General features: G+C 44.2%; 10 protein-coding genes and 3 long non-coding RNA genes across 38 annotated transcripts; 6 read left to right on the forward strand and 7 right to left on the reverse strand.

The window, feature by feature from the left end:
* The first annotated feature begins 930 nt into the window (after positions 1–930).
* On the forward strand, positions 931–2,317 carry LOC134105089 (cerebellin-4-like). The gene is made up of 3 exons (XM_062557533.1): positions 931–1,190; positions 1,296–1,418; positions 1,526–2,317. The coding sequence occupies exons 1-3, from the start codon at positions 950–952 to the stop codon at positions 1,807–1,809; spliced, it is 648 nt and encodes a 215-aa protein (XP_062413517.1). The 5' UTR covers positions 931–949; the 3' UTR covers positions 1,810–2,317.
* A 1,630-nt stretch (positions 2,318–3,947) lies between these two features.
* Positions 3,948–5,260, reverse strand: LOC134105103 (uncharacterized). The gene is made up of 3 exons (XR_009942444.1): positions 5,125–5,260; positions 4,905–4,992; positions 3,948–4,052 (listed from the first exon to the last, which is right to left on the reverse strand). It is a non-coding gene; the product is annotated as an uncharacterized LOC134105103 (long non-coding RNA).
* A 1,682-nt stretch (positions 5,261–6,942) lies between these two features.
* Positions 6,943–8,031, forward strand: LOC119209934 (cerebellin-4-like). Its single transcript, XM_037459583.2, has 3 exons — positions 6,943–7,221; positions 7,333–7,455; positions 7,566–8,031. The coding sequence occupies exons 1-3, from the start codon at positions 6,981–6,983 to the stop codon at positions 7,847–7,849; spliced, it is 648 nt and encodes a 215-aa protein (XP_037315480.2). The 5' UTR covers positions 6,943–6,980; the 3' UTR covers positions 7,850–8,031.
* A 3,525-nt stretch (positions 8,032–11,556) lies between these two features.
* Positions 11,557–12,954, forward strand: LOC119209465 (complement C1q-like protein 4). Its single transcript, XM_037458848.2, has 3 exons — positions 11,557–11,798; positions 11,883–12,005; positions 12,111–12,954. The coding sequence occupies exons 1-3, from the start codon at positions 11,594–11,596 to the stop codon at positions 12,392–12,394; spliced, it is 612 nt and encodes a 203-aa protein (XP_037314745.2). The 5' UTR covers positions 11,557–11,593; the 3' UTR covers positions 12,395–12,954.
* Positions 12,955–15,454: 2,500 nt separating this feature from the next.
* On the reverse strand, positions 15,455–18,142 carry LOC119209466 (ras-related protein Rap-2b-like). The gene has a single exon (XM_037458849.2). The coding sequence runs from the start codon at positions 17,737–17,739 to the stop codon at positions 17,191–17,193; it is 549 nt and encodes a 182-aa protein (XP_037314746.1). The 5' UTR covers positions 17,740–18,142; the 3' UTR covers positions 15,455–17,190.
* Positions 18,143–19,618: 1,476 nt separating this feature from the next.
* Positions 19,619–55,744, reverse strand: mbnl1 (muscleblind-like splicing regulator 1). Of its 22 annotated transcripts, none has more exons than XM_062557521.1 (12): positions 55,603–55,744; positions 41,528–42,435; positions 30,211–30,381; positions 29,767–29,991; positions 28,566–28,805; positions 27,459–27,512; positions 26,169–26,322; positions 25,367–25,402; positions 24,545–24,633; positions 24,096–24,140; positions 23,259–23,330; positions 19,619–23,117 (listed from the first exon to the last, which is right to left on the reverse strand). In XM_062557521.1, exons 2-11 carry the CDS (start codon positions 41,699–41,701, stop codon positions 23,274–23,276), a joined length of 1,245 nt encoding a protein of 414 aa, XP_062413505.1. In that variant the 5' UTR covers positions 41,702–42,435; positions 55,603–55,744; the 3' UTR covers positions 19,619–23,117; positions 23,259–23,273. The 22 variants fall into 22 exon arrangements, with proteins under 22 accessions (XP_062413505.1, XP_062413507.1, XP_062413509.1 ...); XM_062557523.1 differs by lacking the exon at positions 55,603–55,744 and adding an exon at positions 54,997–55,163; XM_062557525.1 differs by lacking the exon at positions 55,603–55,744 and adding an exon at positions 51,325–51,345.
* LOC134105091 (uncharacterized) lies at positions 55,697–58,677 on the forward strand. The gene is made up of 3 exons (XR_009942430.1): positions 55,697–55,828; positions 56,397–56,574; positions 56,851–58,677. It is a non-coding gene; the product is annotated as an uncharacterized LOC134105091 (long non-coding RNA).
* On the reverse strand, positions 57,020–64,519 carry LOC134105092 (uncharacterized). 2 transcript variants are annotated; one of them, XR_009942431.1, is made up of 4 exons: positions 64,353–64,519; positions 64,032–64,141; positions 57,536–57,614; positions 57,020–57,147 (listed from the first exon to the last, which is right to left on the reverse strand). It is a non-coding gene; the product is annotated as an uncharacterized LOC134105092 (long non-coding RNA). The 2 variants fall into 2 exon arrangements; XR_009942432.1 differs by lacking the exon at positions 57,536–57,614 and having other exon boundaries at positions 57,037–57,147; positions 64,353–64,502.
* A 76-nt stretch (positions 64,520–64,595) lies between these two features.
* LOC119209075 (cullin-3-like) lies at positions 64,596–74,099 on the forward strand. Its single transcript, XM_037458016.2, has 16 exons — positions 64,596–64,854; positions 68,352–68,549; positions 68,677–68,790; positions 70,066–70,226; positions 70,388–70,502; positions 70,603–70,831; positions 71,001–71,146; positions 71,248–71,424; positions 71,523–71,693; positions 71,833–71,940; positions 72,151–72,275; positions 72,365–72,461; positions 72,586–72,720; positions 72,831–73,017; positions 73,279–73,424; positions 73,561–74,099. Exons 1-16 carry the CDS (start codon positions 64,795–64,797, stop codon positions 73,690–73,692), a joined length of 2,301 nt encoding a protein of 766 aa, XP_037313913.1. The 5' UTR covers positions 64,596–64,794; the 3' UTR covers positions 73,693–74,099.
* Positions 74,100–74,236: 137 nt separating this feature from the next.
* On the reverse strand, positions 74,237–77,412 carry LOC119209079 (dehydrogenase/reductase SDR family member 12). Its single transcript, XM_037458054.2, has 10 exons — positions 77,025–77,412; positions 76,527–76,660; positions 76,369–76,451; positions 76,199–76,294; positions 76,007–76,088; positions 75,857–75,918; positions 75,619–75,723; positions 75,312–75,402; positions 74,805–74,942; positions 74,237–74,729 (listed from the first exon to the last, which is right to left on the reverse strand). Exons 1-10 carry the CDS (start codon positions 77,078–77,080, stop codon positions 74,602–74,604), a joined length of 975 nt encoding a protein of 324 aa, XP_037313951.1. The 5' UTR covers positions 77,081–77,412; the 3' UTR covers positions 74,237–74,601.
* Positions 77,360–80,814, forward strand: ap1s3b (adaptor related protein complex 1 subunit sigma 3b). 4 transcript variants are annotated; one of them, XM_037458056.2, is made up of 6 exons: positions 77,360–77,468; positions 78,606–78,784; positions 78,925–79,033; positions 79,223–79,360; positions 80,066–80,127; positions 80,291–80,814. In XM_037458056.2, exons 2-5 carry the CDS (start codon positions 78,606–78,608, stop codon positions 80,105–80,107), a joined length of 468 nt encoding a protein of 155 aa, XP_037313953.1. In that variant the 5' UTR covers positions 77,360–77,468; the 3' UTR covers positions 80,108–80,127; positions 80,291–80,814. The 4 variants fall into 4 exon arrangements, with proteins under 4 accessions (XP_037313953.1, XP_037313955.1, XP_037313952.1 ...); XM_037458055.2 differs by having other exon boundaries at positions 77,426–77,552; XM_037458057.2 differs by lacking the exon at positions 77,360–77,468 and adding an exon at positions 77,568–78,523.
* A 158-nt stretch (positions 80,815–80,972) lies between these two features.
* On the reverse strand, positions 80,973–84,253 carry LOC119209076 (secretogranin-2b). The gene is made up of 2 exons (XM_037458017.2): positions 84,128–84,253; positions 80,973–83,666 (listed from the first exon to the last, which is right to left on the reverse strand). The coding sequence occupies exon 2, from the start codon at positions 83,647–83,649 to the stop codon at positions 81,853–81,855; it is 1,797 nt and encodes a 598-aa protein (XP_037313914.2). The 5' UTR covers positions 83,650–83,666; positions 84,128–84,253; the 3' UTR covers positions 80,973–81,852.
* An 11,389-nt stretch (positions 84,254–95,642) lies between these two features.
* Positions 95,643–104,904, reverse strand: acsl3b (acyl-CoA synthetase long chain family member 3b). Its single transcript, XM_037458684.2, has 15 exons — positions 104,676–104,904; positions 102,638–103,138; positions 102,049–102,226; positions 101,853–101,962; positions 101,574–101,712; positions 100,590–100,740; positions 100,302–100,425; positions 99,801–99,872; positions 99,483–99,622; positions 99,184–99,356; positions 98,976–99,050; positions 98,691–98,882; positions 98,483–98,597; positions 98,237–98,394; positions 95,643–98,065 (listed from the first exon to the last, which is right to left on the reverse strand). The coding sequence occupies exons 2-15, from the start codon at positions 102,986–102,988 to the stop codon at positions 97,908–97,910; spliced, it is 2,136 nt and encodes a 711-aa protein (XP_037314581.2). The 5' UTR covers positions 102,989–103,138; positions 104,676–104,904; the 3' UTR covers positions 95,643–97,907.
* Between the last annotated feature and the right edge of the window lie 9,013 nt (positions 104,905–113,917).

Here is a 113,917-nt window from a genome sequence, read left to right on the forward strand (position 1 = left end):
GGTAACAATAGCACATGTGTTACTGGGAGTGTGAACCCAGGAAGACAAGAATTTGGAGTTATAATTTAATCCACAAAACACATCAATGTGTTTCTGGTGGAATCAGTATCTTATCACTGCTGAAAGACCCTTTATTTTTTATTTAACCCAGCAGAAACACATAAATGAATTGGATAATCAACTCAAAAATAAGCTCTATGCTGTACATCGGTGCTTATTCTAATCACCAGTCTCTCCACAATACTGAAACCTGCAGTGGCCTGTGAAGATGTGGCAGAAGGTCTGATGGTGTTCTCATGTGCCTTAAACGTCAAGTCCAAATGTGGATGGGAATTGGTACCTGGTTTCGCTGTGCTAAGAAGGACTTCCTCATTGGGAGAGGATGCAATCATTATTGATTTAGCAGAGCAGGGATCCTGTTGGCAAGTTTATCTATCATCTTTACTTGCAGTTCTTTATTAAAGGGAAGAAAAGACATTCAATGATAAGTAAGACAGGCCGTGGCGGGTAATCAAAACATTGGCCAAATGACCCGTTTCAGGCTTCAGTAAATTCAGAATCCCTTTGTCTTCATTTCTAAAGCCTCGCATTTATCCAAAGAAGGAAATTATCGAGAAGAAAGAGATACAACATTTTGTTGAAGACACTGTGCTACTTTCAAGTTGCTTTGTTGAGCTTATTTCTCAATTAAGTTATAAAAAAATCATTCACGGCAAACACATGGCGGTGAAGATACTCATTAACATGAACTTTGCATGAGGAGAAGGAGGAGAGTCCATCTCACTACGTGCTCAACTGAGATCGGTTTGTGTTGTTCTAAAAAGGGAACGTGCCTCCTGCCACGTTTCGGTCTGTTCGTCAAAAAGAAAATAAAAGGCTATTTCCTTCTTCGTGTGGTATATAAAGGATCGTGGTTAGAGCTGATCACAGAAAAAACTGAGATTAAAAGATGAAGACGTCCGTGGCTGTGTTGACTTTCTCCCTCTTTTACCTTAGTCTAGCTGAGGAGCATCAATGGGACCACCAAGCTCCAGAAAGCAAGAGCACACAGATTCCAGGCATAATCTGTTCATCTAACATAACAGGGAGCAAGGAGAGCCCCAGCCAACTTTTTGTCATTTTAAGGGAGTTAGAGTCCAAACTGAGAAACACTGAGAAACAAATAGAGGATCTGAGGAAAGAAGTCCAAGGTAACATTTCTTCTCACTGTTTAATGTACGTGTGATTATTGTTTTCAGGTTGTTTCAGGTTTAGTTGTTTTAAACAAAATACACATTATAATCAACATAATCAAGGAAATCGGGTGGCGTTTGGAGCATCAATGGGCAAAGTTGGAGATGTTGGACCATTTAACGTTGCCACGACACTGATCTACAAGAAGGTCTTCTTCAACACAGGAGAATACAAACCTGCAACAGGTAACATTACTACAACTTGTATTCATGATCATCATGATTGTTAATAAATATTGCCTGTGACTGAAAGAAATGTTACAAAAGTGTACTCCTCTGTTGATGAACTCCAGGTATTTTCACTGCTCCAGTCAAAGGAGTTTATTACTTCAGCTTCACTGGCCATAATCTATCAACCAGAGACATGGGGCTGAGACTGATGAAGAACGGAGAGCTGATGGCTTTTGTACACAACTACCCAGCTGGAAACCGCTTCGAGACAGCAACCAATGGAATGACTCTACAGCTTGAAGTGGGAGACCAGGTGTACATAAGACTCAGTCAAACCAACTGGGTTCATGATAATGGCGGTGGCCTCAGCACCTTCAATGGTCATTTGTTATTCCCTTTGCAATGATTGTGGTTGCTATCTAACCTGATGAAAGAAGGCTACACATTTTCCACTCTTATAATTACAGAATAACAATTGCCTATAAGTGATCAATCACTGTGATGTGGGTACTTTGATAACCGTCAATCAGTTTATTTTATGTTTGCCATTATGTGACGTTATTAATAAAATTACGTTTAAAATCTGCAATCTTTTTTCATATGTTACAAAACTTGAGATAAACATTCATTCAAAACAATGTCAACCCATTTAGAACCATACTGTACTTCAGAGTAAAAATCACATTTCCTTATTTTTCACTTTGTAGTCACTGCACACAAGTGTACATGTTTAAAAACATTCAAACATTTAATATTATTATTACAGACTGATACAGGCAGTTCTGAATGTTTATTCAATGTAAACTATTGGTTGTTTATTGTCAACGTGAAATTAGCTTCACTCTGTGCAAAGTCCAAAAGCATAAAACAGGTCGCCAGCAATAAACTCTCAGCACGCAATTAGGTGTCCTTTATATTGGAGATCATGTGACTAATTGTTGTAACATATTGTATACCCGTTTTCGTTTAACATGCAAGTCTTTCAGCTCCTCCCTTAATATCTTCATTCTTTATCCTTTTACATTAAAAAAAAGATTTCAAATGGCTCTGCTGTTACGAAGCAGGGGACGAAAGAGATCCCGAACTCACAAACACGGTTTCCCGCCAATCAGGAACGACATTCAATGACTCAACAAGAGACACGGAGGGCTTAAACACACTGGGAAGGTGCAGGTGATCGGACACAGGTGGAAACAATCAGGGACATGGCAGACAATCACCGGGGATGACAGGACAAGGCAGGAAGTGAAGCTAAACCAGGGACACAAGAGGCAGGAAACTACAAAATAAAACAGGAAGCAAATCCTAACCGTGACATTTGCAAACAGTTTTTCCAGAGGAAGTTCTATTACAGTCATTTTTAACAGTAAAGGAGCATAAACACACACACACAACATTACTTACAAACAAAATTTCTCAAACAGTTTTAGATTAGATTAGAATAGATTCAACTTTGTCATTGCACAGGGTACAAGTACTGAGGCAACGAAATGCAGTTTAACACCCAACCAGAAGTGCAAAATAGCAAAAAGTGCAGAGTATGTGCATATGTAAAGTGTAATAGTGAATAAATAGATATGTACAGTAAGAAATAGTGTGCCATAAAAGTGCAGGTGTTCAGTGGCTGGAGGAAGGTGTGTGGCAGTCAAGCCAGGGTGGAGGGGGGGGGGGATGTAAAGTCACTGAGGGAGATGTGTGTGGGGGGTGGGGGGCAGAGTTCAGAGTTCAGGGGGGGCAGAGTTCCGTTGAATGACAGCCGCAGGGATGAAGCTGAACCTGCTGGTCCGGAAACGGAGCACCCTGTAGCGCCTCCCAGAGGGGAGGAGAGCAAACAGTCTGTGGCTGGGGTGAGAGCTGACCTTCTCGATGCTGCGTGCCCTCCGCAGACATCTCAGCCTCAATGGTGGGGAGTGAGGAACCGGTGATGCGTGGGGCAGTTTTCACCACCCTCTGCAGTGATTTACGGTCCGCGACAGAGCAGCTGCCATACCATACAGAGATGCAGTTTGTAAGGATGCCCTCTATGGTACAGCGGTAGAAATTCTCTAGAATCTGAGGAGACAGATGGGCCTTCTTCAGTCTCCTCAGGAAGAAGAAACGCTGGTGGGCTTTCTTTACCAGGGATGAGGTGTTGAGGGTCCAAGAGAGGTCCTCAGAGATGTGGACACCCAGGAACTTGAAGCTGGCGACACGCTCAACCTCCGTCCCGTTGATATGGACGGAGATATGTGTGCCAGTTTTCTTCCGGAAGTCCACAATTAGCTCTTTGGTCTTCTTGGTGTTGCCAGGTGCTGAACCTCCTTCCTGTAGGCCGACTCATCGTTGTCACTGATGAGGCCAATCACCGCTGTGTCGTCAGCAAACTTGACAATGGTATTAGAACCGTGTACAGGTGTGCAGTCGTAGGTGAAGAGGGAGTAGTTTGTCCTAATTTAGGCAGGATTTAGGAGAAAAGGTGTGGGGGAGGTAAGATATACTGATCCAAAGTGTGAATATATTAGGATAAGGAGCACACTCATATGGTACACTTACATATGAGGTTACATGTGAGTTCCCTCTTCTCTCGTTGTCAGTTGTACCCGTCTGCCCCCTTGTGAACAGAGATGATACAGCAGCCAGATCCAAGGAAAAATCCATCTTACTCAAAGGCTGAGGGGTACATTTATACATTTTGTACATTTTCTTATCCAGAGTGAAAAAAAAACCTTGCTGCAGAAATGACCATGACAATGGAAGTGGACACATGTGCACACACACAGACACACACACACACACTGACCAGAAAGACACAAACACTCATTTACCGGCCTAAGACCACCAGTTTATAGGCTGCAAATGAAGGTAAGATGTTGGATGAATGTGGGGGAGCTGTCCTCCCACTCAGTGTGAGAGGCAGACAAAGAGCATTTAGTCTATTCCAGTGCCTGGAAATGTGAGGTCTTTTCTTTACTGTTCCCTCCAAGAACATAGAGTCATGACTCAATCGCACAAATCCAACCTCCTGCAGGCAGCGAGGCAACGCTGCTAGAAAGATCCTCAAGGGGGAAACCACTGTGGTGGATCACATGCAAATGCCTGCACTTACTTACTGAAGACCTCTAATAGTAGAGAGAATGTTACTAATGCGGACTGAGAGACAAATACTTCGGCACGTCTCCTGGCATTTTGGCAAGAAATATGAGGAAAAGTACGTAGAGCATCAACAGCGGGCGAAATCAAGGCCATGCAGAAATGTGTCACTCATACTTCGAAGGTGTCCTCCGTGTCCGTGCGCCTGCGTCTTTTCCAAAATGGTCGATGCCATGTGTGTGCGGCTAACGTTTTAATGTGCACTGAGAAAATCCCAAGCTAACGTCACGCACTGACATTGGAACATGAATAACAACGTAATGACAAGTAGACATTTGTACTTGCAAACTTAGTATTGTATTTAAGAGTTCTAAATCCAGTCAAGCACATAATGTGACAACAAGAAAAATAAATGATGACTTGCAAACTCACCGTATTAGAGTGACGCCGAGTGCGAACAGTGGTCGGTGGAAGGTTCCTTTTTCAGAGCGGCAGGTGCCGATCTCAGTTGGGTATTTAGCTGCATGCAAAGTCCATATAACGTTAAGAGTATCTTCATGACCATGGGTTTGCAAGTAAATGTTTTTTTCTAACTTTATTGAGTCCACAGGCAGGGGAACTCTATTTGTTATAGACAAATAAAAACAAAAACCTGTTTTCCAGTGACGGCTAGTGGTCGGGCGAGTGGTTTGGCCGGACGGGGTGTGTGGGGGGTAGTAGTCAGTCCGCTGGTGCTCTCTGTCCACTGGCTGCGGGCGGTTATCAAAACATTGGCCCAATGACTCGTTTCAGGCTTTATGAGCAAATTGTCAGGGTGGGTCGGGCTGGAGCAGGTTGCAGTGCGGACTCAAACGCAGAGTTTTTTCAATCAAAAGGTGCTCTTTATTCTCACAGACCATACGTGCTCCCACGACGAACGACAGTAGACAATGACGCGACAAAGGACAACTGGCACACAGGGCTTAAATACACAAGGGAGGTGCAGGTGATTGGACACAGGTGGAAGCAATCAGGCAATCACAGGACAGGAAGTGAAGTTACCCAGAGACACGAGACACAAGAAAGCTACAAAATAAGACAAACAGACCCAAACCGTGACACAAATACAGAATCCCTTTGTGTTTATTTCTAAAGCCTCACATTAAGACATACTCACCTAAAGGATTATTAGGAAAACCTGTTCAATTTCTCATTAATGCAATTATCTAATCAACCAATCACATGGCAGTTGCTTCAATGCATTTAGAGGTGTGGTCCTGGTCAAGACAATCTCCTGAACTCCAAACTGAATGTCAGAATGGGAAAGAAAGGTGATTTAAGCTATTTTGAGCGTGGCGTGGTTGTTGGTGCCAGACGGGCCGGTCTGAGTGTTTCACAATCTGATCAGTTGCTGGGATTTTCACGCACAACCATTTCTAGGGTTAACAAAGAATGGTGTGAAAAGGGAAAAACATCCAGTATGCGGCAGTCCCGTGGGCGAAAATGCCTTGTTGATGCTAGAGGCTCATCAACAGAGCCCCCCCCCGACTGACTCTCACTCCCATGTTCTTTCACTTGTCACTTTGTTTAGCTGGTGCACTTTATCTTTATTTTTATTTCTAATTTTATCTTTATCTCTTCTTACTTACTAACCCATAGCCTTAGCGTACTAACCCATTGCTTATATTTTATACTTTTATTTTATTTTTATGTTATTGCTGCACTATGTTGTCTTTATTGTACTGTCTTCGTCATGCACCAACCGCGAAGACAATTGACATGTATGTCTAACACCGGCACCTGCCGTGATGAAAAAGGATGTTTGCAAGTCATAATTTTAAGTCTGAGATCTGAGGATGTCCTAAAATGAACACCGTACACGAAGCATTCAGCTTTACTGACATATTGTTTCTACGGAGGGAGAAAAAGTCACACCCTAAAACCCAACTGCTCCGGTTTTAATCATTCTAAGGCACTGCAAATCTTTCCTGTTGCTCTGTACTGTACATATATTTAAATTATTTTTTATTTATTACTTTATGTTCTACATATTAAATCTTTCAAACAATACCCAATCAAAACAAATTTACATCAACATTTTTGGGTGTGCCACAGAAGCAAGTAGGCAAGCCATCGGGATTGACTCCAAATAACTGAATTCAGTGCAACGTGGCCTAATTTGTTTTTACACCTTTGGACAATGACGGAAGAAGGAAGTAAGTCAGGTTGTCAATACAATCAATAGATTTAGGGGAATTGCTGACGATAACAAAATATTTAAATATCCAGCCAACCTTATCTTTAAAGGGGAAATAAACATAAGGTTCTATTGATCAAAATGGATAAAACAACAAAGAAACCTTCAGTCAGTTTCTTAGTTATATCATGTTCTCGATAAGACTTTATGTGGTTTGGCTTCTCAAAGTAGTAAAAGACAGCCTTTGACGTTCTGGTAATTTCAAGGCTAGTTCCTTCTTGTGTGGTATATAAAGCATCGTGGTTAGAACTGAGAAACAAAGAGATTGAAAGATGAAGACCTCCGTGGCTGTGTTGACTTTCTCCCTCTTCTACCTTAGTCTGGCTGAGGAGCATCAACGGGACCACAATGATCCAGAAAGCAAGAGCACACAGATTCCAGGCATAATCCGTTCATCTAACATAACAGGGAGCAAGGAGAGCCCCAGCCAACTTTTTGCCATTTTAAGGGAATTAGAGTCCAAACTGAGAAACACTGAGAAACAAATAGAGGATCTGAGGAAAGAAGTCCAAGGTAAGAACATTTCTTCTCACTGTTTAATGTACGTGTGATTATTATTGTTTTCAGGTTGTTTCAGGTTTAGTTGTTTTAAACAAAATACACATTATAATCAACATAATCAAGGAAATCGGGTGGCGTTTGGAGCAGCAATGGGCGATGTTAGAAATGTTGGACCATTTAACGTTGACACGACACTGATCTACAAGAAGGTCTTCTTCAACACAGGCGCATACAAACCTGCGACAGGTAACATTACTACAACAACTTGTATTCATGATCATCATGATTGTTAATAAATATTGCCTGTGACTGAAAGAAATGTTACAAAAGTGTACTCCTCTGTTGATGAACTCCAGGTATTTTCACTGCTCCAGTCAAAGGAGTTTATTACTTCAGCTTCACTGGCCATAATCTATCAACCAGAGACATGGGGCTGAGACTGATGAAGAACGGAGAGCTGATGGCTTTTGTACACAACTACCCAGCTGGAAACCGCTTCGAGACAGCAACCAATGGAATGACTCTACAGCTTGAAGTGGGAGACCAGGTGTACATAAGACTCCGTCAAGGCACCTGGGTTCATGATAATCCCGATGGCCTCAGCACCTTCAATGGTCATTTGTTATTCCCTTTGCAATGATTGTGGTTGCTATCTAACATGATGAAAGAAGGCTCCACATTTTCCACACTTATAAATCCAGAATAACAATTGCCTATAAGTGATCAATCACTGTGATGTGGGTACTTTGATAACCGTCAATCAATTGATTTTATGTTTGCCATTATGTGACGTTATTATTAAAATTACGTTTAAAATCTGCAGACTGCCATTCTTTGTTTATATGTTACAAAACTTGAGATAAACATTCATTCAAAACACTCCAATCCAACCAATTTAGAACCATACTGTACTTCAGAGTAAAAATCACATTTCCTTATTTTTCACTTTGTAGTCACTGCACACAAGTGTACATGTTTGAAAACATTAAAAACATTTTCAATATTATTATTATAGACTGATACAGGCAGTTCTGAATGTTTATTCAATGTAAACTATTGGTTGTTTATAGTCAACGTGACTGGCTCTAGATCTGCATCAAGTGATTAGCTTAAAGACTGGAAACAATTAGCTTCACTCTGTGCAAAGTCCAAAAGCATAAAACAGGTCGCCAGCAATAAACTCTCAGCACGCAATTAGGTGTCCTTTATATTGGAGATCATGTGACTAATTGATGTCACATATTTTGTACCCGTTTTCGTTTAACATGCAAGTCTTTCGGCTCCACCCTTAATATCTTCATTCATTATAATTTAACAATAAAAAAAGATTTCAAATGGCTCTGCTGTTACGAAGCAGGGGACGAAAGAGATCCCGAACTCACAAACACGGTTTCCCGCCAATCAGGAACGACATTCAATGACTCAACAAGAGACACGGAGGGCTTAAACACACTGGGAAGGTGCAGGTGATCGGACACAGGTGGAAACAATCAGGGACATGGCAGACAATCACCGGGGATGACAGGACAAGGCAGGAAGTGAAGCTAAACCAGGGACACAAGAGGCAGGAAACTACAAAATAAAACAGGAAGCAAATCCAAACCGTGATATTTGCAAACAGTTTTCCAAGAGGAAGTTCTATTGCAGTCATTTTTAACAGTAAAAGAGAAACAACAAACACCTTTAATAACACAACATTACTTACTGTTACATATGAGGTTACATGTGAGTTCCCTCTTCTCTCGTTGTCAGTTGTACCCGTCTGCCCCCTTGTGAACAGAGATGATACAGCAGCCAGATCCAAGGAAAAATCCATCTTACTCAAAGACTGAGGGGTACATTTATACATTTTGTACATTTTCTCATCTAGAGTGAAAAAGAAACCTTGGTGCAGAAATGACCATGACAATGGAAGTGGACACATGTGCGCACACACACACACACACACTGACCAGAAAGACACAAACACTCATTCACTGGCCTAAGACCACCAGTTTATAGGCTGCAAATGAAGGTAAGATGTTGGATGAATGTGGGGGAGCTGTCCTCCCACTCAGTGTGAGAGGCAGACAAAGAGCATTTAGTCTATTCCAGAGCCTGGAAATGTGAGGTCTTTTCTTTACTGTTCCCTCCAAGAACATAGAGTCATGACTCAATCGCACAAATCCAACCTCCTGCAAGCAGCGAGGCAACGCTGCTAGAAAGATCCTCAAGGGGGAAACCACTGTGGTGGATCACATGCAAATGCCTGCACTTATTCCTAAAGATGACCATTTGAACTGTTAGTTTCACTGGTGGTAGAGAAGATGAAGACCTCATGCCTCACCCACCTTCTTGTGATCGATGCAGTACAAACCAGTTACAGCCCCTTAAACTCACTGTAAAAAGATCCCGGTTCAAGCACATGATTAAATAAAGTGGATACAATCTGTGGAATTTCTTTTTTTTCCAGAAAAAGTGCCATCGGGATTGACTCCAAATAAACTGTAATAACGGAATTCATTGCAACATACTGTTTGCAACAGTGTGGCTTAATGTGTTTTTACAGTTTGGGACAATGTTGGAGGTCAATTGCACAGAAGAATGAAGTCGGTGAGGTTGTGAATACAATCTATTAGGGAAGAGGCTGACAATAACAAAAATATTGTAATATCGAACCAAAATTGATCAAACAACAATTAAATGAGCTTTCTACCAGCTACTTAGCTGTATCATGTTCTTGATAAGAGTTTGTTTGGTTTGGCCTCTCAGAGTTAAAAAAAACTGCCTTCCAGTAATTGATGCTGATGGGGTTGTTCAACCTTTGCCGTGTGATGAAAGAGACCTGGAGGACGAAATGACAAACATTCGGTGCCTCTGAAATAAGAGATCGATCCCGTCATTTCATGTTTATTGTTTTTTCTACGCAGTCGCAATACCTCTTGCTGAAAAGCTTTTTTCAACACCATTTTAATTAGACACATCAATCTCACAAAACCAACACAAGTAAGGCCCTTTCCACACAAGAGGCACAGTGTGATTTCATGTTTTGTATGAATCTGGAATGATGTACAGTGGTTACGGAAAGTATTCAGACCCCTTCCAATTGTTCACTCTTTGTTTTATTGCAGCCATTTGCTAAAATCAAAAATGTTCATTTTATTTGCTATTATTGTACACTGAGCACCCCATCTTGACAGAAAAAAACAGAAACGTAGAAATCTTTGCAAATAAAAAAAAAAACTGAAATTTCACATGGTCATAAGTATCCAGACCCTTTGCTGTGACACTTATATTTAACTCACATACTGTCAATTTCTTCTGATCCTCCTTGAGATGGTTCCACTCCTTCATTGGAGTCCTGCTGTGTTTAATTAAACTGATTTGGACTTTATTAGGAAAGGCACACACCTGTCCATATAAGACCTTACAGCTCATAGTGCATATCAGAGCAAATGAGAATCATGAGGTCGAAAGAACTGACCAAGGAGCTCATGGTGGCAAAGCACAATCCTGATTATCAGATCATCATATGAGCACAAAGGTACAGATTTAATCTTGTCTTTTTTCTTTCTCAGTTGTAGCTGCCCTCTTGTGGATAGACACAATACATCAGCAGTATATACGGAAAGATTCAGTTTACCATCTGCATTTTAGGCCTGAATTAAAAAAAAACACACACAACCTTTCAGATAAAATTCCAGCACACACATCAGTCATTCCCAGGCGTAAATGTACAGTGAAACGACGTTGGATACATGTGATAGCACCTGTGTGTGTCTGCTGTGTCCTCCCACTCAGTGTGAGGCACACGCAGAGAGTTTAGTCTATTTCAGTCCCTGGATATGTGAGGTAATTGTTTCACTGTGACTCACTCACACATTTACAATCTGAGTCCTGAAAGCAGCGAGGCAACGCTGCTAGAAAAATGATGCCCTCAGTGGAGTGGACGCCCCCGTAGTCAATCACAAGCAAAAGCCTTCAGTCACTCTCAAGAACATTCTATTTGTTTTGTATTAGTCTGTTTGTAGCAAATGTCTCCATGTATAATTTACTGTATTAATGATCTTTTTTCCTCTTATATCTTATTGGTTTATCTTATAAAGTTTCAGCATTTCCTGTACAATTTAGTGTGTTAATTATTTCACTGTATTTATGACTAATGACTCTAAATAACTAACACCTGAATTTATTGCAACATGGTCACCGTCTGCAACAGTGTGGCTCAATATGTTTTTTCATTTGAACTTCATGCTTTCGGTAAAAGTTTGTTTGTTTTGGCAGCTCATAGCCAAAAAAAAGAAGCTTTTGATGTTCTGGTAAATTCAAGGCCATTTGCTTCTTCGTGTGGTATATAAAGCATCGTGGTTAGAGCCGATCACAGAAAAAACGAAGAGATTGAAAGATGAAGACCTCCGTGGCTGTGTTGACTTTCTCCCTCTTCTACCTTAGTCTGGCTGAGGAGCATCTGTCTCCTACTGAACCAGGCAACAGTAGCCACCTGCTACCAGCCAACAAGAATGACTCCAGACTTTTTACTTTAAGAAAACTAGATCCCGAACTGATAAACACTGAGAAACAACTAGAGTATCTGAGGGTAGTGGTCCAAGGTAAGAACATTTCTGTTTATTTCAGGTCTAGTTGTCTTTAAACAAAAAAACATATTAAATAATGACTTCATCAACCCTATCAAGGTAATGGAGTGGCGTTTGGAGCAGCAATGGGCGATGTTAGAAATGTTGGACCGTTTAACGTTGACGTGACACTGACCTACAGGAACGTCTTCTTCAACACAGGCGCATACAAACCTGGAACAGGTAAACTTACCAACTTGTATTCATGATCATTTGTTAATAAATATTACCTTTGACTAAAAGAAAGGGAAATTGTTAAAGGTTTACTCCTCTGTTGATGAACTCCAGGTATTTTCACTGCTCCAGTCAAAGGAGTTTATTACTTCAGCTTCACTGGCCATAATCTATCAACCAGAAACATGGGGCTGGGACTGATGAAGAACGGAGAGCAGATGGTTTATTTGTTTAACAGTGCAACTGGAAACCGCTACGAGACAGCATCCAATGCCATGACTCTACAGCTTGAAGTGGGAGACCAGGTGTACATAAGACTCCATCAAAGCACCTGGATACATGATAATCCCAGTGGCCTCAGCACCTTCAATGGTCATTTGTTATTCCCTTTGCAATGATTGTGGTTGCTATCTAACCTGATGAAAGAAGGCTCCACATTTTCCACTCTTATAATTACAGAATAACAATTGCCTATAAGTGATCAATCACTGTGATGTGGGTACTTTGATAACTGTAATTCTATTGGTATTTTGTTTGCCATTATAAGGCGTTATTGTTAATAAAATGACACAAGTTTAAAAACTGCACAATGACACATTATTTTATAGTTTAATTGTGTTACAGTACTTGAAATAAACATTCATTCCACACATGAATTTAAACCATACTGTATTTCAGATTAAAAAAAATTCTATTCCCTTATTTTTAAATTTGTACTTACAAAGTGTAAACATTTGAATATATTCGTAAAAAGTGAACAAAGGGTTATTTATATGATAGACTAATACCGGCAGTTCTGAATGTTTATTCAATGTAAACTATTGGTTGTTTATTGTCAACGTGACTGGCTCTAGTTTTGCATCAAGTGATTAGCTTAAAGACTGGGAACAATTAGCTTCACTCTGTGCAAAGTCCAAAAGCATAAAACAGGTCGCCAGCAATAAATAGTTACAGCACATATCTTCGTCTGAAGCCACAACTTTTCATTTTTACATTTTCATTTGAAGTACAAAACCAGCCAAAGACATACAATCTGTTAGTTGTTGAGATTTAGAGGAGCTGAGTAGAATTCGTTATCTTTTCACAAAGCCATGCTTGCTGTTCCCGCTTCTTTACGGTCCTTGCACTAAGCTAAGTGCTAGCAGTAACCATACATGTAGCGGAAAGAGGTACCGGTGGAATAAATCCCTAGAATGAACTCTCAGCAAGCAAGTGTCCTTTAGAACTACTGTGAAGGGACAGACATGAGATGGGTGAGATGAGTCCACAAAACACAGAGGGTGAACAAATGACCTCGCTTGACCTTCCATGTGTTTATCAGCACAAGTCCGTCTGCACAGTCACTGTAACTATGAACTACCAGGACTACAAGCTACATCCCATTTCAACCTTTACTGTCATGGTTCACAGCTGGGTGAGGACTCAAATGCAGAGACTGACACTGGAGACCAGATTTCACTTCAAACAAAAGGTGGTTCTTTGCTGATGAACAAAATCTGACTCGTGACAGCTGACAGCAGAGACACTATTCCTACTTCTGCTTTTTCTCACATGGTGTCACCATCCCTGCGGCTGGGGTCAGACTCAGTGTCTATGCTGTCAGCTGCCACGTTGGTTTGAGTTCATATGGTTCTGTGGTTTGACAAAAAAAAAAAAACAGGCGTGAAAGATCTTCGATATTCGAAAGTGAGAATTGGTTTCAGGACGAGACGATTGCAGTAAAGAGTAAAGTGCCAGTGTTTTTGTTACTGTGTTGCTATTTCTTTCTCAGGCTGAGAGTCCTATAAGTTCAAAGCGAACCAGCAAATTAGTGTCATACGACCCTGCTGATCACAGGGTCATGCCATGCACCGCAACCACACAAAGGAAATCTATTCATTCTTTCCCCGTTCTGCCCCTCTCCTTTATTTTCTATCAGTCTCGTCTTGTGTCCCCGGGCACTCGAGTGTGGACAGGCTGCGACAATCCAAAACATTTATTTCTGCGTGGTTAAAACAGAACTGCATGTCCGTTTCAACACCTCGTGCATCCGAAGTGACGCTGGCGCAATACAGGAAGCGCTCTGTCGTCCATCCTTCCTCCCTTTCCTCCACGCACCGAGAGCCGAGTGCATCGGCAGAGCTGTGGCTGACAGATTTGTGTGCAACGAAATGCTGATGTAGCACAGATTGTAAACTTTGTAAAGGCTTTGGACAAAGTGAGTGAAATGTTGCAGAGAACATGTACATGTTGTAGGAGGCCAAACAGGCAGATCTTTGAAATTCAAGACGACGTTCTTTGACGTTGGTGTAAAATGACAATGAGAAAAAGATGGTGTCACATTTTAGGCAAACCTCCAGCTCTGAAGGTGTATTAGCACTTTGAAAACTATATCTGTAAATGATATGTGTATACTTCCATACAGTTATAAAACAGAGGATAAGGAGCAAAATATTCAGTAAAACCACATTGACCCTGTTTATAAACCAGTCGTGTTAATGGATATGTTTTTTCGTCGATAACATCTTTTGGAATCAGTATTAGTATCAAATTAATAATGAGTGTATGAGTAGCATTTCACTGTAATTCTAACCACTCGGTTGTACTTCAGTAAATGCCAATGATATGAATCTGTATTAAATCATATTTGTGTCCATGTTTTACACATTTGCACAGACCAATACGTGTATTTTTTTTTTAAAAGCTCATTAACATTGAAAAAGAAATCTCTAAAACTGGATGTTATGTCTCTTTGTTACTTAAACTTAAACCAGACCTAGTTATTGAAACTGTAAAATAAATGTAATAAGAGTATAAACAAGTGTTCCTTTGAGAAGTTGAAGAACCTCAAAAAAACAAAAGTTCCTCAGAAAATGTTCCACTGATCTTTCCTTCTGATACGCAGTGCCGGCAGCCCTGTTTGCTCATTGAGTTACGTACTATTTTACCTTTGTGAAGCCACGGTAACACATTTGACCACATGATAGTATTAAAAATGTGTAGCTAAGCGACTAAATTAGGTTGCACTTATTTTAACAGCTTCTTTTGTGCCGTCTGTTCCCCCCTTTTTCAGCTCTTGAACAATAAAAATGATCCAGGGAAAGTGTGGTCCTCAGACATTGCCGGCTCTTTACTGAGATGTGATTGTAGCTTAGATAACCACAGTTTCAGTTACTGCAGGCGGTCATTGTGACAACAACGATCTCAGACTCATTGAAGCGAGTCCTTCTGCCTACACAGACCTGAATAGCGAGCACGTTGCACTAGATTTCATTTGGTAACGTGTCTCTGAGGTTCGAGGGACCCTTCAGGCAGCAGCAGCAGCTCATTGGCCGGACCGAGGAACAGTTCACAGAATACAAGTCTACAGTATGTGCGGCTCAACTTGGCAGCCGACACAAAAAGCCCCCTCTGTCCTCGGCTCCACAGCCTAGCAAACATGCTGTGCCCCCCCCCCCCCGCCAGCTCCCCCAGCAAAACCCGCTTACTGGAAACCGTACCCACTACCCAAACAACTGGAAAGAGACGTGTTTTCTGTCTAAATTCAAGTGGCCCAACGATCACTTCGCTCAGTATCACGGCCGCGGTGTTAGAGGCTGTTCAGTAAACATTCAGTAAACATTCAGTATACGCACCTCTTCTTGTGAAAAAAGGCATCAAGTCTGAATGCCAAGAAAAGGCACGGCTTCTCCCGAGAAGGTGCGAGAGCTGCAGCTAATTGTAGTCATGCGGGAAATGTTGAACATATGCTGAAGGGGACAAACCGCAAATCTTCACAGTGGTGAATATTTGTATCTTCATGTATTACTCTAACTATTAACTGTCAATTAATGCATTTGTTGACTAATCAATTTATGGGAAATGGGACAATCACATTTAAAGCCCCCAAAATGAGGACTCTTTAAGTCACAAGCAGAGACAAGCGCAGTACACAGCGTTACATAAAATGCTTTTTGTATTACAAGTCTTTCAAACTGACAGGTGGATGGCTGAAGATTTTTTTTCCAAAAGAGAGATTTAACAATTACTGTAAGTAACACTTTTAAGAAAAGGAAGAAGAAAAAAATAAAAAATAGATACTCCGGACAAACATGGCTTGCCTTTCACTGAAACGTAACGCTAGCAGGTTAAAGCTACTCCGTTGTTCTGGCTGTGGACGAGAAAACGGCCCGAACCCGACCCTGAAACAGCAGGTCAGACACAAGCGCGGCTTCCTGACAGTCGCGTGGAAACAGGCTCGCCCCACTTTGACACCAAATTTTAAAACGTAGATTGTTCACTGAAAACTGCTTTAAAAGTTCTGATTGCCATCGAGACGCACTGAAGAAGAAGAAGAAGAAGAAGGGGCTCATCCGTTGGCACAGTCACAGGCGTTTTTCTTGGGAAGGCACTTGACATGGGTTCACGGCGTTCCCCATGCAGCGACAGCGATGCACCAAGGTCCTTGTTTGTGCACACTGAGGAGGGACACCGTCAGCTAAGTGCAAGTGCCATGAAGAATCCACTTTCAGCACACCGGTAACGGGTAAAAACCAGAATACAAAGTCCTAACACAACTCCACCACAATCAACAGGTTCAAATACAGCATCTTGGTGGGCGGGCGGCGATCTGCGCTTCTTGGATCACACCTGAACTTTTTGGGAGTAAATAAAATTGAGGAGATGTTATTGGAGTAACCTGTGCAAGGCTCGAGTGGTGATTGGTGCCTGTAAGAGCAACTTTAAGCGTGTTTGGGCCTGCTGCTCTTGGGCAGAAATAAAAAAAAAGAAGTAGACAAATCCAAAAGTGACCCTTGAAGTAACCCCACCACTCCCCCAAACAGATGGGCCCGGCCTAGAAGACCTAACAGTACAAATCAACAATTAAAACCACACAAAAAAAACAATTAGAATAAGTGTCTCTTAGGTTTCACAATAAGACATTCCCATTGAGGCACATTTCCAGAGAAGTATCATATACAGAGCTATAAAAAAAGAAAATCCCAAAACATTCAAGTACTTGTCATGTAAACACTTTTCCAGACTAGAATACATAAAATGATGGTTGTCTTTGTCGATTTGTGTTTGTGTGCAACAACAAAACATCACGTGTGAGGAGAGATAATAGATCTGCAAAACGCCTGCAGGACAAGTTAAGAAGCCCAACTTCAGCACGGATGCTCTGGAGTCTGTACGTGTCGTTCTCCCCCCCCCCCCCCCCCCACGTTTTCTTCTCTTAGAGCACGACACATGAACAGCACTGGTTGCCCCCACTGGGAACAGTGGAATAGTTCATCTGTCGCACGATTTCTGCAAACAGTTCGTCGACTGAGCCTTTGTTTTTGGCCGAAGTCTCAATAAACGGGCAGCTCCAGTCCTGGGCCAGCGCCTTGCCCTCCCCGGAGGACACCTCTCTCTCCCCCTCCAGGTCCACCTTGTTTCCCACCAGGATCATGGGCACCCTCTCGTACCTCTTCACCCGGATGATCTGGTCTCTCATCGGCTTGATGTCCTGGAAGCTCTGCTGGTTCACCAGGCTGTAGACCAGGATGAAGCCCTGGCCGTTCTTGATGTACAGGTCTCGCATGGAGGCGAACTGCTCGGTGCCCGCCGTGTCCAGGATCTCCAGCACGGACGGGGACGAGTCCACCTCGATCTCCTTCCGGTAGAAATCCTCTATCGTGGGATCGTACTTCTCGATGAAGGAGCCCGTCACGAACTGGACCGTGAGCGCGGATTTCCCGACTCCACCCGACCCCAAAACAACCACTTTGTACTCCCTCATGGCTCGTGGGGGGTGGAGGGCTGGTGGTGGGTTTTGCAAGATGAGGCAGACACCTCCTTTTTTTTTTTTAATCCACGAAGCCCGTTCTCGCCCGTTCTCGCTCTCCCACCCGCTGACCAGCCGCGATGTTTCCCGACGCAGCGGGCCGGGGAAGGCTGCCCTCTGGCTCGGATCGGAGTCAAACCCCACGCCGCCGAGTCCTCCCTCGCCCGCTGTGCGACGGCCGCGGAGCGCAGATCCGAGGAGGAGGAGGAGGAGGAGGTGGAGGAGGAGAATGGCCGCGCCTGCACATCAGCGTGGAAAATCAGAGTACATGTTGATCGAACCGCGTTGTGCAACGGCGCGGTGAAGCGTGACCGCCTCTCCCTCCTCTCGCGCGGCGTTTCCTGCCCACATTCTCCGGCGCGTCAAAAGCCGACGCGCGACTTCCGTTTTCTTAAAGGAGACGTCCCCCCCAAATAAAAAATTTAAAAAAACTAAGTCCGATACGTCACGTGACCGACGGTCACTGCTCTCAGTGACGAGCGTGCTGAGCCATGGCTGTGACGATGAATAAGAAAATGCGTCCCTGAGGAGGTCAGAGATGAGCCGATGTGCATGTGTCAGAGCTGTGATGTTTTAATTAGAGCATAAAAGCACATATCTAACCCTAAAACAAATAAATACGGGATCTGGGCTGACAAAAAAAGTAGGCATTGTGAATAATGCCCCATTTAACAACCACATAATATAGTATAATATCCGTGAATTGTAAAGTAAACTGAAATAGAAATACCCACATTCCTCAAATGCTTGGCATTAGCATTCCACTAGTGATGTGGACGGTTGTTTTCCATCTTTGTTACAATAGTATCTCATATAATAATAATGTGTTGATATTGACCTTCAATGTTTATTCATGTAATTCCTCTTTCATATCTGCAGCCGTGGCGTCGTAGGTAGGTTGGGGCGAGGTGGGTATTTGTGCTGAACACTTTCTACAATTGAAGGTGTTAGATTTACACGCTATTAAGCTATGACAGCTGTGTTTTCACATGTTGTCTAATTTGAATTAGAATTAGATACAATGCCATATGAGTGAAGTGAAACATTGTCACAAAAGACTCTGAAAAAGGAAATGTCCTTTTTTTGCATTAACATCTTAGTGTTGCTTTAAATGTAATCCGATTACTGAATTCTACAGAAACCATGATGTTTCTATTGTTTATTATTCTTGATCTGGTGGGCTAATGCAATCTGACAGACGACACATGGCAACAAAATGTCTTGCCAACTTCCTCCATGGTGGCACAACAGGAGGGTAAGAAGCCCAGGCTATTCTAGAATAACTGATCTACAGAGGAGGAGTTTCAGATTGAATGTTTCTATAGAAACATTTAGTTTTTGTGATATTGCTTGTCAATAGACCAATCGATTGATTTGGGCTTTCTGTGTTTTGAATTTTGGAGGTGCCACCTCCTTTGTTTACATTTGTATCACAGACTGAAGTCCCTGTATGCATAAGATACCGATTCTTACTGAACAGGCACCAATCCCTCCAAAATACTGAAGAGGGAGAAATAAGACCCCTGATGAAACAGGATCCACTTGTGACCCAGATAAACTACACATTCTTATGGAAATGTCCCTGCAGCAAGATCGATTTAATTAATAATATTATCAGTCCCTACGGAGCTACTCCAGTCTTGCCGACATTGAACCCTCAAGGTTGAAGTTCAGAAACAATTAAAAATATCAATCCTAGACCCTGCCCTTTACATATGAGACACACATAGTGTTTCTAGGTCATCAAACAATACGTTGGATATAAATAAAAGGTCCCTGTGTACTGACTTGACCCACACATCCAGTGCACACAGAGACAGCAAGCACACTCCTGTTGCATGAGCAAATCAAACATTGTTTTATTCAGATTTGAGATTCAGAGTCAATTATGGCAACAATAAAATGTGCATAAACAAATCTGAAGACAGAATAGTACATTATTGTGTGGCAACTGTTAAGCAAATACATAATTGATGGTTGCGCTTACAAGTAAAAAGCAGTCAAAGCATACACGTGCCCCCAGCAGGGAAGAGAAACCATGGCTCCAGCCAGCAGACCAAACATCTGGCTCGGAGAAAATGGTGCTTTGGTTCTATAGCACTAGACACAGTAGCCTCAGGTCAGAAACATGATAACCAGTGGGCTGTTACATTCATCACGACGACTAATTGGACAAATATGCATTTGGTGTGGTGAGCCTTCACCTGCTGAGTGCACAGCTAAGATAGCAGGAAGTACTTCCCGTGAGTCAGTGTCGACTGTAATTATACGGCTATGAGAAAGTATCTGGGGTGGATGAGTGCTAATATTTGATCGTTCTTTAAATAACACATTTGCATGGAAAATATTGTTATCACACAAGAGTAAGATGACTTGTTTTTGAAGTATTATTTCTCCCCGCAGTGGATGTTATCTACCATACGTGTCATTTGCACACAAGGAAAAAAGATATTTCTATGTATCCTGTAATCTGAATGTGTTATCATTCTTTACATAACTACGCATTGTATTTTGTTGTACATGTTTTTACTTTTACATGCAGTCAAATCAAATTATAATAAAGTACACATCATGAAAGTTTAATGAATTAACTGTACCATGGGAGCATCAATACTGCATGACCAAGTCTAACAAATGATATATGGATATTATTGGATATGTCATCCCACAGGAGGGGCGGAGTAAGCATGACACGGGGATATCTTTTTCCCTTCGACATTCCCTGGCAATACTACTGATAAAATAAGACAAAAAGCGCATAGTTTTCTCTGAATGCATTGGCCAATAAACTAGTGCCCTTCTCTGCAAGCATTTATTTTAGCTGGTCGTCTAATTCAAGAATTTAAATTAATCTAACAAAATTCCTTATAATTATAGATCTTTTTTTATTCAAAATAATATCTCCATATGATACACATTTTTTTCTCTGTTCATTTGACTATATACAGAAGTGCAAAAAGTCAACCTTCATCCCTTAGGTTAGAACGCATTATCTGCAGCATTTCTGACCTCTCCAGTCAGGAAAAGTCTTTGCTTTCTCGCTCCTAATCTCACAATCCAACAAACATCCAAAAACCCGTCAACCTCACTGCTCGTTTTGGCCTGACATTCAGGGCAAACTTAAGAAATATTCAAACAAAAGTACATATCTTTTTTTTAAATGGATACAGTAGAAAATAATTTTTACTCTAAAACATGGACAATCTAGATTTCAATACAACATATTTTCAAACATGATCTTGACATGTTACAAGGAAAATTTAAGTTGGTTAAAACATTAGGTTTTTTTTGTCTGCTCTGAGATGCTGCAGTGGCAGCAAATCAACTGATCTCATTCCTTGTATCAAAAAAGTCTTTCATCCATAAAATTAACTGATAATGTAACACCATCTGAAATAAAAGAACATCCAGCTCTATGAAGGAAGTGACTATTTAAAACTCAACACATTATCCATTATATGGTTTGAAAAGTTATGAATGTCATACTACCTCAAAATCTACTACGGCGATACCAATGTCGTCAAGTAATATATAGTAAGGCAAAAAAAAAAAAAACTACAACTACATACCTCAAATAGATTAAAAATCCTTAAGTAGTACATAACACAGGAGTTCAATGAAATTTAAGAGAGCAATTGTTACTTTTACATAAAGAGAAAGAACAAAAAAAGAGATCACAAGCGGCATGTGACAGAAATATAAAACATCATTGGTGTTCTTTACCTGCACGGTGATTGAAAGTACATTTGATTGGGCTGGGACCCATTAATTGTAATCTAAGGCTTCGTTAGGTACATTACAATCGGTAAAGACACACTACACACCTCTGTGAAAACAGAAGAGAGATGCGATTATAAAATTGATGATAAATGAAAGATGATAAACATTTTTCCTCAACTAAGCCTCTTAAGTGATGCTTCCGTAACCCATTGTGAGCATGATTGAGAGAAAAAACTGTGCTTTGGTTTGTGTAGTCAGATCTACAAGTGAATGAGAACCTTTGCGCTTTGCTTGGAAATACAAACACAGAGAATGCTGCTTTTCCTCGAGAGCAAAAGTTCACATGGGATGAGTTGTGAAATCAAAACTGGGTGACCAGACAAATATTCATTCAAGTGCACATGCGGTTTAAATGACCTACTAGACTTTTAGGTCTGTTGTTTTAAATCCCCTTCGATGGCTCAACAGTGCTTCTTGGAGGCACAGTTTCAGAGTAGCTCCTCTTTAAACGAGGGAGAACAAGGTAACACGGTGTCAACTGAAGCCACGCCCTCTGCTTTACCACGCTTTATAGTCAAAGGACACGAGCAACAACTTAATCCCAACAAAATCCAATTTAGATTTCAAAATGAAAAAACATCAAAAAAGAAAAAAAAAACAAATATTTGGCGAGAACCCAAATTCTAAAACTGATTATTTAGATAAATGAAAAGTTAGAAAAAAAGAAAAGCCCAGTTGGGATGTTCAAAAAACAAAACAATACAAAAAGAGCCATACAGAACCTTTACCATCAGTAAACAAATAACACTGCTGAGATAACACTCTGGTTTTAGCTGTATGGCCTCGATGGCACATGACGAGGTGAGAGAAGCTTGCCTGGCTGTGCTGTCAAGGTACACAGGTATGTTGGTTTTCCCAGAACATTCATACGTCCAAGTCCCTCATTTCAGCATCTAGTTTCACTAGTAGCCGTAAAAAAAAAAACACAACACTGTACATGCCTAATTCTTTTGGCGAATAAAATTCCTGTTAAAATCATTGTGCCTTTCCGATTTCAATTCAAATTCAAGCTGCATGTTTCGCATTGGACTTGTAAACTATGAAATATGGCTATCAATTAAAACATAATAACAAAGCAGAAACATTTTTTTTTTAAAGGAAGGAAAGAAAATCTTGGCCTGCTAACGTACCAGCACTGGATGTTGCTATTCTGCAACCACGATCTTGACCTTCTGTGCATGCGGTAGTGATAAAGGTTAAAACCCATTGAGTGCTATGATTTAGTCAGACACGCTATGATTTAGTCAGACACACAGGTGTAATGTGAACTATTCCCACAGAGGGGAGAGACACACTGACCCCGGCACCAAGAGATCCTCTTCTTTCAGCTGACTTTGACTTTCGACAACAGATTCTTCTTGACATTGATATGTGGGAAGATGGCACAGGTCACGTGTTGCACCGGAGATGTTTACCCATGTGATGAGACCATCACTGTGGACCGGCTAAGAGATGGCAGACCCTCCTCGCCCCGTGGCTTGACATTCTGAAGGTTATGTACATAAAGGCTGAACTCTTTTGGCTTGGACGGTGCCAGCACACATTCGTTTGATCTGCAAGACACGACAGATTTTGTAAGAATAAATTAGGTTAACTGGAACAGACAGATGGTCGTCTGATCTCAAAAGTGTGCTCAAATGAAAAACAACGTTGTGATGAATAGGGAGAGGATGGGCATTGAAACAGGAACTCACTGTTTTTGAGAGGAACTACATTTGAGTCAGGTACTTGTGACTACTCAGATGATCTGCAGATATTATTGGAATCTGTGGGTAGAAAACAGACAATCGGATAAAATGCAGCGTCTCCAAAGCCAAAGAGTGGACGTGGGCTGACAACACAAACACAGCTCAACACATTCTAACCACATCCTCTTACAACAACAACACCAGGGCATTACTGAAAATGGACAAAGATGAACAATTGGCAAGAGTTTCAGTTGTGACGCATGTAGGAGGAGAATCATCTGACACTGCTGGACAGCAGGGAGGGGAAGAGCAGGGTTAAAGGTGAGGGGGGGGGGGGGGGGGGCAGCAGAGGGACTTCTGTCAGTGAGGTAGCCTCCCCATGCAAATCTAAGTCCTCCATGTTGTTGACCTGCACACCCCAGTTAAATGCAGACAAAAGGACCTGGATAAAAATTGGCAACGCAGTGATTCATCCTGTGTTTTCACAAGTGGTGAAACTGTGCAATGTGACTAACTGCTCTCAAAATGCCTTCAAGAGAACTGAAAGCAGAAAGTTGCAAACTGCATACTGGTTCTAGGACTTTTCGGACTGTGTTCATTTCAGTTCTGTGTATTTGATACTGACATCACAGCGGCATTGTTGTAGGAACATGTGCGCTCAAAACGCTAACTTTAACAAAGAATATATCCAGTTTGAAATGAACACGTGGAACATGGTAAAGCTTCAAAATACCAGCTGGAAGCAGCGGCGAAAAAAGCAACAAAAAACAAGCACCAAAGGGCACAGAGAGCGACTTTTGCACAGGTTGTGCAAACAATTTAATAAAACTACCTCATACATACCAATTGCATGTATTCGTTGGTAGTCAACTTTGATAAGGAAGAGTCCTCAAAATGGGAAAGGACAAAAATTGAGGTTACAACGGGGACAAGCATTAAATACAATACAGTGTGTTTTTCCCAAAAGACAGATGTTTCTAAGAGACGTAGAAATATTGAGGTTAGTTCAAACTTGTCATAGTATTGTATGTGTACACATGTTGGACTCTTGTGTAGGCCAACAAGAGGGAGTACCGCCTTTTACCCAACCCACCCATGGCTGTAAGACACAAGCATCCCCAGATCGTCCATGTGCATTGGAAGACACAGATGAGTGTGTGTGTGTGAGAGAGAGAGACAGAGAGAGAGAGACAGATGGAGAGAGAGAAAAAAGATAGAGTGAGAGAGACAGATGGAGGGAGAGAGAGAGAGAGAGAGAGAGAGAGAGAGAGAGAGGCAGTAGAGGTGCAAACCTGATTGGTGGAGGCAGTTGCGAAGGGGCTTGTGGCAGATGAGGTGGCTGCAGACACAGAGGCTGGATTACCACCGTGCATCATGGGAACTTTTTTTGGAGGGAAAATCATGTAAGCAAAAATACACAGAGGAGCAGTGTAGCCACACACATACCAGGCAAATGGAAGGAAGGGAGAAGGAGAGCGGGGGAGTCAGAGAGGGATTGGATTTAACTGCTTCCCTTTCTTCCCTCTGCCAACACTGATGAGATTGTGATTTGAGAACTCGATTTGACGCAGTGTGGCAGCGCAGACACATTTGTGTGTGTTATTAGAAGTACAGTGAGCACTACTTTACTGGTGGTAAACACCAGATGGGGGCAAACTTTAAAAAGTCTGACAAAAATAAAGTCTAAAATCAGTCTTTAAGGCAGAGGTGACAAGGGAGAAGGTTATGATTAAACTCCTTCAGTTTAAAATATATTTTAACAGGTGTCAGGTTATACCAGCCAAAGAGCCAAGCTTAGAACCAGCGTGAGGACAACAATGGTCAAGCAAGATAAAGTATACTTGCACAGAGAATTATAACAAAAGTTCAGTTAAATTGCTTGTACACAGCTGTTAGACAGGTAACAGCATTTTTCTTTCCACATGTGGAGGACTCCTGCTTATGAGTCAAATCACGCACCATAAAGCAGTGACCCTCACGTCAGCAAAATGCAACTTTTATTATTACCATTATTAATACAATACAGTAAATTTCACTGGATGGCTTAATTTTGATGACGTGCGAGTCACAGACACGAGGTTACAGACAACTGAAGAAGGAAAGCTGGAACCTACCAATGCTGGCTGAAGGTGTCATGCACAATATTGAGCCTGCCCATCATGCAGTGCAACAGGAAGTGGATTGGATAGGGAAGAGAAATCAAAACAGCCCATCACATGGTTCGTTAGAGTGAGGGGAGAGATAAAGTGGGGGGGAGGGGGAGGGGGAGGGGGAAAGGTTAATATCTCTTTGGTCACAGTCATCAGTGATTGGAAACGGCGAAGTGCTCATCAAATGCTCACGTGTGAACCTTAACTTTTGTCTGAAGTGCACTGCATATGAATGTGTAATACAAACAAGGCTGATAGTGCGGTTAGGATTGTAACTATCAAGTATTAAACATCACATACACGCTCGAGACAGAAGCGAGGAGAAGTGTACAGAAGCCTGTTTGCTGCCGTCGACCAACCCGTCCAGCCCCCTTTGATCCGAGCCCAAGCCAAAGCCCCAGCGACGGTTTCCCTCAGAATACGTAATCGCAGCACGAAGCTATGTGGTGTTTTATTCAAACAGGCCCAGGGACATTCTAACCGACTCTTAATAGCTATTCGCCCTGTGATTTCTCGACGCATTCTACGCTTTTCGGCTTGCAATGGAGCTTTCACGTTACATGTACGAATATCTTTGCAAGTTCTATCTGAGGACAACACAAGATAATAAACAGTCCACACACAAACCGCTCCATCCTGCAAACTACCACTTTGCCCGCCCCCAGGAGCCGGGTTAGACTGATCCAGGCCTCCTCCGGGGAGCGGCGGGGAGTGGAGGGGGGAGGGGGGGTCAGAGCACTACTGGTGGTTGCTTCGGAAGCCATACCTGATGGGAGGAAAGCAGCCTGCTGCTGAAACTGCATGCTGGCCAGAGCCTGTTGGTACTGGAGCATGCTGGTGTTAAACATGGCAGAGGCCCCGTTGGCCTTCTCCAGGGCCGCCCGCTTGGGCATGGGAGCCATGACACTAGGGGTGATGCCCTGCCCAGCCAGACGGGAGGAGGCCAGGGAAAAACAGGAAAATAACAAAGAACAGAGACAGAGAGAGAGAGAGAGAGAGAGAAGGAAAGAGAGAGAGAGAGAGAAAGAGAGAGAGGTGTGTTGGAAAGAGGCAAACAACGGGAAAGAAAACAAAAAAGGTACATACGTTAGAGGACATCGTATAAACAGCACCACAGAATCATTGTGTGTACAACAACAATAGTCTCATATCATCAGTAGCAAGCAAGCAGCAGTCTGACACAAGTACTAGACAAGCAGGAGCATGGTGCTTACTGGAGCTACTGGATAACAAGCATTCATATATTCATTGTATTTCATTTGGAAGCTTACTTATGTATTATTTACTGTGTACTCCTAGGGCGGACTAAATGCAATGTGAGCAAGCATTAACTTTTCAAACAATGAGGCTGCTAACAGGAGGGGGAACAGGTAGGAAGCACAGAGAGAGGGAGGCTGCACTGCTAGCTCCATGATAAACTGTGTAAGCCACGTTTAAGTGATGGTTCACCCTCAGACAAATGGCAAAAATGGTCTCAGGCCAAGCGGCATGAGTCAGTGTGTGTGATTTTCACCATGAAAGGCTCTTTGTGAGGATTTGGTTCTGGCATTGAGGCCATCCTTGAGTGAACTATCATTTGAACTGTAATCATCTGTTATGGTGGGGTCACTCCTGTATGGTTTTAGAGAGTGCTCCTCTGAGCCCCACCCTTTATCCTTCTTACATGCACTAGTAACACAGACATGCACACATTGGATTGAGCTGCTCCACAACACTGGACGTACGACTGAAGCCATGCCACCGTTATAGAAGCTCTACTTCCCTAGCCCTCGCTGACTTTTGTTAGGCTACAGGTGATGAATTGATTGTGGCTCCTGATCGCAAAAACTCCACATTAGAATTTGTGTTAGAGAGGGATTTTCGACAGGCAGATAGATGTTTGGCGTTGGATGAAACCCGAACCCAGAAAGCCACAATCATTTGATCACAAGCAATAATGACAGATCAACAGGAGGAAAAAACAGACAACGACAACCAAAATAGCAAGGTATCTTTGGTTAAACACTGCTCTACCACAAAGCCACATGCCAAGCTAAAAGGTGAAAGGTCATAGTACCAGGTCAAAGGTTGCGTCGAGGGGTCGCTTCAGTGATTTGACAGCCGACTGAGTCTTAATTAGCAGGCAGCGAGCACATGATGGCAATGGGCCAATGGGGTTCAAGCGCATTAACATAAACCAGCAAGCAGAGGTGCATCATGGGGGCAGCAGTGCAGTTTGGGTATAGGTGAGAAAAAACAAAAACAAATAAAAAAACAAATCATTGGAATGCAATATACAAGGGGATAACAGGACTAAGGCATGCACAGTGTGGACACTAGCTCTACTGCTCAACAGTTAAATGATCATCAATAATCTATGATAACTACCAATCTACTTTAGTTATTGTCTCACAAAGATGGATGAATATAGCGGTGAGAATATTATTAAAACATTTATCTAAGTGGATTCCGGTTATCGAATAGGACAGAAAATGTGGGAGCACAGTTCACAGCTTTTCGTAGTCAGAGTGACATGACAACGATTCACCCAAAGCTCTCAGCATCAATATGTCAATGAGAGCATGCAGAAAACGGGGGGGGGGCTTCAGCCGGGCAAGTTTGGCTGCACTATTGTTCCCAGGTGCTGCTACTGTGACACAACACAATGAGGCATCCCTTTTAATAAGGTCAAGAGGAAGAGAAGTAATAGATAGGAAGTACAGAAACAATGGTGTCATAAATAAGACTGGAACATAAGAGGGGGAGAGGGAGAGAGATGGACTCTCTGCTTGTGGTCTGGGATGAGTTGAAGAAGGAACAAGCAACAGACAGGAAGTCTGTTTTTTACAGATCAGGGTTCAAAAATAAGCTAAAGGCAATTTATTGAGAGGAACACAATGTTCGATTCCTTCTTCATTTCATCCTGTTCTGAGCAGATACTACGCAAACCCAGTCGCAGACCTCTAGAGTTTGACCTGGCAAAAGCAGAACTGATAAGAGCTACGTTATACCAACCAGGAAGTTGAGACACTTTTGAAAAGCATGAGACACACAACACACTATTTCCCCACTGGGTGATCTTGTAGTAGACGGCACTGACACAAAATGCAGGAATTTCCCCAACGTTGCTGCTCTAAGCCTGTGGCGTGGGTGTAAATGAGTGTGTCGTTTACAGAGTGCTCACCATGGCCGCGGCGGCTGTGGCCTGGTTCACCTGGTGCTGGGCCGCCTTAATTTTGGCCTGCAGGTGGGCCGGCGGGTGGAAGTACTTGCACTTTTCCCGGGAGCATCGGCCCTTGATGTAGTCCATGCACACGGTGACGGTGTTGTCGTTGGTGTCGATCATGGTGCTGTCTGAGGGGTGAGCGAAGCGGCAGTCGGTCTCCCCCCGAGAGCAGTTGCCCCTCTGATACTCCCGACACACCTGGAAGCAAAGTGAGAGGCCAGATAAGACACATGAACAGTTCGTGCTTGGTGTCTTTGTGTAGAATAAATAACGTGTGTGGCATTATGGCAAGTGTGTAGCAACACACTTTTTTGCAGCTGTGCCGGATCTTCAATAAGTATCTCACATTTTGGATGTGAGGCACCAGGGGGCAGCACTTTCTTCAAAATGAGATGTGCCAAGAAGTCATGGCTATCACTCATGTCATCTCCCCTGCTTGTCAGCGGTGTGCGTTCAAGCTCCATAACACATGCTCCACTAAACTTTGCATTTCCATTTTTTTCTTCTTTTTCAAACTAATAAATAAATGAGAAATGTGAGATTCCCATTGCAGTAACAAGAACGTTTTAATTGTAGTTTCTCTTCCTCTGTGAATCAGAGAGCAAAGCATTCTTTCTAGACTCAACGATCACACCGCCAGCTACGGTAGAGGGGGACGACACAGTGAACATCGACCAGAATGCAATGCTGCCACAACGAACATCGACTTTTACTCGGTGCTCCTTTGCTACTGCTGTTGTGGAAAATCTTATCGCTCGTTCCACTCAGACAAATATTCCTCACAACAACAATGAACTACCTAAGAGAGTTTATGTGAGAGGGAGTTCATGTGAAAAGGAAACACGTCTGAAATGAAACTGAAGTCACAATCTTCATATTGCATGATGACATATTGCAGTTTATAAACTTCTGAGGGGTTTTCACCTTCTTTTAATTAGCTTCTCTTTTGAATAACGGTGCATGCTGGCACATTAGAACTCAGTTTGTGAAACAGTTTGAGTGCGGTAAAGGCTGCTGCTATTCGGCTTGTTAAACCACTTGTTGACAACACATGTCATGTTTACAGGCTCGTTATAATCCCGGCCCCTCCCCCCTCACACCACCCATCCACACAGGTCGGTTTTTTTTTAAAACCCAGTTCTATGCATCAGTCTGTTACCTCGAGTCGATCTGTTCTCAGCAGTTTCTGGGCTGCAGCGGCGGCAGCGTTGGGGACTTGGCCGACGTTGGGGTTGGAGGCCATGAGCACAGGGGTGCTGGGCATTATCTCCTGGGGCATCAGGCCTGGCGACATGGGACTCAGGTAGGGATTAAAGGCTGCGGCTGCGGCTGCGGCCGCTGCGCCGGCGTTGGTGGCCATGCCTGGCGCCATCGAGAACATGGGCTGGAAGAGAGCCAGAAATAAAAGCAGGAGAAGGAAGTAATTATGTGTACACGGGAACCACAAACTGCGAGCTCGTTGTACGGGAAGAGAGAGAGAGACAAATGGCTGAAAGAGCCACGCAGGCAGTGGAGGAGCTGCGTGCGTGTCAGCTCTTGCGTGCATCTGGTCTCACCACGTGCAGTAGCTGCAGTGTGTTCATACATGGGTGTGTCCTCTCACCATAGGTGGGAGCTGCGTGCCGGGCATCATGGCGTTGGCGAGATGCATCTGTTGGGCGAGCATGACCATGTTCTTCTGCTGGATCAAGTTGTTCCTGCCGTTGATCTCCAGCTGGGTCTTTAGGTGCGCAGGAGGGTGCAGGTACTTGCAGTTCTCCCTGGAACAACGGCCCTGAAGGCGGCACGCGGGGGTGACAAAGAGGAGCCATGAGAATCACACCTAAACTGCAGGCTTTTTAAACAGGATAATCGTGCAATCCAACAAGCCTATGTTGTGGTATGTTGGATACCAAGGTCACGGGCGGAAGATGCTGTGCTAGTAGCATCTCACTATGGCTGCGCGTGTTGGTCACTCGGACATTTGGGATCTCAGACAATTGTGGGGATCACCTGACTTTCCCTCCTGGGCCGCCATGGGGTTGAAATCACAATTATGGGATAGATTGATATAAAATGTAGCCATCATCATCAAATTTCAAGTTGTATAACACTTTGGTTTAATGACAAAGATACCGTGCCAACGTTGCCAACATTTCCATCAGTCTAAGCTGTACTTTACTTACTGTACTTTAAACGGTAATTAGTGCTAATTAGCAAACGTTGTCCTTTAATCCAGAATAATTGAAACTGTTCAATGAGAATGGACAAATCACAATGTGAATATGGCGGGAAAAAAAGAAAACTTCATTTTTGTGAAAATAAAGAAGTGAAAATTACCAGAAAGGGTCAAAGGCTTGATATCCGATCTGATTCACATCTGACCTGGCCTGGGTCCAGCACTAATTGGTAATAGCTTGCTATTCCTGTCGGTCCCGACAGGGACGTGTGTATGCGCGTGTGGGTTTGTGTGCTTGACAAACACCGTAGCTCTGATCCCCAGACATCCGACTGATCTACATTTCTAACGCTATAAATACTGTCCCCTGATATGATGGGTATATATTGTATCAGCAGTCACCCGGAGGTCACACTTCAATCTCTCTAAGTGATTATCCAAGACAGGGGTCCCTTTCTGCCTCCTGCTGTGAGTAGCCGATTCCGTCCGGTGAGGAGTAGTCTAGAAAAAAGGTCTGACACACACTTTCCGAGACAGTGCGTACACACACTGCTGTGTGCCTGACGGGGTCATATTCGGATGACAGGTGGCGTGGACACGTTTCGCAAACATTAGAGAAACTCACACGCAAAACACGTCCACAATGTAATAAAGACGAGTATTTACTTTCAGCCCTGAGGCACAGCTGAGCGGACGCTGCTGTCCCTCGCTGACAGGCCTGACCCCACTGGGATTCATGTCCATAACCCTTCGTCCCCCCCCCCCCCTCTGCCCATCTCCCTCACTTTCACTGACACTGGAGCAGTGCACAGGTGCGAGGGGCGCAGGGGGCGAGGAGAGAGGGACACTTAAATGGCAAGGGGGCATCTTTAGGATCTTTTTATTTAGTCCACTTGCCTGAAGTTGCCATCACAAATTCTCATTTCTTCTCCTTCTTAGAAGCCAAGTCTGATTACATCACATTATTTATTGCTGCCTCGATAGCAGAAGTGAGCCCGTCGATGTGGCGTTTGGTTGAGTATAGAATTCAGGAGACTTCGGACACTGACAACCCTCAGAGGTGTGTGTGTGTGTGTAATGAAATTCTACGTGTCGTACATGTGTGAGAGGTGAGAGGAGCTGAAAGGCTTCTAATAGCACTCGTCCAGAAGGTGACAATGGCATGCAGCTGGACTGCAGAGAGACGGAGATCAGAGCGGGTTGCAGAGGCCACGGGGGAATGGCGCCGCCTTCCCCCCATGTGACCCTGTCTGTCGACGGCTTGATTCACAGCTGCACCGGGCTCCTTTAATGTGGGAGTGCAACACGTGGCTTTGACTTCACTACATTTGCCATTCTGCCGAGAAAAAAACAACAACCCATAAAAGCAGCCATTTTAAAAATGAAGAATCAAGTCCCAGAAGAGGAAACGCCAGGCTTCGTGAGTAGAAGAGACAGAGAGACACTCACAAAATGAATGAGAGCTGCGTCAGGGAAATTTTAGAGCTTGCAGAGAGCGCGAGAAACGGAGAGGAGGAGAAAGACGTCGCCTCTCTCACATCGTGTTTGTGGCTGTTATTGTGACATCAGCGGCCTGGAGGAGCAGCGAGAGGTGGTGTCCACGGCAACGGAGCAGCCAGACAATCCTGCTCCAACAACAGCCTCTGAAGGACCGCTGCCCCTGAATTGGGACACAGCTAGAGATTCTAAAGACAACAACCAAATCTATTCATGAAGTATCAGCGGATTTACCACACATCTTGTCACCACCGCTTTTTGTTCTCCAGCAGGGGATCCAACACCGGAACCGACAATTACAGTATCTCATCATACCGACGCTATTTAAAGTCTTTATGCAAAAACAATTATGATTGTGCTACGGAGAGCCACGGCGCGGTGAGAAAAGCCCCTGATGAGAATGGAATTAGTTAATAGACTCGTGCTTACGGCAGAAATGATGAAAGCTATGAAACGCCATCGGTTGACTCCACAGTGCATTTTGTCTCCGTCATGCAGACTGTTTCAGGAATGTTTATTATCCACTTCTTTCTGCTGTCTGATCAAAGGCCATAATTCCAAAATGACAACAACAATTTTAATATTCCACTAACAGGTGGTTGATTACACACTGAATAAATCATCAAACATTATCATATGTTAATATTAATATTTCAGATCTCCTTTTGTAAACAAAATGTACAAAGTATTTGCTTGTGATGATTACTCTCTACTGCAATAAGAAGAGCAACATCTGCACTTCCCCCGCCTCCTATAAGGCGAGGAGTGTTCTCCGGGTGAGATCAGAGCGGCTAAACTCCGAACCTGGGAACAATAATCCCAAAAGGCTTCCGTTCGGTCACACTGATGATGAATTGGAATAACACGTCCCACCCAGATCGCACTCTTCTCACCCTGCCTCTCTCCCGTTCACACCCACCCGGCTTTTGTGACTGTGTGCGGTTTAAATAAACAATGAACCAATGTGTAAAGAATGCTGGGTGGGGCCGCATCCCATCCATTTGAGGTGGAGAGACGAAGCAAGATGTAATAATGCGCATGTGCTCGAGAGGGGAAGCGCAAACCGGCGGGGGGCCGTAGGTTGCTGTTCTGCTGCTACGTGACGGACCATGGAGACCTCTCAAGTGACCCACGCTCACCGTGTTTGGAGTAAAAACAAAACACGGGGATGAAAAACCTGGTTATTTCATTTGAATTACAACAGGAGGTCTGTAAACGTGTCTTGTTATACACAGAATTTTTATCTATTAAAAAAAAATGCTAATGGTGGTATACTGAGTATGCCTTCTTTTCAAATAAAAGACATTAAAATGTCTTTTAAAAAGTAGTAGAAGAAAGTGTGCTGCTCCTCTGTGGCCCCGCGTTCCAGTAACTACTGTCCAAACAGGCGCACACATGAAAGGCCTCTCTGCTCACACACGCGCTGTGAATGAGGCTTTGTTTTGCTGGTGAGCAGCGGACACTCGTCGGACCGGGCCCTGTGCTCTGAAATACGGAATAGAAAGTACACGAGGAGGTTCGCCGATTAGAGGAAAACATCGCAGAAATAGCCCATAAAAATGTGTTGAATAAGAAATAAAGCAGTGAGCTACTAACAATTAATGCTAGCCTTCTACAGTAAAGCATAAATGTTTTTTCTTTCGGTTTTTAGCCACTTAATGCTGCATCTAATTAATGCTTTCCAAGCGCACAAAGGAGACGTTAGAGATCTGCAGCGATGCTTCCATTTGCATTTCTTTAATCACACCATTAAAGCACTCACACACTTGTGATTATGTCCATTTCTCTCCTGCTGTTTCTTTTTCCTTTTAGATATGGGAGGGGTGGGGGGGGGGGGGTAATCTATGATAATAGTTACAGCATGGCCCCGGTGACACCACCACCACCACCACCAAACAATGACGGAGGGGAAAGGATTTTGGGATTCCACGCGGGCCGCTCAGAGAGGGATGAGGGGAGCCACAGTTGATCGTTACCATCATCGATCATTATCAGAAAGTCACCCAAAAGCAACGCCGCGCCCTTCGAAGGCCGTCTCAGTAAAAACACAAACATGCAGCCACACACACACACACAGACACACACAGACCGCACTGTTTGTGTGGACACAAACAAGGCTGACGCACACTGAGCGAGGAGTTATTCACACTTGACAGGGTGTTGGTTCGGAGAAATGCCTCGGGTCAGATGTCGCGTACACAGGAGCCTTCGCTCCAAACTTAGACCTCTCTGGTTTTCCACCCCCTTTCCCCCCCTCCGTCACTCTCTATCTCTTTTCACACAAAAACACACGTTCTGTTGACTTTGTCGTTGCGGGTTTTTCTCAGCGGTGTCCACCCGGGCGCAACTTTGCCTCCTCTCCCGTGAGGCCTAACAAGGTCACTTCTCAACTTTTCATCATCCGCAATCACAGAGCAATCTCCTTCGGCATCGATCGGAGCAGCAGTACTTTATGAAAGCCGTCCGGTGCTCGCTGTGCGAGGAGGCCTGGGAACGTTCATCTAATCATTTCTCTGCTGCCCTCCCCAGTGGGCGAGAGAAAGAGGAGTCGCCGCGCAGAAATGACGAGCTTCTGGCCAGTAACAGCACTTTTATTCCCGAAATGACTGAGGTGCGCCCCTTTTTCTCAGTTTCTAAAGGGTTAACGACCAAAGTCCCCCGTGAATCTTAATTGGCCATTTCCTAACAAATTAACCTGAACAGTGAATGTTCTGGTGAAACCAAATGTTGGACTTCCGGTGTCTTAGCGGAGCATCTGGAACGAAAGCAAATGTGCCGAAAGTCACGATATGAGGCAAAGGTAATAGAGGCACAGAGAAAGAAAAGATCCTTTGAAAGAGATAGAAAAGAGTGTGTTGTGCATGTTTCCCTCCCTCCCTCCTTCTCCTTTTCATCTCTCTCGTGCAGTATACATCCGTCTACCACTTCCGAGCGGCCGTTTTGCATTTTGCAATCTATAAACATCGCTAAAAAGCTTACAGAGGGTTTAGATTCACTCATTTAGTCTTTAACAAGCCTTTTTTTATTCCCCCTTTCTGACCCCCCCCCATTACCATACATTATCTGCACGGGGTTAGATTCCTCCTCGGTTTGGGCCACCTAATGTGCAGAGAAACAGAGAAAAATTCTCCTCCATTCATGGCCAATTAATGACCACCCACCAGATGATTAATATGGTTTACAGCATTTACAGATTTAATCTGGCGTGTTTTCTGCCAACCTGACCTCACACACTGTAATCCTATCCAGAGACCTAATCCCACTGGCAACGGGCATGAGCCTGTGGGTTGATTAAATTTATTCATGAGGCTACTTCACCTCTCTCACAAATTCTAAACAAGTGTTGATGTGCTGAAATAAAGGCGCAACAGAGTTGGGGATGATTCTCTTCTTTGTACATTTTTCAAAAAAAGTCTGAATTGCATATAGTATAATGGAAAAACCATTGCAATCTAACCAACGAATTCCCCCCCCCCAAGGTCCAGTGAAAACTTATTAACAGGCAGCGTGTGAATGCAAAGTGCGGTACGTTATGAACCGGCTGGTGGTGTGGGGAAGGGAGGCAGTGCAGTATGAGGCGGTTCCACCAGGACGTGTCACACAAAACTAATCAGGGATAACATGAAGTGGACGCCATGCGGTGCCAATGGTTCAGGTCAACAGAGAAAAACAAGGGCACATGACAGATAAAGGCCAGCCGAAAAAAGAGGGATGTTGATGGACTGTTAACCGCTGACTTGTTTCATTAACTCAATGTCACATAAGAAGGGTGAGAGGGAACACTTTATAAATATGGATAGGTTTTGCAGTAGTGCGGTTCGTGATGGAATCGGAGAAAAGGAGAAGGTAACGGGTTAGGCGGGCCCAGACACTGGGACTTTGAGAAGGAATGCGCTATGGATGGATCAGACATCGGTGATGTCACTCCTCGTGTGCCTTTCACCGCCAGGAGGCATCCTACCTGCTGCTGCTGCTTTTACGCTTTGGCTTTAGGGGAAGGTCTTCTGTTAGACCTAACAGCTGGAGAAAGGGAGGATCAGCGCCATAATGCGTTGAGAGAGTTGAGACTAAATGAGCAGCTCTGCCCTCGAGCTCTCCTCCTCCTCCTCCTCCTCCTCTCCCACCTGCCTAATGGCGGGATAATGGCAGAGCTGGCAGAAGGGCCGCGTGACTGTTCGCAGGTAAGGCGAGGTAATGACAAAGCTGAGGAGGAGAGGAAGCATGTGAGAGACAGAGATGGGTAGAGGTTATCAGGAAAAGTGTGACCCTTCTTCCCTTCTTCTCCTTAGATTGACTTAAAATTTTATTAAATTATTTTACTATACTATGCTTTTGTGCCATAAAAATAATAAGTAATATACTAATAATGAGTACCGTAATTGATCTTCTGTTATATTACAGCAAGTGTTCGTAGTACTAAGTTGCACTTTAATGCTAAAGTCCACATAGTCTTTTATATTCTGTGCTGGCTTGTTATCTATCGCTCTTTATTGAAGATTTATGATGTTTACACAGACAGAAATGATCAAAGCCAAGACTCATGCAAGCGAGGGATGGTGAACTTGTTTCATAAATGAAATGCTTAAATACGGTTTGAGGTATCTGGTATTAAAATAAAGTTACGTTCAGCTGCATTGCGGTTCCGCAATATGAAATTAAAGCATGACGAGTGTTCAAACATTTGTCAATATTTGTTCAATATTGGTTAATCAGGGAAGCAAAAAACCCTCAGGCTTTGTCGCTACAGTTGTAAATACAGTATGTCTGTAGAGAGAGAGAGAGAGAGAGAGAGGCTAGAGAATTGATCATTGTATCAGTTGCGTTATAAAGGGGCCCAGTGTGACGGGAGGGACAGGGACGGCTGACACTGAGAAGAAAAGACTGTTGTTGCTGGTCTTCCGTCACATAGGCTCACAGAGAAGACGCACAGCTAAACTGATCCGACAAGGATGCGCACACAATGGAAGAAGCAGACCTAAGAAGTGTGTGTGTGTGTGGTCCAGAATCACACACACACACACACACACACACACACAGAGGTCCCAACACAGATCTCTCGAGCATGAAAGTGACAAAGACGTAAGAATAAACCATCCAAAGCCGGGACACAGAGACGTAACGGATCCTTCTTGCCGCACCAAAAAGCCCCTGCGAAGCGACTCAGCTCTTATCTACAGAAGACCCGCTCGTTTTAATCAGGGAGCGCCGAGCGCCACCAAACCGCCGCCGCAGCGATAGCAATAGCTCTATTCTGGTAAAAGCTGAATGTAATGGATGACTGACTCCAAACCTTGTTCATTTAAACGGAGAGACAGTGTCATTTTGAATGCACACAGATATCCCATTAAAAACCCAATTAGGGGCATCAGAAGCACTGACTGCAGAGGGAACAAACCCTCATGGAGCCGTGAAACAGTGTGTGACCCACAGCTTGGCTGCAGTACCTGGACCTGAGGTTACCTCAGTGCTAGTCATAACAAGCTTCGCTGACCACACACCTTTAGCCTGAAAATACATGTGTCTTGGTCAGATTCAGAGGCCATTACACTGTGCACATTGTAACGGTGTGGTTAAACTAGGTTAAAAATAAATGCTCAGCAAAATTAGACCCTTGAATCAAATTGTTTTGGGTTTTATTACTTTGTTGTCAGCCAAAGAAATGAGAACATATGTGGTGTGCCTTTTAATGCAGTGTGTGACAGCAGAGCTCAATACACATTAGTCTTCTGAAGTCGCACACATACGCTTTAACACACACACAGAACATGAACGTGTTGATTCCACTGCACAAAGATTGGGAAAAAAGCCCCTTTCGACTAGAAACACGGCTAATATTTACCTCACATACACGTCTGTCCAACCATGTCTCAATGTGTGTGTGTGTGTGTGTGTCTGCGAGCGAGTCTAACCTTAATGTACTTCCACTGTACATAAACATGCTGTCAAGATCCAATCAGCAAAATAAGATGGAAGATAGACAGGAACGCCAGACAGCGAGAGACAGAGAGAGATAAATAAGCGATAACATCCCGCCCTCTGCTCTGCAGGAATGTAATCTTGGCTAAGGGCCGTGTGGTAACACAAAGAAACCCGCTGCAACAGCACAACTGACACAGATACACACACACACACACACATGATCAGGCACATGTGTTTGTCCTAGTCTTGTCCAGAACAGACACGACCACAGTGGGTATGTCAGGCTGGCAGGTAGACAAAGAACAAGGTCTATGCTGGTGGTCCCATGTCAGAAGGCTAGCACTTTTTTTGTGACACAGACAGCAGTGTTGTGGGTAAACATGGAGCTCCTGCACCTGGGTGCACACAAGGTCAGTAGACACCTCTGCCCATGAACTAATGCTAAATGAGATTATGTGTGTGTGTGTGTGTGTGTGTGTGGGGGTGGGTGGGTGGATGGGTGGGGGCGCGCACTTGTCAACCACTCTGTCCGGGGATGGGTGTGGCCTGAAGCAAATGATGCAAAAACCAGACTGAGCAGGAAATCAAGCTGAAGGCGTAACCGAAATGGGCAGAGAATGAAAACAAGCAGCGGCGGACTAGAATAGGCTTGCACCAAATGAAAGTGGGATGGTACAGTACTTGAAATAAAGCTGGCAGCATACCCATGTGTGGGTGTGGTGGAGCTGCAGGGTAGCAGCCCATTAACGGTAGAGAGCAACCTATATCATTTCTGACTTATCCTGGTACAAACTAATGGGCCATGAAGCCAGAGACGATTATCATACTCAAGTAGTCGAGTTTAGTGATTACGACTGCTGAGCAGCAGGTCACTTCCTCAACACATTTCACCTTTCAAGTTCTCGCCGAGATACAGTGCATAAAGGCGCGCACCCTTTTCCCACCTGTCTCAACGGTCAGAGCAGATCAGAATATTTTATTTAACTGAAGGTAGGAAACGGTTAGACAGATTTAGAATGAGCGTGCGCTTAGGAAGTTAATCATTGATAGTTAAAGTTACAAAGCTGGCTTTATGTCTGGGAGCTCCGGCAGCCACTGTCCTTCTGCAAATATTTACTCTGCTTCGACATAGCTGGCCCGCCTGTGCAGCGCCAAAAAAGATCCACAGGCAACCGAGCGGGCCGCACTCTTGAGGTTGGGGACCACAGGTCGAAGGCCAGTGAACACACAACATGTTGCATGGAGACGCGCACAACACTTTGTTTCAAGTCCGTGTCCTGGACGGAAACTTGGTACAGAATGATTGTCTAGTTTTGGGGGTAGATCATCCACTTCTGATTTTTTTTTTCTCGTATAATAATATTCCCTGCTCTAATTCACCAAGCATTGACTCGACACACGTGGTTTTCTGTGTGTGTTTGCCCCATGTAAAAAAAGGAGGTCGCAGAGAGAGAGAGAGAGAGAGAGAGAGAGAGAGAGAGAGAGAGGCCCTGCTGGGGAAATGGCCGGGTTTGGGTGTGACCTGCTGAGCTATGCACTGGTGATCATGTGAGACCTGTTCTAATTATACACTTCTCAAGAAGAAGGCCGATCCTCCCTCATGGCCAGAAAGTTTGTGCACGTGTCCAAGACGATGCAGTGTGCGTGCGCGCGTGTGCCTGTGTGTATTTTGCTTTGGGCGTACGGGTAACGGGGAGCGATGTGGCTTCAAGTGACAATTACTAAATCGAGAACTTTTGAACGAATGAACGTGGGGGAAAAGTGAAACAGGAAATTAATGGTGTGTGTTTCTGGGTCAATGTGACAGAAAATATTGACAATACTGTGAATGTATCTTATGTTTGTTCCTCCATATATGTTCTCTCTCTCTCTCTCCCTCCCTCCCTCCCCGTGCAGGTTTAAGAAGCCTGCTCTGTTTTTCATTACCAGTGGAAAAAATGGGGCATACGGTTTAAAAAAGTATTGCACATCGTCATTAACACACAAGTTCTAGTGGAAAATGAGTCCAAACTACTAAAATAGGCCCCTTGGTTCCCTCAAAAGCCCTCCATATTTCTGCAAGCTACTCTTTTCCAGGGGTTGACCTTTACCTCAGTGGGAATGAGATTTTAAACAGAAGTTCACAAATAAAGATCCTTGTGCTTGTGGATAAAAGCTCTATTGTGCAGACAGTGACTGTCTTCATATGGTTCCTGTATTGAAAGGAGGAGGCTATGCCATCTCGATCTCAGTGGCTTAGCGTCTCACAGCGTTATTCACGTTTGTAGCCAAGGCCGCCATTGCTACTTTGCTCAGTAATATCCCTCGACACAGCGATATCACTCCAACAAAGTCTAACGGGAAATTACATAAGCATTCAGCAGATGTGGTCGGATCACAGGTGGAGTCGAGATGTACTACTTAATAAGGACTTATTTTGCTTTGTGACATGCACAGTGAGGATTCTTGGGTAGAGTTCAGCCTGGCCTTGACAATGTTCCTCTGTCCACATCTGGCTCCAAACCCATCGACTCACACACACACGCTGTCCTCATCCTATAACTGCCCTGTACTAACGCTGCCAATGACCACGAGTCACCAGTGTCTGCAGGACGACAACACTAACAGAAATAAAACACACTCTCTCTGCGTGTGTGTGTGTCAACGCTGGAAACTTTGGGGCGAAGGTCTGCCCATCTCCAAAGATCTTATGCTCCGAAAAAAAGACAACAAGAGGTTTTTGCTTCTCTGTCTAAGGCGGAAACAGTGAGACTGAGTGAGTGAGAGCTACGCGGTGATGCTACTGCATCGCTCCTCCCTAGCTGTTCAAACGTGTTGTGCTCAGGGCATCCATATGGGTCTGTACATGACACAGCCTAGTCATCTGTGCTTTCCTGTTCAAACGCCAGAACACAGCAGTGTGTTTCACCTCCGGAGGGACTGTGCTGATTTAGTCTCTAGTGTTGTTTGAGTACGGCGCAATCAGTTGGAAATGTGACTCCTAAATGACTGCTGAAATAAGTGCAGTAAACACGCGCAAACACTTCAGCGTCTCCTATAAATTCCACAGTGCAGTGTTACAGATGCCTGACTTCTGCTTCCTGAATCTAAAAAGGCTGCTAGTCCCCCGTTTGTGCCTGTGATCACATGTTCTAGTCACCTGACCAGAAATAGGTGGAATCAACGAGAGCACATGCTGTATCCAGATGGTGCGCCCTAAAAGGACAGTCTTTTGGAAACTGCTGTTTCCAGTGTGACTCCATGTATTTTCTCCAACTGCACGATCACATCTTATCTGTTGGACAATGTGTGTGTGTGTCTGAGATCTGACCTCCAGACTTCCTGTTCTCCACTTCTCCTTTCTTACCTTGAGCGAGTCGAAGCACGCGATGACCCGTCCGTTGTCCACCTGACAGCTCTTGGCCGGATGAGCAAACTTGCATTCCTGGTCGGAGCGGGAGCACGTGCCTCTCTGGAACTCCCGGCATACCTCAAGCGTCAGCCACTTTGTGTCGCGGATGTGTGCCATGTTCATCGCCATGGCAACACGCTGGCAATAGTTATTCCGAGCTGAAATCTGTTCAAGCGCGAATAAAGTACCCCTATTGTTTTAATCCAGTTATCAAGTTATTTCTCCTAATTTGTTGTGAGAGTCTGTGCCCTTTGTGTCCTTGTCCGAAGTGAAATGTTGCAGGACGAATGTTATGGGAATCCCGATCAATCTACCACAGCAGGCGCGCTTGTATCCGAGAGACGGGTCCGCCTAGCAACGGGGGTGCCGCTCGTGGCCCGACTTTGCTCGCACAACCAACTCACCTCTAACAGTCATAAGCCAACGGGGCAAACAGGCGCATGGGCCCTCTGGTTCTCATGCAGTGAAGCAGGCAACAGAGGTGACAGTCTGGGTGTAGCCTGCTACAGACGCTGAGGACTGAGCGCAGGCCTGGTGGGTTGAAGGCAAAGGTTAAAGGCAAGGTGGGTGAGATGCTGCGTCGTGCGTTGGAGCTGCTGTGGTAAGGCTGGTGGAGGATGCCGATGGCAGAGCCGAGGCGGGGGGCCCCTGCTGCGAGGAGTGGGCGGTGGACGGATGGATGGACGAGCAGGTCGGAGCGTGGGCCGCCGTGTGGATGTTTGCCGCTGTCCTTGTTCTCGTGTTACCGTGGCAGCAAGCGCGCGAGGCAGGGGGAGGGTGGAGAGGGCGGGGGGGAGGAGGGGTGGAGCTTCAGCTGTAGAAGCAGGTCAAAGCTGCAGCAGACATCAGGGAAGGCACTTCCTCTGGGGAGAGAGATAGAAAGAAAGAGAAGGAGAGAGAGAGAGAGGTGGGAGAGAAAGATTAGGGCGGACTATACACAGCCAAAGAAAACATTCAGGTTTATCACTCCTTCGTTTATCTTTCATAGGAGCCTCTGACCTGCAGCATTTTTAAATCTGCTGCTATGTTCTGTGGGAATTAAGTAAAAAAAAATATGTAAAAATTTAAGAAATGCAGGGGTGTTAGCTAAAACAAACAGAACTTTCACTCGCCCTGCGCTCTGAACACACATGGCGCGCACACACACTCACCTCGCCACGCTACACAGACACACATACATGCACAAAGCAGCTATTCACAACTTTCCACCTCTTCTGGTCGACGCAGGAAAATCGGATCAAATCCCGTATCACTTACAGTCGAGTTCAGCAAAGCCCGCCATTGCAAATGTGTTCAGAGGTGAAAGAAAAGGAAGAGAGTGAAAGCAGAGGGGAAGTCGAAGCAGGGCAGGAGGGAGAAGCAGTTAGTCATTTCCCTTCTTGCAAAGCGGTGTGAGAGCGGGGACCAATGAGAGTTTGCGGAGTTGCAGCAACATTCTGGGCTAAGCGCCAGGTGAGAACAGGGGGGAGGAGCAAAGAGGAGGCTGACCTGCCTGGTGCTGGAGAGAGAGAGAGAGAGAGAGAAAAATAATTTGACTTGCTATTTCTAAGACTACCTGCTATCTCGCAAACTAATTTCAAGCAACAACGTGAAAGATCCGGCACAGTATTATTGTCCATAACTTGTTTCTAAATAAAATGCACCATCATTCATAAATGATCTCAAAACAGAGATGTAATATATTTATTATTATTTTAATATGGTTTGGGTTTTTTCCATTGTACGGGTTGGCTGAGGGGGTATTTGAAGGATTGGGCTCCAGTGGGCCCAGTCGGCTCTTATCGCTCAGGCAGGGAAACTCACCACACCCTGTGTCGAGAAATCGCTTTTCCCAGAACACCATGGGCACCTTCAGCAATGCCTTGAAGAGCTTCTAGCTTTACAGCACTGCAACACTGCAACACACTATATCAGAGCCCTGCAGCAGTACAGCCCAGATCACGATGACCCAGCCACATGGATATACGTTACAGAGTGAAGGGCGGGCTGTGGGTGTGGAGATGAGGGAGGGAACGGGGGGGGGGGGGGGGGGGCTTAGTTTCACCTTGGGTGACCCCTACGATTGCAAAAGTAGCATTACTGCTACAAGTGACCTTTGGATCGAAAATGTAATCATGACACAAACCCTACAACTGCCCAACCCCCACATACAGTACGAATCTGCCATATCATGCACTTTTCACGGTAGACAATATCAATTTGACAAAGTGCGCCCAGAATTAACTCCATGTTTAGAAAGTAAGTTTCTTAATTTTTATCTTGATTGCTGTGAAAAACGCAGAGTGAGCCAAGTCTCTCCATGTAACCCTGTATGCCCTTCGGTGATATTATTTTAATGTTGATATTACGTGTGTTTATTGCTCAGTCTGATAGGGCTCATGGCAGCACACTTTAACTACCCAAATAGACTTTGTATTAACTCGAGGTCAGGTGAGCTCCTCAGAATGACCCTTAGCCACAGCTGGACAGGAGTTCATTGGGTGGGAGAAAGACAGCTATCCTAAAATGTTTTGGAATTCAAGGTGCCGCAAGCTGTCTTCAATCAAATGAGGGAATGTGATGACTTGATACAGGAAAACGCCCCCCCCCCCTCCACCGATATTCTGTCTGACTGCCTAATCTGTTACTATGGTTTCTATTAGAGCCAGATGAGCACATATCTGTGAGACACAGACAATGTGGTATGGTATGAGACAGTGCCAGAGATAATGAGAGCTCATTATGATCCATCATGTCTGGACATGGGTGTCCTTCCCTTATTGATTTCTTCATCTGCACGGTCTCTCCTGTCAGTATGCCACTCCCTCTATCTAATTCCACTTAGCGGTTGGTGCTCTTTGTGCCCGCGGCATCCATTTCAAATAGATGACTTATAAATACCATCTACTTATCTTCTCTAACGACAGGATTGAAACTGCTTTAACCCAGTTCATCCTTCTCCACTATAGTCCTCGGGTTCCCTCAACCGTCCACAACTCCGCCCACGCCTGTGCGCCCTGGTTGTGTCTGTCTGGCCTGCGTTCTCTTCCAGCATCCTCAGCTGCACTACCTCAGATTCCAAGGTCTCGCAAGCTGGTGCAAGGTCGACCACACTGGAGAGAGGGAAGATGGCGAAAGAGAGACAGAGGGGGCGAGAGAGAGAGAGAGAGATAGAGAGAGAGAGAAAGCAAACGGACGGATACTTCCTTTCGACCTTTAGGACACGTGGCAGAAAAACGACATGGCTGCAAGAAGGGAAAAGTGTGTGTGTGTGTGTGTCTTCAACATCAGCAGGCAACCCGCCGCAGCCCGCGGCCATGTGACACCAGCGTACGCCTAAATGGGACAAACGGTTTCCGGCTAACAAAAGCAAGCCGTCATTTGCTCTCTCTGGCGTGTGAGTCACAAGACACATCTGTTTCCCAACGAGCCAAAGACCCTGTCGAACAACATTAGCTTAACCTCCACTGAAAGCGCAAACCATGCATGACTGCCACGCATTTGGACGGTGGACTGTGATGGTGACGCACGGACGTTAGGATGTTTTCTTGAACCCAGGGAGCTGTTTTGTGTATGAAGACATGTCTCGACTGACTGAATATCAGACCGATGAAAACAACGTTCTTTGTTTCTGACCTGGTCTGGCCTAGAAGACTAAATGCTACGGACAGAGTTGCAGTAATGGGACTTCCTCAGAAATGAGGGAGTGGCACATTAATAGTCTAGTTTAGAATGTTTCAACACCACAGATCACGAGTTACTGGAGGGTTTAGAAACTTAATTGATGCAGTATGAGTAGAGCTTAAGACAAAATGCTACGCTGAAGTTGTAAAATCTGATATGGCAACCTAACTAACAAACCACAGCTTCTAGCCGGAGCTCCTGTTTCCAGCTTAGACTGCAGAGAAAGAGCCGCCCGTCTCTCTTGGCTTGCGGCTGTTTGGTGAAAGGAGCGGTTTCAGCATATTGACAGAGGTGGAGTCAGGGTGACAGTTTGCTAAGACAGGTCGTCTCAGTGGAAGGACGCTGAAGGAAATGCAACACCACAGGACTCACTCCTTCTGCTCCACGTGCTCAGAATATATATATATATATATGTCGATATTGCCCTCATTGACCTTGCACTCACGCTCGTACATGCAAGGACACGTGAGCATGTTCTCCTCGCATCAAAAATAAGTGATTAATACACAATTGATCTATATTTAAGTGTAGTTTGTTATTATTGGACTGGCTGGAGATGAAATATGTTCACATGCACAGCCATCTCTGTCAATTCTTGCTCATTTGAGTTAACACCATTGTTGGTATTGCTATTGACCTCCTTGTGTCACGGTGTGGGTTTAAGTCTCGTTTTATTTTGTAGTTTCCTGTCTCATGTGTCCCAGGGTTAGCTTCACTTCCTGCCCTGTCGTGTCGCGTCAACCTCTGTGATTGTCTGCCATGTCCCTGATTGTTTCCACCTGTGTCCAATCACCTGCACTTTCCCAGTGTATTTAAGCCATTTGTGTCTCTGGTCTGTTGTCGCGTCATTGAATGTTGTTACGTTGAATGTGTTTTGTCTGAGCCTGTCCAGGGGCCTGTTTCAGAAAGGAGGTTAAGTGAAAACTCTGAGTATGTTAACCCTGAAATGAGGGAAACTCTGAGTTTTCTGTTTCAGAATGGGAGGTATGTTAAACCTGAGAAAGCAGAGTAAGTCAAGCCTGTTTCAGAAAGAGAGGTAACTTATACTCAGAGTCAGTTACCATGGCAACTTACTCTGTGAACCTAACCTGGTCGGGAGCAGGTTTTCTTCGGGAAACCCAGAGTTTATTTCGTCTCCTCCCCTTTTTTAAAGAGGAAGTGGTATTTAATCACCTCATTCATTCTTTCGGTATTCATTCATTGCGCACATTTCAGTCACGCAGAGCGCATCAAATCAAGTGAATGAAATGGCATGTCCTTTTTTGGACGATCCTGTGGATGAAGAGGCTGCATTAATCAGTAGGGAGTTGCATTTACGTCGGGAGAGGATTTTGAGACCCAGAGTGGATTTTTTGTCATATCCATATTCATTTTTATTTGAGCGGTACCGTTTTTCTTTACAGTCAATAAGATACATCCATAATCTCATCCATCCTTACATAAGAAACATCAGCCATCGCGGCCGTGCTCTAACATCCGAGCAGATGCTTTGCGTTGCATTACGTTTCTTTGCAAATGGTAGTTTTCTGTATAACATTGGGGATGCAGAACATATCAGTAAGGCTACTGTTTGCAGAGTTGTATGGAAAGTGTGCCTCGCTCTTAAGCGCTTTCTCCAAATTTTTGTGCTGTTTCCTGGGCACAAACCCGTGAAAGCCATCAAAGAGGAGTTTCACAGGATTGCAGGTCAGTGATGTATAAATCGGTTTAAATGAGGCTAACCTGATAAATGACGTTCAGTTAAGAGCATATTGCTGCGACCCCTGGAAGTAAACTAATAATAGAATTCCTTTTAGGATTTCCGAATGTGGTTGGATGCATTGATGGCACACATATTCCCATCATTGCACCTTCCGAAAATGAAGCGGACTATGTCAACAGGAGGTCCATCCACAGTAATAATGTGCAAGATTGCACCTACATGAAAATTAAAATTAGGTTGAATAACACACTCTTCTTCCAGTTTCACTTCTGATATTATAACAGTTGGGCAAGTCACTTATATTACTAACTACAACTGGCTTCTTCAACAGTGTAATTAGATTAATGTAATAATGACTATCTCTAGAAAGTATTGGTCTACTTATTACTAATTACTTTCTAAATCCCATATCAACTTCAACCACTTGAACAATACAAGGAGAGACAAGAAACTGCACTTTTAATGCTTTCAAATAAACATTATACAATTGCATGAATTATTCTTGAAAAAATATATCTTTTAAAATTTGATGTTAAATCCACTATTGTTTTATACAGAATTGCTTTATAGTTTATGCAGCATTTAATGCAATTACATCAGATTTTACTTTAAATTACGGAATTAAATTACAGTTTTTAGATTACATAGAAATTAATTACACACAACACTGTATAACAGTAATTCAAATGTAAACTTACGCATTGACTCGAGCAGCTATTTTCTCCCAAGCTAACTCTCTGTCCTTCGCCGCTGCAGCCGTGTTGCTTTTTTTTAAAATATATGTTCGTACTCTCCATATGCTTGCATAAGCACATCCAGTTCTGCTGGTGAAAAATATGAAGACCTCTTTTTGTCTGGCGCTGTTGCCATGGTGACTCGTAATATCTGCGCTCCATTGATAATGGCTTTTTATAGTTGTGGTGCACGCGCTTAACTCAGAGTAGGTCAACTCAGAGTTGATTGAACTAACTCATTTCAGCTGTTCTGTAACCGAAAACTCAGAGTTTCCCATCTCAGGGTAAGTCAACTCAGAGTTCAAGTTTTAACTCAGAGTTGGTTGAACCTCCTTATTGAAACAGGCCCCAGATCCCTGGTTTGCCCCAAGGCAGTTAGTTAAATTAAGTATTTTTGTGCCCGACGCCCTGCTTCCGCCACCCAGTTGTGACACCTTGTTGTCATCACTATTAAGTCGTGATAATAGTCTTGAATATTAGTTTAACTGACTTTCTTCTCCCAAATTAAATAAAGTGGTACGGAAAGTCTTAAGCATGGAACGCACAACAAACAATGCCTATTGATTTCTCTGAGAGAAACCTCTGAGAAACAATCCGATCTCTTGTTTAGTATACATGGACAGAGCCGTTCACACACACACAAAAACCTATACAAACACACAAACCGCGATGTGTCCTGACAGAGGGTGATCTTAAGCTGTGGTGAATTTCAGACTGATTGTGCAACAGTGCATCATTGTGTGTAAGTTGTCATGTAGTCAATAAGGATAATGTCTGGCCTCGTGGCTTAACGTGTGTCCCGTTGGCTCATAGTTATGTCGTCCGTGTCAATGCGCCGTGACACAGGAAGGCTGGTTTCCGCACACACAGGCAGGTCACACATTCTAGGAAAACCTGAATCAATGAGAGGAGAAAAACTGAAAATACCAGGAATGAATGGTTGGAGGAGCACGGATCAAGGCACCCACAACATCTACCAGTCTGTGATGGGACCCGCCTCGAACATGCCGAGGCCAACGGACTTGGGGGGGAGGTCACAATGGCCGAGACAAAGGAAGGGACTGTGAGAGAGAGTGTGACCATCAGGGCAGGGGTGTCTCATTAAATGTCGAGGTGTCACGGCTACGCGCAGGAGCTCACGCCACTGACGTGAGGAGAAAACAGGCTTGTGTTGAGGCGTGAGCGAAGAAGAAATTAACACTTGCTACTGGCTGCGGGACGTGCTGCCCGCCCCCTGCTTGTCACTGTCACTGTTGTGTGGTCAGGTGTTCCTCTTTACTGCAATGCTTGAGAAACACTTAACTGTGTGTCTCACATCGGTTGAAGGCAATGGGTATGAGCTCAGCTCGGGAATTAAGTCACGGTGAAGGTGTCTCGCTGAGCAGAAGGCGTGTTGAACTGCTGCTCAGAGGGGGTTGAAATGTGGTCACAACACAGTAGGGACATACAGACGAGCCCTCGTGTAATGAAGGCTTAACCTGTCAGCGAAGGTTCAACCATGCACATAATCCTGTCCGTAGGGCAGATCCTAGTCCAGGGGCAACAACGTAAATAATTAGCAGTTTGCACCTCAGTTCACACACATCAATGCGGTGAGAAAGCGATATCCTCCTCGACATTATTAGCCATAATCTCCGCATCGACAACCGCGGCACATCCCTCAAGCGTCTGCTCATCAGAAATCGACAGTCTACCAACAGCAAAGCGTCCGCGGGGGACTCACAAAGTCTCAACAATGCGATCTGCCACACATCTGTCTGTGCTGTGCATGCTTGCATGTGTGCCTGTGTGCCTGTGTGTGTGTGTGTGTGTTACTGTCTGAGCCACCCTGAATCCCCCTAAGTCACAACAACAACATTCCTCATCATCGCCACAACCACACCACCAGGAGGTAGCCCAGAGAGGCGAGGGGGAGGAGGGCCGAGGTGGTGAGGAGCGGGACAAAGAAAGAGGCGAGAGACCGAAGGCTAAAGTTGAAAGCTCTGGAGATCCTCTGGCTTTTGCGTGCCATATGGATTTGACCGGAATCACGCCTGGTTCTTATTCAGTTCCTGGACTCTTTGAAAGAATGAATGCCAGGGAAAAACTTTGAAACGGTTGCTCCGGACGGAAAGTCCGATAATATCGCACGTAAGAAAAAAAACACTTTCAGTCCGTTAATCTTAGCTTGATCCCCGGAGACAAACCAAACTTAACTCATGAAAGAAAGAAAAACATTTCAGGGCAACCTCACATTATCTCCTAAAGCCGTAATAAAGTACAAAACTACTTACTTCCACTCCAGTTAATATAATAATAAAATCCCTTTATTTACGCATTAACCCCGTCTCTCTCGTTTTCCCCCCTCTTTCTTTCTGCCTTCGACTTTCCTCCTCTCTCTTTTACTCCCCCTCTGTCAGACACATGAAAACACTCACTTAGTCACACACACACGCGCGCGCGCACACACACACGCACTCTAAAGTACACAATCCCACAGACAGAGTCACCCTCTCACAACTCTCTCGCCTGCTGCGACCCGGAATGCCTGGCAACATCCAACTGTACTGAAAAACTGTGCTCACCATATAAGGTAGCAGCAGCCTCACATGTCACACGTAATTTACATGCGGCGGGGCGGTAGTTTGCCCCGCACGGCACACGCGCATGCAAAACCACGCTTGCCCCTTCACACTGACGCAGCAGGGGAGGGGAGAGAATCCCGTTTGACCATCCTCCTTGTTAACCAAGCCCTGCAGGATAACTCCTAACATGTCCAACGTTGAGTCAGACGCAGGGAATGAAAGCCGAGTGGGCGATCTATTGATCCTCTTCACTGCTTCCTGGAAAAACCATGGCCCTCCAAACACACGCACGCGCACACGCACCAGCACATTTTTCTTGTTAACTAGCGCTACCCTCAGGAAGTAGCTATTGTGCGACAGTCCGCTTTGAGTCAAGAATGTATCTTTGCTGTGTGTCCGCGTTTTTGTACGTGCACGTGTGTGTGTGTGTGTGTCTGCATTTATCTATAAAACAAGCCGTAACAAATCAAGGTTACCCCTGTGGCCCACATACTGAACACACGCAGCCGACACTAAAGCAAACAATCTCCGTATCTCTTCATATGTTCCTCTGCACAGGCGCTTACTTTGGAAAGTAAAGACTGCAGCACGCACACAAGAGGAAATACCTAGATAAACAAGGAGGAGGGCTATGAACCAGGCTCTTACCTCTCACATTGCTCTCCAGTCTGTGCGCGTGTGTCTGTGTGTTTTCGCTTCCGCGTGTCCCGATTGACTCTGTGTTTATGCGTGTGTTCAGACAGGCCGCGACAGCAGACCCCCAGGCACCGGCTGGACCATTCTCGGGCAGGCAGGCAGAGCGCAGCAAGGCAGAGCCACCGGCAGAAGACAGGCGAGCGAGTGAATCGGCAGCAAATGAGTAGAGGAGCTGTGCGGAGTCGAGCACCACAGGGAGAGGGGGGGAGAGAGAGAGAGAGAGAGAGAGAGAGAGAGGAGGAGTGTTTGTCTGTGTGATTTTCTATGTGTGCGCGAGTGTGTGTGTACGTTGCAGCATTGGCTGCGTGCGCTTGTGTCTCCCCTCCCCTGCCTCCTGAAGTGGCTGCACTGAGACGGGCTGAGACGGGCTGGGCCGTGTCTCTACTGACTCACCAGCCTCTGGATCGTCCGTCTGCTGGACGAGGAAAGGGCTGCACGCTGGGTGGCAGTAGCAACAGCTGGGGAGGAGGAGGAGGAGGAGGACGAAGAAGAAGAGAAGGAGGAGGGAGCTCTGACCGCACTAGGCATAGAGATTCTGCAGTCCCCGCTCCCTCCCTCTCTTTTTTGCTGAAGGCTGGTCACGCCCCCCCAAAAACAACACCAGGAAGTGCTTGTTCAGTTTGAGCAACACTGCCCTTGCTTATCCAGTGAATACTGAGGAAGGGGTGAGAGAGAAGAGAGAGAGAGAGAGAGAGAGAGAGGGAGGACGGAAACAATTGGGAGAGCATAGCAAGAGCATAAAGGTAGAGAAAAGAAGGAACATCAGGAATCTGAAATAAAAGCTGGCACAGGGAAATTAAATATCGCCAGAGAGGAAAGAGCGAGCCAGAAAAAAAAAAGGATTTAATGATGTAACGATGAATAAGCAGAAAAACAGCAGCTGGATCGCATGAATAGATTTGTTTGTGTGGGGAAAAGAATTCTGGAAAGGATTTGTACAGGAACTTGCAGTCGTTGTGGCTTATGTCAGAATCCACTACTCTGCGGCGGCATGCCACCCTCACACACCCACGCTCAGCCCCACACTCCCACAGCTCTGGCCCACACCAAAAGGCAGGACACGCCGAGCAGCCTCTGGGAGAAAGTGGCTATAACACGCAGAACAACACATAGTGTGAGAATATTCTGAGAACGCCGATTCAAAAAGATGCACCCAGTGCACCATGTTCGGCTCCGTATTGTATATATATATATATATAAAAAAGAGACTAAACGAGACAAACATTGGAAAACTGCTGTGGCCAACTTTCTCGTGTTGCTGTTGACTCGAGGCGTCCGCCGCCATAACCCTTTGCATACATAGGAACGCCAAAGAGCTTCATTTGGACCTGATGCTGCAATATCCGGTAGCCATGGAGATAGCGGGCCTTGGCATAAGCAGGAATCTTTTCAGATTTTGAGCCGTGTGCCGACGCCAAGTTCTCTGTCTGATCCTGTATACGGTCTATGACTCACTTCACAAGGAGAAAGGGCTTTGTGCATAGTGCTGCCTGAACTGAAATGTATTTATTTGCAAAGAGAAAAAACCCACACCTCAGATGAATAAGACACATAGAGGACCCTGTGTGTATAATACCGCGAGAACCAAAGTGCTATCATATGTTAGTTTGTCCCAGACGTCTGTGAGTTCCACCTCTTCCTTCTCACAGTGTTTATTGCTGCACAGCTCTTTTTAATGCAAAGCCAGTGATAAGTTATCTCTAATTTACACAGCAGGTCTATAAACCCCAAGTGGCAATCTGTGGTGGAGCCCACAGCTGCAGTGCTAACCCCTTACCTAGAGAATATTCTAGTGCAATGTGGCAGTGTATTCAGAGTGGACCTAAAAACACACTGCATATAAGCCAGACAACAGGAAGTCACAGGAAGTCACGGTGCTATTTTTCTAAGTTGATCAAATTTTGATAGACGGTGCCATTATTAGCTACACCAGCAAAGTGCATGACCTCGTCTATTTCCAACTATCTTTGTTTAGCGATAGGAGCGGATCTATTTCCACACATGGAAACGGCCCTGGTAGGACTCAACAGGGTGTCTTTTCCATCAGTGGACCAATCGGTTCGACTGCGAATGAATGGAAGCAGCGGGTCACCCTAACCTCCAAACGGAGCCTCGCATGAACCGTAATGAAGAAACACGTTTGATTGATGATGTTGGGGTTCAACAGGAGACATGTTAGCCACGCCTCCGAAGGTCTGGGCTTTCTGCGAAACTCCGACACTGACGTGGAATTTCCCCTCTGCAGCCGAGTCAGCGCCAGGGCTTCTGCTCCGCTCTGTCTCTGCGTCTTTCTTCAACTCCTGTGCTCTGACGGGCCACATTTCCAACTCATTATCATTCTTCGTACGCTATGTTCTCTATGAGTCTGTGTTTTCAGCACTTTGTCGCACTTAAAGCCCCTGAATTTCCCCTGAACAACCGCAGTTGTTTGTCTATTAGTCACAACCGGCGGATCCATAGCTCCAATCGGAGGTATGGATATAAAGCCAGTTTTGCAGCAAACAGCTCTACAAGTTTTATTCCGCATATAATCTGATCGGGGGCCTCTTCATCCTTCTTTTAGTGGTATTTGTTTATGTCCTTGGAGTGAAACAAGTAATGCATTTTAACTTGTGTGTCACAGATGAGGCAATGGTGTGACCGTTGTTCTCGGTGTGAGATTAATGAAGAATGAGCAAATGTGAACTGGAATCAACACCCTGGGTTTGAGTAAACTGTTCACATACGTAACCAACTGAAAACAGGAAGGGGTGCGTATGTGTACGTGGTGAATTCACAGAGGGAATTCACACACCAACCCCAGTGAACTAGTCATAGGAAGGAAATATTTCACCAAATAGATTTGCATTATGGTCATTTTACAATTTTTTGTTGCATCAGTGGTGATAATTCCTATTCTTATCCGTCTTTGGCAAGCCCCACAGATGGAAGTAAGCTGCCGTATGGCTAAATAATAGATTAGAATTTCACAAGGAAGCTCAGAAAATTCTAGAAACTCTTTCACACCCTACTCTGCACGGATCACATGGAACCTAAACCAACAGTCAAGGATGACCCTTTTGCCACCCAACGAATCCTAAAACCTTACCTCCGTCAACCCTTAACCCCCCGCCCCCCCCCTGCCCCTCAGATGAATGCAACTTTCCACCTTTAAGCTTCCCTATCATCTCAGTGCATTGCTATTTCCCAGGACTCTGCAAATGTGACTGGCTGCCTGACTCAAACTCTCACTGCACCGAGGAAATGTCCCAGAGCTTTTGTGTGCCAAGCTCTGACGGCTCATCTATCACGAAGGCCGCAAATACACATTACACTCCCATTACAGACCATCACAGCAACAACTGCAACAGTACACAGGCCTGAGGGGAGCTGCATTCAACGTCCGCCACTTTGCCATAGGTCATTTGCTTTGTGGTAATTCCTACAATTGCTACAACTTCTGCCCACGTGTTGCTTTGAAATATGTCAGGAGTTTTGCAGGCGATCAACTATGTCAGAAATACGCCACACACATACACACATACGAGCACACTGCTGCTTACTTGTGGTTTACTCTTAAGTTCCCTCCACTTTTGACGCAGAGAGGGGAAGCAGGTGCAATTCAAGCAGGTTTTGAAAGACAGAGAGAGGAAATAGCACGCTGTCTTGTCCCGATATGACACCATTGTGAGTGCATGTGTGCATGCAGCATTCAAGCTTGAAGCTTATCTTGGAGATAAAATGAAGACGAATGGAAACACCCTTTGACAAGAGCTCTTTCACTCCAGCTTCGAGATATTTGTTTCTGTCCAAATGTAAAGCCGAAAATAGCAAAAAAAAACTCTCCTCGGATCAAACTTTTTCCAAACATTTACTCCTTTCAAAGACTTTATAGAAAATAGTAAAAAGCTGCAAATGCTGCTTTTCTTAAACGTCTATGCAGAATGTCTGGGAAAAGTTTTCTGTTTTTTTTTTACTCATGGACCATTACACAATTTGAAGATTTTATACAATAAATGTACAGAAAACACACATGAAACCAAAAGTAATTTAAAGCCGTCGACAGAAAGGAGCCTGGGAGCTTACCTGTGTATCTGTCAATCGCTGACGCGTCACTGGGACAGACAAAGTCTCTTCAACATAGGTCACACTAACGCAATGCACTATGGGAACATCTTCATGTCTCGGTTCCTCTACTTCTTTCACTCTCGTCACTCTCTCCCTCTCATAATAGCACCTTCTGCTTGGCAACGGCCGTACCACAAATGTGGTCAGGTTTGCAACGAACCATCACTGCGCAACATCAAGTCTCCATGGCAACCGCTCTTATCTCATTTGCATCTTCTGCTTGCATTATCTATCGAAGCCAAATACGGTCACCTTGTTGTCCCCCGCCTCCCTCTGCATCCCCTTTTTTTTTATAACTTCCTCTTCCCCGCGTTTTCACAACTGTGTGCTCTTTGTGTGTAACGTCTATGTGAACACACGGGCGTGTGCGCATGCTCGCAGCCTGTGACTGTGTGTAAAGAGGAAGTGCCTGTGACATTAGGTTTTCAGCCTGAAAGATAAGCAGCTAAACCGCTTTTTTTGAATCAGGAAGTGGGGGCTTCTGCAAATGTTGCTCTTGAGGTACTTCAAACAGAAACAAGACACGCAGTGTGCTATCACAATCCTCCCGTGGATTTCACTTACCCCCTCGGCACGTCTTCTGTGAAGTCGATGCGGGCATTCGGGTCTCCTCCTCTTCCTCTCCCAAGGACTGTGTCTATCAAACTATCACTGGAATGTTGAAACAGGCCCCTAAGCCCTCACGTCCAGCAACACTCAGCAGCACTCAGCACATGTCTCCAACTGCCAGCACGGAGAAAGAGACGCGGTCAATCACACCGGACAGCAGAGGAGAGAGGAACGAGCGCTGGTGAGTGGGAGGCGGACAAGCATTTCATCAGCAGAAAAAGAAAAAAAAAGTGTAATGTGCAAAACACATCACGTGATGGCTAAAGCACTTCATTTGTTGGCAGAAAATCATTATTATTATAATATTGAATATGAAGCCTTGGCATGTTATCCTGAACTAAATAGGTCAAGACAAGTTGCAGCCTCTGTCTTTTTTTGGGGGGTTTTTGTTTTTCAAATATGAGACCACATATTTCAAAGATTCTGCACGTTGCTTCATGTAGAAATCGTAATCACACTGCATACTTGGAGGTTCTAATACCAATACCCTGGGTGTATGGGAGTGTTTCTGGGCCAACCAAGAAGAAGTCATCTTTAAAATATTCTTTAGACAATTTGACATCTTTAGACAATTTGACATATAATATGAAAATGTTCTTTAGAATGTGCACTATTTAGTCACTATCAAATGTATTATAACCTCAAGCAGTGGTTCCAATGGGTTTGGATATCAAAAAGGTCACAAGATTTCCAATGATTTTTTCTCCTTTGTTTTTTGTTGAAATAAGCCTCAGTTAAACTTTGTGCAGGGGCAGCGCTTACAGACAGACAGACTCAAATACAGGCCTCTCAATGACAAATGACCTTTACAAAGCTCCTCAAAGTTGACTGTTTCCTTCACCTGTCAGCGCGGATATGCACGGAGGAGCAGTCCGTTGGTGTCACGTGACTTTGGCCATGCGGACACTTATGACCCTTGTGGATGCGGTAAGCATAAATAAAGCTTTATGCCCTTTCATGCTACTCAAAATTGGAACAAGGAAATTTGTTCTATTTGTTCAGCCATAGCCTCATTTTAAGGGGGAGATTGGGACTCCTGCCATACAGCAAAATAGTTTTAGATTTAGATTTAGATTTTTAGATTTAATTTATCCCAAAACACCAGCGCATTCTGTGTAGCTTATTTACAATAATTATAACTGAAGTTCATTGGTGATCACAGATCCTTTTTACGTTATCCGTGTTTCTTTTCCATTTACATAGAACAGAAAAGATGCGACCGCTCATCTCAAGCCGAGCCGTATCGTCTCTCCATCTGACACTCCAACCGTCCCAGCCAGTGTCTGGAGAAGCTCCGATGAAGCACTCGAGGCCCCCCATCTCTCATCCTCTGGGCTGCAGGGCGGCAGGAACCCTGGGGATTGAAAGTCAATGAAACCAGGCCTAATTTAGCCTCCCCTGCTCGCCAAGCTGCCAGAGTGAGACTCCTTCCCTTTTTAGGGCTCCCTGGACTCTGCAGTCTGCAAGTGGCATTGCAGCATTCCTGGCTACGCTAAGGACCTGGAGAGAGAGAGAGAGAGAGGGAGAGAGAGAGAGACGTGAGAAGTGAGGCGACAGTCAGACATATCTTATATGGACGCTCAGTTTGAAATATTACGTAGGTCTAAAAGTCAAAACATACACGTGGAAACTGTTTACATGTCAATGTTTTATTGTGATTCCTATAACTCACATTGTAAGCTCATTTAATCAGTCAGCTGGGACACTTTCACGTTCACCTTATCTTTACACCACTTTCAGTAGATAGATGGGAAACTTCTTCCAGATGACTGCGGCACGTTGCCCACCACAACACTGTAATTAGGAGTGCGTCTAACCTTGGTGGGAGACTGGTTTACACAACCCACTCAGGCAGGGCCTGACATGGTGCCATGTTATCTTTAATGACCTGGGTCTCCACTGAAACTCGATGCTGCCAGTTAGGAACGCTATTTTCTCTTCATCCTGATCTGGCTGATTTCCTTGTGCTGCAGCGAACAAGAGAGAGAGAGAGAGAGAAAGACCACCATCATTTCCACTAACACAAGGCGCAGCTTTATTATATTTTAGGAATAAAATATTTATAAAGGAATAAATTGATTTTCTAGCAACGATTTTGGTACAAACAAACCCATAACTATAAGTGTATGATTTACCGCGTCTAATATTTTCTTTAAAAAAATAACGCGTTCCAAATAATATAAAAACGCAACATGTTATTGGGCTGGTTGAGGCCGCGTTAAAATGAAAATGATGGACAGTATGCTAGTTATTGTATTTAAAATAAATGGATTAGATGAGGATTACTTGTCGAGTCTCCACTCCCTTCCCTCCCTTTTGTTTTCTGCTTGTGATACACACGACTTACACAAGTCAGTGATCACATAAGCCATGGTACAGAATAACCAATTGGATTATCTATGCTGGAGAAACTAAGTCTCATCTTTGCCTCCCAGCTACTGTGGGAGCACACATATACGTGGCTGCCTTTTTACTGCAAGTGTGCGGAATAACCCTGAAAAAAGAAAGATTCAGACTGACGCTATCCCATTAGTCTACTCGAGGTCTGTCTGACCACCCTGCATAATGAGACAAAGGCTACTACGGCAAAAACCATTAGTAACTGTTTTATGAAGAGAATTATTCATTCCTGTCTCGTGTCACGCACAAATATTAATTAAATTACCCTCCTCTTGCAGGAATTACGTTTTAAAGCTTTGAAAGAAACTTTGGTTTTTGAGTCAACTCCTCTATCTAACTGTTTTTATTGTTTTATAAATGGTTGGTATCTTGCCTCTTCCACAGGCGACTCCAGACTTTTTACCCCCACAGTGCAGTTCTCTGGAAATCCTTGCAGCTCCTTGTTCAATGAAAAGCTCAGTCTGCATCATCACCTAAACATGCAATGAAATTATAATTCGAGGGTATTAAGTGACACCAACTAAAAATTAAATTACAGTTTTCTGTTGGTATTGAAGATTTTCTTGTGCTGCCAGCACACTTTCAGATAACAGCCAGCGGTACAGAAGGATTTAATAATAAACAACTAATCAGGAAACTGAGTGTGTTGTTTCAAACTATATGTTAAGTCCCTTATTAGTCATCCATCTGCTGAGGAAAATACTATGTCTTTATGCTCATTTTACGTAACTGCAGATGAAGAAATAGGTTGACTTATGTATTATTCTACTCCATATGTTACATTTTATAAACTTAAAGGAGTTTTTAAGAGTTTTCATTATTTTATGTATCTCATGCAAGCAAGATCTCTTCTCTTCATATGAGAAACAATATGGCTGGGAATATTATTTTAATGTAATACTGAGGTAGTCAATTATCAATATATGAAAAATGTCACCTTAGAAGATGTTTATACTTAAATTTAGTAAAAATCAAAACTTAGCTGTAGAATGGCCATTTCATTCACTGGTAATTCTGGTGTGCAAGGCACCCTTTGGGCTAAAAGTACAACTTTTATGCAACATGGAGAGATTTAAGGATCAGTGGCTGCTTACTGTAAATATGCCTCCTGTCTAAGAGCTGGTCTTTAAGAAATCCCCCCCTAAAGCGCTTTCAGAGCGAGGGGCGGTTGAAGAAGATTCACAGTCGTCCTTGTTGTGTGCTAAGTTGTTACTTGACGACACACAGATGGTATTGCATCTAATATGAATCAGAAATTAACTGTTAAATTTACTCGTCTCAAGTAACCTCATGGGGCTACGGTTTGATGATGAACATTAGCCTGATGGGGCTAAAAAGGGAAATGGGTTAAACCATCAATCAGTACAAGAACCTCCACTTAGTATCATAGCAACCAGTGAACTTAACATGGCACCTATTGTAATTCCAAAACTAGCTGAGCTGAGTGCTCGACATAATTATATCTCTCCTCAACCAATCACAGAAGCCTAAGCCATAAATGACAGACTGCTCCCCTACAGACCACCAGTCTGTGCCGAAAAGTCAACAAACCCTTTTTCCAGAGGCCGGCTGTTGCTCACTACTGGATTGGCCATGACTGAAAGGGAGAGAGACGGAGAGCATAGAGGGGGGAAACCAAAATGCAGCCTATGATTACTGAGTCATAATGAAGGCTGCTGGATGGGACTGTGACCGTGGGCTCTGTCATTAAAGAAGACCTACAGGTCTCAGGTTGAAACGCCGGCATGCCGAAAGACAAGGACGCATAGCGGGGGATATAAAAGTCTTATCCAACGCATTCTTCGAAGTTTTTGCAGCGTTTCACAAATATTACAGGGAATAATCGCAATAACAGAAGCCCTCTAGGGGCCCTACTTTCCAGCCTTGTTACTCCGTGTGTGTGTGTGTGTGTGTGATTCTGCCTGACAGCTACCGCGGCGCTCTGAGAATCAACTTAGTCCTCCGGGGCCATATTTTTAGATTTTATGACCAGGATTGAATTCTGACCAAAGATATTTTCCTATTTTGATTTAAAATGTTACCTCAACAGGGCAACAAGTTAGTTGAGACGTGACTGGGAATTTGTCTGCAAGCAAGACATGTTAAAAAGTAGCAGGCCCCTTATTTTACTTCAGTGTTTCCCCGACCCGTTCATGTCACAGCACCATTGTCAATGTGGGGATATTTCACAAAATGGCAGCAGGAAGAAATGACAAGGCAAATATCGGCTTGTCTTCCTTACTCGCTGCAAGGCTTTTTGGAAATACACTGACTGAAAATGACTCTTTAAAGAATGTCATTTTATCAACAGAGATGCCACAGCATCAAAATAGGTATTTTCACGCATCTCCTGCGGTTTGTGAACACGACATGACAGGGGTACCACAATGCATGGCATGTACCACATCATGAAAGCCGATGGGTTCTACTTTCCTCTGCCCTCCAAGGCTATTTGTTTTATCTAGCACCTCTCATACGGGGAGGTGATACTTTCTAGACTGCAGTGAGACATATCCAGTGAGTCATGATGGTGCGCTTACGTAGTGGTACATCTGGAGAAGGATTAGGTCATTTTGGCCTTTTAAGACTCTTCCGGCCATTCCCTACATTGACAATGGTGTTGTGACATCAGTGGGTTGGGTAAACACTCTGAAGTAACATAAGTGTTAAATCATATGATGCCACGACTCAGTTAATCTTGTGACAACAATACAGACGTTTTCTTACTTTGAGGGTGTTTTGTGTCCAGGAAGCAGGGGTAATCAGGTTGTCTCGTGATTTCCTGTCTTATTTTGAAAATTAACCTTCCTCCCAAAAGCACTGCATAGTAAATTGTCTGAGTATTGGCCAGTAAAATGTTAGCCGTGACAATTTCTATCATGTTGTCATGTTATTATATGGTTATAACATAACCTCTTCAGATATTAATTTCGAATGGTTAAGCTAAAATCAATTAGAAACGTTATCACATGATCTGTCACAGTGCCTCAATACCTTTAAATGAACATTCTTCATGCAAAGCTGAAGGACAAAAGTTTCCCTGTCAAGGTGAAGAGACTGTGTGTGTGATGCTGCAGGCGGAACAGCCTCATCACTATTTCAGCTCCCAGGATGTTTTCCTTCAAGCTTTCCTATTGGGATTCTGGCAGCCTACATTCAATGCTTCAAGGTCGTCAGCAGTGGCAAATTAAATTACTTGTCCTGTTTTGTGGCGCCGGGTCACAGCTACTTGGCTAAAATGATGAGTGCGGAATACTGAAGGGAACCGCATCTGGTGTCATGTTTGCAAAGCGAGACGCGGCAGTGAAAAGAGCTGAAATCAAAAGCAGCGTATTAAATTCTGCTTCTGTAATCACTTGCAAAAAAAATCAATTACCTCTGCTTTCAAATGCACCACTTTATACTGTTGTCCTTAGGGTCTACCCTGCTGCTGGGCGCTGTCATGCGCTTGCACATGCAGTGAAGCTCCGCTACATCAGGGCAAATTTGTGAAACTCACACCACAGCACACGACACCTGCTGGGCCTCTACGGTATGATATGTGGCAACAAAAGAAAACGTTAAACTGTGCTGTCGTTTCGGCAGTTGCAAAAGATGACTTTGTGTGTGTGTGTGTGTGTTAATTTAACATCACTATACACGTCTTTCAATCAGCCCGTTCTTGATGTCCGCAGCCACAAAACAAATTCATGTCATGTAGGCTTCCGCGTTCTGTGGTAGCTGTCCCTACAGCAGCATGCAGAGTTTATCTCTTAGTTGACGAGGGGCCTTTTATCAGCAGACAAACAGCTGACCCACACCACAGAGGAGTGGGTGGAATTTAGTGTGTGTAATGTGTTGTCAGGAAAAGACACAAGCAAAAAGACAGCTTGATATTATGCTACGTGCCGTGGCTCAAACACTTGGCCAAGAGGCCTGATCGCAGTGAATATTACACATGCTGCATGTCTATTTGTTCCCTTTGTAGGATGAAGTTATGTGTAATTACGCTATTATATCAATTTTGCTCAATTGCACAATAACACTAACATGACCTCTGACACAGTGGTATCAGCACTCTTACGTTTACACTGCGAGCCACAAAAACGACAAAATGATAAAGCGTGAGGACCAAGGCTACAATTACTGAACCACAAGGTGAAATTTAGAAAAGTTCTCAGAATAAAATAAAGTAACGTAAACTTCCATAGAGGTTCCTGGTTGAAACACAACAAAATTGTCTGGGTGGTTCTCCGGATGTATCTCTGTATAAACACTCTGAAGGAGTTGGAAGTGGAACCTTTTTAAAAAAGGCCCACCAGCAACCAAACATTCTTCTCCCAGAACAGAATCCTCAGTCAACAAGAGGACTTTACCTGAAATAAGGTATCATCACTCATAGCACATATCTATCGCCCCACAGTAGTTGTAGAAGGCCTTTTGGTGCTTGTGAAACTGAAGCGGCGTTGAATACATTGACACTGACGAACAGAAAGCCCTCACTGGTGACATGATTAACTTCATTAGAAGGTGCATTCGCTTAGTTTAACATAACCACAAAGCCTCCTTGTGGAATTCTGACTTGGAGTAGAACAAGTGTGTAAATCTATCCATCTACCCAGATCACCAGCAAACATTTTTTTCTTGTCAGTGAAGATATTGTGCATCTAAACACTTCATTTATTCATACCCTCTGTGAATTCATTAGTCTTGTTCTAAAATGTTACTGTGTCTACGATACACATGAGGAAATCTGAAGTGAACCCATATGGAATGTGTCTATCTGAGCGTCTTTGGTTCGGGTTGTTGTAAAGACATTGTTAGTTGTAGCCAAAAGAGGTCCAACAGACTATTTGCATTTAAATGTTAACCAGAAGAGGTCAGTAAAACATTGCTTTCCTACTACAACAAGCTCTACACTAGAGAGCAGCAGAGCAGCACCAAGAAGACACTCGTGACTGTTGTCCTCTCATCTAAATACTGCACATATGATGCATATGTCTTCTTACTATGAGGCCACTACTACATCAAATCATTTTAACTATAGAGAAGTTATCGGGCTATTCAGTTTCCTGTTTACATTTGTGTGAATGCAGTAAGGCCATTTGCGTGAGCCCTAGAAGGAGACATAAGTGTGGACACTGAGAGGTCTGCTTTGATATACAGTACGAGTCAAAAGTTTGGACACACTTTGGTACTGTACCTCACACACTAAACAAACAAGAGTTTAAAAGGAGGAGCAGTTCACCCTCAACAATGGCTATGCCTCTCCCGCAAGTACCTTTACGTTGACAGAGTAGATGAATATTTAACAGGAGGAGGGAAAGTTGTAGGCATCAGATCACTGAGAAGAAAATAACCCTCTCCATCATGTGACCAGACTTTGAATGGTGTGATGACAGATTGCTGCCTTTGACTGGCTGCTTGGCTCTTCCTTTGCCCGATATTGAGTTTTTATATCAAAAAGGACGTAGGCTACTTGTAGACTGTGATGTAGTTGTCTTCATATAGATTATATGTAGGGACTTCGACACCTAGGTTAAGCTTCATGTGTAAACTGTGTGTTTATTGGTGAGATGGGCTCGTTTGGTCAGTGGTATGCATCCAAGACAGATGTCGGCCGGGTGGAAATGTGTGCTGTTGGCACCGTGGACAGTACGCAGAGGCTTCGACGTGTGATCAGTGCGATGCGGACAGAAATCAAAAGGCTGGAGCTGGAGAACATGAGCCTGAGGAGGACTGCGGGAGCCAATCTCAGAAAGAATGCAACAGTTCCCATCATAACACCAGAATGCAGAGGTAGACCAACTATCACTGGCACCGCACAAGGATATATTAGCCAGTCAGTGTGACTGTATTTAGCCTAAACGTCCAAATACATTTAATTTATGAGTGGGTTCTGGATTGAATATTATGATTGTTTCATCATTTTTATTGAAATTTACTCTAAAAAACCAACAAATGTGAGTGTGTTGCTTTTCACTCATCTATTTGTCGTTATTTACCCCTTTTCTCTCATATTCAGAGAGCGTCGTCATGACAGTGAGGAGATATTCCATCTTCCAGCCGTCGATCAACCATCGGGACGTGAAGTTGGACAACGATAAACGGTGCACTGGAAAACAGCAAAGATAAGAGTTAGTATGGTGGTAAACTCTTGGCCCTATCTGACACTGACACAAACGTGTCGTTATGCTATCTGTTAACAACAACAACAACAACAACAACAACAACAACAACGTTAAAGCAGTTAGCCGAATATCGTTAGCCATAGCATTAACTTCATTTTGGCATTTGGAACAAAATATTTAACGCACGCCTATTACCAATTTTTTTTTCTTCTCCACCCTCGATGTTTGTATGTCAAACCTTTTACAGTTATTCGTCAGTCATAAAAGTTAGCAGCTTTTCGTCTAAATATTAATATCACATTTTACAGTTAGCTCATGCAAACGTGACACTAAGGTAGCTAACGTACGTTATCAACCTGTGGAATGCACCTGTCAGTATGTACTTTTCTCTCGCGAGATTTCGGCGTTGCGCAGTGGAGTACAGCCGTCCGCCATCACTACATACAAGCTAGCATTAGCTAAAAACCACTGAGGGAGAGCGAGTGACAACAACATAACAGACATTCAGACCAACCTAATTTTTGAAGGGGAGGTTGCTGTGTTTCCCTGCCTCTTTCCTGGCGTAGAAAGCAAACTAGCAACTGCCTTGCATGTAGTCTTCAAGTCAACTTAGAAACGAAAGTCGTTCTAACTAATCATGTCCAACCTCAAAGGCGGCCCCAAGAAGGACACCAAGATGCGGATACGAGCCTTTCCTGTAAGTATTTTTCGGCTCTGTGAGCACCGAGATGCTAACTACGAGACTCGAGTACCGGGGATGACGGGTCTCTAAACTAGCCACTACCGGCTAGCTAGCCGCTCAAACTACAAATACATCTCATTGTCAAGTGAAAGGTGCTAATAGTGAAACCATTTTACCGAAGAACATAAGTCATTTGAGCAGTTTAGTTTATTTAACGTCTGCTAGCTCCCTGTCTTAGCAACAATATTGGCGTTGGGCATGAGCTAATGTTAGCAATTGTAACGTTAAGGAAACTTCCCCAGTGTCTTACTAGCAAATTGTAGCTAACGTTAGCTAAGCATCGTAGCAGGCCTAGTAATGCTGGCTAACTTGACGCTAGCTAAGTATCGGTCAGTAAGCGAGTATCATCACGCTATGGTAACGGCAGGCTCTTTGGGCTGGTGGTGTTCGTTGCACCACGCATTTGGCGTGGGCTGCTATAGGTGGCAACAACTGCATTATCATGCCTTCTTCAGAGCTAACGCTGCTTCAGCCTAACGAGAGACTCCAGTAAACATGGGTATGGTAACGTCAACTGGGCTAGTTAATGTTGTTGACGTCAACCAAGCAAGCTAACGTTACTGCTAATAACGTTACTACTGTCACACAACACATTCCCCAACATCTAATGATCACCGCACTGAATAATGCAATCACCCACTCAACTAGCATCTGTTATGACCGCAGTTGTCATGTTGTGAGAGGTGCAGTCTTGTTTAAGTTGCCAAAGTTAGCCCTTGGAACATCCTTACGTTCTATGTCGAGATTACTTAACACGGACTTCTTTTGCTTGTGTTGGATATCCACGGTTATGAGTGGGTGTTTAGCAGAATGAGTCAGTGAGCAGATGAGTGAGGGAACACGCAAATGTTGAGTTTAAATGCAAATGCAAAAGCAGCCCATTAGATCAGAATGTAGCCACTACTGGTTTCTCTCTGTCAATATAATAATAAACTTGAATTATGTCATTCCATTTCAAATATTTGTAGCTGGCACCGAGATATGCTGGTCTTGTGATCTGATAACTGACTAAAGGATTTCATTTTGTATTTGCGCAGGTCAGTGTAGCGTTATCCTTAAATAGATATTCATACAAAAGTTTTTGTGTACAGTTTCATCCTAATCATTAACCAGTGCATATGTTCTCCCAGATGTAAAACTCAGTTAAGCCAAATCCAACGAACTAGTCAAAACCGAATACCTTTTGTTTTTTTCAAGCAGTGGGCCGACATGGGGCTTTAACGCCTTCTCCATAGCTGCCCCCTCCCTCTGCAACTCTCTCCCCAAACAACCGAGAGTGCACCGACCTTTCCGTATTCAAGTCACTAATCAAAACCCACCTTTTCAGAACTACTTTTAATGTGTGACCAAAATTGTATGTCTTATGTTTTTAGTGTGTAGCTTTCTTTTTCACATTTGATGATACAATGAAAAGCACTATACAAATAAAATCTATTGTTATTACTAGTATATGAAGTAATGTGAAGCTAATAACATAATTAACAGCCTTTGTTATTACGTTTTTTATGACATGGCAGGCAAACTTCATTTAATCTGGATTAGTCATATGTGGCTAACGCCTGATCCAACTTTCCTCCTAGTCAGGTTCTTGTTTTGAGTTTAAGGAGTGTGTAAAGACCTAAAATAATACACTCTGCTTCTCTTTAGTGACATTTTATGAAATTGAAATCCATACAGCTTTTGGTGGATTTTTATTATGTGTACAGTTTTACACAAAATGATTAAGCTCCTATTGCAAATTAGGTTTATGAGGCGAAATGTACAAACTTTCAGATGCTTCAATGAACAACTAAAACAAGAATAATTTAAATAGCTCAAGACAACTAATACTAAAAGTGGTAGTAAAATCGCACTTTTATTGACTACTGCGGCCTCAAAATAACACATCCCCTTCATAACAAGACTCTTGTAGTTTGTAGAGCACCTTTTTGTTGTCATGACTTGAGGCAAACGTGATGCAGACACCAGGTTCTGACAGCATTCCTGGGGAATGGCTTGCAGCTAGCTAATATTATTCAAATCCCACCATACATTTTCTTCAAATCAGGCGAATGTGACGGTCACTCTAGAATCTTCTAGAACTTTTTCTGAAACCAAGCCTTAGTGGAGGTATGCTGGGGATCATTGTCTTGTTGGAAGGTTGAATGAGCCCCTAACTTGAGCTTTCGGATGTCCCTTATACTTGATTGAGATATATATTCCTCTTTCCTCTTTCTTTGCGATCAAACGTCACTGCCAGTTCACGTATTTGATGTGTTCTCTCTCAAGCTCAACTCAAGAGGCTCTCAATTTGTCACATCAGGTGTGCCTAAGACAACACCTAATTAAACACCTAAGTTAAATCATTTGCAGACTGCAGTAGTGTCGAGCGTGGGTCGTTTTGGGTTGGATTGTGAGACAATTTTTTCAAATTTGTTGTATTGAGCAAGATATGCCTATCTGCTCCCCGGGCGCCCTTATGGCAGCACACTACTCCCACTATGTGGAATGGGTTAAATAATGTAAAACCATTGGTTAAAAATACAATGTAAGTAACTTTGAATAAAAGCGTCAGGTGATATTGTGGTTTGAAATATATTTTGACTTTGACTTTCCGTCAGTTGAACACACCGAAGGTGGTCGCTGTTTGAGGGAATGTTTACAGAGAGGGTGTTTATGTCTTTGTTTACTGACTTTATTTACCTTTGTCAGTCCTTGACTGTATACTGGAGTCAAGCAGCACATGCGTTGTCTTGAGGATTGTAAAGCTTTCCATGCAGTGTGGTTGAGATGATGCCTCATTCTCCATAAGTGTCGGTCTTAAACACAATGTCTAATGCAGTTTTGCTTTCTGTTAAATAATGAGAGCCACAATTTTGCAACACTGGCAATGAAGCATTTTTTTAAGGCTTTTTCCAGCTTTCTCCTAGCTATTGCCTTATTTAATCAATTTCTGTCACATGGTTTATTTAAATGATATTTGTTGCTGCTGATATGACTAAACAAGTAAAAAATGGTAATTCAATCATGGCTTTCTGTCGATCAAAGCTGTTGTTTCTCTGCTGCTTCATTGAGATCCTTGATCCTTGAAAGCAGGCAAAATCATCAAGGCATGGATTGTATCACAGAGGGAATTGTAATGAAGCTTGTGTACATTTCTGTTACATCTAACTACTAAATCTTTACTGCGAAAGCAATCTATAAAACATCTGGGCTTTCAAGAAGTTACATCTTCCCTGTCCACACTGCAAAATAGAAACTAAGACTTAATGTGTCAGTTGTTTATGGTTATGCATGTTTTTGTATCGGACTAGTATTATCAATGCAGATCATATCTTGAAACTGCATTGTGCATATTGATCATTTTGCATTTCATTTTATTGCAAGGAATAATCCTTGACATAACTGTCGTCATCGGCCTACACCAGGTGGACATAATGAAAATGTCGCTTTCATCTTTCTATCCCTCCCAGATGACAATGGATGAGAAGTATGTGAACAACATCTGGGACCTGCTTAAGAATGCCATCCAGGAGATCCAGAGGAAGAACAACAGTGGACTAAGCTTTGAGGAGCTGTACAGGAACGCCTATACCATGGTGCTCCACAAGCACGGGGAGAAGCTCTACACGGGCCTTAGGGAGGTCGTCACAGAGCACCTCATCAACAAAGTGAGGAAAACATGTTCCTCTCAAAGGCTGTGGTTAATACCCCTAACCTCTTTTTAAAATCAGAGTATGAACTGATGCGCATCAATAACACCAGCATTAACTCAAAGTGGTTTGTTTATATTTTCAGGTACGGGAAGACGTCTTAAACTCTCTAAATAATAATTTCCTGCAAACATTGAATCAGGCGTGGAATGACCATCAGACTGCAATGGTTATGATCAGAGACATCCTCATGTACATGGTAAGTAAGCTGTTGTGCTTTCTTGTTATACTCTTCTTTTTTTGTTCCTTTTCCTAATGCAAGTGGATTATGGTGTGCTTTTGAAGAAATGGCCTTTTGTTCTCTACTGTGGCTACCTTTCACCTACATCCTATTCTGTAAAGTGCCGTTATATCTGTGGCTCTAACAATGAGCATCCTGTTGCTTTTATTTTTTGGGAAAACTGGCAGGACTAGTGACTACTGATTTAGTTAGTTAGCTGTGTTTGTGTGTCTGTCTGTGTGGTTGAGCGAATGAGATTGAGAATGTGCGAGCTCTCCGGGTCGACCCAAGTGTAGGCCAAACAATGGCACACGCAGTACCACCGGACCACACTGCTCTCCCAAGGTTCTTTTGTTTTGCATTCTCCATTTTCCTGTCCTGGCTTTACCCCGAAAGGTTTGCTTCATTGTGTTGAGGCAGACTCCTCCTGCTGACCTCTAGAGGAGAGCCAGACAGATGCAGCAAGTGTGACTTCTCTGTTCTCGCATGGTGTATTTACCTTTTTTGGAAGCTGCTCTGCCTCTGGTTAGGCCCCTGGGCATTAGTAGGGCGATGGGACTTTTTCCACGCGCTTTTCATTCATATTAAAGCTGAGCATACTCTTTATTTTATTTATTTATTCTTAATTTGTTGCACCTGTTACCTGTTAAATATACATTTAGCATGGTAATCTGCTGTAAGAAATGATAACTTATTCACTACTCGCATGTAGACAAGCAAGCCAAAACCCATCATTTCATAAAACGGTAACCACAAACAAAAACTAAGCTCTCATTTAAAAAAAAAAAAAAAAAACAAGGCTGCTAGTCAAATCAAATTTTACAGTTTTCAGGTGGAAACCTCCAATTTTCCAAACTCAAAACTTTCCCCATCAATATTTTCTCTACCTTGAAACTTGTTGTTACCTTCTGTTGAATGGGAATAACTCAGATGTCGATCACTCCTTTCTTCTGAGAAACAATTGGCCGTGTCAAATTAGCATCCTGGCTTTAGTGGCTTTATCAAACTTGTAATGAAAGGTCTGCTGGCATTGCCAGCCCCAATAAAAAGTTTGCATTTTGAATAACATTGAAGGTATTTTTCTTTTCTTGTACAAGACTGCATACAAAACACATACTTTCTTACAAACTTTAGACTTTTAAATCTAGCTTATTTTTACCTTTCTAAATCTTGAAGCATTCATATGTTTATATGAAGGTTGTTCAGTACTACCTTCCATATATGCTGTATTCAGGGTCTTTCTCGCCCCTCCAGGACCGGGTCTATGTGCAACAGAACAATGTGGAGAATGTCTACAACCTCGGCCTCATCATATTCAGAGACCAGGTGGTGCGCTACGGTTGCATCCGAGACCACCTACGTCAGACGCTACTGGACATGATCGCTCGTGAGAGGAAGGGAGAGGTTGTCGACCGGTATGCAGAAGTACTACTTCTCCACTAGATCTGAAGGACTCGTGTAACTTTAGCCCTGCCAGGATGCCCCATATTTGGGTTGAAATTAAACCTGTTTCCTTATGGCTTGACCTTATATCCTATGTTTCAGCTAACTTTCTATATTTTATCCTCCATTGCAGGGGCGCGATCAGAAACGCCTGCCAGATGCTGATGATTCTCGGCCTGGACGGCAGGTCTGTGTACGAGGAGGACTTCGAGGGTCCTTTCCTGGATATGTCGGCGGAGTTCTTCCAGGTACGTCTGTTGTCGGTTGTTGGTGGAGTCCTTCTTTCTTCTTTTTGTAATCACTGGAAATCTTTGTAACAAATAATAACATCATGATGTGCTCTTTCAGATGGAGAGCCAAAAGTTCCTAGCAGAAAACAGTGCCAGTGTCTACATTAAGAAGGTAGAGGCCAGAATCAACGAGGAGATAGAGCGGGTTATGCACTGCCTGGACAAATCTACAGAGGAGCCCATCGTCAAGGTGGTGGAAAGGGAGCTCATTTCTAAGCACATGAAGACCATTGTGGAGATGGAGAACTCTGGCCTTGTCCATATGCTCAAGAACGGCAAGACAGAAGGTCAAATTCTTCCCAATTTTATGTTTCCCTTTTAATTAATAATGATTTTGAACTGAGGGCTAAAGCATTTGCATTTATTTATTTTTAAAAGTTGTTTTACTCAGCCTTTCCTGTACCGTTTCTATTTGTTTTCTCAAAAGTTGTCACCCCCACCATGTCTCCCTCTTAGACCTGGCATGCATGTACAAGCTGTTCAGTCGGGTGCCAAATGGCCTGAAAACTATGTGCGAGTGCATGAGCTCTTACCTGAGGGAGCAAGGCAAAGCTCTAGTGTCAGAAGAAGGAGAGGGCAAGAACCCTGTTGACTATATCCAGGTATGCAGTGAGTCCAAAATCACGCCCATGTCTCCACATATCGGCGAGTCCGACTTGCATGCATTGTTATTATATCTCCTTTTTAATTGCCTCACCAACAGGGCCTGCTAGACCTGAAGACCCGGTTTGATCGATTCCTCCTCGAGTCCTTCAACAATGACAGACTTTTCAAACAAACCATAGCAGGAGACTTTGAGTATTTCCTCAACCTCAACTCCCGCTCACCAGAGTACCTTTCACTCTTTATTGATGACAAGCTCAAGAAGGGTGTCAAAGGGGTGTGTATCTTCTTGAATTTGTGTTGAATTTGCATTGCTTATACTTCTACATCCGCAAGCAATTCCTCATTCGTTTTCTCCCTGTCGCGTTTGACCAGCTGACAGAACAGGAGGTGGAGTCCATCCTTGACAAGGCCATGGTGTTGTTCCGGTTTATGCAAGAGAAGGATGTGTTTGAAAGGTACTACAAGCAACATCTGGGCCGCAGGCTCCTCAGCAACAAGAGTGTCTCCGACGACTCAGAGAAGAACATGATCTCCAAGCTCAAGGTAAGCGGGACGCTTCGCTAACGGAAGCACTAAAAGTGCACATCCGATGTAGTGCTCGTTCTCCTGTGCCGTCGCCCTTCACTCGACCCGAGGCCCCGTCAGCAGTTTTGACTCGCTGTTGTGTCTTTGTGCTTTGCAGACAGAATGTGGCTGTCAGTTCACCTCAAAACTGGAAGGAATGTTCAGAGACATGAGCATATCCAACACCACCATGGATGAGTTCAGGCAACACATACAAACCACGTCGGTAAGACAAAACGGTCATTATTCTAAACGAGGCATTCTTTGATCACTCATCTCATAATGAGAAAGACGACTAAATCCCAGAATTAGAAGTGAGTCTTCAATCAGTGGAACGTCAGAAGGTTGTCCACCTGTTATTGAGATCTAATAATGGATAAGTCATGTTACGTCAATGGGTTTTAAGAGAGGTTCCTGAAATATGTATCTCTTTCAGGCATCTCTAAGCGGTGTGGACCTCACAGTAAGAGTTCTAACGACTGGCTACTGGCCTACACAGTCGGCAACACCTAAATGCACCATCCCCCCCTCCCCCAGACATGCCTTTGAAGTCTTTAGAAGGTGATGCTCTTTAATTCTCCAAAAATGTTTTTTTCTGAACAAAGGGAGGCTGTGTGGCTTCTAAACATCTTGGCTTTTTCTTTTTGCAGGTTTTACCTCGCTAAGCACAGTGGTAGGCAGCTAACACTGCAACATCATATGGGCGGAGCAGACCTAAACGCAACCTTCTACGGCACTATTAAAAAGGTTGAGGAAAAATGCCATATGTCTTTTTTTTCATTATGAACCACAGGAATTGAGAATCAGTGGCTTTGTTGCATCCAGCTCAGTTTGGAAGGTAAATTTGCCTTCCCCTCTACTTGGTCTGCAGGAAGATGGCTCAGAGGTGGGCGTAGGCGGTGCGCAGGTGACTGGCTCAAACACCCGGAAGCACATTCTGCAGGTCTCCACTTTCCAGATGACCATCCTCATGCTCTTCAACAACAGAGAAAAGTGCACATTCGAGGTGGGGACACGGGAAGCACGGCGGCTTTCATGATCTCGCCCTTCGGTAAAATCTTTTTGACAGATGAGGACAGAATTCTTACAATATGCTTTGTCCCTTTTTTTCTAAAGGAGATCCAGCAGGAAACGGATATTCCTGAACGGGAGTTAGTGCGAGCGCTGCAGTCTTTGGCCTGCGGGAAGCCAACGCAGAGAGTTCTCACCAAGGAGCCCAAGTCCAAGGAAATCGAGAGCGGCCACGTGTTTACAGTTAACGATCAGTTTACTTCCAAACTGCACAGAGTTAAAATACAGACAGGTGGGCAAAGTTTGTATACAGCACGTACTATCAGTACTAGAACATGTCTCGTTTCTGTGCATCCATTATATTTTATTTTTGCTACATACACATTTAGCATTATGTGTATCTGTACATATTATATTACATCCTCTGTTACTCATCCCTCAAAAGTACACAGACATCAAGCTGGGATGTAGTCCTTTATGCTCATATAGTAACGTTACCTATTCAGATTTTTGTCCCTGAGCCTCATCTTGTCCCTGTCTCCTTCCTTCCTAGTTGCTGCTAAACAAGGGGAGTCGGACCCCGAACGGAAAGAGACGCGGCAGAAAGTGGATGATGACAGGAAGCATGAGATCGAGGCAGCCATTGTCCGAATCATGAAGTCTAGGAAGAAGATGCAGCACAATGTCCTTGTGGCTGAGGTAAGGAACCCTTTTTATTTTTTTAGGAACGGATCGCAATTTGAAGCGAGTCATTTCTCATCTTCTTTATATTGGCAGATACATGTAATTGGAAGGAAAAGGCTTGTTTTCTTACATGTTGTGACTCTGTCTTCAGGTGACTCAGCAGCTGCGGGCACGTTTTCTCCCGAGCCCTGTCGTAATTAAAAAGCGCATAGAAGGACTAATAGAAAGAGAATACTTGGCAAGGACGCCAGAAGATCGCAAAGTATACACCTACGTTGCATAGACGATGGACTGTGGCTGAGAGGAGGAAGACTCTGGGGTGGGGGGAGGGGGGGGGGAGAAGGGATTTGTTTGTTTTCTTTGGACTGTTGTTACGCATGGACTGGAAGTTTCTTTTAAAGACAAATGCTGGGAACCTGATTCATCCTCCCTTAAAAAAACACAGTTAAAGAACTTAAATGGGAATAAAATGTCGGCGCAGAAATAAATCCATTGAAACTTGTAGATTTTAAAATCAGGCCCAGTCTTCCTATTCCCTCAGTTTTAACGTGGATGGATCCGGCTTCAAGCTTTTCACTGTTTTACCCTTGTAGAGATCAAACTTGCAAAGAATCCCTTGGGAAAAATGTGAATGCACCACATTATTTTTTGTTTCAATACTGTATAAAAATAATAAAATTATTAAAAACAGCAAGTGTGGATTGTTACAAAATAAAAAATGAGTATTGTTGCTCTGTAGTTTTTCACAATAAGTCTCATCTGCTCTGCTACATTTTACTTTCCTACATTTTCTTAATTATTAACCTTTTTTTCTTTTATTGATTTGAACTTGCATGGGAGCAGATGACTAATGTGGGAAATTACATCTATTGGACTTTTCAATGAGTAACCGTTTCAAAGGTGTGGGGAGCGGAGCGGGGAATATCATACTGAGCACATAAACCAGCAGTTCTTGCTTCATCTAAATAACAGTAAAAACTAGTTCTGTCTTCAGACCATTAGTTTGTGACACTTACTGATGACATCACAGATCGCTCTGCTACCTCCAAGACGCGCTCCTAAACATATGGCAGTGTGCAATCAGCATGCAGCATGCCGCCTTCAAGAGGCAAAAAAGACATACAATTTTATTTGTGAAATTGATCTTGCTGCATCGAATGCTTTATTGGGTCACTTCACCTGGTGTATCAGACTATTGAGACACCACGTTTTGAGTGTAAGTTCGGGCCAAAGTCTCCAGCTGAGTCATGAAACCCTGAACTTCTTCAGCAGAACTCTGAGTCCAGGCCAGAGGCAGGTGGGCTGGAACAGGCGTACGATCTGCAACACAAAACAGCCCGTCAGAAGATGGCAGAAGAAAAGAAAGGAGCGTCTGAATATCACGGCCCCCTTCACCTTGAAAGAACTGTCCGCTGCGCATTCTGCCCGCAGCTTTGGACAGCGCCAACCACACAACGGTGTCGGCTCCCTGCTCCACGCTGCGCAGCCTGTCTCCCATCATCTGGTGGAACTGAGGCATTGATGTGGAAACAGCTGGACACGAGGGGGGAGAAAATAAAAAGGGGCTGGTCCGTGGGTACGTGTATCTTAGTTTAAGTGTTTAAGGGTAAGGCATTACTAATTCTAAACTTTTAATCTTTTCAACTTTAATTGATTTTAAAAAATGGGGAAAACTCAAAATTCTAAACTGATCTATATACTTAATCTTCATATGTCCTCTGACTCACACATTCACACTAGGGGGCGTTATTTACTGTGTAGCGATGCCTTCGATCAGATTATTACTCGTATGTCGACATCAGCAGCATATGAAGGACAAGACAGCTGTGCGGGCATTTATGTGATTTTTCTGACCAGCACCAATAAGTCTTTGGGCCATTTGTGTGAGCTGCCTGTCAGTACCTGGAGTGTCTGCCCACCCAGGATGCATTGAAGAAAATTGAACGCCTAGGTTGGCTTTGGCCCACTGCTGTGTCAGCACCACCTGCTGTCTCTGAGGAGAAACACCACATGGTTAGAGACATAACCGACATGTATCCACTACCACTGCAGTCAATGCATGTTGCGCTGCTATTTCATCCGTTTTCAACCACATCACGTAGACATGTCCGAACAGCGCGAGGCGCAAAACGTTACTAAACGAGGAGAAGTACGCCGCGCACGTGGGCCTACTTGTTTCGTAACCCGGGATTATGTTCTCTTCCCCCACCTTGTTCTGGGCGTACACCATGACGCCATCAAAGTCGCCCTTCTCTGACTGCAAGTCATCGACTCGGAGTTTCTGGACCAGCATGCCTCCTGAGGACACAGTGATCTAAGAGGCAGGGAGAAAAGAGGCGCAGTGTGCTAAGACCACAGCCACTACGGCGCGGACAAAAGTGCCATTATGCTGTCCGCATGATGCAGAGGGGCACTTTGTGTGCGTGTGTGTGTGTGTGTTTTCATACCACCCTTGGGTCCCGGCTCATCTGTAGAAGTGGTATGAGAGTCTCCGTGAGGATGTACACCCCTGAAGAGATGGAGAAGAGGCAAACTTAGAACTGTGCTGTAAAACCGCAGCGGTCAGCCTTCTTTGAACCATCAGAATGAAGGAGCACCCAGAGTGTTGGTGGCAAAGTTCTTCTCCAGGCCGTCAGCATTCAGCTCCCTCTTGTTCACCATGCAGCCTGCGTTATTGATCTGTCATGACAGAAATGATACAGAAGTCGGATAAAACAGCCACATCAGAATCGATTCATATTTGGACACATTTGGGGGATGAGGATTAAAAGGAGACTGGTGGCACGTACCAACACGTTCAAGGCTGGATACTCCGTCTTGAAGGCCTCGGCGAACTCCCAGACCTTCTGTGTCTCTGACAGGTCCACAATGTGGACGTGCACCTCCTAGAATGACCAGAGAAGCATCAGTCTGTTGCTACCTTCGTCCCGTTTAGTGTTTGGCATGTTTGAACACTCACCGGGTTGCCTGTCTCACTGACAATGTCCAACTTGGCCTCTTCTGCTTTATCTTTGTTCCTACAAACCATGTGGACGGTCCCACCTGGAAACAAAGTAGCAAAAGTTGAACTTGTGTCAATATGGAAAAGGCAGAGACACCACTTGGTCAGCGCTGTACCTTTCTTGGCTATAGCCATGGCTGTTGCCCGGCCAATTCCACTGTTGGCCCCGGTGATCATAAAAGACCTTCCGACCACGGACACGTCCAGGTCTTGGGGCTCAAAGTCTCTAAAGGCCGCCTCATATCCTTTTCTGAAGGCACGTGGGAGAAAACCGTATGAGCAGATTGAAGCTTCAGAAGAGTCAGGTGATTTCATCCTCAACGCACACCAGCTGTCAATGGAACTATTGTGATTGTGTATAAAGGCCAGTTTGTGTAGCGATGTGTGGCATACGGGCATCAGACCGTTGATATTCCCCGTGTTTAGCAGCCTTTAGTCTTAAAAGAATGACACTAAATACATTATGAAAGAGAAATGCATTTCGAATCTGGACAACCAAGAAATCAGAACTCACAAATAGGATTATACAGTGCACACAGACTCACAAGGCATCATTTGCCAAATATTTTGACTTACTGTACTCTTAAAGAAAATGACTCAGTGTGATGACTGACCTGGTATATTGGTGGATTCCGTTCAAAAACCAGACGGCATTTCGGTACAGAGACATGTTACCAAATGAATAATAATCCCAGGACTGTTCCAGTTTGGCGGCTCCTTGTCAGCCGCGGTGACGGATCGGTGTCACATGAAGCAGGCGGACGGAAAGGGAGCGCTCGATGCTCTCCGCCGACTCCGCGCGGAAAACAACACCGAGACACCCACCGCTCAACAAAGTCCGCTCATAATACTTTTATCAGCTCATTCATGAAAATAACATATAAGACCTATTTGAGAGGTTGTCATGGGCTGCACCTCTGCAACACAAATCCACAATAACCAATCGAGATGGGTGTGAGCGGCAGTGACGCGACCACGAGGGCGGAGTTACAGCCAACTTTCACGCCGCTCGGAGTGCACCAGACAGAGATGTGTTCAGCCGGACCAGCCGACCCTTTGTAAGGGTTAAAGTTACTTTAAAAAAAAAAACAACTAAAAAAACTTTTGATAGCATTTACAGCTCTTGTCGTGTCGTCAAAATGGTAAGTACGTGTTGGTTTATTTGTTCCGCGCGTGACGTTGTCGAAAGCCGCCAGGCTGCTGTTCACCTGTTGCACCTGTCGTCGCTGTCAGGTAGCTGAAGCACGGAAATACACGTTAACACCTCCGCGCCTCCTTCCTCACACACACCGAGGCCTGTTTGCGCCTACTTACTGGGACGCCACACAGGAGCCGTTTTCTTTCTAGGTTTTCTATCGTTAGTATTCAGCAGTGTGGCTTTAAAAGCGGAAGTAAGGTGAACGTGTCGCCTCAGTCAAACAGGTTTGCTCGCTTTGCGTCGGGTGCTGCCCCGGCGGCGCTTCAACGCTCTCCACGTTTGATTTGCCTTTTGGGTTGAGGCAGAGGCCACGCGCCTGGAAAGAAACACTAACGTTGGCCTGCTGTTTTTCTAGAAGGTTTTAAAATGTCTGTATTGTTCCCTTTGCAGTTTAAACCCGCTCCTTCGCTTTGGTGAAACCAAGTGAACATTTTTCTAAAAGGTGGCTAAACATTTTCCCACCGCAGGACGGTGCTTTTCTGGGTTAAGATTGCACAATCTTAGTTTAGAAACGACGCCTGCACTTCTCAGTTATTTAAGTATCATCCTTTTATGCCTGCATCACAAAAACACCCCACATCTTTTTCCCCATTGATGATTTCCAAAAAAAAAAAAAAACTCAAACTACTTCCTTCGGCAACAATGAGAGGAAGACTCATTGTGTCAGCGTGTTTCCGATAGAAATAGGGTAACGTTAAGGTCCATTTCTACACATAGGTCATGTCAAATGACCCGGAAGCTCATTCTGTAAACATCCGAAACCCTCTCTTGAAAAACACACTTTTTCAATTGCTGGCTGACCTTCGCATTTCTGCCTGTGGAGCTTTTCCTCCCCCTCTGGTGAAGTGTTTGTTCAGTGGAGTTACTCTTTAATGAGCCGTGGCATCAGCAAACTAGTCCTTTGACCCTTTCTCGGTGTGTTAGCAGGTTTGTTAATAATGTCCTCTGCCTCACCGATTCCCCTCTGACCCCCGCTCTCTGTGCCTGTGCTGTGCAGATGCGATTCCTGCTCCTCTTCAGTCGCCAGGGGAAGCTGCGCCTGCAGAAGTGGTTCACGCCCATGTCCGAACGTGAGAAGAAGAAGATCATCAGGGACATGACCACAATGGTGTTGGCACGGCAACCGCGCTCCTGTAACTTCCTGCACTGGAAAGATCTGAAGGTTATTTACAAGAGGTGGGTCTGTTCAAATAACTTTATCTGCTTCTGAAGCAGCGGCCTTTTCTTCTCTTCTCGTAACACCTGCCATATATTTAATCTAGAACTATTTTATTTTATACTTGCTGGAAATCCTCACTGTGTCACTGTTTCCTCAGGTATGCAAGCTTGTATTTCTGCTTGGCCATAGAGAACCAGGAGAATGAGCTGATCGCCCTGGAGGTTATTCATCGCTATGTGGAGCTGCTGGACAAATACTTTGGCAATGTATTTCTTTGTCTTGACCTCTTTTGATTAAATATGCAGCTATAGCCTAAAGTGTCACTGTGGAAATGTGATTGTTAGCTTTAATAGAGGAAAGTTCGTAAATACCGAATCAAAACGTCTGTTTCAAAGTAAAAATTGTAAGTAACTTCATTATATCCTTTACTGTTTTGTGACATTGCCTCCTCCCAGGTGTGCGAGCTGGACATAATCTTTAACTTTGAGAAGGCCTATTTTATCCTGGATGAGTTTCTAATTGGAGGGGAAATACAAGAAACCTCGAAACAAATGGTGAATCGCTCCATTGAAGCCTCAGACATGTTACAGGAGGTGAGATGCGCCGGCACACACTCTTATACACAAGACGTGGCTTGCATCTGTGGTGTGAGCATGTAACATCTGTTACATCTGGCATGGCTCGACATGAAAAAACTGATGTAAAAATGAAATTAGTGTTTATTGCATCTTAAAAGAAGATGCGCTGTGGGATATCGAGACATATCCAGATGTCTGAAATTGGTTCTTTATAACACTTCTCATGAATCAAGCTCCAGGATGGGAACGTGTGTGCGTGCGTGCGTGTGCGTGTGTGTGTGTGTGTGTGTGTGTGTGTGTGTGTGCGCAAGCAGTGTCAGAATGAGTTCCATTAACAGCGGTGCTGAGTCCCTGGCGTGCCTTTCTTTCTCATAGCTTTTAGACTCGTGGATATTGGCTCCTTTTTGCATAGCTTTGAGTTTGTGCTGCTGATTTCCCCCTCTGTGTGTGTGTTAGTGTGCATCTCTCTCTCTCTCTCTCTCTCTGCCATGTTATTGCAAGTGAGAGACAGATTTCCCTGGAATGCTGGGTAGGTTTAGTGTCTGGCTGAATCTCCCCCCCCCCCCCCCCCCCTCCCTGTAGGTTCATGGCTCCGCGTGGTACAGTAGTTAACTGGGTGTGTTGTTCTGTGCTTCTGAGTTGGGTGACTAACACTATTAAATCAAGAGTTGGATTATGTGCAGCGTAGGCTCCCATTCATTTTGACCATTATCGCTTCAGGATGACATCAGTGAGTGGTATGAGGTGGAGCTGTTTGGATGACCTTGAATATGGACAGAAAGGTTAGATATTCTGCTTGTGTTAGTTGGTGTGTTCAGCACTTGCCACCAGGAGATAGCTGTGTGCCTGTGAATATTCATTGTATTGTAATGCCTTTTTTAATTATTTTTTTTTACAAGCCATAGAACGTGATTTTAAAACTAAACTCTTTGTGTTTTTCTCTAGACCATGGAGGAGTATATGAGCAAGCCTGCTTTTTAACCTGGGACGCAAAGGACACAAAAGGCTGATTCTATTGAACAGATGAAACCAGACGTCATGTCCTCTCACCTTCTGCTTGAAGCTTCACTGCATTGTAACTACATTTGAGAGTACGATTAATAGTTGTTCAGTAGTTCGCTTGATTGAAGGAAGCCGGAAGGTTGTGATTGCCTTTATTGAAATGTAAATGATTAGGAATATGATTTGGGATGTATTTTGGGTTCATAAATGTGTTGTGTTTGTATTTAAATCATGTATTAATATATATTGTATTGAATGATTTTATTCCGAAAACACTGATGTTAATCTGCAACTTAGTTAATATGTCAAAAGCATTTGGACCAATTAGTGTGAGACAATGTTTTTAAGCTGTGTAGCTTCTTTAACAAGTGTGGGACCATTAGTCTTTGCTGTTGAGGGTATGAATATCTCTATTATTTATCACGTGCAATTCATGAAGTTGTGATTAAAATTTGTATTTTGATAAAGATTTTCCCATGTGTGTTTGAATTTTACCAAACCTAGAAGAAATTAGTGTTTAGGATCAACATAATTTTAAATAACATTTTCACCCAGCTTCCTCTTACTAAACTATGTATGGTGTATTTTTAATAAGGCAACACAACTCAGCAAGAAGGAAAAATAATACAGCTGATTCTTTATTCGTCTGTGATTCATCACACATTATTGAACATGTACAAAATGGTTTAAAAATGAGCATACATAGCACAAACCACTGGTAGGCCAACAATACAGAGCTTCGCAGTATGAAAGGGTTGGAAGGCAGGCAACGGTCTGATAATTTAGAATTGGAAATAGTTATCCATTATCATCACACGAAATCTACTAACCCTGAATATATCACGAGTCACAACAACACTCGCTCTCAGCCCAGCACGCTGCCCTAATGAAAAATTCCCATAATGTTTCTATGTTCCCCTGTCAGGACACTTTCTACTTGTGTTTTAGAGGCCCAGTCAGCATTATGCTAAATAATTACAGGTATATTCACATAAGTAATTAAATAGTTTGAAATGGATGAAAAATAAGTATTTTTTACACTACTCAGTTGATTATGATTTAAAATAGGCCCGTTTACAAACACAATAAACCTAACCAAACTTTTGACAACATCACCAAACTTTAATATCTTGGATTTCAGAGTGAATTGATATTAGTTGATGTGTACTACTATGCCTAATTGGCTATTTGAGAGTGTTAACACGTTGAAATTATAAGTGTTTTGAGAATATATTCTTTACTCATTTATGTACGGATTGCACCTTTTAATCTCCTCCGGTATTACTATAATCTCTATAATGTTTTTGCAGCAAGTAGGGACTAGTGTATTTAATGTGTTGGATGTATTCGATTGCCATAGTTCATTTTCGTAAGGGTGATATTAGTTATACCAGCTATAGTTCATATAATATAAATTTGTAAACTAGATCACGTCCACCAAACTGTATTTTCGAGACAGTATAAATACTATATACATGGTTGCGTGCGTCTTGGGGGCCACCAGGCTACATCCCGGCCACCTTTTTGTCACGGCGCTCCTCCGCTTCATTCGCGGTCTCTGGAGCCGAGGTCTTGGCCGTCATCTCCTCCTCTTCCCCCTCCATCTCCGCGGGCTCCATTTTCTCCTCTGTGGCCTCCTCGGTCTCCCTCTTGGCTATTGGCCTCTTTTCGGTGTCCGCTTGACCCAGGTAGTCTTTCATTGCCCGCTCGTACAGCTCGTAGGGGAACTGCCCCTTCAGTTGGGCCTGGGTGTCCCTTTTGGTGATGGTGTTGGGGTACTCTGTGAGGATCTTGGCCGCCAGGTAGGTGGTCACCTCGTCTTCCACGTCGCCATCTTCTTCTTCGTCATCACCAGCGACATCGGCCCCGCGTTTCAACGGCATTTTGTTGAGCTCGGACAGAAAGAGGTTCTCCCTGCGGCCGGAGGAGGCGGGAGGTTTGACCGGTCCGGGGTTCGGAACGGGGAGTCTGTCCGTGGAGGGAGAGGTCTTCGCGGGTCTCTGCACCACGGGGTACTGGTTGCTGATAGTCTCCACTCCGATGATGTCTAGAAAGTCCTCCCTGTCCATGTCCTCGGGGACGGGCTTGCTCTTCGCCGGCAACCTGTGGCTGTAGTACCTGATCTTTGGGGTCTGCCCGGCCGGGTAGCGGGCCGCCGGGGCTTGGGGTTCGCGGTGGAACTTCCTGAGCTCCTCGGTGAGCAGCATGTCGATGAGGTCCTGTGGAGGGACGTGGAGCTTCAGGGACAGCTGCAGCAATTCCCTCAGTGTCCGAGGATCGACGATGGAGGGGCGGATCAGCCTCTTCCTCTGATCCCCGGTCTTATCCCTGCGCTGCGTCTGGTCGCTCATCTCCAAGACCTTCAACAGGTAGTAATCTACCAGTTTAGTGTCGTCTTCCGCCTCCTCTGGGTTCTGTCCAGCACGGCGTTGCTTTTCCCCCCTCTCCGCTTCCCCCTGCTCCCCGAGCGCCCTTTCCATTTCTTCGTGGCTCCCGTTGACCATTTCCTCCGTCTCCTCCCTCTCCTCCACGGGGACCCACTCCTCTCCGCCGGCCACATCCTCGTAAGCCGGACTCCTCAGGTTGAACCCGTCCTCTTCCTCGTCATCATCGTCCCCGAACACGTCTCTCTTCTGGCCGGATAGACCGGGCATCCTCCCGAGCTCCTCGAAGATGGACCGTAAATTGGCGAGGCTCTGAGGTGTGTACTGCTCATCCAGGTCCTCCGTGGCCCGCTTGGAAGCGTCTGTGTTCTCCTCGTCCTCAAACATCAGCGGGTATTTCTTGTGGGGTCTGGGGAAATTACCGTATTCGGACTGTGTGCCCGCGGGGACTTCGGTCTCTTTGGTGCGGTGCCTGTGCGTGCGGCGGTCGTTCCTGGGCGCCGAAACGGGGCTGGGGTTCGCGTCCTTCCCGCTCCGATCCTGGAGGGACTGGAGCATGGCTTTCATCAGCTGCTCGGCGGTAACGTCCTGCCTCGGCATGCCGGGGGCTGGCTGGCGGTCCCCGGGACTCTGCTCTTGCTGCGTGGCGAGCTGAAGCAGGACCCTGAACTTGTCCACTTCGTCGTAATCCACGGGTTCGGGTCTGCCCCCGTTCCGCTGCTTCAAGCTCTCGATGTACTCCAAGGCTTTGATCATGTCGGAGCTGGGCGGATAGGCAGCCGGCTGCCCCTCGCTCTGCCCGCCGCGGAGCCTGTAGTGGCGGGGAAGAGACGCAGCCCGCACGGTGCATCCATGGAGGAGGAAGGCGAGTAGCACCACGGCTCCCCCCACGGGCAACTTTTGGTGGAAATGCAGCATTATAGGCAATGTATTACCTGCAAACCGAAAGAGCATACGATGTTAGGGAAGGGATGGGCGATTTCTACGTTTCTAGCAGAACGTTTGAAGCAACGTGCAAAAACGTGTGAGTCTGTTTTCATCCGTGAAATGTAATCCGGGGAGTTACGCTCGGCGAATTGAATGATGATACCGTGCGTGAGGAGATGCATTCACATCACTGGATGAGTCATTCCCCGCGTTGTTATGGGCAACCTGAACATCCGATTTTCCTCACAAACAATCTTAAAAAATAGAATAACACCCCATTTTCGTTTCTCTTTTTCCTCACTACAGCAACAACACATTTTAATCCGGAATTGTTCAGAATGCTTATTTTATCACATTGGTAGCCGACATCAGCGACAAGCGCGAATGGAACAATTGTCTTTCAAACCTCGAAAACCGGATAAACATTTGAACTCAAATATAATGAAAACATATAAAAACTGTTTCTTACCTTTGGCAAAAAAAGCTCAGGCAGCAGGGAAGGTGTATGGCATCTCCCGTGAAACGGTTCTGTTCTCTACTGTTTTCAGCACTTGGACAGCTCCCCTCGTTATATGAGGCAACACCTGACCACCGCGTCATCACACAACACACGCAATAGCCGGTCCTCAGAAGTCCATATAAATGATTCAGGATTGCATTAAAACTAGTTTTCTGCTGTCTGTGATGTTTCACACCACTACTCTAAAAGCTATAGTGACTCAAAATATATCTAATTCTGGGAGCAGATGTATACAGGAAACCTGCTGATGTGTTTGTGTAATTGCTAATTCATACACACATTTACAATTTTTTTCTAAAATCTACAAAATAACATGTAAAGGTTCCTGTGTAAACTTAAGCATTTAAGTCACAAATAAAAATGATCTACACTTGTAACATAGATTACTTTTCATCCTGACTTTTTGGTCTTTTGTTATTAAACCTGCAGTTTTACCATCATTGCCTCCGTCATCTTGGCAAGTGAGGAGTTAACCCCTCTAACGATGACTCACACTCTAAAACCACCGCGCCGTTGCTGTCGCAGTTGCTCCCTCCCTCCCTTCTTCCCTTCCCCTCCTCCTCCTCCCCCTTTCTGACAGAGACGTTGATAAACACCCTCTTTGTTGGTGTGGGGCCGAAGCGGCCTTCCGTGGGTCAATTAGAATGAAACAGAAAAAAAGGTTGCGGATACCAAACATGTAAGGATTGTTTAAACGGTATATATATATATATATATATATATATATATATATATATATATATATATATATATATATATAACAATTATAATATCAGAAATTGTGGAACAACAAAACAAATCTCACCATGATAAAGGTATGACTCAACCCCATTTCCTCACCATATCCCTCTCTCGAGGACCTTTCTGTGGTGCAACACAAAAGAGATAAAGCTGAATTGGCTTGTGAAGGGCTTGTCGTAAAGGCATCGTTTAAGCTTTACAGTCTGATGGGACCTCTGCTCAGGTTGAGTGTAGGTGGAGCTTTCATGGGAATTTATGAGGACACAAAAATAACAATTCAGTACACATTACTTCTAGCAGAAGCAAACAGTGGAAATGTTTAGAAGTAAGGGCGTCGATTGTAGGTAAAGGCTATTGCTCTTCTTTTACTTTGTTCATTCTGTACACATGTAGTGTATCCCGGTAGACGGATCCCTCCTCTGCCGCTTTCCCTAAGGTTTCTTCCCTCTTTTTTCCAAATCAAAAGGTTTTCTGTGCAGGTCTCAGGGTTTTGGAACAGAGGATAAAACGAATCAAATTAATTGAATTGAAGCCAAGCAAATGGCCAGTCAGTTCATGCTGCATCATCTCACGTCTCCTCTGTACCCTCTAAAGTGATTCCAACTATTGCGCTCAATGCTCATTGCCCTATGACACCTTTTACCCCCCCCCCCCTCCCATCTCCCCAAACTCCATTTTCATTGCACATCTAATGGAATTTACTGTGTGTCTTATCTTTTCTATGTTGCAATCCCATCATGCCTATTAGTTAAAGGAAGAAAAATAGATGTGGCCACTCAATTTTTTCCTCTCCAACCTCGTTGCCAGGCACTCGCTGTGTCAGACAACGACGTTGGAGGTCCTTTTTAGTTAAAAGTGCCGTCATCTGCCTGCTTTCCAGGAACGAAGAGCCGCAGAGACACATCCATCTGAAGAGCTACTGATGCGTACGCAGCCTTGTTTAAGCCCCCCAGTGTGTGCACAAAGAAAAAATGTGAACCGAAATTGAAAAAGGTGGTGGAAAAAGAGGCGTGGTGTTGTTTGTCGGACATGTTCTATAATCGCAGAGCATCACTGCTCTGACATCTCATCTCTCCTCCACCCTGACGGACGACATCGACTCTAGCGGTCACGATAGCCCAGTAGTATAAATCACGTAAAGGTTACTTTCCCTTGCATGTCCATTAAGAGATGGATTATAGAATATGCTCATCGTCTGCAATCAATTGAACTGCAAATGAACAAGTGCACAATATAAAAATTCATTTTTATTTTTCAGCTTATTTGATATTCAGGTAACTGAACTATGAAAACATCCGACTTCTTGGAATGATTACGATGAATGTAATGAGCTCAGGAGCCCTTTAACATTAGTTCAGAGGACAAGTGCAGAAAGAGACACAATGGTTTTTTGTTGTTGTGTGTCAGAAATGCTTTCTTTTTCACTGCTAAAAATAACTTGTCATGTGGTTATTGTGACGTGTTTGAGCAAGTGATTCAACACCACAACAAACAGATATCCCTCTAGACGGAAATGGTATTTCTTCAGCCTTAACGCCAATGTTATGTCTGGGGAATGGGTCGGTTTTTTATTAAGTAAAGCACCAGCACAGTAATATAAGAACAGTGTGTGGGTAAAAGACCCTCATTTCAGATCCTATGTAACAATAGCAGAAAAATGTGCTTGGAGAATCATGGTTAAAGTACTTGTTCTGAAGAAAAGGGACCTGGTCTATTGTTATGTATACATTGTTATATTTTCTTACATCATAAGACCATTGATAACGGCTCCTCAATGCACAAGTAACAAGTTCATCATATGCTCTGTTTATAAAATCGTATCTGAAGAGAAACTTTCAAATAAATGTGGAGAGGAAAAGTTCAGCATTTACCCACTAAACATTTGAGGAGTACACGTATGAAGTAGCGTGATATGGAAACGTTGACCTTAATAATTAATTAGATTGATTACATTAAAAGTCAATCAAGGGATCCATCATTGTGTGGAGCTTCAACATATTTGTATATCTGAATGTCTGTTCATCTGTTGATCTTTTTGTCATCTGGTATTGTGAAAGTAACATCAACCCTCTGGGCACTATGACGATCTATGGATCATGTGTTTATAAAACTGGAATCAAGCAGGTTTTTGGTTCTGATTCCTCTGTGCGCCTTATGATGTGCTGTCTCTGTTCACAGTTACACACAGACCCGCCCAGTTAATTCAGAGATATAAAACAGGAGTAAAATGTCTAGTGATTGGTACAGCTACATCCTATTATCTCTCTCTCTCTTTTCTCTATTGATTAATGACAATTACAGCAGGAAAGAAGGAAAATCTGAGTAATTAGATGAGTCCAGAGCCACTCTTACTCACTTCCGTGGTTTCCTGGCGTACGTTACTTTATTTAACTCTCTCTCTTCCTCTCCAAAGAAGCTTTATTGGTAGATTAATTGCATTATTACAACTATTACAGTTTGTACTCTCTCCTTTTGTTGGTTACATAGTGGTATTGTATATGGAACTTACTGGGAATGGTTTGAACACATTCTGCCAGATCCATATTGGCCATTTTCATTTCACTGTCGTTCTCCCTCTTGCCAGAAAAAAACACATTGTACAATATTCCAGGGTCTAAACCCACAGCTGACCATTGGGGACCCAGCTGCTGTTTGTCCACGTGTCCGTCAAAGCTGCGGAGCGAGGATGATGTCAGCTCGACAGCGGCTTGTGTGCGTCACTATGGCACAAAAATCACACGGGCATGTGTTCATTTGCATGTTCTCACAACTAACTAGCAAAACAAAAAAAAACATGCACACAGGCTTAAAAAGCTGCATCTCGGGTCCTTTTGATCTTCTGAATGTGTTCAGAATCTGGCTTTGACACCATATCAGCTCGAGGGCTTACTATTCAACCAGCCAATGTTAAAGATCCAGAAAGACATTCAACACCGGATTTTTGCAACATTCAAATGGGATAAACTTGTAAAAAGGCACGACGATCGTCATGAAAGAAGGAGCGAGGCGTCAGGGCCACGGTCGGCCCTTCTTTCGCTTCGTTTTGTTTTCCTCTCCCTCCTCCTCAGCTCTTCACCCCCCATCACCCCTTCATGAGGCGGGGAGAGAATGGCACGCCGGTTGTCATGGCTCACCTTCTTTTCAACCGACATCTCCATGGTGACGCTGCCTCAAAGCCTTTGCTCTGCTTCTATCATGTCTTCCCACAGGTTGGTATCTACCTCCCCTCCTCCATTAGTCGATTCCTTTCCAAAGATGGACATCTTCTCAGTGGCTTGCATTCATTACGTCTCCCCCTGTACCCATCCAGGTTATCTCACTCCTTGTACCAATTAATGTGGTCAATGAGTGGTCCTTGTCTTCAGGAGGCAGGTGGTTTCAGCCAGGAACATAGTTGGGCTGATTAGGTGTCCAGTATGGAGCCGAATTAGGTAAAGAAAGGTGCTGTCTGGAACGGCATGAATGTGGAGATTTGAACTTTTGAAGATTTGTGCATATCCTTTTTTTAAAAGACACATGTCCAGGAAAACATTGCAGGATTATGTTTCATATCTCTATGCAGCAGACTACTCATATTTTTTATTGAAACGTGTGGCTTTTAGAGTTCAATGAGAGGATTGATTGAACAGTGTCACATGAAAGCATGGTATCTATCTTCTCATTTAAACGGGCAAGAAAGATAACTCTTTTAACTCCTTTGAATTCATATTTTTGAGAAGAAGAAAAAGAAAGTATCCTTTATTAATGCCTGTGGGAAAATGATTGTCTGCATTTAACCCATCCCACAGAGAGCAGTTTGGGGTTAGGTGTCTTGCTCAGGGAAACCGACACTGGCATTTAAATTCATTGGATTAGCCTGTAATAGGAAATAAGGAGAAAAAAGCTGGGAATTTACCCAGACGACCTCTTAAAGCCTCTTCATATCTATCTATATATATATTAGGGCCGGGACTCGATTGAAAATATTGAGAATATATATATATATGAGAATCTATGAGAATTGAGGTTGGATTCAAAAGCATCAACAGGTGTGTGGTGGAACAGTGCAGAGAGATAGCAGGAAGGCTGAAGTGTGGAGGATCCTCAGTTCAAACCTGCTCTCTCAGAAGGAGGGTTTGGTTGCAGTCAGGGCTTCAAACTGTAAACTTTGAAACAGTTTTGAGGTTTAGTAAACAATCCCAAGGTCTAATATGAGAAACGGACACAATGAGGCATGTGCTTGAATAGTACTAGGGAACAACTGCTGAGGAGCTACTGTCATTACTCTATAGGTTGTGGGTTCAAGCCCAGTCTTTGGTTTGAGCCTTTAGCTTTACTTCAGGTTTGAGTAGCAATCTCAAGGTTAAATACAACAAACAAAGGGTTTGTTAGTGTGTGGTGAATTAGCACATCGGAAGAGCTGCTGACATAAGCCTGCACTGCATTTGAAGGTTGTGGGTTCAAGCCCAGATGTGGAAATAGCATTTAAAAAGAGTTTTGAGGTTTAACTCACATGCTCAAGGTTAAATAGGAGAATCAAAGTTGCCAAAATGTGACCAGGACTGGTAGTGTAGGGGTACAAGAAGGAGCCGAAAGCCTCTGTAAGCGCCGCCAGTGGGTTCAGATCCCGCTCCTGCCAAGTCTTGAGCGCACTACCGCGGAGGTAGTTGTGGGGGCATTGTCCCCACTGGTTGTTTCAGAGAAGTGTACCCTGGGGGTTATGCAGAAACACAAGGCGCGTTCACTTGAGTTATGATGAAGAATCTTTTGGATGATGAATTGACTAAATTTGATGTTAATTGCTAATTAAGCTTTTATCACTTATTAGCCATGCTACATAGCCTATAGGGTTCCACCTTTTTGACGGGAGAGAAGGCCGGATGAGTCAGTAAAGATGAGCAGATGTGTCTCATTCAGTGGTCACACTGACATGAAACTTATTACAGCCTCTGAGGGCATTTTTCAAGACAATCACATGTTTGTCTACTTCAACCTTAAACTGACACTCTGGCACAGGGTGTAGATTTGTTTACCCTTTTTAGTGCATCCACCCTCCAATTGTCTGTTACATTCAAATTCATCTCACTTGTGCCTTTACCAATGCAGGAAGGATGAATAGCATGGTTGATCCTCCAAGATGCACCAATCCGTCTCTGGGGCAATATCCCATTATGATTTTTTATAAATGTCAGTTACCCAAAACTAAAAAAGGATTTAGGAAGAGCCACCATGTCCCTTGAGGGTTGAACCCAGATAAGGTTTAAAGTACAGAAATTTGGGGCATTTGGCATTAGTGAGACGGACGTGTAGGTTGCTCCATCTAAGATCATTCTAGTCATGTCATGGGAAAAAGATATTGTGAAAAAAGTCAAAATATGTAGGGTCAAAAAAGAAAAGATTTTTTTTAAATAATAGGTAAAAAATTATTATAAAAAAATATATGTAAGGTCAATATATATATAATATAATATATATATTATTAGGGCTGGGACTCGATTAAAAATATTAATCTAATTAATTAGAGGCGTTGTAATTAATTAATCAAAATTAATCGCATTTTAATTGAATAAATATTTGACCTGAGAACAGTGAGAAGTAATTTTTTTTCGCATGGATTTTTATTTTTGTTCAACCAATTCCAGCAGACAAGTGTAGCAATAGCATATTTAGAAATATAGTACTTTCAGAAATTCAGGTAGCCTATAGGTAAGTACACCTTCTGAAAACTATGTTTTTTTAAGTAGACCAATACTTTCAAGTACATTCAGAACATTGGTTATTTTTTCAGACGTGGACTTAGTTACCCTGGTCCTTAAACCAGTCATCTGGTGCAGTGTGGGTTGGGTGTGGGTCCTAACGTCCACGCTAGCTGCTAATTGTTTTGCGTGGAGGTGATACTTGAGGCTCGATGCGAATTCCTTGTTGCACAGCTTGCACACAACCACGCTCTTATCGACGCTTCCATCCGTGTGTTTATTATAATAAAATGTCCCATTCACGGGGCCAACCGACACGGTCTCGTCAGCGTCTTCGTTCATGTTCACTGTGGTTTGTTGTTGTCTGAAGTCATGAACGCTAGTTGGCAGAGGTGGGACAAAGTCATTGTTATGCAAGTCACAAGTAAGTCTCAAGTCGTTGCCCTCGAGTCCCGAGTCAAGTCGAGTCAAAGATGAGGCAAGTCCCAAATCGAGTCAAAAGTCAAAGCCAACAAGTCTCAAGTCTCATTTTAGTTTCGAGTTATTTCAAGTCCTCTTATTATAGTGGGGACGGGGAACCCTGGGTGCGCTGCCTCACAGACCTAGACTACGAAGGGAAGGGTAATGGTGGATCGACTGTGACTGTGTTATAGTACTTTAAAACGGACGTTGACATAATGTTGGCGAGGATTTCCATCGGAGTCTGAATCCGGGTTCAAAAAGCTAGATTTTTGTAAGCATGAACGAGCTGTCTCGTTGATACGGTAAAATGGACTGCAGTGATTGGATGTCGTGCAGGCAGCGCGCGCTCTCTGCATACAGGTGGCGCACATTTTTTTGACAGATGCAGATAAACAGAGCGGCGCGGCCGTGTGAAAATGTTATCCCCCAGTTTTCATGGGAAGTAGCAAGTCTTCTCGAGTCAAAAGGCTCGAGTCCAAGTGAAGTCACGAGTAGGGTTGGGTATCGTTTGAATTTGAGCGATTCCGATTCCGATACCGATTCCTTGTTTCGATTCCGGTTCCCAGCGATTCTCGATTCCGATTCTTTTAAGAGGCAGGGTCAAAAAAGTTTAAGTTTAAGATATTTTAAATGAGCTAGCTAACCAAGGGTCTTTCTGAAGGAAATAGTCTGACCTTCTCCATCAATATTAATTCTTTTTATTAACTTTACTATGAATTTCTAACAGGGCTGTTTTCAACTACAATATAAATATCAAACTATGAACTTGAATATTGTATAAACATTATAAATAACAGGGGTACACTTTCCTCCAGAGAGCTTTATTTTTGAAACCTCACAAAAACACATTTACACGTGAGTGTATGATACTGCAGGTACTTAAACGTTACCTTGCTCCCACTGATGGACGAACCCTTGGAATCAGAGGAGGAGGCAGCGCGTCAAACACGGGGCACACGGGGGGGAGGGCGCGCAACTCTCCCAACCCCAAATCAGGGACACTTTCGCTGACGGGGGGCTGCTGGCGGTCGACGCGGGGAGTGCTAGTACAACCTTTTTTTTTCTTTGCAGCGCCAGCCTCACTGCTCATTTTAACAGATAGGGCCGCTCCGCTCGGGCCACCCGGCACCCGCGCGCGCGCACTGGTCTGATGCGTCACAAATTCACAACAACCGGGAGTTTCTTGCCGAGTTTTCGGTTTGTTTCGAGAAGTGTAACCACACTTTGAAACGCCGACGCACGCTATCCATGTTCGATCGCGCTGTTACGCCAACACTTCCAGTGGACGCTTCTTCGTTGGTGTTCAGCGGTTTCTATTTCCGGTCGGCGCCGGCGGACTGAGAATCGAAACAAGGAATCGAATTTTAAACTTTTGAACGATACCGGGTAAATCGCAAAGCTAGTTCCGATTCCATTCGATTCTCGATTCTCGATACCCAACCCTAGTCACGAGTCATCGATGTTAAAGTCCAAGTCGAGTTGCAAGTCTTGATACGTTTTGTCGAGTCGAGTCTGAAGTCATCAAATTCATGACTCGAGTCTGAGTCGAGTCCAAGTCACATGACTCGAGTCCACACCTCTGCTAGTTGGTGCTTCAGTATAATCGGTCCTCCGAAACTCATCCAGTGAGAAACGTTCCGCGGTGCAAAAAATAAGTGTAAAAATGCGTAAAAAAGGTTTAATGTGTTATTTTTTGTGTAATTAATTAATCTTAATTCACATTGTAATTAATTAATCGTAATTAACGCGCTAAAGTCCCGGCCCTAATATATATATATACACGTCTTTCTATTTTCTGTCTTTCCTGAACTTATCTTTGGCTTCTTCTCCCTGTCTTCTTTCCCCATACCTGTCAAACTTGATTCCTCTCATTATTAGTATCCTCCATCCCCCCTGTACATATTAAAGGCTGCGAGTGCTCACCTTGGTGCTCTGACTCATCCCTCGTTAACAAACCGAGAGTGTACTTTTGTGCGTGTGGAAACGGCCTTATATGAGCGCAGAGTTGTGTTGGTGTCTATGGTAAGGGGATGCAGCGTGACGCACTTTAGAGAGGGAGGCAGGATGCGGATTTTTTTCAATGAAGAATGCCAATAAAAAAAGCCGAATGAGAAACTCAATGGGTTAGTAATAAGGTACACATTTGCAGCAGCATGATCCCTGTGCATCATAATCACCCAATGAATGGCATAATCACATGTATGTTATAAAGCTCCAAATAGTGCTTATTTGATTTGGGTCTTTTGGTCTCTCTAATTGGTCATGCATGTACCATCTTTATGTGGTACTTGAAATGTACAGTGTCTTGGCAACTGTGGGGATTTTTATGATCATTAAAGACTGCAGACTTTATCCGAAACCCAATTCTGTCCAATTCTGTCCACATGCTCTGGTTTTTGTTTCTGCATTGTGGCACACACATCAGTTTTTTTTTAACAAGAAACAACAACAACAAGAAACTTTTTAAAACATGCTCTTTCTCATGTGAATGCTGTTCTATTCTGGTTTCCGCCGCTCTACTTGACAGTTCAACTTCTCATCTTTCCAACGTGCTCAGTCTCAGAGACCCACCCTTCCTCTCCTCCGCCTCGCCTGTTTAACAAACCTCTTTCTTTTTGCTCGTCTCCCCCTTTTCTTCTCCGTCTCTTCCCCCGCCGCTCCCTGTCAGCGGTGCGATGATGCCGTGCTGGCTGACTCCCAAAGCACTTGCCCCCTCGTTCCTCCACTTCCGCACCACCCTCCCTCCATCCTGATGCTATAAATACGTCGGTGAGTCATCGCCCAGACATATCGGTTGCCTCCACCGCCCCCCTTGCACACGCACACACACACACACACACACACACACACACACACACACACACACACACACACACACACACACACACACACTCTCTCTCTGCTCAAAGTTCATTGTCAGACGTCACACGATTTCCCACCTCCACTTCGGCCCTCCCATCACGAAGACCCAGCTCAGATAAGTTGGGGCGTGTGCCTGGCACGGTGCAGCCAGTGTAACCGCAGCCTACGGTCAGCTTGACAAAAACAAAATCAGCAGGAGGGGCCACAATATGGGGAAGACAGTCAACCAAAACATTTTCCATTTAGGTGATGGGGCTCTCCTGTATTGCCCCCAATGTAGCTTGGGATTAAAGATTTGCCTGCATCTGCTTGTCCCATTGCTTTACAGCATCTATATCACTCCAAAATGTGTCATGAGTCAACACATCTTTTCTATTTCGTTTTCTGTATTAGTAAGTAAAATATTCTGGGTCTACGGATGCCTTTGATTTAATGTGTTTGAACAGTGCTTCGCTGCACAGCATTGGCCTGTAGCGATGGACCACACCGTATATCTCCAATCAAGGCCGATCCCCGCTGTACTTTGGAGAGTCTGGTTCCAACCCAGCGTCATGTCTCAGTCTCAGTCCTCGTTGTACCACCATGGCTCGGCCTCAGATATGTCATTATTATTATTATTATATGTTCTCATTATATATATGTTATTATATGTTTGTCACCCACCTTTCCAGAGTGATGAGCTCCTCTCATCCTTGGTCTATTGGCCCACGCGTCGGTGTGCACATGAAAGCACAAACACAGATAAAAGTTTTTGCGCACTTCTGAGTCATAGGCAGACAGGAAGAGGGAGGAAGGTGCGAGTGGAAGAGAGAGAGAGAGAGAGAGAGTAGCAGACAGAAAAAGTTGAAATAAAGGGTGGGAGAGCAAAGAGAAGACTATCACAGAGATAGAGACACACACACACACACACACATTCAAACAATATGGAAGATGTCCTTCACAGTTTCTGGCTGCTTGGTGCTGTTGTCTCTGTGGCTAAGGAACTCAGTGTGTATGTGTCTGCGTCACAACCGGTGGGCTAATGAAGGGAGCATTATGCCTCTGACGCACTCTCCGGTCCCATAGGGTTGGATGGAAGGAACGGGAGGAGAGGGGAGGGGAGGGGAGGGGAGGGGAGGGGAGGAGGGGCTAGAAGAATCGCTCATGTCTCCATGGTCTTACAGCTACTCTTTGCACCGAAAGCTGCGATGGACCATTTTTTCACTATATTCACATTTTATAGATCAACAATTTTACAATAATAGTAGTGGAAGGGATACTCTTAATGTGCCACCATTATAACTTAATTTATCCTCTTCATTCTAGTTAAATTCCCACTTTGCTAAAATGCTTGACTCTAGCCTTCTGATTCATTGCAGCAACGTAGCCGGTGTGCATGGAAGGCACTGCGAGCAGAGCGTCTCCTCATTAATCAAAGGATTTCACATGTCTCTCAGTCAACACGTTGTCAACGATAGTTATTCTGCCATGAAAAAAAGATTAAAAAAAGAATCACCTCTGATTGAAGGTTTGATCTAAGGACTGCATGTTCCATGTGTGTCCGCAAACAGCTTTCACAAACCACATTCACCCAAACACACATTCAGAGACACACTGGCCTTTAGTTGCCATAGAAACTGGTTTCAGGGTTCTGATTAAGCTGCCGATCCCATCAGTCACATGTTCTGCCGTGCAGATTGCGATTAGGCGTTGAACGCAGTTCAAAAACACACAAATAGCAGCAGTAATTACACCGTTCTTTATTGGATTTATTTCAGAATTGTCAAGGCCAACTCACAAATAAATAAGGAAAGAGACACTCGCGATAGGACGGCTCGCCGGCCCACTTGACTACGCAAAACAAGGAGACCCCGAAAACTTGTTCTAAACGGAGGTCATTAAATATATCAACAGGAGAGTTTTACACCTGCACAATATAATAGTTTGAATGAACATCAATCATTGATCACCTCCCCTTTTTGTCAAGCAAGTGAGAACAACACAAGTGGTCTTTGCACCACCCACTGTCTTTGTCTTGCCATTAGCTGAAATGGGTGTAGCGGGGCACGCCATTGTGTGCCATCAAAACACAGGGAGTTCTTCCCATTTTTAAGACCCCTGAAGACCGCCTGTGTGTGTTCAAAGGCAACTTGCCACCTTTGAAAAACAGCTATCAGCCCGCTGTTTTCCACTGAAATGTCAGGAAAAAGAAATTCTATTAAAAAAAGAATGGCAATATAATAGTACTGTCAATTATTAATGTTAAAGTTACCCTTCTACGTTGAGCTAGTAGACATCTGGCTAGTCAAGAGTACCTGATTGTATCTTTATTATTGCAATGGGCCTTGGGAAAAAGCAACTGTGGGAGAGATGTTGCCCTTAAATATGGACCACTGGCCAAACAATTAATAATCTGCCCATAAAATGAATAGAATATTGCCACTGATTTAAAAGAAATACAGTAATGAATGTGTACGTTATATGGGGGATCTAATGAATGGCAGTTGACCCTTTTATATACATAGCACATACAGTATCATACAGCAAAAACAAATGAAGTGTTATCTGCTCTTTTATGTTATGCACCAACATAGCCGATTTATAAGGAATGTCCTCAATTGTTCGACTGGAGTGTGATCCCCTCATTTCTCTCTTACAAAGTGTTTTGGTACAGTCGCACACTTTCTATCATGCATCAATTTCTCCAATGTCAAGTATTGTTTCCCACTTTATAGTCTTATTAAAAAGCATTATTTAAGGACTTTACATTGTTAAGCACAGCATGTTCACACGGGCTGCATCAGTGTCTCTCTACCACCCTCTTCTTTAATCCCATGCTTATTTTCCTACAGGTCCTCCCCTATGAGCAAAAGGCCTAAACATTCAACACGACGGAGGGGCCGCTAAAGGCCAGTTTGTTTTCCTTCTTACATACTTAAAATTTGTGTATAAATATTGCACATTCAGTTTGTAGTTCATACTAATAAGTAAAAAAAAGAGACCAGTAACAGTAAGTAGACCAACGGCAAAAAAAAAGAAAAAAGGTAAACCATGTACAGTTGCGCCAAAATGTAACTGGGCTAACTAATGAAACAAGCTGGGCAAAGTTCCTTTGGAGACGTCCCCCCAGAATATCGGTCCTGACAGGAGGAATGCGTAGCGGGGCTACAGCGCGTCAGTGAACCAACAAAACCACCAATGACACAGCGGCTAGGACGCACCTGGGAGTGGTGAGCGGCGAGGGGGGTGGGGGCGAAGAGCAGGGATGGAAACAACTACATTAAGAAACTTTGGGACACGAGAAGACAATAAAAAGCTTGTAAACAAAAGTCAATAAGCATAAACAAATTGGCAATAAAAAAAATAGGACAATAAAGAAGACCCAGAATGTTAGACATAAAATAACATTAGGAAAATGTCAGTTTAAAAAACAAAAACCAACATCTTGATGCTCAATCTCTCATGGCATTGCAACACTGATTCTTCACACACACACACACACACACACACACACACAAAAACACTCAAATGGTTTCAAAGCTGACATACCAAACCTGAAGAAAACATGGAAGAGAAAGAAAGAAATCAATAAAAGATCCCTGCATTGATTCCCACCTAACACTCACTTAAAGCACAGGAGGGATCATGCGAGCACGTTTCCCTGCCAGGTACAAGTACACGACCATCTGAACTGAAGGAAGACTCCAAAAAGAACGGGAGGGGGTGGGTGGGTGGAGCAGGGACGTTGATATACATAGAGCTTGACATTTGCTTCACCGAGTCATGTGAAAGTTTACTTTGTGCGACACCTCCCCCCCTCCTCTTTTGATCGAAGCTGGTGTTGGGGAAGCTGAGGAGGAGGTGCACGAGATGCTCCTATGTGTCTGTAGTAATTTGTGTGTCTTCTCTGCCTGTAGAGTATAACCCTTCTCCAAGTAAAGTGGCTTCTGAGCTCCCTCTGTATGTTGTGCCGGGCTATATACATGTTGCCTGGAGTGTATTTGCGTGTGTTATTTCCCCCCGTACATCCGCTCTATGTCGTCTTGGTAGTGCGATTTAAGCTCCTTGCGTTTCAGTTTGAATGCGTCAGTGACCAACCCGGTCTCTGGCGTCCAGGCCTCGGCGCTCAGTCGGATCTTCTTGGGGATCTCAAACCGCTCCATTTTTGCTGGGTTGTGGGGGAAGAGCAGAATCACAAGTTAGGGAGACATTTACAGCGCAGTTAAGATCAGGGAGAGCCTCCACTTTGGGTTCTTTATTCCACACCTTGTTATCAGTGTATCAGCAACAGCACAACGAAAAAAAGAACAAAGAGCACGGACAGGCTTTGCCTCCCTACCCGAGATGGCCGCCTCCGTGATGATGCGCAGGACCTCTTTCTCCATCTGGGCGTTGTTGCACAGCTCCTCCCGCGAGCCCGTCAACTGCTTCTGCTCCGCCAGCGCCATGAGCTGCTTGTGGTTGGGCACCACGAAGCTTATCACGTACGACTGGTCACTAAAGAACGAGCACACAAGAGTTTACATCCTAAATTCACAGTTGGCTAGAGAGAATAAACAGGAAGGACACCGGCTGTGATGTTTACCTGTTGGCATACGCACAGATGTTGTCTACGAGGGAGCAGTTCTTCAAGACCGCCTCCACTTTTCCTAGAGACACATACTCGCCTGCCTGCAATTTCACCAGGTCCTTCTTGCGATCTGTGAGGGGTGGTGGGAAGTGGGGGGGGGGGTTCACACGTCACACTCCTCATACATGCGCCACACATGCACCCGTTTGATTTCCTGCCGTACCGATGATCTTAAGACATCCGTCAGAGTGGATCTCTCCGATGTCCCCGGTGCAGAACCACCTCTGGCCGTGCTCGTCCACGTAAAAGTCCTCGCGGTTCCGGGATTCCCTTTTGTAGTAACCCATCGCTACGTTCGGGCCGCCAATCACGATTTCCCCCCGTGGGTTGGGCTTGTCAGTGCTGTAGTATCCACCTGGGGGGGGGGGGGGGGGGGGGAAGCACAGACCTGAATTATCAGAACATCGATGCATTGGTCGCGGGTTGTTGACCCCCCCGACCGACTCACCCTCCTCCCAGTCCTTCAGCGTGATCTCGGAGCAAACGAGTGGCGCACCGACCCGCCCTGTGCTGTAGTCCCAAACTGCAAAATAAGAAGAAGAAAAACCCAGAGTGCAGCAGAGACTCCTGTTTAAAAAAAAGGGGGTAGTGTGTACAAATCAACGTATTTACTAGGGTGGAAGGGGGTCTAAAAAATTAGAAATCCGCGCTCTTACTCTCACTGATGGTGCCGGCTCCACAGGTCTCCGTCAGGCCATAGCCCTGCCCCACGGGGCAGCACAGGCAGATGTTCATGAAGTGCTGTGTGGCGGCCGACAGCGGCGCGCCACCAGAGAGCAGGACCCGCATGTTCCCTCCGAGGAGCGCACGCATCCGTTTGAACACCAGCCTGTGGAAGTGCACGGCGGTGACAGGGTGAGTGAAGGGCCATTCCCAATGAATCGCTGAGACTCCGTGTTGACAGGAATTCATACGAGGCTTGTAGTGTTTTTCGGACTATGATGCTGGTTTTCACCTGTCGCACAGCGGCGTGCTGTAGCCTTTGGAGATCTGCTCCATCTTGTAGTTGTAAGCCAGCACAAAGAGCGTGTTCTGGACTTTGCTCATCTCCTCTACTTTGGTCATCACATTCTTGTAGATTCGATCCATGATCTCCTAAGCGCGTGAGGTGGAGAAAGCTTCAGTCACACTCCTGGCATTTTCAGTGTGTACTCTGTGGCTGTTATTTAGTGCTTATTTGGTGGTCTGACTGTAGTTTATAAATAATGTCAATTCGAGGCCATGTTACAGATACAATCTGATGGGTTTTGTGAAGTGAGGAAAAAAGACTTACTGGTACAGCAGCCATGAGAGTAGGTTTCAGCACACTGGTATCCCCTTTACTGCCCTTCTTTATCTTGGTAGACTGAAAATAGAATATAAACATCTGTGAACTCAGTAAAGGTGACAATAAACCATAGATCTTCTAACCTAATCCAAGCATCTTGAATGGAATCTAAATTTACCTAATGTCGTTACATTTTTAGACGACAATGTAAAAAGCCAAAATATACGTTTTTTTTTTAATTAGCAGCTGTACAGACACAGCCCCAAAGCAGCAACAACTGGGACACATAATGCCTGAATCGGGTCGGTGCCGGCTCGCCCCTTTGTCCGAGAGTCCCCCCACTTCTTATTGCACACTGACACCTCCTGGTGAGTCTAGTTGCGTACCCATACCAAGAGTAACTGCGCAACACATTCAATTCAGACACCGCATTGATCACTGCCCACGAGGCGTGTGTGTGTGTGTGTGTGTGTGTGTGTGTGTGTGTGTACACTTTTATACACTGACCTGGTCAGCTAGGGTCTGGGGGGAGGAGTAGCCGATGCGACAGCCGTGAGAGATGCACACGAGTTCCGCGCTGAGCTCCAAAACGTGCGCTAATGGCAGGTAGCCAATATATGTGTCCGTTTCACTGCCGGCACAGACAATGTTGCGGGTTCATTTCCACAGTAGAAACAGAAGGAAACATGGCGAGGTGGTGGCAGTGAAGTGTGGGAGGAAAGGTGCCATGTCGTATGTAATTCAGAAGCAGTTTGAGATATTTGGTGGGTTGCAGGGGATCTGGAAATGGCGTACTTGAGGTTTGGGATCCGCTCCGCCATGCCGGTGACGGCGGCAATGATGTTGCCGTGGGAGATCATGACACCCTTGGGGATGCCCGTGGAGCCGCTGGTGTACATGATGACCGCGATGTCTGTGGACTCCGGCTTTTTGCGCTCTACCACCACTGCCCAGGCAGAAGGGTGAAATGGATCACACAGTAAACAGCATTATTCATTTGAATAATATGTGTGTGTGTGTGTGTGAGGAATCCTTGCTCACTCACAAATATGTAAAAAGATGATTTCAAAAAGCTGTATGTTACGACAGGATCTGAATATTTAGATGCCACTAACAGCTGCTTTTATTGTCACTTTTCTTATGTTATTTTCGTCAAATCATTTAATCTTTAAAACGTGCCATGAAGACCCAAATGCATGTGTTGCTCTAAAAACCCATAAAGCAGCAAAGACAATCTGAATTTCAATTAAATAAAAAAAAACTAAACTGCAAATTCTCAGATGGAAAAAGCTAGATTTTGAATAACTAATAGTCAATAAAGCTGCAAAGGGTTTTGGGTCTCTTTCTACCTGATCCCCTCATTCATTTTATCACAGTGCAAATCTTCAATGTTCTTCCTGTTTTTTTCATGCTTGTGAAGGAAACATAATGTTTCACATGTATGTTATATTTTTGCAGTACCTTATCGATCAACAAATTCCAGCATTGTCTTAGTTAAATACATTCAGGGAAAATGGTAAAAGTAGCTCAAGAGATCGTTATGAAACCCAAACTTCTATTTCCACCAATTTTCCTAAAATGTCAACCAATGTCGTTGTGACATTGGCTGTTGTGAGAGTGTTTTTTGACCTCTTCCTGACTCGGTCATGCACAGCACATCACTCCAATTAATCATCAGGGGGTTGGCTTTGCATTAAGCCCCCATCAGCGCGCTTCCATTTCCCCGATAAAAATAAATAAATCAGAAAAGCTTTTTAATCACAATGTTTAAACACTCACTGCTGTCGGGCTTGGATCCCATCGCCTTCACAGCATCCATGTTGTAGACCATGATGCCTCTGGGGACGCTCGGACAGCTCGTCAGTTTACTGTCGACTAAAATGACATATTGCAGTCTCGGCACGTCGCACACTATCGCCTGGCACGTGGAGTTGGGTGTGGGAGGCAGGTATGAAGGCGAGAAGAGAAGATTTGGAAAAACAAGAAGTATTAATGCAAATAGCACCGATACACACAAAATAAACAACGCGCAACTCGGCGAAGTCTCAGCGCAGGTACCTTGAGGCGGCTCTGGAGCAGGTCTTTGCTCGTGATGATGTGCGTGATCTCCGTCTCGTTCAGGCCGTGAGCGATGGCCATGGGCCCCAGAGTGGAGTACAGCGTCACAACTGTCAAATTGAAAGCCAGTTAGGTTGGTCAGTCGCCGCGCCGGCATTTGGAAGAACGCACAAGCATCGGTCTCCCCGGCACTCACGGGGGAAATTGTACATGAAGCAGGCTTGTGCTGCTACGACCCACTCCGCTCGGGTCTCACAGAAGATGGCGATGTTACACTTGGCCTTCTGGCCGAGCGCTGCCAGGCCGCTGCCGAAACTCTTTGACGCCTCGTAGGTTTCCTCGTATGACAGCCAGTTGTAGTTTCCGAGTATCACCTGAAAGACACAGAGGTTGAATGAAATATTCGGGATTATAATCAAATATAATCATATAATCAAAAAGGCAATGCGGGTTGGATCAGAAAAATACGTCGCCTGTTGCTACCAAAACATAATTCTTCATATGCTGACAGTTAGCGCCACCTACGGGGCTTTTGAAGCTACAACAGCTGCTAATGAGAAAAAAAGCCCCCCCTCGCTCCACCGTCACCCTTCCTGCCACATTCCTCCCACTGTGCACAGTGGCAGACATCTCTGTGAGCCCGGCGGTCGCTGGCAAACATCCAGTAATCCCACAGATTCACCCAAAGCTTCCCCCGTATACACTTCTACATCCATACCCCCCCCCCCCCCCCCCCCTCCGCTTGAGAAGCACAGACCAAACAGGAACAGGGGACCGACTCTCACCTTCTTGAAGACCTTGCCGTTGGGCTGGAGCTCGTCCTCCTCACTGAGCACCTCCCTCGTGCCCAGACAGTCTCGCGTTGGAAACCGACTTGCGGCGTATTCAAATATTTTGTCCAGGGAGTCCACACCGGGGTGCAGCAATGCCGACAGCTTCTCCTGGCTGTTGACGGCCCTGTAAGGCCCCGCCGGGTGTCCACTAATCGAGCTGGCCTTGATGCGGCGGGCCCGATCCAAGTTGGTGCCGGCTCCGGAGAAGAAGTACCAGGGTATGAAGGTGATGACAGAGTACACCCAGGCGACGGAGCGGAAGACCTGCAGCAGCACGGGGTTCATGTCCTCCTTCAGCTGCATGTTTTTGGGGGGGGGGAGGGGGGAAGGCGGTGGCGCGGGGGAATCCAAGCGGACCTGCAGTGACGGGCTGCGCTGCTCGGCGATTCGCTCGGTGTTCACACAAAGTCGCCGCTGTGGCTGAAGGTCGCAGGCGGTGGCTTTCAACCGAACCTGCAACAGAGAAACACAAAGGGAAATATTAGAAGTACGGTGTGGAAAACAAATGATGCATCAGCACATTCAGAAATATGACGCAGAATCAAAAGTGTGCTGCTGCCTCCTTGTAAATGAATCCCTGCTTGCCTAAAGAACCATTTCTGTCTATTCTTAGAGCGGCTGTCAGTCAACAATCCATTTCACCAGATATGCTGGCCTTAATGATCCCGTCCTCAAGTAAAAGGCATGACGCTAAGACACTCGACATCAACATTAACTATAGTAGTGCTACAATGAGTATTTAATTAGTTGATAGGCTGATTTTTATTTTTAGATTCTCTCCCAGAGCTCAGCTATTCTGAGCGCTCCCTCGTGGCCGCGGTATAGTTTGCAAGGAGTCGGCGCACGCCAGGACTAGCGACAGTGAATATAATATTCTACAGCACAAAATCAATCATCACCTTTCAAAGAAGCATGTTTATGATGTGGATGAATCATATCTATTCACACAAACTGTCTGTGTGTGTGTGTGTGTGTACCATCCAGCACTTAAATGAACGTTGCATGAACTGCCCCAGTCCCACGGGTGGAACATGTTTCTCCTGTTTTGGGAAAAGCATGTACCACAACCCAACTGACACACTTGTATTGAAGGAAGAATAGCAGCCAAGTGGGTAGAAAAAACACACAAAAGATCCTGCACACACCTGCTCTACAAAACTATTCCAACAGCTATGTGCCACAAGATGTAAACGACAAAAAGCTAGTGGGATAATAATAAACCAACATGTCTTACTACAACTACATTATTATCCGAGAATAGATGGACATTTAATACATTTGAAAACACTGAATGAGAATTGGGAAAATGCTAAATGATCTTGCGATCGTATGACGCATGTTCTACATCATTCAACTTACGTCCTTCAATCGGAGAAATACATGTATTAAAACACGCTTAATGATGTACACCTCAACCTGTTATTTACGTGCGTAATACCGTATCTGTTCGTTCCTTTGAGAAGCTCTCGACTCGCGTTTGGTACCCTCAATGTTTTGATTGGCGTGTCCTTATCTTTAGATTCGCGGCAGATACCAACGCAAGGACACTCAAAGCGCAGCACTGTTGTGACAACGTGTGCGTGACCCCAAGTGTGACTGCTGTCAAACACACCCGGGTGATGAGACCGAAGCATGGTTTACTCCGTCACCAGCTAACGGCAAGACACGCATCACTACGCCGAATGCGTTTCTGGGGCTAGTGGCGAATCAGCCGCTAGCGGACTGCTTGAAGTCGCACGGGCAGCTAGCACGGGCAGCTAGCATCCGCGGCTAACCCGCTGCTGCTGCTGTTGTTGGCCCGCGGTTGGTGTCGTACATATCAGCCACATCCTCAAAAATCAGTTCAGATACCAGAGGGGAGACTGGAATCTGTTTGCGCGGTAACATCTGGCACATTAGAGACAACGTGTTGGGTTTTTTGAGCAAACCGATGACAATCAGTCCCTCTCATCTACATCTGCAGAGCGCGCACACAGCAGTACGTTCTTACCTCTTTTCTCAGCCGTTACGCCTGCGTCGTTGCCGGCGTTGGATCAGGTTTCCTTATCCCTGTGACCAGTAATCTGACATTATATTGATATATTCTATTAGCAGGATGCGCTTGGTAATAAATCAGAACTGCCAGTCTGTTATGAAACGTACGTAAAATTAAGGGAAATTCTAAAATTGAGCGTCACTTGGCCAATGCTAACAGCCCGGAAGCTGGGAAATGACGTCAGGACACTTCTCCGTCAGCGATTGGTGCGCTGGAGGTGGCGCGTGCTTAGAGCGGCGGAGACGTCAGGGAGGTTACCAACGGTCACGAATGTCTGGGACGGTCATTTTTCGGGACTCGTCCCGGGTGAGACACGGGTACCTTTGAATGTGCTAACCGTACGTTGTATTTATGTACTAGTGTGTTACCTAGCTAGCCACAGTGACTGAGGTTGTAGACTTAATGTACCGCAGCCATGATGGATACATTATTGCTTGCATCGTGTTTTTTTAATGGCAACCCTTAATGATAATTTTCCAGCCGTGAGAAACAGCAGAAAGCTGCTGCCCACTAGAAACACCATAAAACAATGTCAGATTAAGGGACGGCAATAGGAACGGCTACATATGTTCATATCAAATACTGTCTAATTAATTTGTGCTAATGTGTCTCTTCCTAATCATATTACAAAAATAAAGACACCAACCTCAAACCAAATGTGTCAAACATATTTATTTAAAATACCACAAGGCCACTAGGCCAACAGAAAGTACTATTTCTAAAATAATTCAGCTCCAATTAGTCTTTACTTCAACCAACGTGATCTAAAATAAAATTAGATTAGATATAATCAAATGTTATTCATTGAAATGACTTTAAAAGTTCTTTTGAAGACCATTTAAAAAAAACGAATAACAGTGCACTGCATAAAGTTCAGTTTCTCAATTTGGCTCATTGTAGCTGTATTCATTGCTAATAATTGCAGCGACATTGCCCTTGATGACCCAGGCAGAAGTGGGACAAGAGAGCCGATGTTCTCCACATACACCTGATTGTATCCCACACCATCTTTTAGTGCATGCAATCACTTTTCAACCAGTAACAGCCGTGTTGAAGAGATGTTTTGTTGTGATTTAACATAATCAAAAATGACGCTTCTTCTGGTCTTGCTTCCTTTCCAATCCAGATCCATCCTGCCATTTGGTTTGTGTCTCGAAAGACCAGCATGATAAATGTCTCTAACCTTGCAGTCCCTCCTGTGACCCATAGCAACTATCGCTTACAGGCCGTTCACGAAGACGAGGGAGAAAAGAGCACACCAGATGAGAAAGATGGATGGAGAGATAGATGGAGGGAAAGGGGCTCCTATTGGGAAAACAATAACAACTGCAAAAGAAGCGCCTACAAAAATATTGAAAAACTGGTGTTAGAACTATCTTATCCATCATTGCTATGGCCAGTACATTTAAACAATCCTGAACCTTAAAATATATCTTGGTTGGGTTATTGTGTGTGTTTGTGTGTGTGTGTGTGTTTGTGTGTGTGTGTGACATGTACAAATTCATTATTTGTTCTTTTTTTGTGCACATAACATACTTTACATTTGAGGGACCACAGAATTCTGAGAGCTAAAAAGAAAAAACATAACAGAATTCATCATTTAACATTTTTAAAAGATGAAACATAGTCCATTGTTTAATTTTATGCAACTCCCCTTTTCACACACCAGAGGGAGTCGTTGTACCATGAGGGCTTTGCACCGCAATCTATCTAACTGCCATTTAAACTTTACAAAGAGGAGATACAACACTTCACAACAACGTGAAGTGAAGTGAAGTCTTTGACGTCTAAAGAGCAACAAAATAAAAGGCAGGCCTAGGTAAGTCATGTGTGACCCTTCGACCCTGGACACTGATCCCTTCTCACGGGTCTTTTGAGTTAGAGACAGTTTTTCATGCTTGTTAGGCCATATGTCTGTGAATTTCCACAATACATGCATGCAAACACAAGTTCATGCATTTTCCTCCACACACCATCATGTGATCACATGGACGAGCCAGAGCGCTTATACAAAGTGGTGATAATCGCTCTCCTCGGGCTATGTTTGAGGTCATCTTGATTAGGACACAAACCATCGGAGGGCAGATGTTATATGCAAAGAGAACACTTTGATCTCCTCTGTGAAATTCCTGTGTCCAATCTGATAATTACACAAGGACACACTTTGCACACACTAAAAGGCAAGAGCCAGGAAGAAAGGAAATGTACCCTGAACTGGCTGTCTCTGGGTGACCCATGAACTCCCGACAGCACGCACATTGGCTAATAGCGGCTCTCCTATCGGATCCACCTATGACAAGCACTGACCAGTGTCATGTGACTTGTTAGGCTATTGATGATTTGCTTCTTGTAAGTTCTTACGGCTCTCGACTAGACTTCCTAACACTGAAAGGGCCACAATTAGAAGACTTCAATGTAGTGAATATCTTTTGACAGAGTTGTCATGACAAGACATCCCCGTTACATTTCATTTATTTTAAGCTGGATATGAAGCCCCTTGACGTCCAGTTGGATTTATACGAAGGGGTGAGGGGGTGGTGGGGAAGGGGGGGGGGGCGTTGTGTGAGGATTAGGGAACAAAAGGATCCTTCTCTGTCATCAAAGAGGATCTGCTCTGCCCAACTCATCCCCTGCTCTGTGGCCACAGCTTTTCATTTTTCGGGAGAAGGAGTGACGGCTGGAGGGAGGAGGGAGGGTGGGCTCTCTAGCGCCAGAGTTTGATGGTAGGGGATGCAGATTTCAAAGTAATCTTCAACTTTAAGCCCTGCAGTGCCTGTGAAATGAAGCCCCCTGCCCCAGACACAGCGTTGCCTGTGGCTCCCAGTGGAAGTCTGCCACCCCTCTTTTTTTCTCAAGATTTTGTCACGGTGGCATTTAAGTGGCATTACTCACCGACTGGATGACCAAGTGAAGGAGTCCCTTTGAGAGACCTGAAAGGGATGGATTTTAACTCCTGAGACCAGTGTCGCCTCTTAAAACAACACTAAGTGGAGATAAATACCCACTGTGTTATTGTGGTTCGGTTCAATAATGGAGACATCATAAATGATCTAATAACCAAAAGCTATAGAGAATTGACAACATGTCTCATGATTTTATTCAAATACAGCAAATTGATGACTGGGAACAGAATTTTTCGAGAATGATCTTGTGGACCAAGTCGTTAGTGGAGTTTATATTGCCTTGCATTTTATACGACTGGGAAAGCAAACTTAAGCCCATCATATGATTTAGTTCCCCATAGGAGGTCTTCTGCCCTTCCATTGTCTCACTACTTTACAACTCTGCTTATTTTGGCCCTCTACCCCAAAGTTATTTCTCTCATCTTGTGAAGGCTCATGTGCCCTCAGGATCATTGGCCCGGGATCCCCTGCTGACTTGGTCAACCACGGGGGGGTCAGTGTAATCACACAAAGGTGGTTACGGCAATTAAGTTCTGTCTCCTGCAATATCCTGTTATTAGTAATTTTTTTGGCATGAAAATATTTGAATAAATCAGCCTCATATCCAGCTTAACGAAATAAAACACCTGCTTGCACTGCTTCCTAGCACCTTATGAAGCCTGTCATGTGTGGGAGGCGAGAAGGGTGAGAAGGGTGGGACACTGCTGGAATAGATAATCATTCAAGTCAGTGTGTGCTAATGTTTTCATTAGCAATTGAGGGGACTAAATGAATTCCATCATCAAGTATTCCATTACTTACACTCGTTTCCCAAATTCAAGCCATTTTTTGTGTTTATGAACACTTGCGCACACTGAACACATCTATGATTAATACTTAGTGCTAAATAGCGTTTAACCCAAAGAATCCCATGATATTAGAGGGCACCGAAGTTGAGCTTACCACCGAGTTATCCAAGTTGTGCACAAAGGCGAGGCCCAGAAATAACCGCACCACCATGCACAGGGAAGGAAAGACGGCGCATGCGCAGCCGGTCAGGACCGCAAGCTGTTCGCGATCCTGCCGGCGTCGCTCCCTCGGGAAGCGTCCAAAGAGGCGATGAGACGATAGATCCCGGTGCTCCATCACAGAGGTCCGGTGGGGACCCACGGGGCATCCGATTCAATATCGCCGAGCCTCCCGGAAGCGCCTGGCGTCGCAGGTCAGCCGCTCGGGAGTGTGGCGGTCCGGGTCGAAGTCGTTGTAGCACTCGTAATCCTCAGCGGGGATCGAGTGGGCCACGCCGGCGCGCCGGAGCCGGGCTGCGAGCGCCTCCGCCTTGTCCTGTCTCAACAGCGCTTCACTAAACTGTCGCGTTTGCGTGAACCAGCGCACCGTGTACCCAGTGAACATTTTTTGGTTGAAAAGACGTCTTTTCAACGTCTATGCCCGACGTTGAAAAGACGTTGCAAAATGGTTTAAAAGTGAAAGTTGTTTCAACGCCTATTCGTAGACGTTGAAAAGACGTCTATATTTAGACCGCATATCAACGTGATTTTTAATACGGTAAAATGTCGTCCTCTACTTTGTGCTATAGCATTATTTTATAGGTGTATAAAGAAATGACGTCCACATTTGTGCGTTTACCACCGATATTAAAAATCACGTTGAAAACGGGTCTAAACATAGACGTCTTTTCAACGTCTACGAATAGACGTTGAAACAACTTTCACTTTTAAACCAATTTTCAACGTCTTTTCAACGTCGGGCCATAGACGTCTTTTCAACGTCTTTTCAACGTCGGGCCATAGACGTCTATTCAACGTCTTCTCTACGTCGGGCCATAGACGTCTTTTAAACGTCTTTTCAACGGATAACTTGCTCGCTGGAAAAGTACAAGTTACACACAATCAACTGTTGACAGTTGTCAATCATGTCAACAGCCCTTAACAAGGACAACACAATTTGATTAATTTGTATTTATTCATATCAATATAACACTAAACAGTTTTCCTATACAAAACAGAATACAAAAATAAATTATATTTTGTGAAAATAAACTATGAAATTATAAGTGAAGCAACAACATGAACCAGTTAGTTTAGAATTTAGTGTTTGTAAACCATTTTTCTGAATCATTGGCACTTCATTTTCAGATTCTGTAACAAGATATGGTTCTGAGTCACTTGAATCCGGATCGTATACCTGAAATCAGCTCCGTCTCCCTCATCGTCACTTCAATGATTCAGAATGTGCAGAACACCCCTCAGTTGCAGATGCCTCTAGTCAATAAGTTAATTCAATTCAATTCATTTTATTTTGTTCAACCCAAAATGAAAAATAATCCTGAGGGAGCTTTACAGTGTGTAAACATGTAGCATCCTGTCCCGAAACCATCACATCGGCACAGATAAAACTCCCTTCAACTGGACAACACTTAAGGGTGAACAGTGGAGGAGTAAGTGTGTACAGAAAGAATAACTTAAAAGATGTACAGTACGTTTAATTCCTGCAACAGAAATTATTCAAATATTCAGAGTAGTACACCAGGTGTAAGGCAGGACAACTGCAGGGACAAACTCCATCAGATGTAACCTCCATCCACAGGAACCTGTGAGGAGGGAAGAACCAAGACTTTAGGGAAAAGGCAAAGTGTGTAATTTGGGTTTATAATGACAGTAATAAAAAAGTTTAATAATGATAACAGCAGCAGGTGTTTGAGAACCCTTATTTATAGATTGTTTACTTATGACATTATAAACCATTTATGGCATTTCTGGAGTAACATTTCCAGGTATATTATACAGTACCATACTTTACAATGTTGCTTTAAGCATGCCATAACTTACGATGTTTTGGCTAGCTTGTTTACAGGCCACAACTTGTTGAATTCACCTGCAATCTGTGTTTAGGCCGCGTTGCTTTAAAAACGTGTATTTTATACATGAAATGGGAACGGCAATAATATGATATGGGTACAGCAACAACCTAAAGCATAAGCAACACCAAACACACGGAAAATACTCTGTGAGGTTAACTTTTGGTCCAGTTCATGTTGAACGCTAGCATGCTCCGAGCTAGCATGCTAACTAGCAAACGATCTGCGCTAACGCTAACTAGCTTACCAAAATAACAGTCTTTCCCGTATCGAGTGGTAAGTAAAATAACTGGTTATAGTTCCAGGTGTGCTTCATTCAAACACTCACGTACTTACAGAGTATTGGGGCCGGTAGCCGTGGTTGTATCAGCCCGTTCACGTCGCTCTGCTCCCGGACACACTTCCCCTCGCGCTGCACCCGGTGCAAGCGTCGAAGAACTTGCGCATGCGCGTTACAGATGTGATCAGAGTTACGTGTTTACAACTAATGTTTGAAACGGCCCGCATTATTTTGTCCTTAAAGCATATTGTTACGCCTCCTCTCCCGAGCCGGGGTGGCGGCGTAACAGACACACACTCTGTATTTCCATATTCATGACGTTTTAAGAAAAATCTTAAATGCGTTGAAATCACGTCTTTGCGTAGACCAAATTTCGCCGACCAGTTCATTCATTATTATGATAATCTTAATGATATTATCGTCTCTCTTTCAACCTTACGTTACAACATGACACATCATCGAGAAATTTACCCGTTTTTAGCACGTTGATGTTTCGTGCACTTTTTCGCTTGTTGAAAAGACGTTGAAATGAGGTCTTAGACGTTCAGACCTCATTTCAACCCGATTTCAACCATATTTCAACGTTGAAATAACGTCTTGTGCTCACTGGGTACTGTCTCCCAATGCGACAATGCCCCATGATTGCAGTAGAACATCCTATTATTTATATTTAGAAAGTAAAATCCTGTATGAGCCGTGGATGCATTCGGTTGATGCGGAAGCGGCCCGGGACTCAACACGTGGACAGGGACAGACTAACGGCTTCATCAACATGTCGTTATTCATAACGGAACCCAGTTTACCGAGTACATGCAGGCGGTAGACCTTCTCAAATTGATTTTGTTATCTGGTGTCTGTCACCTGGTCAGTGTGCCATGTGTTTACGGTGGATTTAATAGCCCCATTTCACCCTATCATTTCCATTTAGCTCGTGCAGCGACAGTGCACCATGTTTTTTTTTGTCCCTTCTTCTTTTCAGCACCACAAACAGTGGACAGCGCAGAGCAGTGCGATCAGCTGTGATCCCCCGCAGCCTGCATCCGTTGTAGTCTCTGGTTTGATGTTTCTACTTTGATTCGTGCTTCATTTTAAAATATGCAATACAGACTGTCCCTTCCTTTCATGCGACGAGGCCTTATTGTCCAACCACTTTTTAAAGTCCCCTTGTCTGCTCAATGCTCGAGTAAACGCGAAACGTCGAGGATGATCCGATCAGCACACATATTTATTTGGGTTCGATTCTTAACTGGATTCGTTGTTTGTTTGCCTTGTGTGCCACTTGGTTACAAGGCAAAGGTCAATGTCCAGATCGGTTTTGACAACTTCTGCAGCATCGAAGCCATGAATAACCCACCATCATGCACATTACATGGCTTTTCGGGCCTTTAACCTACTCTAAAATATTTTGTGAGTTAATTGCATATCAAAACAAGAGTTTTTGAATATGATAAAGCCCCCAAACGTGCGATTGAAGTGGCAAAAATATAATAAGAATAATAATTCTTTGAAACTCAATAAGGCTTCGCCCGACTTTCCGTCGGCTCAGGCCCTAAATAAACTTTTTTTTTAATGAGGTTGGTGGGTCTCATGACGGACTCTTGGAGGGATGTGTCCCATTCATTGAGCTCTCGTGCGCCCTCCTGTGGCTGAAGTTATTCACGCATGTCTGTACAGTGATTAAGGATGGCTAGTAGCATATTGTGTCTAACTGGATTACACTCACATACAATTACATGCAGATCGTTTTTAAAGTGTTGCCAAATATTAACAAAAACAATGAATGTAATAAAGATGTTCAAACATCCTTACACAGAGGTCAAAAGAGAGTTAGTGAGAAAGACTGCATAGTCATTTTTATTATGTTAATCATGGAATTTATGTAAATCACTACATTTCATGAATGAAATCATTCACAATCAACCAAATGCAATTAGAATTGCTACAGTTCTACATGAAGACGCCATGTAGAACGGGAATGTTTGCTTGAATAAAAACTGCAGATCTTTAAGTGAAAAATATATTTTTAAGGAAGTTACTAAATGTAATATATGCTAAATGCTATATGAACACTGCTGTCAGGATATAGTTAATAGATTGCATGTTTGCACAATATATTTTTATGTGCGCGGTAATTCCTTACGTCAAAACATGTGTGAAATTCCCATCACCGTCAGATACTGACCCCTCCCCCCCCGCCCCCACCCCCCACACACACACTACAGTGAAGAAGTAGTGTATTTGAATGACAGATAAGAATCTAACAGGAGGTATGCTCATCATGGGACTGTAAACTGTTAGCTTACTTCATCAAAATAGCAAAGTAGCCACATGGCCAGAGGCCGCCTGGTTAACTAATGTTCTGCTTATCTTTTACTTTTTCCCCTCTTCCCTCCCCACCTTATGGCTCTTTGTTATGAAAACTGCCCTCAGTTTGAGTGTTGTGGGTCATATGTATTTGATAAGATCAAACATGTGAGAAAAACAGTGAGTCTTTTGGAAGCACCTGGTACCGGTAACATCCCAAGGCTACTAATCACTGAGCAGGCTTCCTTATTCTGAAGATGCAACGTTTTCCGAGATGCTTATCTAAATGTCGGCCTGGCAATTCTTCTAATCTGTTTCTCCTATTTCACACAATGTCTGCTCTGCAGTCTTTGTGATGCAAAGCTCTTTTAAATAGTAATTGAACTGCTGCAGGGGGATGAAGACAAAACATCAAACATAAATGGCTATGTCACCAAAGTGTAATCAGACGCAGTCCAAATATTTTTGAACAGAATAATACCACACTTTCTGCTCATCTAATTCCGGTGTTGACATAAAAAACAGTGTGTTGCATTGATATTTAATTCATAAGACATGCAGGAATAATCTTTTATGGTATTTGCGGAAAACATAGAAATGCAAATCTTGTTTTGTGGAGGCTCTATTTCAACGAGTCCAGTGAAGGACTGCGGCTTTGTGTCTGCATGACATTTGGCAAAGAAACGGTATAATTCACTCTTTCCAAATCTGTGTTTAATATTGTAAGAGAGAAGTGGCAGAAGTGATCATACTCTGTGTCAAAGCCTGCAGTTGAGTCTCCCGTGGCGACCGCAGCGTAGGAACAGACTTTACGCCATGTTCAAAATTCCCCTCACAGCAGTGGCACCGTCCT

The sequence above is a fragment of the Pungitius pungitius genome, chromosome 15 (assembly GCF_949316345.1).
Source record: "Pungitius pungitius chromosome 15, fPunPun2.1, whole genome shotgun sequence".
NCBI lineage: Eukaryota > Metazoa > Chordata > Actinopteri > Perciformes > Gasterosteidae > Pungitius > Pungitius pungitius.

Coding starts and splice junctions, on each gene's coding strand:
- LOC134105089 (XM_062557533.1), top strand. CDS start 950: ATGAAGACGTCCGTGGCTGTGTTGACTTTCTCCCTCTTTTACCTTAGT. Junction 1,191..1,295: donor TCTGAGGAAAGAAGTCCAAG/GTAACATTTCTT, acceptor AACATAATCAAG/GAAATCGGGTGGCGTTTGGA. Junction 1,419..1,525: donor AGAATACAAACCTGCAACAG/GTAACATTACTA, acceptor GATGAACTCCAG/GTATTTTCACTGCTCCAGTC.
- LOC119209934 (XM_037459583.2), top strand. CDS start 6,981: ATGAAGACCTCCGTGGCTGTGTTGACTTTCTCCCTCTTCTACCTTAGT. Junction 7,222..7,332: donor TCTGAGGAAAGAAGTCCAAG/GTAAGAACATTT, acceptor AACATAATCAAG/GAAATCGGGTGGCGTTTGGA. Junction 7,456..7,565: donor CGCATACAAACCTGCGACAG/GTAACATTACTA, acceptor GATGAACTCCAG/GTATTTTCACTGCTCCAGTC.
- LOC119209465 (XM_037458848.2), top strand. CDS start 11,594: ATGAAGACCTCCGTGGCTGTGTTGACTTTCTCCCTCTTCTACCTTAGT. Junction 11,799..11,882: donor TCTGAGGGTAGTGGTCCAAG/GTAAGAACATTT, acceptor AACCCTATCAAG/GTAATGGAGTGGCGTTTGGA. Junction 12,006..12,110: donor CGCATACAAACCTGGAACAG/GTAAACTTACCA, acceptor GATGAACTCCAG/GTATTTTCACTGCTCCAGTC.
- LOC119209466 (XM_037458849.2), bottom strand. CDS start 17,739: ATGAGGGAGTACAAAGTGGTTGTTTTGGGGTCGGGTGGAGTCGGGAAA.
- mbnl1 (XM_062557521.1), bottom strand. CDS start 41,701: ATGGCGATGAACATGGCACACATCCGCGACACAAAGTGGCTGACGCTT. Junction 24,634..25,366: donor GACACCTTCAGCCAGCATTG/GTAGGTTCCAGC, acceptor CTCCAAAAAAAG/TTCCCATGATGCACGGTGGT. Junction 23,331..24,095: donor CCAACGAATACATGCAATTG/GTATGTATGAGG, acceptor TTCTACCCACAG/ATTCCAATAATATCTGCAGA.
- LOC119209075 (XM_037458016.2), top strand. CDS start 64,795: ATGTCCAACCTCAAAGGCGGCCCCAAGAAGGACACCAAGATGCGGATA. Junction 68,791..70,065: donor GAGACATCCTCATGTACATG/GTAAGTAAGCTG, acceptor TCGCCCCTCCAG/GACCGGGTCTATGTGCAACA. Junction 72,721..72,830: donor GAGAAAAGTGCACATTCGAG/GTGGGGACACGG, acceptor TTTTTTCTAAAG/GAGATCCAGCAGGAAACGGA.
- LOC119209079 (XM_037458054.2), bottom strand. CDS start 77,080: ATGTCTCTGTACCGAAATGCCGTCTGGTTTTTGAACGGAATCCACCAA. Junction 76,295..76,368: donor TCAGTGAGACAGGCAACCCG/GTGAGTGTTCAA, acceptor TGGTCATTCTAG/GAGGTGCACGTCCACATTGT. Junction 75,919..76,006: donor CTTTGCCACCAACACTCTGG/GTGCTCCTTCAT, acceptor CCATCTCTTCAG/GGGTGTACATCCTCACGGAG.
- ap1s3b (XM_037458055.2), top strand. Junction 78,785..78,924: donor CTGAAGGTTATTTACAAGAG/GTGGGTCTGTTC, acceptor CTGTTTCCTCAG/GTATGCAAGCTTGTATTTCT. Junction 79,361..80,065: donor CCTCAGACATGTTACAGGAG/GTGAGATGCGCC, acceptor TTATCGCTTCAG/GATGACATCAGTGAGTGGTA.
- LOC119209076 (XM_037458017.2), bottom strand. CDS start 83,649: ATGCTGCATTTCCACCAAAAGTTGCCCGTGGGGGGAGCCGTGGTGCTA.
- acsl3b (XM_037458684.2), bottom strand. CDS start 102,988: ATGCAGCTGAAGGAGGACATGAACCCCGTGCTGCTGCAGGTCTTCCGC. Junction 102,227..102,637: donor ACGGCAAGGTCTTCAAGAAG/GTGAGAGTCGGT, acceptor TGTGTCTTTCAG/GTGATACTCGGAAACTACAA. Junction 101,963..102,048: donor CTTCATGTACAATTTCCCCC/GTGAGTGCCGGG, acceptor TCAATTTGACAG/TTGTGACGCTGTACTCCACT.